Genomic DNA, 142293 nt, shown 5'->3' with positions numbered 1-142293 from the left:
CCAAATGCACCCACCGCTGGGGTCTTTGCTCTCCAGATCTTGCAGGGACCTGGTTCGGACGTGGAGGTGGGAGGAGGGCGCGATGGGCTTGGCTCCTCCCCCTCCCACAAACGCAGGTGCCTGTTTACGAGTGTCTGCGTGCCTCTGTGTGTGGCTGTGTGTGCACCTGTGTGGGGGCAGAATTCTGTACACGTGTGGCTGTGAACAGATAGCTGTAAGAGCGTGTCAGGAGCGTGTGCTGCTGACTGTGCACCAGGTGACAGGTGGGGATGGAGGCCAGTGTGGTGGAGGGCAGTGCCCGGGTGTGGGGTGGGGGAGCACTGCGTCTGAGCATTGGCGGTGGGTGTAGGGCAGGGTGAGCACGGGGAACGGCGGGGCGTGAGGATGGGTGATCTTACCTGAGCGGGGATCCCTGAGTGTTGCGTATGGATGCACCCCTGTGTCAACGTGGGACCCCTTTTCTCCTCTTCCCAAACAGCCCCCCAAAAGGGAATGCAGGTTCAAAGTTGAAAGCAGAGACTCCCACCTGGCCTTGGGGCTTTTATATTTAGAAAATTATATAAAGCGCCCTGGGGTGGGGATGGGGGCGCGACGGGGATTCCCCTGGAGGGGAGAAAACAACCCTGTGTGCCCGCCAGGGGTTTGGCCCGGTCCCGGGCAAGCGCTGGGAGGTAGGGCTGGGGGCGCGTCTCCCTGCCCATCCGGGCGAGGGGGTCTCCTTGGCTACCCCCCTGGTCCAGACTTAACCCACGCGCTTCGGTAACCATCCATCCCTCGAGACCTCCTCTGGGGGGGAGGGGGGACACCCCGCCGCCCCGCCCCCCTCTGGGCCACGCGCACGCGCAGCCCCTGGCGGGAGACATCGGCGCCGAGTGATCGCGTCCCGGCGCCACCTCGCGCCCGAACCTCAAGCTGGGACCACCTGGGGCCGTGCAGATAGGGGACCCTGAGGCAGGGGTAATTGGAGCGGACGGGGTAGGGAGTGAGAGGAGAGGACAGAGATTTGGCGAGGTGGAGGAAGCACCCGTTCCCCATCCGGCAGCCCGGGTTACAGGAGAAAAGGAAATGGGCGGGGAGGGGGGGGGGAGAGTGTAGACCCATCCCCAGTAATAGTCACTCAGCGCGTCAAACGCACACAGCGACACCCAACTGTCCCCTGAGACGCAGCCACGCGACATAGTTCCCCACTCACTGGCAATCCCCTAACCTCCACACACTCATACGTGGACACCCCCATGGTCATCCAGGGACATCACGTCCCCCGGGACATCCAACTCAGCCACACGGCTTCACAACACCGCCCCACGGGGACCCGTGGCACAGTCGCCCAGTTACCCTAACACACACACACACACACTGTCCCATAGCCGCACAATGCTCTAACAACACGCAACACAACACACACACACACAGCCACGTGGATGTGCAGACACACAGATACATAAAGGAGAGGACCCCACGCCCGGGGACCCACGGACAGGCATGGGACCACCTAGCTGCACAGACCCGCGAATGCACCCCCGGATTCCCGTGCTGACTCGTTTGAGAGCACAGGGGCCTCCAAACGCACCCCTCGAGTGAAGATGCCACTGACACCGGCGGACCGGACACCGTAACCCTCAAGTGCAGCTACCGGCGCTCGCGGGCCTGGGGCGCGCCCGGCGTAGACCCGGTGACCCCTCCCGGCTGGGACCGCGGCGGGGCTGGGGTCGGCCGAGGGGCGGAGCTCAGGCGGCGCTAGGGCCGGCCGGGTGGCTGCCCCTGCGCGGCGCCGAGAGCGGCCGCCCTCCCGGCTCCAAGTTCAAGGCGCCCGGCGGCGGCCGCTGCGCGCTCTCCGCCCCTCTCCGCAGCGGCCATTTTCCGCTAGCTGGCGCGCCGCGCTCGCCCGGGCCGGGGCAGCCCGCGGGGGCCGCCGCGACCCCCGCCCCGCACGGCCCCCTCGGGCGCCCCCTCACTGGGCCCGGCTTCCCAGCCGGCTGCGCGCTTGGGGGTCTTGCGCCCGGAGCCGCGCCCTCCCGCCTACCTTCTCCCGCCGGGCCAGGGAGGGGGCGGAGGCCTGGCCTGTGGGGGACCCTCTCCCGGGAGCCCCGCCCTCCCCTCCAACTCCTTGGTGCCCGCGAGGGGCCCCCCACTTGGGGTCCCCCGCTGCGCCCCGCGCGCCAGCTCCGCCCCCAGCCGCGGGGGTGTTGGGTTGGCGGGCGGGGGTCCCGGGGCGGCGGGTGTGTGTGGGGTCCCCGCATCGAGCCCCTCCCCCGGGCGGCCCCCGCCCCCTGCCCCCCCAGACCTCTCAACTTTCGCCCGGAGCCCACGCACCACCCCAAAAACTCCCCGGGCGAAAACGAAAGTGGGGGCGGCGACGTACCATGGCGCTGCTGCGAGGAGGCGAGGCCGGCGCCGGAGCGAGCGCGCTCGGTCCCCGGCGAGGGGGGGGCCGGAGGCGGCGGGAGGAGGCGGCGAGGGAGGGCGCGCGGGGGAGGGAGCGAGCGCGCGAGGGAGGGGGCGCGCCGTGCCCGCCCCCCCGGCCCAGGACCCTCCCCTCGGCCCGCCCTCCCCCCGGTCCCGCGCGCCGCCCGCGCCTCAGGCCGCTCCGCGCCCCGGCCCGGGCTCTGGCGGCTCTGGCTGCGGCTCCATCCCCGGCCGGGCCCGCGCGAGGGGAGGCCAGGCGAACGGCCGCGGCGGCGGGTCGTGGGGCCCGGGTCGGGCTCGCTGCGGAGGGAGCGGATCCACCTTCACGGCGCGCGCGCGCTCTCTCACACACACACACACACACACGCACACACACACACGCAGACAGCTGGGGACACTCGCGGCCCGGGCCTCCTCGACTCCGACACCGACACAGAACACACACCGACGCGCCTGCGGCGTGTTACAGGCACACACAGTCTGCGGGTGTCACCTAGATACACCGGGGCCCACGCTCACAGCCGATGCGGTTCTTGGACGCACACCTCCTGCAGGATGCCACGAACAGACTCACACTCACAACCTGCGGTGTCACCCAGACAGACACGCGGGGACCCACATGCTCACAGCCTTTGGGGTGTCACCCAGACACCCATAGCCTCCACGCTGTCACAAACACAGACTCACAGCCAGCAGGGTGTCACTCAGACAAGCACACAGATTGACAATCGTAGAAAGATATTTCAGACCGCGGGCTGAGCCACACGCCGACCCCCCCAGGACCCCTCCCCCAGGCCATCGCAGCAGCCACCCTTGCCCCTGAGTGCAGGTGTCCCGGATACACAGACACAAACACGCACAGCGGGGAGACGGGACAGATGGGGACACAGACAGAGACTAGGACACTGAGGGTGACAGACCTTGGGGGCAGGGGTTCCCTGGGGGTCCCGCAGGGGCTCCAGGCGGGGCGGGGGGCGGGGAGCGCGCGCGGCGGCTCGGTAGGTGTGGGGGGGAGCGGGCGCCCCCTCCCCGGGTCGAGATTAAGGGAGAAGCCTCCGCAGCGGGGGGAGGGGCCGGGCCGTGGAGGGTCAGCGCCCCCGCCCCTGCTGCGCGGGCTGCTGCGGGCTGGGAAGCCGTGCCGCAGCGCCCCCGCCCCCCACCACGCGCTCTCCCGCAGTCCCCCCTCCTCCGGCAGCCGCAGAGTAGGCACCGCCCCCTTCTCCCCGCCCCCTCTCAGGCTCTGCGTCTGGCGCAACTGGGGGACGACGGGAGGGGGCTCGCCGCGACCTGGTGGGGTGGAGGAGGTTCTGCTGCCGTCCTTCTGTCTGGGTTTCCCCCTGCCTGCGACCTCACTTCCCCCCAACTGGGGCTCCAGTATTCAGGGACCCCTTTGGGGAGGTGGTTCTCAGCTTCCTCAGGGAGGACGCCAGGGTTTCGGGCGGGGGCAGGCAGCACCCCGGGAACAGAATCAGGCCCTGGCCCGCCCTTCTGGAGCCATGGCTGACTCTGGGGTCTTCTGGAAGTTAATTCTGTGCGTTGTTGGGCGCCCCGGGGGCCGGAAAATCTCAGGCAAACGGTGGTTCACAGCAGCTCTGCCTACATAGTAGGTGTTCAGTATGTAGCCAATATCTCAGGCGTCCAGGGAGCGTTCGCTCTGGGACGCTGAGCTTTTCCGACTTCATCTGCACATTCCTTTCCCCATTTTTAAGAAGAGAAAAGTGAGGCCAAGAGAGGGGGAGCTCCTCAACCAGCACGTCAGAAGCCCAAGGATCCTAATCCTGACGGCTCTTCCAGGATGCTTTGCAGGTGAGGGGGTGAGGTTCTGGAGGTGGCCTCCCCTCTCACAAACCTGAAGCCCAAAGGAGCCAGGGTGGATATACCGGCTCTGGCTCCGGAGAAGAAAGGGTCAAGAGGATAGAGACCCCCTGCTCTCAGCTCGACTCTAATCTGCCTCTGTTAATCCCCAGCTTGAACCCTCAGCTCCTCCCCTACCTCAGGGAATTAGGTACCTGGGAGGAGAGGCGAGGAGGGGGGGTGGACTGATGTCAGCCAGGCAGGGATTCGGGTCCAGATGGCAGTAGTAGGGGCACAGAAGCTGTCCCCCACCCATCATTTTCCCCACAAGGCCACCCCTGGGCCTGCAGGCATAGAGTTAAATGCTTTACACGAGGCTATGCACTTACCCTCACAGCAGCCCCATGAGGTGGGTGGTGCTATCACCTTTTTTTTTTTTTAATTTTTATTGGCACGTAGTTGATGGCTATTACCTTTGTATCCCCATTTCACAGATGAGGAAACTGAGGCTCAGATTGGTTTAGACTCTTGCCCAATTTTACCCAGTCGGTAAGTGATGATTGATGGTCCGGAGGACACTTTCCTGACAGTGAACCTCCTGATTTTGGCTTCTTTTGCGAGAGTCTCCCAAATTACCAAGTCCTGGTTCCTTTTTGCTTAACAGTTCTTCCCTCTATCTATCTCTTTCCTCTCACATTTTGCTATAAGCAGCGAGAAGAAACGGGGCTGCACCTTCGACACTTGACTGGAAAGTCCCCTCTGCTAAATATCCAAGTTCATCACTTACAAGTTCTGCTTTCTGTATAACTATAGGACACAACTCTGCTAAGTTACTGCCACTGTATATAAAAGATCCCCTTTCTTCCAGATGTGTTGGCTTACATTGCTTCCACCCTAGAACATTCCCAAAAGACAGACTGATTAGTAAACACATAAAAAATGTCCAGGCTTACATAGACCAAAGAAAGGATAATGAACGATGAGAACCTACCATGCTTTGGCACCCATCAAAATCAGTAAAGATTTCTAAGTTGATAAAACCCAGTGCTGGTGAGGATGTGATAAAAACGGGCGTTTTCCTAAATTGCCTGGAGGTAAATGTGTATATGAACTGGGAAGGCAGTTTGGCAGGCATGGCAGAGGCCTAAGCCAAGTTCAAACCTTATGGTCCAATTTCCAGGAGTCTATCCTGAACTTGGGAAAAGGTATGTATGCCCCTCATTGCCATAGACTTGTGACAATTGCTATAAGTCAGTGTTTCTCAGCCTTTTTTCATTATCCCCCCCACTTGTTTTAGACATTTTTTTCCTAATCATCCCTTATGAAATTTTAATACCCAGATACACTGAATATTTGTTTATATACTGTATGTATATCTGCGTTTTGTACATTAAAAGAGTAAGATTTTTTTTCACCCCCCCAAGAACTTATTTTTGTCCCTGCTGAGAATGCATGCTATAAATAATGGTATAGCCTTCTGATGGGATGATACAATCCTTTGAAAAGAAGTTTCAGGGCTTCCCTTGGTGGCGGAGTGGTTGGGAATCTGCCTGCCAATGCAGGGGACACAGGTTCGAGCCCTGGTCCGGGAAGATCCCACATGCTGCAGAGCAACTGGGCCCGTGAGCCACAAGTGCTGAGCCTGCGCGTCTGGAGCTTGTGCTCCACAACAAGAGAGGCCGTGACAGTGAGAGGCCCGTGCACCACGATGAAGAATGGCCCCCGCTCGCCGCAACTAGAGAAAGCCCTCACACAGAAACGAAGACCCAACACAGCCATAAATAAATAAATAAATAAAAATAAATTTTAAAAAAGAAGTTTCAGTATGAGAAAGGCAGCTACCCCAAAAGAAAGTGTGCAGAAAGCACGCAAACAATGAAACACGGGTGGCCAATAAGTGCATGAAGAGATGTCCAACCTCTTTAAGGATCAAGAAAATGCCTGACAAAGCCACATCAAGGCCCCGTTATCATTGCCCCAAATTGAAAACGTCCAACAATACCAAATGATGGAGAGGCTGTGGGTACACAGGGCTCTTCCACACTGCAACCACTTTGGAAAACAGACTGATATTAATGACAACACTGAACATTCATGTGCCACATAACATAGCCTTTCCTCGCCTAGATACATAGCCACAAGAAACCCTGGCTTTTTGCCCCAGGAAACATGCCACAAAATCGTCATTACTGCACTGTGAAGAAGGCGGGCACCCAGAAACAACCCAAATGTGCTCATTGCTGAGAGAATGGAGAAGTGCATTGTGGGAAATTCATCCAGTGGCATATTAATCAGCAGCCACAGTGGTGTTCTCAGCCACAGGCAAACAGTAAGGATAGACTTAGCAACATTACACGGAGTGGAACAGAAAATCCCCAAATGTTAGACGCAGCGTGAGTCCCTCTTTATGAATTCAGAGTAACTAAAATGAGACGACATTTGGGGGAAATATATATTTGAGATACAATTATTTTCAAGAAAAGAGAGGATTCAGGAGGATGGTTAACTTTGGGGAGAGGAGCCCAGAAAGTAGGACGGGGAAGAAGCACTTTGAGGTGTGAGTTATTGTGAAAGTTCTGTTTACCCTGGTGGTATTTATTTTGAGGATTTGGGTATTTATTCTATGAGCAAACATTTAAATTTACTAATAAATGGAACAATGATAAGTGCAAGTCGTGAGTCAGACTGGGATTAAACTCATGCCAGCATCTAAATCCCAAATAAACAGCTAAATCACGAACTCAAAATTAGGATGTTCCGGGAACACTGTCAGCTCCATGGCAGGGGAGGGGAGGCTGTCTGTATGGCTCACAGCTGTGTCCCTGGCACTGAGAACAGTGCCTGGTACATAGTAGATGCTCAATACATATTTGTTGAATAAGTGAAAGTCTCCGAGGGACGACGCCTGTTTAAAATCCCATTTTTAAAAAGAATCATATGTGTGTGTATCTTCAGTCTTTATATACATATAAAAATGAATCACATAAAATTTATGTGTACTCAACATGTATTATGTAGCATATATTATGAACACATGTATAATTATTAAATATTATAATTTATATTTGTACATTTTATAATATGTGTATGTGTTACATGTATATTTAAAAGAATCACACACACGCACCAGCGTTCCTCAACCACAGCACTGATATGAGCTCATCTCCAAGATCCGTTATTATGCAGAGGAAAAAAAAAAGAAAACCCAAATCGCTGAATGATAAAGACACGCGTCCAACATTTACATAAGAACATGAAGAAAGCCACACAGATGCCCACACCTGTGCGTAGGTGATATGCTTAGCCCCATTTTTACAGATGTGGGAACTGAGGCCCAGAGACTGACTTACTGACTACCCAAAGTCACTTACGACTCAGCTCTGTCTCTAGCACAAAAGCAGACACAGACAGTAAGTAAACCAATGGGCGTGGTCAAGTGTCAATAACATTCTTTTGTGTCTGGCTTCTTTCACTCAGCATAATTATTTTGCAGCTCATCCACATTGTTCCATGTACCAATAGCTTATGCCTTTTTATCACTGGCTAGTATTCCCTTGTCTGGATGTGTTAACCTTGTATCCGTTCACCTGCTGAGGGACATCTGAGTTGTTTCCAGTTCCGGACTATTACAAATAAAGCTGCTATGAACCTCCGTGCACAAGCCTTCGCATGAACATTTGCTTTTGTTCCTCGTGGTGGTAAACGTCTGGCAGTGGAATGAGTCGTATGCTAAGTGCATTTATGTCAAAGTCTTTCATGGCCATAGGCTTTCATTTCTCTTAGACAAAAGACTCAGGAGTAGAAGCTGGATCCCACGGTGGTAGGTGTGTGTTTAACTTTTTAAGAACCTGCCAAACTATTTTCCAAAGTGGTTGCACCATCTGACACGCCCTCCAAAGGGATGGGGAATTTCAGTTGCCCCACATCCGGTGGCCAAGACTGAACAAACACGGGAGCAGATGCATCATTGCAGACCTGGTGAGTTATGGGGAGAGTGCCAATCAGATGGCAGCAGGGGTGGGGGAGCGGGGAAGGTGAGGGATAAATCCAAAGCTTGCTGGATTCTGCAGAGCCCTGCTGGCCCCGCCCCCCTTCCCAGGCCCAAGGGAAAAGCAGCTACTGGTTTGGGGCGGGGGCCCCCAAATCCACACCTGGATTCTACCCAAGGGTTGTCACTTCCCTGTCCTGGAAGAAATGGCCAGTTCTCCTGGCTAATCTCAGAGTCCAGGGCCTGCCTTCGGGAGGCCTTAGGTGGGGCTCAAGCATCAGACGCCACGTTGGCCCTAAGTGATCTTCAAATATATCCAGCGAGGACAGTTTGCCAGTGAACCAATGGAGTCTTTGAATCCTTGTCCCCCTCTGCTGCAAGGACTGGGCTTCTGGGTCTCTACCTCAAGGAACGAGGAGAGCGGCCCAAGGCACAGACAGGAGTCACGCAGCCTGGGTTCAAATCCCAGCAGTGTGACCCTGGGCAAGTCATCTCAATTTGCTGAGCCTCAGTTTGCCCATCTGTAAAATGGGGGAGGGGAACACAGTAGTCATACCAAGGATGAAATAAGTCGATATTTGCCAAGTGCCTAGAACAGGACCTAGCACCCAGTGTATGATGGAGGGCGTTTGTTGCATAAAAGCAAACTAGCTTGAGACACGAGGCTGTCCACCGCAGCTCTGCCTTAGCAAATAGGAACAACCTAAGTGCCCAGCCGCAGGGGATTGTGGAGGAGATGGCACGGGATGGGGGAGTAAGGCAGACTTTCAAGAATCCTCAGTGGTGTGGGGAAGAAGCTGGAGATTAGACATCGACAGGGGAAAAATAGCCCAGATTTAATAACAGTAGTGGACACACCTGGACCAAGCTCATTTTGTGCCCACTGAAGTTCAAAGGAAGCCAGGGCTTGCAAACTTTTTCAGCAGAGAGCCAGAGAATGACTCTTTTCAGCCTTGAGGGCCAGAGGGTCTCTGTTGCACCCACTCAGCTCTGCCCTTGTAGCTCAAAAGCTGCGTTGGACAACATGTCAACGGATGGGCATGGCTGGGTGCCAATAAAACTTTATTGACAAACACCAAAATGAGAATTTCACATAATTGTCACAAAATATTATTCTTTATGATTTCTTTCAACCATTTAAACATTCTTACCTCGATGGCTGAACAGAAAAACCTAGCCCCTGGGATGTGGTTTGCTGACCTCTGCATTAACTCATTGTTACAGCTCCGAGTGGAAGGTACTGTCATCATTCCCATGGTATAGATGAGGATGCTGAGGCCCAGAGAGGTTGAGGGAGTTGCCCAAGGTCACACAGCCAGTATACCTTTTCAATGTTTCTGCAGGAGGTGTTATTCTAATGGAGGGGCGAGGGGTCCAGACTTCCCAACAGAAGCGATTGTCCCCCACTTTCTCAGCCTTCACAAGGTCCCTCTGCAAAGCATCATTATTCCCCTTTGAATCCTCCAGGGCCCTGGGAGGTTAGCCATAGCAGGTATCATTACGCCCATTTTATAGATGAGGAAATTGAGGCCCAAGGGTGGCCCTGAAGCCCTAATAACAGCTTACATTGTGTAGGCAGCCATCTCCGGCTATTATGCCATTTCATGCACAAACAGCCCTCGGGGTCGGCAGGAAAACCCTTATTAGATTGTGTGATAGAAGAGGCCTCATTCAGGCCCAGGGAAGGAAATGACTTACCCAGGGTCACACAGCGGGTAAACTGAGTGACCAGCGGGCCTCTCAGTGCTGGCGCTTTTCCATTATCGCTAGCGCCCATGTGGCTCTCTCCTTTTCAGTGTGTGTCTCCAGTGATGGGGGCCAGACGCCTGACCTTCGTATTCTTGGCCTTGTCTCCATCCCCAGGCCTTGGTTTCAGCCTGGCACAAACTAGATCCCCAGGGCTGAAACGTGGATGAGGCCAGTAGAGGCACTTATAGAGGGGTGCAATATTTAAGGGGGCACCAAAAGCTCAGTCATCAAGATAACTAATCTGTTAAAGCATCTGCAGAAAATCTGTGACAAACAAAATGTCACGTGTAAATAAAGTCAGGATTGGTATTACTGATTTTTTTAATTTTTTTTTTGGCCTCAGGCTCCAACCTCAGGCCTCTAGGCCCAGGGGGACGGAAGACCAGATCCGAGGTGGCCTGGGGAGACCCTGAGATGGATGGGAAGGGCAACCAGGCAGAAGGAACAGCCTAAGTAAAGGTGTGGAAGCAGCAAAGCCCGTTGAGCAGTTAGTGGGAGATGGGACAGCAGCCGGGGTTGGGGGTTGGTTGAAGGCCAGGTCTGCTGTCCTTCGAGGAGGCCACCCCCTATTCTGAGAAGGTGGTGCAGGCAGAGGAGAAGTACCATTGTCCCTTCCCGCCAGCCCCCTCCAGCTGCCGAGCGCAAGGCCAGGAGCGTGATTCAGAGTGAGCCGGGCCCAGGCTTAGCTCCAATGCCTTCCTCCTGCCAAAAGCTCTCTCTCCTCCTTTGGATTCTGTTGGAAAAAAAACAAAAAACAAAAAAACCTCTCCCTCCCCCCACCCCCCAACTGCTGCCGGGAGGAATTTGACATGGCAGCGGGCCCAGGCCTCCGCCCTCCCCACAAGGCTGTCTTCTGCCAACCATGACGTGGCCAAACCGGGGGACCCTCCGAGGATGGTACCCCCCAAACCCCGAACGCAGAGGCACTCCCTGCACCGGTGATGCCTCCAGGGGGACTGCGGTGCCCCTCCAAGGCTCAGCCCAGCACCCCACTCCCCGCCAGGCCTGAGACCATCTGTTCATCATCGAAAACCTCAGCACCAGGGTTTGGCTGGCAGAGTTTCTGGAGCTGCGGGGCAGGGACCCTGGGCCCAAATACAGGAGCGGAGGGCTTGCCCAGGCCTCGGCGCCCCCCAAGATGAGCCAAGCTGGGCTTCTGGGCCGGATGGGGGGTCGAGACCCCTACACACGTCTGCACACACCCACATGGACCCGTTTCCTCGGTTCCCGCCCGGGAATCGGGCCAGAACTGAGTCCCAGCCAGCCGTCTAGCAAGGCCGCGCCAGGCCACCAGGCCACGAAGCCTTCCCACAAACACAAACACGGTCCGCCCCGATTACTCCCCCTCCTCTAATTCAAAAAGCAAATCCTGCGGACAGCGGAAGTGGCTGACGGCTGTTGGAGGGGGCTGCCCTGCTGCCAGCGCATGGGGAGCCCTGTCCAGACTCTGGAGCGCTGGGGGGCCCCTGCCTGGTACTTCTCACCACACCTGCTGTTCCCTCTCTCGGCCCAGCGAACCCCGGGGGCACCCCCCAGGGCTGGGGGTGGTGGGGAAGGGGTGGGCTGGAGGGGATGGACAGGGGCTGAGCTGGAACAGTTCGGGGGGGGGGTAAAGATAATTAAAGTCTTCTTTCATTAATTCATCCGTTAACATTTATACAGCACCTTCTTGTGCCAGGCACTGTTCTGGGCACTGAGGTTGCCATAGGGAACAAAAAAGGCAAAATTCCTGCCCTCATGGAGCTGATGGTGCAGTGGGGGAGACAGATAGGGAGCCAGATGTGGAAGGAGACGTCAGGTGGTGATGAGCAACACGGAGAAAAATAAAGAAAGGGAGAGAGAGGGAGGGGAAGTGGGGGGTCAAGCTTGGGGGTGCAATATAATAAGCTGGGACCTAAAGGAGGTGGAGGGGGAGCCATGTAGGTGTCTGGGGGGAGAGCGTTCCAAAGGGCACAGCACGTGCAAAGGCCCTGGGCAGGGCCATGCCTTGTGCAATGGAGGAACAGCGGGGAGGTCTGTGTGTCTGGAACAGAGTGAGCGGGGGGGGGGGGGGGGGGGGAGGAGGGGAGGGCCGGGAGGGGCCGGGGCAGGTCGTGCAGGGCCTTGTGTGTCCCAGGAGGACTTGGATCTTTACTGGGAGGAAAGTGGGAGCCCTGGAGGGTTGTGGGCAGAGGAGGGGGCAGGGCCTGACTCAGGTGCTCACAGGGGCCCCCTGGCTACTGCGCGGAGGACAGACTGAGGGCACGGGTGGGAGCTGGAAACCAGGATGAGGGGATGTGCTGGTTCAGGTGGGTGGTAATGGGGGCTGGGCTGGATCAGGTGAAGGCTGTGTACCCACCGTGTACCAGCTACCTTGCTGGAACCTTCCTTTACCGTCACATCAGCTCCCTAGGTAGGTATTATCACTCCCCAATTTGATGAATGAGGCGATTATGGCCCAGAGAAAGGAAGGACCGTACCCCAAATCCCAGTCCTTCGGTGGCACAACACATTATCCCACTGTCTAAAGACCTCCAGGGCTCCGTTGCCCTCACGATGACTAAAGTCCTCCCCGCGGCCCACAAGGCCCTGCACGACCTGCCCCGTCCCCTCCCTGCCCTCCCCTCCTCCCTCTCTCCCCCTCGCTCCCTCTGCTCCAGACACATGGACCTCCCGGCTGTTCCTCCAACATGCCAGGCCCGGTCCTGCCCCAGGGCCTTTGCACGGGCTGTTCCTCTTCCCAGACTCCTCTCCTTCAGTGTGGCTTTTCCTCCGCATCTGCCTTGCTCATCTTCACCTGCTCACTGCCCAGCACGTGGCAATTGATCAATAAATGTTTAGTGAATGACTTACTGAACTTTTACGTATAATTCTGGCTTTGATAAGGTGATAACAGCCCTGGGGCACATAACTGAGCAAGGAGCTCCCTCAAACCAACCCCGAGGCCCCCAAATTAAGAAGCACCAGCAAAGGGATGTCTGTAAGGGACCCAGAGTGCTAGATTTGGGGGACCAAATGGACCCACCCCGCACCCCTTCATTGGGCCAATGGGCTTCGCTTGGAGATGGGGCCTGACTCTTTGTGGCATTCTCATTGGTCAGCACGTACCCAGCTGTGTCCTGATAGGCCACACAGCAAGGCACAGTCTCTGATTGGGTCCTTCTCCTCCCCTCCCCGCCCCCACCGCCGCATCCCAATGCCTCGGTTTCCACCGTTTGTGCTGGTGCCCAGTTCTGAGTTGCTTTTTCTTTCCTGGCGGTGCCCACGGGGCCGAGGCAGTGGCACTGCCCAGGCATGCCGGCATGCCGCCCTTAGATTTTGCAACTGTGGCATGTCTTGGGCTCCTTCTGCCAGTTCCTGGAACCCTGGCATGGCCGGTGGCGTTGACTGCCCACCTCTCCCCAGGTGGGACCAGAGTCCTGCGCAGCGCGGGCGCCTGGGGCAGCAGCAGGGGCTGGCCCCACCCTGATGTGCTGTGCGCCCTCTCTGAGCCTGAATTCTCTCTTCTGCTAAAGGAGGCCTCTGAACGTGAGGGTGCTACTGAGGCCATGGAGGTTGTCAAGGGGGCGGTTCTGCCCCCCAGGGGATACTGAGGACATTCGTGGTTGTCATGACGGGTCGGGGGAGAGGGAGGCTGCTCATCGCCCACAGTGCCCAGGACAGCCCCACAGAGAATGACGTGGCCCCAGATACCCACAGGGTCCACGCGGGGAGAATCTCTGCAGGAGAGGTCGAGGCGTTTTGGAAACTGAAAAACATTGTGTGCGAGAAAGAGGCTGCCTGAACGTCACGATTTACCCAACAAGCACGTATTTGCCTGCTGCCGCAGCCCAGGCCCTCACAGAGTGGACTTCACTGATCCTTCTGACAGCTATGGGAGGCATGGACAACAAAAGCACGACAGGTTTCTCGAGCACCTACTCTGTGCCAGGTACCTCCCATGCCTCTTCTACATGTGACTCCATCGGGTACACACATCCCCCATCGACGGGCCCATTTCTCCTCAACCCATTTCACAGGAGTGCAAACCGAGGCACCTACCCACCATCACACACTGAGCCCGAGACCAGCTCAGGCTCCCTCCGCCTCCTCACTGCCCTGGTCCTGTCCTGGGCTCTCTGTCCTCTGCCCTGTGACCACTGTGTCTGCTTCCCCAGGCTGCCCTGGGCTCCACAAGAACGCACAATTTGCGGGCCTGTGGTCCAGCTCACCCCCCGCCCCCCACCACGGTCGCTTCCCTGGGACACAGAGCCTCCTCTTCACCTATCCAGAGGTCGGTTCCCAGCGTCCATAGCTGAAATCTCTTCTTATTAGTCAGCCTGGGCTCTGCTACTCGTTAAATGCTTTGGGTAGCACCGCTGCCTGCAGTGTAGACAGACTCGCTCACTGGTATCATAATAGGAGCATCAATAGCCAATATCAACCAGTGCCTGCTGGGGGCCCGAGCCTGTGCTAACTCTTTTACACACTCAATGCAGGGATTCTCAAAGCCGCCCTATGAGGGGGTGTAGTACTATTGCCCCCACTTTACAGATGGGGAAATTGAGGCCCAGAGAAGAGCAGGTCCGTTTCAGGACTCTGTGGCCCCATGTGACATACAAGTTCCCAGGTCACCTCAGACTTGCACCCCTGTTTCTGCCGACCTGGGCCCTCCCTAGCCCTTCACCCCAACCCTCCCAGAATGTGGGAGGTGCTGCTGTCGACCTGCTCAGGGTGCAGCACACACACACACACCCGCAGCCCCCGGCTTCTCTGGGCTCATCGCTGCAGCCCTCCAAACAGCAGGGAAGGGAAGAGAAGCAGCAAGAGAGACTGGGGCTAGACACCTGGTAGCACTTCCTGGGTTTGGAGACCCGGGGAACAGGAAATTTACCCCGAATTTCTCCCCCTCTGGACACATTTCACGCCCTTGAAAGTGGAGCAGAGCAAAGAGCAGGTGAATGATGACCCTTCCGGACGAGACAGGGAAGATGTGAGCCCTTGCCTGTGGGCAGGGGGACTCCTGGCTGGCCGGCGAGCTGCATCCCTGAACGCTTTGAAATTCTCCAGACGCCTTGGCTCTGGAGTTGGGCTGAGCCGGGTTGGAATCCTGCTTTTGCCACGTGCCTGCCCGGTGACCTGGAGGGGCAGCTTGCCATGTTTCGGGACAGCGAGAAGACCATGGAATGTGGCGGCCGGAGTCAAGCCCAGCCCTCCACGGAGGCGATCGGGGAAGGCCTCCACCCAGAGCCTTTGCCGGAGGGCCTGGCGCGGGCACCTGGGTGTAGGCTCGGGCACCGCCTGGAACTCCGAAACCTGCCCACACACGCCGGCCCCGGGCCCAACCTCCGAGGTCCTGCTCGTGTCTCTCTGGCATCTCTCCTTCAGTTGGAGAAACTGAGGCCGGATCTCACGGGGTGGGAGTTGCTGAGCCATCCGGGGCAGGCGTGGGGACACTGCCCACCTGGCCCCCAGTACTGCCCAGCTTAGGCATCTCCCACCGTCGCGTGGGAACTCAGGACAAGTTACTCCCAGTTTCTGGGCCTCATTTTCCCCATCTGTCCCAGAGGAACTCACTGACGTGCCTGGCAGGGGCCACTGCAGGGAAGAGACCCTCCAGTTCCGTGCAACAATGGGAGCGGGAGTGGCACTGCGAGACCTCCTCCCCTCACCCCCACCCAGCAGGCCCCAGCAGTCAGGCCTTTGGAGGCTCAGACCCTAGCATTGCTGCTCACAGATGGCGTGGCCTCAGGCAGGAGGCATCCTTGCCTCAGTTTGCCCATCTGTAAAATGGGCATAGTCATATGATGGCCGTGGTTGCCATTATTTGCAGGCTGCCCTGCTGGCTGTAGGCGTGTCCCCACAGATGCCCCCTCACGTCCCTTGAACGGGGCTGGGGTCTCCTCTTCCCACCATGGGGGCTCCCTCCCGCATCCTGCCAGCAGCTCAGAAAAGTCCTGCCAAATGGGAGGTTTCTTTGCCTTCCAGAAATCAGGAGGCAACTCCTGCTCCTCTAGATCTGAAAAGGGAGCTCCTTGGCCTTTGCCCTTTGCCCTCTGACCTCCAGCTGTGGGTTAGGAGGCAGCCAGTAAGTGATTTCCCAGGCGAGCAGCAGAAGGAGCCTGGTGATGGCCCCTGGCAGCCACCGTCACCCAGGTAGACATACCACTTGAGGGGGTTGGCTTCCTGGGAGTGGGAGCCTCGGATAAGGACTGGACTCCCTGGCTCTGCGGCCCGGGGTGGGGGGCGCGGTGGGGAGAGGGCGGCTGGCATCCAAGGTGGGCCATAACCACAGGAAGTCGGTTACAGAGGGAGAGAGTCGTTGGCACTGTGATTTCCGGCTGTGCTGCTGGGTTATGTAAAGGGGCAGAGTGGCAGGGTGGGGAGGGCGGGCACCCTGACATCGCCACCCACCCGGCCCATCTGTTGGAGGAGGGAAACAGAGGTTCAGAGCAGGGGTGTCCATGACTTGGAATCGGGCCATGGGGACTGATGCCCTCAGCTCAGTTCTCCATCTTAGCCTGCCCTCCACTGGGCGCCAACTCCCAGCCCCGTCCCGGACGCACAGGGGAACCCAGCCTCAGTTTGCCCATCTGTGCGATGGGCCTGGCTTATGTATTTATTTATTTATTTACTTATTTTTAGGTTCTAACTTTCTTTTTTCTCAAGGATAAGAGGCTTTTTAATTATTTTAATTTTTCAGATGACCACCATACATTTATCCATCATTCCATGTAGATACAAAATTAAAGAAATAGAAAAAAAAATTTTCCTTATGATGAGAACTCTCAGGATTTACTCTCTTGACAGGCTTAGCTGAGGGGAGGTGGCCTCCCCACTTCACAGAGGGCCGCACCGAGTCTTGGCGAGGGTCACCAGGGTCATGGGGATGGGGTCCCAGGGCCAGTCCCGGGCTGTCCTGTACCCACTGCCCCATGGTGGGGTTGGGCATCCCACCTCTTGGTTCATCAGAATGGTGACCGGCCCGCGTTAACTGACCACCTACTATGTGCTCGCTCCTTTCGTGGCCTTCTCCGCAACCTGGAGGTCGGGCCCCCTACTTTCTGGAGGAGGAAACTGGGAGTGGGGTCAGAGCCTGACTTGGGTGCCCTTGCTCTGGGCCCTATGCTCCCGTCTCTCAGACACGCTGCATCCGCTATGCCCTCCCCTCCTCCCGGCACCCCTTCCACCACCTCGACCTGGCCTTGGGGGGTGGCAGAGGCCCCCACTTGGATCTTCATGGAGAGAGACGGGAGTGGCTGGGGTTCGGGCTGCAGAGAGAGGCCTGACCGGGAGCTCCGTTAACAGGGCGATTAAAGAATGACAGATGAGGGGAAAAGCCTGAAAGAATTAAGCCAACGAATGGAGAGGTTGGTTTATATAATCTCTAGTACAACGTGTCCTCTGGAGCCAGGATTAGGCGTTGGCGTTTCCCAGGCAGCCCTGGGGGTCAGAGGCAGCACCCTGCTCCCTCTCTGCCCTGCCCCAGTGTCCGCCCCGGCCACACCCCTCCCCAGTCCAGCCCTCCTGGACCCCTGCTGGGGGGAAGCTCAGGGCTGGTGGGGCCGGTGCAGCTGGGAGGATGCCAACTCTGCCCAAGGAGGGGAGGCAGGTCCAGGAAGTGTGCCGCCCGGCAGGTCCGCTCCCAGGCCCTGCCTGCACAACTGGCTCGTGACCTTGGACAAACCCGAGACCTCACACTCTCTTCTGGGAAATGGGTTTTGCAGGGTTAAGCCGCGATTGGAGCATGGTACACAGTTGGCACTAAATAATCGCAGGCCTTGGGAGGCCTTGTGTGGAACGTGGGCTATCCACACTACCCATTGGCTATCAACAACGCCAGGTGAAACAACAGTAAAGTCTAACGATCATTTCTGTTTTCCTTATGGCACTCAGGGTCCCTCAACACTGTTCTTCTTCCTTTGTGGTCTGTCTCTCTCCCTGGAATTCCAGCTCCACAGGGACCCGGCACCCGGGAAGCACCCTGCACACATTTGGGGAGCCCTTCGTGTGTACTGTATAGCCGCTCAGGACCATGCTCTGTCTGGGATGTTCACATGGGCATCCCTCGGGAGCCTCACAAAACCAGGAAGGGCTGTTTTATTGTTCCCATTTCCCGGAGGTGGAAACTGAGGCTCAGAAAGGGAGGGTCAACTGCTCAAGGTCACCCTGCAAAGAAATGACAGAGCTGAAGTTCAAATCCAGCTCCCTTTGATGTCCAAGACTCCCAGCCAAGTTGCTGCCCTGCTCCTCCTGGATCCAGGCGTCTGCGGGACCAAGGCTCAAGAATGCTTGGGGCAGCCAGGGATGCCTGGGCCTTTTTCTGCACCCACTTGTCAGACCTTGCAGGGAGCTGTGAGAGGGGTGGGCAGTGTCACTTCGGGGCGGTGGGGAGCCTGTGTTGGGGGCAGTGTGGGCACAGTAGGGGGTAGAGAGTGCAGGGGGAGGGGAGGAGGAACCTTGACCCGGTACACATCATGGCCATGGTACCCTGGTCTCCAGCAACCAGACTGGGGACCCAGAGTGACCCCAACCCCAGGAGGATGCGCTGCAGCTACTCAGCTGCCTGACTTATTTTTCCGGTAACGATTACTCAGCTCCAGGATCTGGGAGAAAGGTCAGGGCCTCGGCTGGCAGCAGTAACTGGACTGGATGAGGGACAGGCTGGAATTCCCACTCCTCCCAACTCCCGGGCTGGCTGCCCGCTGCCCCTTGCAGGTGTCTGATGTCCCCGGAGGCAGGGAGGGGGCAGTAGAGGCTCCTTATATGGCCCAGGCCGTCCCACAGGGTGGTCCCCGTGCTGGCTTACGCCATGATCCACTCCCTCCCATCCCTACCACCAGTCCCCAGCCTTTTCAGGAACCACACCCATCATAGTAACTGAATCTACTAGGAAGTTCTGGGGAACCCCCCACCCCGTGACTGGCACAGACCCAGGGAGAGTGAAAGGGGAGAGGACAGGAGGGGTTCTGCCCCCGAGGACTTGCCAAGCAGGGCACGGCTTCAACCCTTCACCCTCTGTTCTGCACCCCCATTCCGTGCCTCTATCTTCCTGAAATTGGGCATTTACCCAGTTACCGCCACTGCTCACACCCTGGAGCATCCCTGCGGGCCTACTGTGTGGGGGGCACTGACCGGGCCTAGGTGGTTTCTAGCAGCTCAAGTTAGACCTCGGATCTTCATCCGACTCCAGGACCTGCGCGTGTGAACATACCGTGGGCTCTTGCTCTGCTGTGGAGTAAGTGGGTTTCATGGTGCCATTTTACAGATGGGGAAACTGAGAATCTGGAAGGTGAAGCCATTTGCCCAACGGGGGCTGCTGCAACTCCTTTCTGGTTTCCTGGATTTCACTCCTGCCCCTACCCCATCCCATCTGTAAAAAGGCCCTCGATTTCTCCATGGTTCCCATCACCCTAAGAATAAAATCCCACTGTCCTCCCCACAGCCCACAAGGCCCTGCACGACCTGCCCCGTCCCCTCCCTGCTCTCCCCTCCTCCCTCTCTCCCCATCGCTCACTCTGTTCCAGCCACACGGGCCTCCTCGCTGTTCCTCCAACACTCCAGGCCCAGTCCTGCCCCAGGACCTTTGCATGGGCTGCGCTCTTGGCCAGGGACATCTTTCCCCAATTTCTTCAAGGCTGGCTTCTCATCTTTCAGGACACTTTCTCTATGAGGCCTTCCCTCCCTTCTCCCCTCCCACTTGCCACCCACCAGTCATCCTGTTTTTTGTTTCATAGCCTCCTCATTGTTAGAAGTTATTCATTTCTGTGTTTGTGCACATCTGTCTTGGTCACTGCTGTATCTCCAGTGCCCAGAACAGAGCTGGACACCCAGCAGGGTTTGCTAAACATTTAGGCCAGTGGTCAGCAGACTACAGCCCAGGGGCCAAGTCCGGCCCACCACTTGTTTTTAGAAATAAAGTTTTATTGGCACACAGCCATCCCATTTAGTTACATGTCATCTATGGCTGCTTTTATGCTGGAACTGCAGTGTTGAATAGTCATGACAGAGGCTGACTGGCCCACAAAGCTAAAAATATTGATTATCTACCCCTTTATAGAAAAAACTTGCAACCCCCTGCTTTACACTAACGGACATAAACAGAACCAATGAAAACACTCAACCTGCCCCAGCTTCCGGTCCTCACTCTACCCTCATCCTCCCACAGTATGACTTTGGGAGTTCTCTTCCCTTCCCCGAGCCTCAGTTTCCCCAACTGTCAAATAGAGTAAGTGTCCACACCTCACCAACGGCATCCAATGGGGCAAGATGTTTAAAATAATCAAATGAGCCCATCAGAGAGAGATGAGAGCCCATCAGAGAGATATGAGAGCCCAGAGGTGCATCCTCGGATATCTGCAGAGGTGATGCCTCAAGCCAACGACGAAAAGACTGGGGTGGCTGGACCAACAGCATTGAGGAAAACTGGCTTGCTCCATGAGAAAACTCAAACTGGTTCCCTGGTTGATGTCACCTGCAGATGGATGCCCCCCAGATTAAAGACCTAAATGTGAAAGAAAAAATGGGAACATTGATAGAAGAACATGTAGGAAAAGAACTTTAGGACCTGGGGGTGAGAAAGAACTTCTTAAACAAAGCCTCAGAAACACAAACCAGAAGGCAGAGGATGTGTGAATTCCATGACATTAAAATTAAAGATTTCTGTCCAGTCAAGGACACTAGGAACAGAGTGAATAGAGAGATGATGGGACAGGAGGAGAAATGGCAGGGCCAATAGCTGGAGTATACAAGGAACTCCTACCCAGGGCTGCTGTATTGCATATTGCAGGGGAAGTCATTCTCACTCTAGTCTAATTGAGTCCTAAGACAACCCAGTGGGAATGTTTGCCCTGGAGGTGTGCAATATACAGTGGCCCTGCTCTTCAAAACCATTACAAAAAGATGACGCCCCTAGAGCAAAGTGGACAACGTGTGTGAACAGGCGACTTTCAGAGGGAAGCAGAAGTGGTCAACCCAGGAGCAATAGCAGAGTAGCACAGCTGTATCATTTTACACCTGTCTGAGGGACAAAATGAGAAAGACGGGTGATGCTGAGGGTGCTGGGAGCCCACCTGTGTGCGTGTGTGTGTGTGGACTGCGGCAGCCCCCCGGGAAGCATCCTGTCACTATCAGTTGACACAGGTAGGTACACACCTAACAGCAATGCTGCATCTATTCACCAGAAGGCACATATAGGAACGGCCATAGCAGCTTCACTCATAAAAACCCCAAAATAGAAACAACCAGAATGCCCATCCTTACTAGGACAGATGAAAAAAGTGAGGTATGTTCATACAATGGAATATTATACAGTAAGGAGAAAGAACCATCCACATTTATAACAGGGTACTACGAGTCAAATTGTATCCTCCCCAAATGCATACACGGGAGTCCTAAAACCCAGGACCTCAGAATGTGACGGTACTTGGAGATGGGACCTTTACAGAGGTGATCAAGCTAAAAATGAGGTCATTAGGGTGGGCCTTAATCCAATATGCCTGGTGTCCTTCTAAAAAGGGGAAATGTGGGCAGAGATGTGCACCCAGGGAGAGGCCGTGTGAACATGAAGACAGACGTCTACAAGCCAAGGAGGGGGATGGGGAACAGATTCTTCGACGCGGCCTCAGAAAGAACCAGCCCTGCGGACACCTTGATTTTGGACTTCTAGCCTCTAGAGCTGCGAGACAGCGAATTTCTGTGGCTCGAGACACCTGCTTTGTGACATTTCTAACAGCCCCAGGAAATTAAGACATGGGTGTTGGCACGCTGTGGCCTATGGATCGAATTCAGCCTGGGATGGTTACATTTTGTGATCCCTCGTCTAAATGTTGCTGTGCAAGGATTGTGTAGATGCCGTTCACATTTGCATCAGTTGACTTTAAGTGAAGGACGTGGCCCTCCAGGACGTGGGTGGGCCGCGTCAAATCAGTCGAAGGACTTAACTGCAAACACTGAGGTTTCCTGGTGAAAGAAGGAATTCTGCCTCGAAACTGTAACACAGAAGTCCTGCCTGAGTCTCCAGCCTGCCTGGCCTACAGATTTCAGGCTCAAGGCTGCAACACTGCCTCATAACTGAATTTCCAGCATGCTGGCCTACCCTACAAATTTCAGACTTGCCAGCTCCCACATGGCATGAGACAACTCCTTAAAATAATTATCTTTATTTCTACATCTATCTGTCTATGTCTATACACACACACACACACACACACACACACACACACACACACACACACACACACACCCTATTGGTTCTGCTTCTCTGGAGAGCCCTGACCAATACACAGCCCATCCCTGGCTATTATAAATAAAGTTTTATTGGCACACAGCCACACAGTCACTCATGCATCATCTTTCCAGGCATATTACCTACACATGCAACCTAACAAAATACATTTTCAATGACACATAGATGTAAAAAAGACACACGTTGAACACTTGAGACGTTTGCCTATGGAGGGACAGTAATAGGAAAAAAGGATAGAAATACAGAGGTAAATAAAACAAAACAAAAAAGGTGGGAAACAGAAAGGAAACCTTCAGTAACGTGCGAACGTGTATCAAAGCGTTAAGGCGGGTCTCCCGGTCATGTGCTGCCCTCTCGCGGGACCTATAAGCATTGCAGCCTTTATCACTTGGTTTGTCCTAAGAGAGGGTTGCCCATCAACAGCCAAAGCAGCTTGCTAAGGACTGAAGTCAACTGCATGGATGCACACTTTTTAAAAAAAAAAATTGTGGTAAAAGATGTATAACATAAAGTTTAACATGCTAACCATTTTTAAGTGCACAGCTCAGTGGCATTAAGTACATTCACATGTCGTACAACCATCCCCACCATCCATCTCCAGAACTTTCTCATCCTCCCAAACTGAAGCTCTGTTCCCTTTAAACACTGACGTCCCATCCTTCACCCCAGCCCCTGGTCCCCACCATCTACTTCCTGTCTCTATGGATTTGACTCCTCTAGGGACCTCACGTGAGTGGAATCAGACACTTTGTCCTTTTGCGTCTGGCTTTTTTCATTCACTATGATGTCTTCAAGGTTCATCCATGTTGGAGAGCACGTCAGAATTTCCTTCCCTTTTAAGACTGAATAATATATTTCATCGTATGGATGGACCACATTTTGTTTATCCATCATCTGTCGACGGACACTTGGGTTGCTTCCACCTTTTGGCTGCTGTGAATAATGCTGCTATGAACATGGGGTGTGCAAATAGTTCTTTGTGACTCTGCTTTTGATTCAGATGGGGATGCACCCAGGAGCGGAATTGCTGGGTCATATGGTGATTCTGTGTTTAAGTTTTTGAGGAACCACCATCCTGTTCTCTGCTGACCACGGTTTGTATAAATTAGTCTTCTCTTGAGGCTAATTTTGGTTGTTACCAGTGTTTGTTACCACAAACAATATGGTGCCAAATACCTTCACACACGTATCTCTGCATGGACATGGAGGATATATTGCAAGAATTGGAAATGTGGTGTTGAAAGGTGTTTGCCGGGTTGGGGGGAAAGGTAAATTATGAGTTTGTGATTAACATATACACACTACAGGGACTTCCCTGGTGGTGCAGTGGTTAAGACTCTGCACTCCCAATGCAGGGGGCCCGGGTTTGATCCCTGGCCAGGAAACTAGATTCCACATGTGTGCCGCAACTAAGAGTTCGCACGTCGTAACTGAGGAGTTGGCGAGCCACAACTAAGGAGTCCACCTGCTGCAACTAAGAAATCCGCCTGCTGCAACTAAGACCTGGTGCAACCAAATAAATAAATATTTTTTTAAAACCATATACACACTACTATGTATAAAATAGATAACCAACAAGGACCTACTGGATAGCACAGGGAACTAGACTCAATATTTTGTAATAACCTACAAGGAAAAAGAATCCGCAAAGGCCGCAGAGCAGCTAAGCCCGTGCACCACAACTACTGAGCCTGTGCTCTAGAGATGGCGAGCCACAACTACTGAGCCTGGGTGCCTAGAGCCCGTGCTCTGCAGTAAGATAAGCCAACCGCAAGGAGAAGCCTGAGCACCACAACTAGAGAAAGCCTTTGCACGGCAATGAAGACCCAATGCAGCCAAAAATAAATAAGTAAAATAAATTTAAAAAAAAAGAATCTGCAAAAGAATATATACATAACTGAATCACTTTGCTGTACACCTGAAACGAACACGACATTGTAAATCAACTATACTTCAATTAGAAAGAAATTTTTTTAAAGATGTTTGCACTTTAAACTTTGGCAGATGCTATAATACCAAATTGCCTCTAAAAAATGTATGTTCTCCCAAGTAATACACAAAAGAGCTTGCTTCCTTATTGACGTTTTGGGCTGGAGCATTCTTTGCTGGGGGAGGGGCAGGCATCCTGTGCATTGTCGGGTGTTGAACCCCATCCCCTGACCTCCTCCCGCTAGATCCTAGTAGCCTCCTCCCCTTAGTCATGACAATCAAAAATGTCTTAAGACATCGCAGAGTATCCTCTGGGGTCAAAATCACTCCTGGTTGAGAACCAGTGCCCCATGGCTTACAATGCAGCATACAAGAAAACTTTAGCTTTTTAGCAATCCAAACGATAGAAATCCCATTGTAGCTTTATTGTGAATGTCTCACCCTATAAGGTCAAACATCTTTTCACAGATTTTGAATCCATTTTTATTTCTTTCAGGTCTTTTCTGGGATGGTCCGTTCATATCCTTTGCATCTTTTTTCAGTTGGTCTTTTCTTGTTGATTTGTAGGCACTCTTTACATATTTGTTGTCTGGCAAAAATCTTTTGAAAGTATGTGCAAATATTTCTCTCACATTTGTTGTTGATTTTGGGGCCTTTTTGCCCTCCATGAAATTTTATTTTTTATGTAATAAAACATAACATTTCTTTTATGACTTCAGGGGACTTTGTGCTTGCTTAGAAAGGCCTTTCCACTCTGATCCTATAAACAGTTTCTCCCATATTTTCTTCTAGTACTTTTGTGTTTTAATTTTTTTATGGCTTCACTGTTGACCCATTTGTAATGGATATTGCTGAAAGATATAGTATAGGGAGGCAATTTAAGTTTTCTTCTCCGAGGCTTAAAAAATTGTCCTGCCCCCTCACAGGAGCCACCTGAAAGAGCTCCAATGTCAAAGCCAAAAAAATCAAAGCAAAAAAATGAATAATGCAGTATCAGATGATAAACTAGAACCTAACATTAACATGTCATCAGTCCATACTGATCATAATAAACGAATTAATAAATAAATAAATGGAGGAGACGAGAACAATCTCCCTTGCAGAAGAATTTTACATAATTCATGTAGCTATTCCTCCCTCCTGGAGGCGAGTCTAGGGGTGCTAGACTTAGTGACTGGCTTCCAAAGAAAAAAGCACAAAAAGGGGACAAGCGTAGCTTCACAGTGGGGAAAGCTGGTGGACCATCATAACCACGTGATCAAGGTTGACCTCAGGGTATAAACAGAATGAAAAGACAACCTATAGACTGGGAGAAAATATTTGCAAATGATGCGACCAACAAGGGCTTAATTTCCAAGATATACAAACGGCTCATACAACTCAATATCAAAAAAAAAAAGATGCTCAACATTGCTAATTATTAGAGAAATGCAAATCAAAACTACAATGAGGTATCACTTCACACTGGTCAGAATGGCCATCATCAAAAAGTCTACAAATAATAAATGCTGGAGAGGGTGTGGAGAAAAGGGAACCCTCCTACACTGTTGGTGGGAACGTAAGTTGGTGCAGCTGCTATGGAAAATGGGATGGAGGTTCCTTAAAAAGCTAAAAATAGAGTTGCCATGTGATCCAGCAATCCCACTCCTGGGCATATATCCGGAGAAAACTCTAATTAAAAAAGACACATGCACCCCAGTGTTCATAGCAGTACTATTTACAATAGCCAAGACATGGAAACAACCTAAATGTCAATTGACAGAGGAATGGATAAAGAAGATGTGGTATATATATACAATGGAATATTACTCAGCCATAAAATAATGAAATAATGCCATTTACAGCAACATGGATGGACCTAGAGATTATCATACTAAGTGAAGTAAGTCAGACAGAGAAAGACAGCTATCATATGATATCACATATATGTGGAATCTAAAAAATAATACAAATGAACTTGTTTACAAAACAGAAACAGACTCACAGACATAGAAAACAAACTTATGGTTACCAAAGGGGAAAGGCGAGGGGAGGGATAAATTACGAGTATGGGATTAACAGATACACACTACTATATATGAAATCGATAAACAACAAGGATTTACTGTATAGCACAGGGAACTATATTCAATACCCTGTAATAACCTATAACGAAAGAGAATCTGAAAAAGAATATATGAATAAATATGTAACTGAATCACTTTGCTGTACACCTGAAACTAACACAATATTGTAAATCAACTACTGTTCAATTTTTTAAAAAAGGTTACCCTCAGGGTGATGTCGTGTGCACGTCAGGGACCCCTGATGGGGTGTAATGAGAAGGGCATTTCACCTCTGTGTCTTCCTCCCCAAAACCCCGGTCTAATCATGAGAAAATATGCAAGAAACCCGGATCAGGGAATGTTCTCAGGATGCCAGCCAGTCCTCCTCGACACAGTCAAGGTCATGATAAACAAGAAAGGACGGAGAAATTATCATAGCCCAGGGAGCCTAAGGAGGCATGATGACTAAACGCCATGTGGGATCCTGGAGCAAAAAGAGGGCATTAATAGAAAAAATGGTAAAACTCAGGTAGTGATGTTAAAAGACGGAGTTTACTTAATACTACTGCCCTGATGTTAATTTCTTTGTTGTGACAAATGTACAGCTGTTAAGAAAGATTCTCCCATCAGCGCAGTCGGGTGAGGGTACATGGGAATTCTCTGTTACCTTTGTGACTTTTCTCTAAAACTATACCAAAATAAATTTTGGAGTTTTTTTTCCTTAAAGCTGTCCTTCGATCAAAATTTATCGAAGAATCCGTCATTTCTCCACCAATTGGAAAAGTCCCCCAATATATCGAGGTCTATTTCTGCCCTCTGGATTTGTCTTATCTCGTATGTAACTGAATCTTAAAAACGGAAAGTAAAAAAAAAAAAAAGAGTGGCATCTATGAACTACTCTTTTAAAATCATCATCAAGTCAGCCAGAGCAGGGCGAATAAAGGTGCTGAGCTTTGAGAGATGGGAGTTTGTGACTGCGCTGTCATGCACATTATTTGTGTGATGTTTATCTACTCGTTTGTTCATTTTTCAATAAACATTTATTCGGCACCTCCTGTGTGCCATGTCCTATGTGGAGCGCTGGGGACCCAGAGAAGGCCAGGGCAGAAATCCCTGCTCTCATTTGTGGTCCAGTGGGAGATACAGAATTACACAGAATATAATTGCAACTTGTGCTTGTTGCATTCAGGAGAAGAATGGGGGAGGGGTAAGGACAGAACAGCAGAAAGACCGGCTTTAGTTGGGAAGGGGGGGCTGTCCGAGGGCCATTTGGGCTGAGAACTGAAGAATGAGACAAAGCCAGTTTGGCCAAAGGATATGGAAGAGCATCTCGAGTGGAAGGCACAGCCTGTGCAAAGGCCCTGGGGCAGCACCGTGCCTGGTGTGTTGGAGGAACAGTGAGGAGGCCCGTGTGTCTGGAGCAGAGTGAGTGAGGGGGAGAGAGGGAGGAGGGAGGGCAGGGAGGGGACGGGGCGGGTCGTGCAGGGCCTTGTGGGCAGTGGGGAGGACTTGGGCTTTTACCCCAGGGAGGTGGGAGCCCTGGAGGGCTGTGGGCAGAGGAGGGAGGAGGACCTGCCTCGGGTGCTCACCTGCACCCTCTGGTGGTCCTTATGGGGAGGACAGACTGTGGAGACTAGGGTGGGAGCTGGGGGAATCAGGGCAGAAGGGATTGTCCTGGTCCAGGCACAACACAATGACGGTATCAGGTTAGTTTATCTAACTGTGGGCCTCAGTGACCCCATCCCTAAAATGGGATTGCCCAGCACATAGTAAATGTTCAGTAATTACCAGTTTGCCCTGAATAGCTCACTGAATCCTCCCAACAGTTCTATGAGGAAGGGGTTATTATCATCCCTGTTTTACAGATGAGGAAAATGAGGCACAGAGAGAGAAAGTGACTTACCCAAGGACACACAGCTGGTGAGTGGCAAAGTGAAGTTCTTGCTCTTAACATTATACATACAGGTGAGCAGGGCAGAGAGTAAATGATTGGAGGAGTTGATCTGGTCTGGGGAGGGCTTCCAGGAGGTGGTGCCATTGGGCCTGAGACTTAAAAGATGAGCTGAAACTACCAGGCACCCCCGCAGGAGGGATTGCAGGGCAGAGGCCCTGAGGGAGGACCCACCAGAATGCGGGGCCCAGGCTGGTCCATACCTAGAGCCCAGCACCATCTTTTTCCTGGATTCCCATCACGACCACCGTATGGCCCTTCCCCTCTCCCGGCAGCACTGTTTCCAGGGACCACCCCCTCCCTCTCCCTTTCAGATTGGGTGGCTCGGCGCTGATGCCCACCCCCAGCCACCTCCAGCTGGTAACAATCCCCAGAAAGGGGTCATTAAGTGGCCCAGCTGAGGCCGCCAATAACCAGCACACAGACACTATTTTAATTTTCCACTGATTTGTCTGCGGTGGGCCCCCCAGAGCTGAGCCATGTGTGTGTGGAGAGGAGTATCTAGCCCCACAGCTGTCTGTGGAGAGTGAGGACAGAGGAGAGGACGTGGGGGGGCCTCACTGCGAGAGAGTTATGGGGCAACTGACATGGTTTCTGCCCCCCCCCCCCCCCCGCAAATCTCACTGGCCTGGCCCTCACCAGGCTGTGCTGGGCCCTTTTTCCTTCACACTCAGGGTAGCCACTTCTGTCTTCAGCCTCCACCCACCCATCTGTCCATTTATCCATCCAATTGTCCATATGTTCACCCACCCATCCCTCCACCCGTCTATCCATCCATCCACAATCCATCCATCCGTCCACCCACCCACCTACCCATCCACCCATCCACCCATCCAGCCATCCAACCACCCACCCACCCATCCATCCACAATCCATCCACCCATCCACCCATCCAGCCATCCAACCACCCACCCACCCATCCATCCACAATCCATCCATCCATCCACCCACCCACCTATCCATCCACCCATCCAGCCATCCAGCCATCCATCCACCCACCCACCCATCCATCCACAATCCATCCACCCATCTACCCACCCACTCGTCCATCCCTCTATCCTTCTATCTATCCCTCCCTGACCCTCTGTCCCTCCCTCCCATGGATAAGCAGTTACTGATCACGTGAGATGTACCATGCACCACTTTAGGCCCCACTGGTTTTCTCCACACCTTACTCAGCATCCCCCCCAGGACAACCCCTAGGATCCCTAGACTCAGCCTCTTCCCGCCCCTCCCCCACCCCATGTCCCCACCTCAGGGACGATTTCACCGTCGCTCACCGCCCCCGAGGCTGGGATCGCAGCATCGGCCTCCCCTCCTCCCCTTTCCCTCTCCGCAGCCTGTGGGTCTTCACGTTCTGCCCATTCTCCCCCTCGGGCCTCTCCCCCATCCATCCTCAGGTCTCCTTTTCTACCATATGGATCACTGTTTCACTCTCCTCCCAGCCCCCATTCCCAATCCCACAGCTGCCTGAGATCTGGCCATGCCCCTCCCTACTCATTCACCCAGCATGGCTCCCTGCTGCCCGGGAGGGAAGGCCCAGCTCCCACCAGGGTCTGGCTTCACACTTCTCTCTCGCCTCCCTCTGCTACCTCACTCACCTCCTCCTGCCTTTAGCTCTGTCACACTCAGCACATTCCCACCGCCACACCTGTGTCTGCACAGTTCCTTCTGCCAGGAATGCCCTCACCACCGTCTCTCTGAGCTGAAAGCCTTAGCATCCCCCCAGGCTTGGCTGAAATGCCACTTCCTCCAGGGAGCCCCACCCCGGCCCCCGGCCAGGGCCCTCTCCCTGCTCCCTGAGTTTCCATCCAAAGACCAGGCACCGCCACCCTGTCTTTGGCTCTAGGCCTCGGGCTCTCGGAGCCTCTCAAGGCCACCAGGGGTGAAGGTGGACCGAAGCACCCTGTCATCAGCTTGTGTGGGGCTGGGGTGTGACACCCACTACCTGAGTGAAGTGACCTCCCCAAATAGCAGCCTCTCATGGATGACAGACAGAGGCTGGTCCTGAGGGTAAGCTCTGAACCACCGCATTATCCTGTCACGTCCCTTCGTCCTCATGCAGTGACCGTCCCTCTCCGAGCCTGTATCCCCATCTGTAAGATGGTGATCATGGCAGTTCCTTCTTCATAGGCTTGTTGGGAGGACTCCAAATGGCTATTATCTTGAGCTCTCGGCTCAGCACTGCAAATTTACAGTAGTTTGCTGTGTGACCTTGGGGAAAGTACTGTCCCTCTCTGAGCCATGGCTTTTCCTTCTCTTGACTTCTAGAATGAGCAGCAGCCCAGCTCTACCCTGCTCTTGGAGGGGCAGCCTCAGGAGCCCCCAGGGGAGGCTCTCAACACCCCATGTTTGCCTGCCCAGGAGAAGAAAGGATGGAAGAGAGGAAGGACTTCCAGAAGGTAGGAAAGTGCTGGGACCTGAAGCCGGGGTGGGGTGGGGAGCTGATGGGTGTGGTCAGGTACTGGTTGTGCCTCCGTTTCTCCGTCTGTAAAGTGGGGGGGCATGATGGTGACCCCTTCAGCCCTCTGTGCTGCCTGGGCCAACCCCCCCTCCCTGGCCCTGCTTTCTGTGTCTCCCCAACTTTCTTCTCCGGGGTTCCCCGCCCTTCCCCTCCTCACCGCCGACATTCCCGGCCCGGGCGCTCTGGGAAACATTCCGTGGTTTGCAGCAGACTGTCCGGCTCCTCGGTCCCTCAGATGTGGGCAGAGTGGGCGGCGGCCGGGCGGGCGCGGGCCGGGGGCTGGGGAGACTATGTGCCCCCCAAATCCTACCCCAGCGCCGGGCACACGGCGGGGGAGGCAGCGGGTGGCACTCACAGACAGGCAGAGGGACCCCCTCGGCAGATGGGGGAGGCCCTCTCCTGCTCACAGCCCTCCCAGGGCTCTCTAGTGCCCCTGGAATAAAACCCCAAGTCCTCCCCACAAGCCCACAAGGCCCTGCACGACCTACCCCATCCCCTCCCTGCCCTCCCCTCCTCCCTCTCTCCCCCTCGCTCACTCTGCTCCAGACACACGGGCCTCCTGTCTGTTATTCCAACACGCCAGGCCCAGTCCTGCCCCAGGACCTTTGCACGGGCTGTGCTCACTACCTCCAGTCCTTTGGTCCCTGAGATTACTCAGGCTGCAACTCAGAGAGGCCTTCCCTGCCCACCCGGCTTCCTCCTCAGGCCCATTACCCGCCCCTTTAATGTCTTTGCAGACTTCCTCCCAATTTGGAATTCTCTCACGCATTTATTCATTTTCTCTCTAACTCCCTAACCCCCGACTGGACCATGAGCCCAAGAAGGGCAGGGCTGGGTCAGCCTAGCTCACAGCTGACATGTAATAGGCACTCGCTGAATAGGTGGAGCGGCCACGGAAGTCCTCCTGGAATCTAACCACAATCTCTCCTGCTCTAGCTGTGTGAGTATCACACAGTTCCTGACCTGGGCACAGCCCTTAACAGTTTGCCAGACACCTCCATGGTCACTGGCTCACTGGATTATCCCACAAAGACCCTGTAGGAGAAGAGGCTTTATTCTTCACGCACCCCTCCCCCATTTTACAGATGAGGAAACTGAGGCACCAAGAAGTGAGAGAATTTGCTCTTTGCACGAATGAACAGACACTGAATGAATGTAGCTGCATTATGACTTTGGAGGGCCCGATGCATTTGGCCTTCCTCCCTAAACAATAAAATTATTAAATGTTATGTTTTCTGCTTGCGTTGGTATACATGTCAACATAATTCAGGCTAGATGCATTGCTATATATTCATTATTATCACATTTTGCGTTCTTCTGGTTGTAAAATAAATAAATAAATAAATTTAAATATTTCTGAGGGCACTGAAAGTCCCATGGACCCTGGGCGCCGTGCCTCCAATGGCTGCAGGAGATGGGAGTCTGCCTGGGATTTGGGGGCTGAGGCTGGAATCTTTGGCCCCTACTCACACTTCCCTGTCCAGCCCCACATTTTGAATGCTGCCTGCGGGTCCCTCACTCACCTAGGAATCTTTGCTGCTCTGAGCATAAAGAGACCTTTTTAGAATGGCCTGGTCCTCTCTACTTAAAAGGATGGAATTCCCACCAAGCGGGGCTTGGATGCCTCCTGTGACGGTTACCTCATTACCTTTCAGCCAGGGGGGTGATAGTCCTTACCAACGTTGAACTGACCCCTGCGGAGGCTGAGCTCTGCCCTCTGGGGTTGCACAGACCACATCCCCAGCTCCCACATCAGCTTCCTGTGCCCAAGGGCAGCCCCACCTGGGGACATTTGAGAACTGTCTGGCTGGGTCTGGCTGTTTCAGCTCTTGTGTTGGGGGCTCCATGTGGGTGGGGCTGGGGCTGATCTTCTGTGGGGGGGCCCAGATGACCCAGCTTGGGACTGAGCCCAGAGCAAGGTGATGAATTTAACCAAATTTTAACCAAATTTGCCCAGGCATCTTTTTAGGGCTGAAGCCCTGAATCTCTCAATCTTTCTCCACAGGCTGCTGAACCCCATCCTCTTTCCTCTTCTGGATATACCGCAGTTTGACACCTGTCCTTAGCTGATTAGTGGATCCATAACCTCCTCTGTACTGGGGCTTCTACCTCTCTTGATAAGACCTCAAGTTTGCACAGAACAATTCTCCTTGTCACAGACTGCTTGACATTCCCAGGACCCTGGAGAAAGGTGATGCGGAATCACTCTCTCACCTCTGACCTCTAGCCCCAGGCCTCTTCTCCAGTTCTCAGCTCTGCCCTCCACTTGCCCTGTGACTTTAAGCAAATCACGCCATTATCTGAGCTTCCAATTTAATCATCAGGTTCTTGCCTTTCTTCATCAGAAACCCACCCACTTCCCTCCACCCCCAGGCCCCCATCATGGCTGGCCTGGATGCTGCCCTGGCCTCCCCTTGGTACCAGCTGCCACGTCAGCCTCAGACTATCCCTTCTCCCCACAGAAGCCCAAGGGAGCTTTAAAGAATGTAAAGCAGGCCCCGCCCCTCCTCTGCCCACAGCCCTCCAGCATTCCCACCTCCCTCAGGGTAAAAGCCTGAGTCCTCCCCATGGCCCACACGGGCCTGCACGACCCTGCCCCGTGTCCCCTCCCTGCCCTCCCCTCCTCCCTCTCCCCCCCTCGCTCACTTTGCTCCAGACACACAGGCCTCCTGGCTGTTCCTCGAACACGCCAGGCCCCATCCTGCCCCAGGACCTTTGCATGGGCTGTGCCTGCTGGGGACGCTCTTCCCCCTTCTCTTCTAATGAATTCTGTCATCCATCTGCCAGGTCTCAGATGAGATGTCACCTCCTCAGTGAAGCCCTCCTAGATTGCCCAGCCTAACTCAAAGACCCCAGCTCCTTAGAACCCCTTCCACAATCATAATTAAGTCCGATTTTGTGCACTGATACTTTTATTTTCCGTCTCCCTCACTGCAACATCAGCCCCAAGAGGACCGTGGTCTTTGTCTGGGTCACTGCTGTGTCCTCAGCAGGAGAACAGGACTGGAGACACAGCAGGTGTTTAATCAATGTTGGCTAAATGAGGAATGAAAAATGAAACCAATGCGCGACGCTACTCAGGGATGTGGGAACATCTCTGTCCTCATGGACCCCAAAACCTTGATACTCTATAACTCCCGCTTCACCCAACCCACCTGAGTCACCTGAACCCCAGGGGCAGCAGTAATGAGGGGTCGTGGGAGGTCTTCCACCCAAGGCCCAGCTCTCCTCGGAGAACACTTGCTGAGAAGCCTGAGACGTCTAGGCCCCAAACCCATTTCCCTGATAGGGGAACCTGAGGAACACAGAGGGCGAGCCACTGGCCCAAGGTCACACAGCACACCCAGGTTCAGACCTAGAACTGGATAGGTAGGTAGAAGATTTCAGAGTTCCACTTTGGGCGGCAGGCCAGCTCCTGGAGGGACAGAGGGATGGATGGATGGTGGGGCAGACAATGGTGCACAGGCTTGTGGCTTCATACTGGCTGGAGAGCCTCAGACAGCAAACACCCAGCCCCCAGGTGCCACAGCCTGCCTTGCCCCAGAATGTCTTCTCTCCCATCAGCTGGGTCCCGACTCAGGGAACATGGCCATCCCCCTCGAAGCTTCCAGAAGGGTGCCCAGTCTTAAGGGTGGATGCTACAGGGCGCCCAGAAATGGGGGCACAGAAATGGTCAGAGGTGTGGTCAGAGTCCCACAGCAGCTCAGTCCCCCGTCTCCTGTCTGTTAACCAGAGCCCCCCCACCCAGCGTCCCTAGCCCCCAGACCTCGCTCTACTCAGAACTTCCTATCGTAGGCCCTGGGGCAACGGAGTCATGGCTACTGCAAGGTTTCAGATCCAGCTAACATACTGCAAACCTTCCCAGAGGACGGCCAGCCGCGGCACCCTCCTGGCCACAGACACCGGCACATTCGGACTCTTAATCGCCTCTGGGCAGCCCTGGCCACGCTTCCAGGTGGGAGACTCCGGAATGGCTTTCTCTCCATTGTCTGTCCTTGGTTTCCTCGCTCCTGACCACCTCTCCTCCATTTCCAAATGCCCAGGGAGGGGTCACTGCTGCCGCCAACCACGTCTGAACCCCCTTCACAAATGTCCAAGCGTCCCCGAATCCGAGAGGCCAGAGAACGGGGCGAGAAGCCCTTTGGCTCCCCACTGTCCCCTCCTGCCCCCCAAGACTTCCACCCGAGGCGCACCCGGCACTGGTGGGTGCCTTCGCACTCACCATCCACCACATCTTGGCCGTCATGTCGTAGCAGAGCTGCCATTTGACCGAGGTCTCGCCCGGCTTGCTGGACACCAGGGGCCCGGGCACCTCCATTCTTGGAAGGAGGCAAGGGCAGCCCGAGCTGCCTCACTCGGTCAGGAGCACAGGCTGGGCCAGCCGCCTAGGGTGCAGGTCCAGGGTCCAGACTTCCATAGCCCCGAGCGAGGGGCTTTCTCTGGGGGAGTCGGAAGAAGGTGCCGGGGACTCTCAGAGCTGGAGATCACAGGCTTGAGAGAGAGGGGGAGGGATGCAGATGCATTGGTCTGAAACACACCAGGCCGGTCTCTTGCAAGTGGCCACCCACAGCCCAAGGAGGCCGTCGCAGGCCGTGGAGTGTGTGTGTGTGTGTGTGTGTGTGTGTGTGTGTGAGAGAGAGCGGCCGGTACGTGGATTTGTGAATGAGCCTCTGACTGGGAATACCCCCCTCCCACCCCCGGAAGGCGTGTGGCTCGTCCTCCCCTTCCCCTGCTGATTCGCCTTCCCATCAACTCTATCAGGGAAAAAAGCTCGGGGGCCGGAGGGAGTTGGGGTGCGTGCAGCGGGGGGCCTCGACCCTCCCTCCCTCCTTCCCACCCACCCCTGTCTTGGATGCTGGCTGGGGAGGTGCCCAGGCCCCGAGGCCTCATTAACTCCAGGCGGGGCCCTGAAGCCAAGGCACAGCAGATGGTACGTTTTGAGAGGTGGGGAGAGAGGCACTCTCGGTGTACAAAGAGGGTGGCATCCGAGGGCCCTGGATTGTTGAGTCCTGGCTGTGTGATCTCGGACCAGTCCCTGGGCCTCTCTGGGCTTCACTCTCCCTGTCTTGAAGATGTCAGCTGACCACTGAGGACGTGGTACGGGTGGGGATGGGGGACGAGACAAAATGCAGACGCGCAGAGAAGGGGGTGGGATCATCATCTCACTTTTTTCCTTCCTTCTCCCAATTTCTGAGCAGAAGCAAGCCAGGGGGATTCTTTTGATCTCATCATCTAATGGTTGTTGTGCATTTATGGAGCGCCGAGGGGGTGCCTAAGCTCGATGAGAAGGGGCTGGTCCCTGCTCTGTGTGGGCTGATGCCCTGGCCCGACACTGGCAGTAGGAGAGACTGAAGGTGGACAGCAGGAAGGACCCCCTGGCCTGGCCAGGAGCTGCTGGGAGCTCTGATGCGGCAGCAGCGAGGTCTGGCTGGAGAGCGTGTGGCATCTGGTTTTCCACTGGGCTTTAAGCCTGCCAATTAGGAGTGGACAGAGGGAATGGGAGATGGTGGCAGTAGGACTGGACATGAATGGGGACCGAAGCTGACCCCTGTGGCATTGGGAGTGAGCACAGTGGCACGCTGGGAATGGCTGCCCCAGGCCCGCCCCTTCTGCTCTGCCACCAACCTGGCGGATTCTTCCTAAAACATGGCTCTGACGGGTTCTCTTTCCTGCCTACCACCCTCCATGCTCCCCAGGCCCCCACTGAGACTGGGCCTGGCTTCCTCCTGGTCTCCTCTGTCCGGCACACCCTTCCTCCTTTCGTTACCTGCGGACGCCTATGCATCCTTCAAAACCAGCCCAATATTCCCCACCTGTCCCTGAGGGTGAGAGATAGAGTCAGACAGAGATAAAGAGCAACAGAGACACTAAGAGAGAGAGACAGAGATGGAGAGACAGAGTGAGTGAGAGAGACAGAGAGACACCCAGCCATACCCTGTCCACTGTCTGGGCTACACGTACACGCTCTTACCTCCCACCCTGAGAGGTTTGGACTATCAGCCACCGTTTTTTTTTTTTAATACCTATTTATTTATTTGGCTGAGCCAGGTCTTAGTTGCTGCATGCGGGATCTTTGTTGCAACATGCGGGATCTCTCGTTGCTGCATGCGAGATCTAGTTCCATGACCAGGGATCAAACCCGGGGCCCCCTGCATTGGGAGGGCGGAGTCTTAACCACTGGACCACCAGGGAAGTCCCTCAGCCACCTTTTTCTTGTTGGAAAGACATTGTGCAACCCACACCCTCTGGTCCTAGGTTCCAACCCTGAGCACACGGGACTGAGAGTTTCTGCGTCTGGCCTGGGGACTCCCAGAGGACAGGACCTGGGTCTGAGCCCTAGCTGGGACTCCCACACACAACAGGCTCCACCGATCCCTGACCAAGCGCAAGGGTGTGGATCCGATTTGATTATTCAGATCACTGTTATTAACAGCAACTGTTTCTTGACCACCTACTACACGCCAGAAGCCGTGTAAGGTCAGTACAGACAGGAAAACGGAGGCTCCGAGAAGTTTAGTCACGAACCCAGGGACACACAGCAAGTAGAACTCACTTCTGTGATTTGGGGGGGATGCCGAACACCTACCCAGCTTCCACCCTCGCCTCCTTCGGGTCTCAGCTCAGATGACACCTCCTGAGGCGCCCGCCCAGCCCCCTGCTTAATAGTGCTTGCCACCACGCACATGCAGCCCCCTCCCAGCTTTATTTCCCTTAATCACTTTACTTATTGATCGTCTGTGGCCCCCAGCTGGAGAGGGGGGGATGTCAGCTTTTGTCTGTCTTCTTCACGGCTTTGGCCACAGTGTCCGGAACAGTGCCTGGCACAGAGTAGGCTCTCGGTAATCTATTTGCTGAAATGAATGAATGAGCGGGTCAGGGTTTTGCAAACATTGGCATTTCCTGTTGACTCTCCCCAAAGGCATTTTCCTCTTGGCACAAAAGCTGCAGGCCTGGCAAGGGGGGTGGGGAGGGGCAAGGGGCCGGGCATGGCTCTCGTGGCCCCAAGCGGGGCCACGCCTCGGCCAGCTTGCCCAGCTGAGGCCGGCAGGGCCCAGCCCAGCGGACGCGGTTCACCCACACGGAGGCCCCCGCCCCGTAACTATAATTTGCCTCAGTACCTTGTGATCCTAGGAGACCGTTACCCCCACAGATGTGCAGTGGGGGTCAGCCATTCAGACAGTGGGTCAGAGCCCCGTGGCGGAAGGCAGATGTAGGAGGTGGCTTTCAAACAGGAAGGGCGAGGGAAGGAGACTTCACAGGGAGAGCCAGGGAGAAACAGAGGGGCTGAGACAAAGAGAGACACAGAGAGACAGACAGAGACAGAACAAGAAAGGCCTAGAGACCCAGCCATGCCCTGTGCGACAGGGGAGCTGGTGAGGCTGCTGGGCACCCCTCCCCCCCCACATCCGGTCGAGGGGCCTGACTCATAAGCTACATCTCCATTCAAGGAAACTGAGACCCCTGCGGGCCAGCTGGATGCCCAAACCCTCAGTGGCAGCTGAGCTGGACCAGGGCCCAGTGAGGGTCCCCCCAGCACCTCCCCCACTTCCCACCCCCCAATCCCAAGGACAGAGGGCCCAGGGCCACTCTGAACCTCAGTTTCCCCAGATGCCAAAAGAGGAGGTTAGGTAGGAAAGCCCCCCCTCAACCTTCTGCCACTCACAGACCACCCACCCCCTTTTGTCTGTGTCCGAGTATTACCGAACATTTTCCTTTCCATCCGACCGTTTCTAGAAAAAGACTTGGATGTGTTTAAAGAGAAAAGTACAACTCACCACTACAGGCTGCCACCAGTCAAGGTCAGCTGAAAAGATAAATACAATAAAAATCCTCCCCAGTCCTATCCAACTCTAAGCAGAAAACAAGCCTGAAGCCTGTTCTGTCTTTCCTAAAAAGATGATCAAGCATTAAAGAGGTGTTGTAGACGGGCTGGGAGCCCCCAAAGGCCATAGGACAAGATCAAATGATCTAACAAATGTGTAACTGGAATCTCAGAAGGACAAGGAAAAGTGGGCAGAAGGATATTTTGAGAGAGAATGGCCCAGCATTGGAAGCTCAGAGTCCTAACCACTGGACCACCAGGAGATTCCCTCAATTGACTTAAAAGAGAGAGAGAGAGAGAGAGAGAGAGAGAGAGAATGGCCCAATAATTTTCCAAAATTTAAGACACCGAATCACAGTTCCAAGAAGCTCAGAAAATACCAAATGGAATAAATATTCCCACAAATACATAGCCAGACATGTCATACTCAAAACGCAGAAATTTGAAAATGAAGAGAAAATTCTTGAAGGCAGCTGAGGAGAAAAAGACACATGGCTTACAGAGGGGCAAAGACAAGAATGATCACAGACTTAATTGTGAAAAAAAAAGGATGTCTTTAAAGTGCTGATAGCAAAAGACTGTCCACCCAGAAGCTTATACCCAGTGAAAATATCATTTGAATATGGAGGAGAAACAAAGGCTTTTCCAGCAAACAAAAGCTGAGGAAATTCATGATTAGCAAGACACCCATTTTAAATACAAAGACATAGATAAGACTAAAAGGACAGGGGAAATATACCAAGAAAATAGTCATTTAAAATATACTGGGGGGCTTCCCTGGTGGCGCAGTGGTTAAGAACCCGCCTGCCAATGCAGGGGACACGGGTTCGAGCCCTGTTTCGGGAAGATCTCACACGTCACGGAGCAACTAAACCCGTGCGCCACAACTACTGAGCCCATGTGCCACAACTACTGAAGCCCGCGCGCCTAGAGCCCGTGCTCCGCAACAAGAGAAGCCACTGCAATGAGAAGCCCGCGCACTGCAATGAAGAGTAGCCCCCGCTCACCGAAACTAGAGGAAGCCTGCGTGCAGCCAAAAATAAAATAAATAGATAAATAAAATTTTAAAAGCAGACAAAGCAGACATCATAGCAAGGGACGTATATGATAAAAGGGCCAATTTACCCATCTTGAATGTGTATGCATCTCACCACATACAACCAGCAAACAATCCAACAATATACAGTCAAGACGCACAAAACAAAAACTGATAAAGATGAAAGGAAAAGTGACAGATCTACAATTATACTTGGAGACTTCAAACTATGCTCTCAGCAGTTGGTGGAAAAAGTAGACAGAAAATCTGCAAAGAACTAGAAGACCTTGATAACATTATCAACCAACTTGAAATGGCATTTCTAGAACACTCCACCCAACAACAGCAGAATATACATCCTTTTCAAGTTAGCATGGGACCTTCAACAAGATAAACCATATTCTTTAATCATACACACCAAGGTAGGTCATAAAACGAACCTTAAATTTAAGAAAAGTCAAATCATCCAAAGTATGTAACAAAATTAAACTAGATATCAGTAACTATGTGAAAAAAAATCAGAAAGCTATGTGAAAAAAATCTCCAAAGATTTGGAGATTAAACCATAAACTTCTTACTAACCTATATGGAAGAGCCATGAGAAAATACTTTTTATTCAATGAAAATGAAAATCAAAATTTGTGAGATGTAGCTAAAACAGTGCTTAGGAGAAAAATCATAGCATTAAATGCTTATATTATAAATTATATGAATGTACTTAATGTCGTTGAGCTGTACTCCTAAAATGGTTAATTTTATGCTACATGTATTTAACTACAATTGGAAAAACCACAAGGGAGGAAAAAGTAACCTAACCGTGGGAGTGACGCCATCACCTTCGCATATTCCATTGGTTAGAGCAAGTCGCAGGCCCCTCCCACACTCAAGGGGAGGGGGTGACTCCCCAGTCTGGGCTCGGGGCAGATACGGAAGCTCTTTTCTCTGCACCGGACAGACCTTCCCAGCTCAGGACCTTTTTACCCGACCTGCAGCCCTGCACAATCTCTCCATCAGGTTTCCAACTGGATTTCATCCTCCTACCATCGCACGACGTGACGCTCGCTCATGCCTTTCCTGTAGCCAAGAGTGCCCTCCTCTGGCCCTTGACCTTCATCCCTGTCTTTCCAGGCCCCACTCAAATGCCACCTCCCCCTGGAAAACTTCCATTACCACCAGAGGCCTTGACCTGGGGTTTGCTCAGGCATATTTCTTTCTTTGACTCTCAATTTCCCCATCTGTACAATGGATCCAATGATGTCCTCTTCGCGGCTTTGCTGTGAGGTCCCAATGCAATGTCAGATGTCTCCAAGCCAGGGTTCTGGGCATGGGACATTCCTTCCTTCTTTCCTTCCTTCCTCAGACTTTTATTGAGCACCTGCTGTATGCCAGGTCCTGCACTGAGCTCTGGGGGACATAGCACAATCAAGGCAGACCCCAGATTCTCCCAAGGGGAATTCTGGGGGGCCCTGGCCTCATCTAAGCCACACCATTGCCCGCCTGGGAGCCGGCACAAGCCTCCTCTATTTACATAGTGGGCAGTTTGCTCTTCACACAACAGCCAGAGGGAAACTAAAAGATGCAGATGTGATTGTCTCACCTCTCCCTCCTATAAAACACTCCATGGCTCCCTATTGCCTTTGGGATAGAGACCAATATCTCTACCAGGTCTACAGGGCCTGTGATGCCTGAAAGTTAGCCCCCTGCTAACTTATCCCACCCCCACTCGCTGTGAGTGGAAAGGAGGTGATATCCAGGGAAAAGAGGGTTCTAGGCAAAGGGCTCAGCCAGTGCAAAGACTCTGAGGCAGAGCCATGCCTGGCATGGTGGAAGATCAGCGAAGAGGACAGTGTGTCTGGGGCAGAGTGAGCGAGGCGGAGAGAGGGAGGAGGGGAGGGCAGGGAGGGGACGGGGCAGGCCGTGCAGGGCCTTGTGGGCCGCGGGAAGGACTTGGGCTTTTACCCCCAGGGAGGTGGGACCCTGGAGGGCTGTGGGCAGAGGAGAGGCAGGGCGTGACTCAGGTGCTCACAGGCGCCCCCTGGTGGCTGCTTCGGGGAGGACAGACGGGGGGGCGCCGGTGAGGACTGGAGCCGAGGGCCTGGATGGAGGGGACTGAGCTGGTCCAGGTGGGAGATCCTAGGGCTGCGTCAAGGGGAGGCAGAGGTGGGGGGAGAAGATAGACTTTTGAAGGCAGAGGCGACAGGACTTCCTAATAGATTGGTTATGGAGTGAGCAAGCAAGAAGTCAAGGATAACATCAAGATATCTGTCCCCAGCACCTGGAAGGATGGAACTGCCATCTGCAGACATGGAGACGACGTGGGAGCAGCAGGGCTGGGGACCAGGAACAGTTTCGACCTAATGAACATCCGCCTGGAGATGTCAGGTGGATTCATAGATCTGGGGGGCTGGGCTCCTTTGAGGCTTGGATAGGGGGGCAGACAGGCAGAGAGAGTAGGCCCTTGTTCCCGTGGGCTGGCTGAGGGCCTAGGGCTCTTTTTGGACCCTGTCCCCAGAGCCCTCTACACACCCGCACACCCACCCACTCAGGGCCCGCTGTCTGGGCCCTGGAGCTGTCCGCGACCCCCGGTGCTGAAGCTCCAGCTCCAGGCAAGAACCCGGCGCTGGACAAGTGCCTGGCAGGGAGTGCGCGCGCCAAACGCATCCCTGACTTCACCCACGAAAGCAACACTCTTTCGGTGCTATTAGTCTGAGTTGGTTTCTATGCCTCGCACATCCCAACCTGTATTGTACAGACCCCCAAAGAGACGCAGGTGTGTGTCGCTCTAAATCTATTCCAGACTCCCTACTCTATAGGAGGTTACTGCGCCTTTAAGTATCACTGACTGCGTCACTCCTGACGTCACAATCACCCAGGCTCCAAAGACAGGCCTGAGTTCAGGCTGTGGATTGGCTGATGGACTAATGAATATGTAGATAACCTCCACCTCTACCTCGTTCTGGTAGGCTCAGGAAAGAGGGGGCGGAGAGGAGGCGGGTCTAGAGCGGGGCGATGCGCTGGGGGCGTGGTCAGGGGGTGTTTGGGTGCGTTTTGTTCCCGGCTGTGTCTCCAGTAACTACCTACAGCAGCGCCCGGCAAACCGCAGGCGCTCAGTAAATGCCTGTTGACGTTCGAATCCAGTAGGAGTGATGTCCGAGAGTTCACGTTTCTGATTCGGGAGATCCTGTGTTGCCTTCTCTCAATGTTATATTATAATGACAACGGCTGTTATTCGTGTGCATTAATCTTCTTGATCGTATCAACAATCCTGGATGGTGCATAGTATTTTACAGATGAGGAAACTGAGGCTTGGAAAGAGAATGAGGTTGTTCAAGGGCACGCACACCTTGAATAGCTCAGCAAAAACTGAGGACCCAGATGTGAGCATGCCGATCTCTGTCCTCGTGGCCCTCACGTCCGTCCAGTGACACCCTGTTTGACCACCACGTGCCCTGCTTGCATCCTCTGTGTAGCTTTGAGGCCAACCAGGCTGAAGGGCTCCCTGTTCTGTCACTAGGCCCCGGGTCATTCCCAACTCTACACCTTGGCCAGTACCGTTCCCTGTGCTCGGAAGATTACCTGTGCCTCCACCCCAACCCAGCGCCTCAGAACTCCAGGGTAGGAGGGTTTCCCGGCGTGGGAAACCGCACGTGCAATGGCCCGGCAGCTGGACCACATTCAATCTGGAGAGAGGAGGGGGCAGTAGGGAGGTGGGGCTGATCCCACAGGCTTTAAGGGACGGGCTAAGAAATTTGGGAAAGGTAGCTTTTATGTCCCAGGAGAGAGCCCAGGGATCTCCTCACCACCTCATCCAGCCCCCAGCGCGCGCGCGGCACACGTTGGGTGCTCAATATATGCTTGTGGCATTTCAAGTGAAGGCTCCAGTACTACTGAACGAAGGCGTGAGTCTCTGCTGCCCCCTGCTGGTGGCCAGCAGCGAAGCCTCTGGAAAGTGAATTTTCCGCGGGATCGATTTATTTTGACACTTCTGTAGTGCTTACTCTGGGCTTTGTAAATATTAACTCGTTCATCCCCACAACAGCCCTCAGAAGCATGCCCGATTAGACTCATTTTCCAGAGGTGGGGGGGGACTGAGCTGAAGAGAGATCGGTCACTGGTCTCATAAATGTCATAACTGGGATTCAAACCCTGGGCAGTCTCCAGACTTAAGCTCAAGCTTCCAGACTTAAGCACTATGAGTTTAGGACATTTAGCGAGCAGATACTATGTGCTTGGCTCTAGGGAATAGAAGAGTAAATAAAACAGGACAGGCACCGATGACCTGCTATTTTAGTTACTGTAGCTTTATAATGGGTCTTACTGTTGTATAGGGTAGTGTGGCGCAGAGGTCCAGTGGGCAGGCTCTGCAACCAGCCACCCAACCTCTCTGTATTTCCATTATCTATCTGTGAACTAGATCCGACCACCTGGGGTTGCTGCGGTGATTAAATGAGTTAATCCTAATAACTAAAGCACTGGGAATAGTGCCTGGCACATAGTATATGCTCAATAAACAGTCATTCATTGTGGTACATTCCAGCCTTGCTTCGCTTACAATTCAATTATGCACATGAACTTGAGAATAGGTTTATCCACTTCCAAGGAAACTATTGCAAGGATCTGAACTGTGATGATGTTCAAGGTTCATCAGGGAGAGAACTGATCCTTTAAGATCGTGAGTTGCCCTGGCTACCTCCGTCATCCACTTCACCACTTGTCTGTTTTTTGGTTTTTTGTTTGTTGGTTGTTTTTTTAAAAAATGTATATCAGTAAAATGTTACCGTTTTCTCTCTGCAGATTTTTCTGAGGTTTATTCCACGTACTTTGTAGTTTCTGTCGTTGTAGTTGATGAGGTTTTGCTGATGTGTTAGTTACCATTGCTGCATGATGAATTACCTTAAAACTTTGTGGCTTAAAACATTTATTATCTCAGTTTCAGAAATCTGGGGTGCTCAGCTGGGTCCTCTGCTTCAGGGTCTCCCACAGGCTGCAATCAAGGTGTTGTGCTGGGCTGGGGTCTCATCTGAAGGCTCGACTGAGGCAGGATCTGCTTCCAAGCCTATGTGGTTGCTGGTAGACTTCAGTTCCTCGCTGGCTGTTGGCTGGAGGCTGCCCCATCCCATTCCTTGCTCTGAGGGTCTCTCCGAAGGGCAGTGGAGCAGTTGAGTTACATGTAGGTACTTTCCCCCAAATAACTCTCACACCTGTCTTTCCCATTCTTTCATCTTTAAAAAAAAGTATTTAAACCTAATTATTAATTTCCTGAAAAATAAATATATTCACCTTGTAAAGATTGCAGCTGAGGTTCAACTCTGCTTAATCTTGGCCTCTAATTCTTCACTCCCCCCAAAGCCACCCCGTCGTCATTTTGGTGAATACACTTCTAGCCTTTTCTTTTTTTAAAATAAATTTATTTATTTACTTATTTAGTTTTGGCTGAATTAGGTCTTCATTGCTGTGTGCGGGCTTTCTCTAGTTGAGGCGAGCAGGGGCTACTCTTTGTTGTGGTGCGTGGGCTTCTCATTGCAGTGGCTTCTCTTGTTGTGGAGCACAGGCTCTAGGCACATGGGCTTCAGTAGTTGTGGCACATGGGCTCAGTAGTTATGGCACACGGGCTTATTTATTCTGTGGCAGGTGGGATCTTCCCGGACCAGGGCTTGAACCCGTTTCCCCTGCATTGGCACACGGATTCTTAACAACTGCACCACCAGGGAAGTCCACGTCTAGCCTTTCCTTCTCATTCTTTTTTTTTTTTTTTAAGATTTTTTTTTGATGTGGACCATTTTTAAAGTCTTTATTGAAATGGCTACAATATTGCTTCTGTTTTATGCTTTGGTTCCCTGCCCATGAGGGATGTGGGATCTCAGCTCCCTAACCAGGGATTAAACCCGCACGCCCTGCATTGGAAGGCGAAGTCTCAACCACTGGACCACCAGGGAAGTCCCATCTTCTCATTCTTACAATCATATACACGTCCTCAGAGAGAATGTTTTAAATATATGTATTCTTCTTTCTCTCTCTCTAGTTCTCTCACCACCACCACCACCCCCACATTGGATCACACTCTCTCTGGAGGAAGCCAGCTGCCACGTCATGAGCAGCCCTATGGCGAGGTCCACGTGGTGAGGAACTGAGGCCTCCGGCCAACAGCCATGGGAGGGAACCAGCTTGGAAGCAGCTCCTCCAGCCCCAGTCGAGCCTTCAGACGAGGCAGCCCTGGCTGGTGTCTTGACTGTGACCTCCTGAGGGACCCTGAGCCAGAACCCCTCAGCTAATTTACTCCTGGATTCCTGACCCATAGAAACTGGGTGAAATAATAGATGTGTAGTGTTTTAAGCAGCTAAATTTTGGGGTGGGGGGTTAATTTGTTATGCAGCAACAGCTAACTGATATGCCCTGGGTGTCACTTAGCCTATTCCCCCTGGATGAACACCTACATGACAGCCTGGGCTCAGCCATCCCAAGCACAACCCTATTCTTCTCAGGTAGAATCTGTTTTGCACGGGTGCACATTCTAAATGTTTAATGACTCTGAGTTAAATTTATTTATGTACTTTTTTTTTTTCATGCGCTGCAAGGCTTGAGGGATCTTAGTTCCCCAACCAGGGATCAAACCCAGGCCCCAGCAGTGAAAGCGCCAAGTCCTAACCACTGGACCGCCAGGGAATTCCCTGACTTTGAGTTAAATTTAAAAGCTTAAATTGGACTATCGCAAATAACAACTTGAATAACAATACATTCAAATTGAAGCCACCACACAGGACAGGGAATTGGGATAGTATAGTGGTTAAGAGACCAGCCTGAGAGCCTGGGTTCAATTACTGCTGTGCAGCCTCGGGGAGGTCACTTAACCTCTCTGGGCTTCAGTTTACTGGCTCATAAAGTGGGGCCATTAATAGGACATACCTCACAAGGCTGTGGCAGGTTGAGTTATGTCGTGTAAAATGTTGAGGCTAGTGTTGTCCGAGAGAACTTCCCAAGTGATGGATGTGTGACTCCTGAGCCCTTGAAATGTGGCTTAGTGTGACTGAGGAAGTGAAGTAATAATTTGATAAATGGATTGAAATGTAAATAGCCACAGGTGGCTAGTAGCTACTATATTGGATGACACAGGCTTGAAACAATGCTTGGCAAATAGTAAGTGCTTAATAAATGCTTGGTAGGAATATTATTCTGCCCATGTTCTCCAGAGTGCCAATTTACACCCCACCAGCAGCACAGAGGTCACCCAGGTATCCTCCTAACACCCCAACCTGATCACACCCCTCCCTTGCTCAAAATCCTCTGTAGCTCCGAACTGACATCAAGATAATGTCCCAGGGACTTCCCTGGCGGTCCAGTGGTTAGGACTCCACGTTTCCACTGCAGGGGGCACGGGTTCGATCCTTGGCCGGGGAACTAAGATCCCGCATGCCACGTGGCACGGCCAAATAAAATAAAATAAAATAAAAATTCTCCCAGATTTGCTGGTCTCATTGTGATTACAACTTTTAGCGTACTTGAGAATTACTTTCTCTTGTGGGGATAGGGTACTTTTGATTTTTTGTCCAAAAGTACTTTCTCCTTGATTGAAACCTTGGGTGGGCGGGGACAAGGTCCGGCACACAGAAGGTGCTCAGTCGCAAAAGAACCTCTGTAACCCAGCCCCTGTCATCTCTGCAACCATCTCTTCACCCAGGGCTGTGGTCTTAGCCAATGATCCAATGACGACAACATGCCAAGCCTCTGAGCCTTTGCCCAGGCTGTTCCTTCCACCTGGAAAACCCTTCCAGGTGGACTCAGACTCACCTTTCCAGCTCCCACTCCAGATGGGCCTCGTTCTCTCTGCTGGAGCTGGAGCAAAGCACTTCCTGTCTCTGAGCCTCAGTCTCCTCAACTGTAAAATGGGATGAGTCCTTGGTAAGATGAAAAGACATCGTTTCTGCAAAGCCCCTGGCAGGATATTAAGTAGCTCATTAAATCGAGTGGTTAGTACCCCTCCCATGGATTTGGAAAGGCTCAGCTTTGGTGTGGCCATCCCCCCTACTCACACCCCTACTCCAGGATTTTACCCTGGAGCCCACGGTTCCCCATCCCAGCTCTCAGGAATTTTTTTCTTTAGGACCTTTGAGGCTTTCACTGGGGTGGGGCAGGGGCCTCAAACTGCTTTGTTTTTTCAGCCAAAGCCACATCATCTCTTAGATCTTAACTCCTCCAGGTCTCACCTCTTTGGCACATTTCTGGGTCCTTGACTGTGTCAGGTCCAATGCGGGGATTTCTCCCTCAACATTCCAACTCAAATCTATTGTGTAACAAGTATTGGTGAGGATGCGCAGAAACAGGAACTCTCACGTGTTGCTGGTGGGAACACAGTTACCAGGACCCAGCAATTCCACTCCTAGGTATGTACCTGAGAGAACTGAAACGGATGTTCAGACAGAAACATGCACACGAATAATTACAGCAGCATGATTCACAATGGCCAAAAGGTGGAACCAAGGGCCCACACACTGGAACATCTCTCAGCCATGAAAAGGAGAGAAGCCCTGACAGTCGCTACAACGTGGATGGACCCTGAGAACACGATGCTCAGTGAGAGAAGCCAGACACAGAAGGACACACAGGGTGTGATTCCACCGATGGGAAACGTCCAGAACAGGCCAATCTGCAGAGACAGAGAGTGGATTCATGGTTGTCAGGGGCTGGGGGAGGGGAACGGGGCAGGGGTGACTGCTCATGGGGACGGAGCTTCTTTTTGAGGTGATGAAAACCTTCTGGAACTAGATAGGGGTGATGGTTGCACAACCTTGTGAATGTACTTAATACACTGAATTGTACACTTCGAAATGGTAAAAATGGTGAAATTTATGTTGCATGAATTTTTACCCCAATTGCAAAAATGTGTAATGAATAGTGAGTGTCCTTGAGGGCAGAGCCCAGAACCATCTGGTCACTGCTCCGTCCCTGGTGGCCAGCACAGGGTCAGGCACTCAGTAGCCGTTCAATAAACGTCTGTTGAATGAATGTGTGAATCAACAAACACAGGCACCAGCTCTTCTTGAGAAAGAACACTCCATTTCTTCAGTGTCTGGATGAATCCGTCCGAATCCCGGCCATGGGAATGTCAGACCCTTTTCCTCCCGCACCCCTTCACTCTAAATCCGATTTATCTCTAGCCCAGGCACCCGATCCGGCCAGATGTACTTCGTCTTTTTCGACAAGAGAGGGCAAATGAGGGAGGACCCAGTCCTTTAGCAAGTAAAATTTTTATTAAATAAACTTTCAGTTTCTCCAGACCAAAGAGAGGCGTTTTGGACATGAAGATGAAGTCTGCAGCTTCTCACCTGAAACACGCCACAGTGACAGGGACCTCGAGATTCAAACCAAGTCAACCCAAAGTTCCCTCCGAGTCTTTTTCTCCTCTTTCTTTCTCTCTCTGTGTGCGTGTGTGTGTGGCGCGGTTTGTCTCCAAAAGTCGGTTTGCAAGTTGAAACTTCATGAAATTACTTGTAGCAGAAATAAAGTACATCGTACAAATCACGTAGGTCTTTGATGTGGAGTATAAAAATGGTATTTACAGCCGGTAAACATGGACCAGAGGACACACGCCACTGCACGCCAGCACGCACTCCTAAGCAGGCCTGGCGGGGGCTGGGCGGGACAGACACAGCCGAGGCCCCGCCACCCCTGAGCACACGCGCACGCACACGCAGACGCACAGGACACAGGCGCACTAGACAGGGTCTCGGAACAATTATCAAACTCTGGAATATCGAAACAGGTTGGTCAGAAGATATTTTTTCTTTTTCTTTTTTTTTTTCTTTTTTCTTTTTTTTTTGCTATTTCTTTTTTCTTTTTTTTTTTTTCTGGGTCGGTCAACACATTTTGGTAGAAACAAAAGGGAATGCTTTGTTTTTCTTTTCAAAAAATTTTTTTTTCTTGAGTTTATGAAGTTCACTGGTGCCTCGTCTGGCGCGAGGCCCCACCGGATGTCCAAAAAACAAAAAACAAAAACAAAAAAAAACCGAACTTGACTCTGTGCTTCAAGGGGGGTTTTCACGGTTTGGGTAGCTATACAGAGGCACCCCACAGGATTTCCCTCCCCACCCCAACTAGGAAACAAAAATCCACTGTCGTTTGATTTTTCCCCCCATTTCTTTTCTTCTTTGTACCTGCTCAGAAAGATTAAAAAAACAAAAAAAACTTTGTAGAGGTATCTCCGGTGAAGGGATGCTGAGCCCGTGCAAGCTGGGCTTGTCCAGTGCACGTGGCGATCTTGGTCATGAGATTGTGAATTCCAGGCTGGTGATCCAAAGGCAGGGAGGGTGGCCGCCTACCCTTGGGAAGGGGCTCCAGGGGTGGGGGGCTCCCCCGACCCTGTCTGTCCCCGACGGAAAGCTAAGGGCTATTGGTCACATGAGTAAGGCTATGACTGGGGAGGGGAGAGGGTGGGAGAGGCCAAGGGGTCTGTTTTGTGCCTACAACTGGGGAAGGCAGGGCCCTGGAACGAAGGGGATGGGGGTTCCAGAAGCTGCAGCTAGGACCAGGGACACTGAAGCCGGCTGAGCCCACAGGCTCGCGAGAATCGTCGATGGCGGGGGGAGGGGGGTGTCAAAAGTCCTGGAGGTATATCGCGTTGGCTGATGATTCCCAGTGCTTGGCCGGCGCCCTGGTCTGACATGACAGCGGGAGGTGGGGGACACTGGGCTGCCCCGCCAGCCTCAGCCCTTCTGAGCGTCCCTGCTGAGTGACCGGCCCAGGGTCACCTTCTCTTGGATGGAAGGAAGTCGGAAAAGTTTGGTCCCTTGATCTATACTCAAAAAATATATATACTGTCTATAGCTCTATATATATATGCATATATATATATAGGAAAAGTTGCGATTTCATTTGGGGAAGCCACAAAGGTTGTGTGTGTGGGAGGAAGGTGGGAGCGAGGAAATCTCCCAGGAGGGGTCAGTGAACCCCTTGGCCCCCAACTCAGGAGTCCCCCGCAGACCATGAAGCCCCCTCCCCATTCCATGTGGCTTTGGGCAGCGTTTCACATTATGGGGAGGGGGTCAGGGGGGAAGGGGGGGCTGGTGTCCAAACTCAGTTGTAATTTACGTAAAAGTCCTGGATCGGTTGGAAGTGGGAAGGCCCCTCACCTGGCGGAGAAGGGAGGGGCGTTAGGGCGCGGCGCTGGGAGCGGGAGAGTCACGTCGGCCGACAACATCACCTCCCACCCACCCCCTGCCCTGGCCAGGCTGGGGTCTGGGAACCAAGGGCCCCCACCTTTGCAGAAAGAGTCCATTTCGGGGTTTGGAGGCTGACACACCCGGCTTGGAAGGGACCGAGGGTCGCCAAGCCCGTGTCCTCATCCGGCCACTGGGGACAAACATTTCTTTCTGCCTCCTCTTCCCAGCTCCCTGCCCCTGAAGCTCCACGAAGCGGTTCCCCGCCCCCATTTCTGTTCGTTCGTGGTGCTGGAAACAGTGTCTGGCGCACAGTAGGTGCTTAGTGAGGATTTGCTGTCAGCATGTTCAAAGCACGCCGATATCCTGTTGTTGGCTTCTGGTGGCGGATTTCCGCGAGCGCGCCCCCGACGACCCACGACCCGGTGACTGAACACCCTCGAATCTGTGGGTGCTGCCCCGGCAGGGTCTGGGAGCAGCCCCTCACTGAGCACCTGCTTCGCACCAGACCCCAGAGGAGCCTCTGTGATGATGATGGTGACGGCGGTGAAGAGGAAAATATCAAAACGACTTATCCAGAGCTTTCCAGGTGGCTGGTCCTGGGCTCAGCCGGGAAAACACCGAGTGCCCTGTGACTCCGCCCCGCGACCCCTGGAGGAGGCCACAGGCACGGGCCCATTTCACAGATGAGGCTTGCCAAGGCTTGGGCTCACTTATAAGTTTCCCCATTGGCCCCTGAGGCTCACGGCTCATTCCCCAAAGAAGCGATGAGTTGACAAGAGGTGTTCACTCTGATGGCACAAACACTCTTGGGGATTTGCTCATTTGTTCGAGGGGATTTCCGACACACACACCCCGCCGCATGCTGTCGGGTGGGGCAAATATTCCACTCTCCCATCAACCCACTGGGTATGAATTATGCCAAATGAAGAGCTCCCAGAGGGGCCCAGCTGAGAGAACAGATTCTTAGGACAGGACAGAAACACCGCCCCAGAGCCCGCCCCCACTCCAGACCAAGCCCCATCTCTCAGGTGAACTTTTTTTCATCCTTCAAAGCCTTCTCCAGGAAGGATTCCCTAACTACCCTCCCCAACCCCATCCTACTGCTCCGGTTCCAGCCCTGACCACGGGGGTGGGGGGTGGGGGGGGATTGGGGGTGTCTTCGTCCAGCTCTGTCCCCGTCAACCAAACCTGGGGGCTCCTTGTAGCCTCTTGCAGCATCCCCCCAGCCTCGGGAGGGTTTGGAGAATGAGGAGGGGGTGCGGACAAGACCGGGGTGGGGGCGGGAGCAGGGGCGGGGCCGCCTGGCGGCTCACCTGGGCCAAGCCCGCAGCCTCGGGGCGCTGTGGGCCGGTCAGTAGGGGTGTCCCGGATCTTTGGGCCGCTTCAGCTGCACTTTGAGCCTCTTCATGCCGATCTGAAAGCCGTTCATGGCCTGGATGGCGGTCTGCGCGCTGGCCGGGTTGTCAAAGCTCACGAAGCCTGCGGAGACCGGGGTGGACCCACGATGGAGGGCAACGCGGGCGTCCTCTGCTCGCTCCAGCGCTGCAGCCCTGGCTGCCCGGCTCGCGGGGTCCTGGGGGCGGGGGTGTACGCTCGCAGGGGCAGACGGTCCAGGGAGGTGGGAGGGCTTCGCAGAGCACACACAGCAGCTCTGGCCTGGTTCTGACACGCGCTGGGCTTGCGTGCCTGCGGGACGGGGCGCTCGCTCCTTACCTGGGGTCTGCTCTGCTGAGACTTCCCAACTGACGTGGGGGACAGGCTGGGTCTCTGGGGGCCCCGGGAGGGCCATGTTCTCCCTCCCCAGACCCCATGCCTGCCTCCTTCGAGGCTCTGGATGCCCACCCTGTGCCTCCTCTGAGATCTCTATCCATCTGGGGTCTTGTCTGCCCATGTGACTGTGTCTGTCTGTCTGTCCTTGTTTCTCTGTTTCTCTGTTTCTCTGTGTCTTTGTGTGTGTGTGTGTGTGTGTGTGTCTTTGTGTTTCTTCTCTCTGTTCCTCCCTTTCTGTCTCTTCTCTTTTGGTCTCTGTCTCTCTTTCCAGTCCCAGACCCCCCCTCACCCTGGGCCATCAGAAACACTCCAGCATCCCCCCACCCCCGCCTTAAGCTTCCACCAGCATGACACCCTCCACCTGGCCCTACTCCTGCCCCTCACATGTTGGTCCTCACAGACTTCCTGGGGGACTGTGCAGAGACCACAGGGGCTGGGGAGGTCCTCCAGGGGGAGAGGACTGCATGTGCGGGCATTTGGGGGCAGGATACCTGAGCTCCATGGGAGAGGCTGGGTGGGAGGTCATGCAGAGAGATGGTGGGGTCAGGGCTGAGGGGTCTGGCTGAGGCCCATGGGGAGCCATAGGGGAATCTGGAGCTGGGGTGGGTGGATGTCTTCACACCACCCACACCTCCCATTACATAGAGGAGGAAACTGAGGCTCAGAGAAGGCATGTGACCCCCTGACTGCTGAATGTGACAGAGTAGGTTTTCCTCCAGAAATTTCCTTCTTCTTCCTGGAAGCAGGACATAGAGGAGAGAGCCTGGGCACTGGAGGGGGGGGGGCTGTCCCTAACTTGCTGTGTGACCTCAAGCATGTCGCTTGACCATTCTGTGCCTCTTTTTCCTCCCCATGTAAATTGGGATAATTCTTCCCTTTTATGGTTGGATAACGAGTATATACAGGAGGTGCTTAATAAATAGTCAAAAGTCGACCCTTCCAAGAGGACAGGGTGGGTTCAGAGCCCAGATTTTGGAGTCAAACAGACTGGTTCTAACCTAGGTTCTGCCTCTTTGCTGCCGTGTGACTTTGGACAAGTTACGTGCCTCTCTGAGCCTTAATGTCCTCTGTTTCTGGGGACAAGGAAGTTCTCCCCACAGCCCACAAGGCCCTGCACGACCTGCCCCGTCCCCTCCCTGCCCTCCCCCTTCCCTCTCTCCCCCTCGCTCACTCTGCTCCAGCCACACGGGCCTCCTTGCTGTTGCTCCAACATGCCAGGCACTGTCCTGCCCCGGGGCCTTTGCACATGCGGTTCCCTCTGCCTAGAACACTCTTCTCCAAGACACCCCATGGCTGGCTCCTCATCATTCAGGTCTCAGTTGAAGTGTTGCCTCCTCCTTATCAGTCTGTATTTTCTCACCAGTTTTATTTTTGTCTACACCATTTATAACTCCCTGGCCTATATCCTATATTTGTTAATTTCCATCTCCTCCCCCTGGACCTGTGCTTTCCAATTTGGTCGGCAGCCACTGGCCATGGGTGGTTATTTCAACTGAAATTCATTAAAATTGAGTAAAATAAAAAATTCCGTCCTTTGGTCACACTGGCCACATTTCAAGCACTCAGCAGCCACATGGGGTGGTCGGCTCAGACAGCAGAGATGTAGAGCGTTTCTATCATCGGAGAAAGTTCTACAGGCAGAGTGGCAAGACTGTGAGCTTTCAGAGGGCAGGGATTTTTGTTGGCTTCTTGCACTGCTGTGTGCCAGGCACAATGCTGAGCGGTGGCACACAGTAGGTGTACCGTATGTCTATTTGTTGATGAATAAATGAACAAGGGAGTCTTAGAAATGCTGCATGGTGAGTGCTTGGCACACAGTAGGTGCTTAATAAGTGTTTACTTTGATGATAAATGTGATTCTTTTTTTTTCTTTTCTTTTTTGGCCACACCGCTCGGCTTATGGGATCTTAATTCCCCCACCAGGGATTGAATCCGGCCCTTGGCAGTGAGAGTATGGAGTCCTAACCACTGGACCTCCAGGGATTCTTTTGGACCAGACCTGTCTCATGGCTGACCACACCCTCCCAACCCCCATTCCAGGGCGAGGGGCGCGTGGGACGGGGCTGGCAAGCAGGAGGGGGCACCCGCAGCAGGGACTCACCAAAACATTTGCTCTGGTTGGTGGCCCGATCCATAAACACCTTGGAGGAGATGATATTGCCGAAGGGCAGGAACATCTGCGTCAGCTCCGTGTCTCCAAACTCCTGGGGGAGGTGGTAGATAAACAGGTTACAGCCTTCGGGACCTGTAGGTGGGGGAGAGAAAGACATAAAGCCCCCAAGGAGAGGAGGTGGACCCCCGGGGGAGGGGCACGGGTCCGGAGCCCACATCTGACATCTCCAGCTGTTGGGAGAGGGGTACCCCGTGACACTCAGAAAGAAGAGGCGTGGAAGTGGCAGGAAGGGGAGGCCGGGAGCCCTAATCCCTTGTCTATAAAATCCCACACTCAGACACTCCAAACCTCTAATGATCCTCAGGCCCCAGAGAACTTATAAAATTCGTATGATTCCTACCCTCCACAACTGCGATAAATTCTTCCATCCCAGACCCCAGATAATCCAAAAATCCCATACAACCCCAACCCCGGGAAATCCCTAAGCCTCCAACTCCTGGTCATTTACAGAAATCAGATCAACTGGGCGTAGGGTATACGGACACTCTGTACTGTCTTTGCAATAACTCCATAATTCTAAAACTGGTTTTAAAATGAAATATGCCTTTTTGAAAGTCTGATGATCACAGAATAAAATCAGACTAGTAATTGCCTGGTCCTAAACCCCAAATATCCAGATATTTTTCAAAACCTTGGACAACCCTCCAAACCTTGGATAATTTTCAAAACCTTGGATAATTTCAAAAATGATGCAAAAATAAAATCAAGTAAAATAGAGATTATTCTCTAGTCCCGAACCCCAGATATCCTGAAACCGCCGGTAATTTTTAAGTGATATGCTATATCAACCAGAAATAATTTTTTAAAGCACAGCTAACCCTCAGAATCATCCCCTCCCCCAGTAATCCCTAGTCATGGCTCATATAAGAACCATAAATAATAATAGCATTTTAAAACCTTGATTATCCAAAGTCATCAACAGTCCTCAAACCTGCCTCTAATCCAAAACCTACAGACAACCTTCTCCCAGGTCCCCCCACAAACAGGTAGCCCTCAAACCACCGAGAATCCCCCCACCCTCACAATGAATATTCCCCACCCCAGAAAATACAAAATCCAAGATTACACATTCACATCCACATCCACCCTTATCTTCCTGATGGGGACCACAGTTCTGCTAACATGCTTCTTGTTGCTGTCGTTGTTGTTTGTTTTTGTTTGTTTGGCCGTGCCCCGAGACTTGTGGGATCTTAGTTCCTCGACCAGGGATTGAACCTAGGGCCACGGCGGTGAAAGCACCGAATCCTAACCACTGGACCTCCAGGGAATTCCCTAACATGCTTGTTTTTAAAATGCAAGTGTGTTCCCATACAACTGATATGTTATGGAACAGTTTTGAGCAAACAAGAATTTTGTGTTTGTCTGTGTGCTATCTCATCTCCAAGAAACACTAGGTGAATGCAGAAAACCACACGCAGCTGCACCGAACCTCATAAGAAAGCAAAATGTGCGTGCGCACGCGCGCACACACACACACACACACACACACACACACACATACAGCTTCAACATCAACTTTCTCAGTTCTCCAAGTATGTTATGAGCAGGGCCCATCCCCGTCTGGGGTTCCGACTCTCCGTCTGATTTCAGACAAGCCTTTCCATCACTTCAAGGTAACTCACATGCTGCAACCCCTCGGATGCCACTTCCCCCTGCAAACTTGCGGTCTTTTCCAAGATAAAGTACCAAATTTATTGTACTCTTCGGGTATCTCTAAACTATGTAACACGCATAAAACTGTGCTACTGTTTTCATTAACATCTTATCTTTTTCCTTTTTTGGCACCTCACAGCCAATGTTTCTGAATGGTGTACCACGACCCCATTTCCCCCACGAGCCTTGTAGTCGGTATTGTGAGGTTCTGCAAACTCAGGTGACTTTCCAGAAAGCATACATCCTGTTACAGCAGCACGGACTGCATCGGGACCAGCTTTTCTCCACTGCACCCTGCCAGTGTTCCCCTTCCTGCAGGCCCAGGGCAAGGGAGAAATTGAACAGAGCCTCACAGAAATCAGTCTGCGGGCCAGGCCACCCGCAAGCTTCCCAGGTCGTGGGGCGATTTGGGGCTTTTCTGGTTGGTTGCCTCTCCCCAGCCCCCGCCCCCACCCCCACTAGATGGATGAAAGAGAGGAAGGGCCTCCCTGGCTGAGTGCCCACCATGTGTCAGGAACCGCCGCTGCTTACTCCACAGCAAGGGGAGTAAGGTGGTCGCCTGAGTGGCAGATGAGGAAACTGAGGCCCGGAGCAGTGAGGTGCCTTCCTTATGACGCTCACAAGTCAGAACTGGGTGGATTTGAATCCGGTCCTCCGACTCCAGAATCTAACTCCTCGCCCCCTTGACTTTACTGAGGAAGCCTCATTTGCCCCGAGATACCTCACCATGCCACCCCCTAAATTCGCTCAAAAAAATTTCAGAGAATCATCCCGTTCTGGGTCACTGCTATCCCTACTGGGTCGGGACTAGCCCCATTCCCACTTTCCGGAGGAGGAGACTGAGGCTCAGAGAGGAAGAGTCAGTCGCCCCCCCAAACACCCATGGGCTACGCCGGGGCTTGAACCCAGGTCTGTCCGGACCCCAGGCCGAGCGGTTCCCCGAGGCCAGGCCGAGCCGGGGGTCCTGGAGGTGGAGGGGGGCGGTCAAAGGGCGGGGCTGGCGCCCAGGGGAGGTCGCGGCCCCCTCACCTTCTCGCTGCTGCTGCTGCAGGAGGGGCGGCGGCTGGGGGACGCTGTGCGCGATGGGCGTGATGGCCGCGGTGGGGTACATGGCTGCAGAGACCGGGAGCGAGACACAGGGCGGAGCGGGCGTGAGGCCGGTGGGCAGCCGGTGCGCGTGGGGGCGGGGCTAAGACGTGAGGGGCGGGGTCACAGCTGAGGGTGGGGCCAATACCGGGTCTAGGGAAGGCGGAGGGGTGTGGTCACATGGGAGAGACGTTCTGAGGGCAAGGCCAAGGACCCGTCTAGGGAAGAAGGAGGGGGCGTGGTCATTCGAGGACGGGCCTGGGAGGGGCGTGGTCGCATTGGAGGGAGGGGCCAAGGCAACAGGGAAGAGGAGAGTGGGCGTGGCCCTGGCTGAGGGCGGGGCCAAGGCAGCCTTTAGAAGACAAGCCGGAGATCCGAGCGAGGCCCTGGCAGAGGCGGGGTCAGTCTGGGCAGGACATGAGGGGCGGTACCAAAGGCAGGTTATGAGGGGCAGGGCCAAATGAAGAAAGGCGGGGCGTGGGGGGAGGCCAAGAACTGGGATTGGGCCCAAAGTAGGAAGCACAGGCAGAAGAGGGAAGGTAGGATGAGAAGACGGCTCTGAGGGCAGGGACCATGTCTAGGTGTGGCTAGGGGCGTGGCGTGGCTAGCCCAGGTAGGACGCCGGGGGCCGAGGGGCAGGGTCACGCGCGGGGCGGGGCCGCGCTGCCTCCCTACCTGTGTACTGCTGTACTCCGGAGAAGGCGGGATGAAGGGTCTCGGCCACCGTCGGGCTCTGAGCTGCGGGGCAGACGGAGGGGCTGAGTGGGGCGGGGGCAGCAGAAGTCGTCCATCCACCCCGCAACACCCACTCCCAGCTTCACTTCTGCATAAACGTTTCACAGGTATGGAAACATTTTACAGGTGGGGAAACCAGCTGGCACAGGGCCGCTCAGGTAGGAAATGACAGAAGCGAAACTCGAATCCAGGTTTCTCAGACTCCGAAGAGGTTTAACAATCAACCCCAACTCTCTGTCCCCATCCTGACCCCCCTTGGTCCTCTCTTTTATTCTCTGGATTCTCCAGGACTCCAGGTCTCTGCTTTTGATCACCACCCATCCCCATCCCTTCCCTTTATCCCTCCCCACACCTTGATCATCAGACACCCTATGGATCCCCTACGTGGCTGTGACCTTCCGACGGTCCCTAGGGGAGGACACAGGGGTAGGGGAGAGCTTGTCTAGGCAACCAGAGCTGGAGAGTCTGGGGAAAATTGAGCAAAAAAATCTTGAATGGAGAGAGGTTGCTAGAAGATGGGGTGGTGATGGGGGAGAGGTAAGACAGTAAAGAGGTCGCATGAACGAATTACTTTATAGTGATGGAACAGTTCTGTATGTAGATTGTGGTGGTGGTTACATGAAACTATACCTGTGATAAAATGACATAGAACCACGCGCACACACACACACACACACACACACAAGTGCCTGTAAATAGTGAAGTCTGAGTAGGCTCTCCAACTCCCGTTGAGTTCATTGTACTGTACCAATGTCAGTTTCCTAGTTTTGACAACATACTGTGGTTACATAAGACGTTAGCATCCAGGGACGCTGGGTGAGGGGTACCAGGACCTCTCTATATTATTTTTGAAACTCCCCGTGAGCGCCAATCATTGCAAGGTAAGAATAAACAAATTCTCAGCGGTGGAAACGCAGATGACATACTTTACCTAAGCAAGGTGTGGGAAGATGTTTGCCTTGAAATTATGGTATAGGGTAGAGGAAAGTGAGACCTCTGCTTCAGGAGGGCAGAGCCCAGCCCAACAAATCAGTGCATGGCCAATATTGAATTAATGAATTAATGAGTGAATGAATGAATATGGGCACTGATATTTTCCCAAATGGTAACGATTACTAATGAAGATTGATGGTGCCATTCTTGGTACCAGGTGACGCGTTAGCATTTTACAGACTGACTGACTCGTCAGTGCAATCTCATGAGATGACTGATGTTATCCGCCCCATTTCCCAGATGAGCAAACTGAGGCTCAGAGACTTAAAGAAACCTCCCAGGGCCACTGAACTGGAATTCGAACCCAGAAAGGTCTGGATGCAAAGTTTCTATGTTTAACCTCTTTCTCTGTGCCCACAGCTAGTATCTGTTCACCTGAGACTCCCTTTGTCCTGCCCCTTTGTTCCCTGGACACCAAGGCATAGGGACTCATGCTTGTCCCCGGGGACACCCTCCCTGCCTCCTACCACTCTCCTCGGCCCCCGGGGACCACCCGAGTTACCTGGGTAGGGCACAAGGCCATTGGCATATACGGTTTCTAGGGCGGGGTGCCCGCCAGGGAAGGGCACAACACCTGCGAAGCCGTTGGTGATCGGAGCCACAAGGCCGGGCACGGCGGTGGTGCCGAGCAGCGGGGGCGAGTGCAGTCCTGGGGAGCGGAAGAGTGTCACGGGAAGCCTGATCCTGGCCCCGGCCCTGCCCACCCATCCATGGGTCCCTGGCAGACTCTCACCAGAGGCAGGGGCGATGGGTGTGGCGGGCAGCCCGTTAAGGCTGACGGCGCCGATCTGCTGGATGTGGCAGGGTGAGAAGGCCACGCCAGGGCTCAGGTAGCTGCCTGAGGTGGACAGGACCGTTGTCTGCTGCTGCATGAGCTGGGGGTGGAGAGGGAGTCAACGTGCACAGTCAAAGTGGCACCTGACCTGAGATCACGGCTCATGAGGTGGGGGGCGGGTCCTCCAGGAACTAGGGGGTCAGGCCGGGTGTCTTGGCTCAGGTCGGGGTCAGGGATCAGTTAGGAATTGGGGCTCAGCCTGGCATTAAGTCTCAGTGTAGGATCAGGGCCTAGACTAGGTTCCAGGCTCATTTAGGAATGAGAGCTCAGCCAGGGATTAGGGCTCAGTCTAAGATCAGGAGTCAGTCTGGGACCAGGGCTCAGCCAATGTTGAACTCACTCAGGGTTGGGTCTCAGCTTGGAGTCAGCCAGGAGGTTTAGCTAGAATTCAGGCTAATCTAGATTTGGGGAACAGCTAGGATCTGGGGGTCAACTAAAGGTTGGATCTTCATTTGACGTTCACGCTGGGTGAGGGTTCAGGCTGGATGTAGGGGTTGAGTCTGGTGTCCTGTCAGTCCAGAGCTGGGGCTCAGCTTGGGCTCGGAGCATAGTCCATGGTTGGGGGCTCAGCTGGGGTTGGGGTCAGGAAGCGGCCTGGATTTGGGGACTCAGCCACAGCCAGAATAAGGCCCTGAGTCAGAAAGACTGGGCCAGAGAAACAGAAAGATGGGCAAAGAGGCAGAAGCCCTAGACCGAGAATAGATGGAGAAAGAGAGTGAGACAGACTGAGCCAGATCCCCAGAGAAGTCTCAGAAGCCCTGCTGGAGACAGAAGTGTGTCTGCTGGGGTCACTCACAGCCTGGGCGTAGGCACTGTAGGGGCTGAAGGGCAGGGTGAGGGACGGCGTCAGGATGCCCAGCTGGCCCACCATCTGCTGCATGCGCCGCAGCGTCCGCTCCTTGTCCGTGTCAGCAAACTTGACCACCAGGCTGGAGGAGGCACCCTGCAGGGGCAGCCGCAAGCAGGGAGGGAAAGAAGGGGGGACGTAGCCGGGACTCTGGGGTCCCTTACGAGAGGTGTAGGGGTGTGGATAGCAGCAGCTGTCAGCCCCACCCTCGAAGTCCCAGGTGCCACAGTGAGGACAGTCTGGAGATCAGCATCCCAGGTCTCGCACTTGACCCTGCAGCCCCCTCGTGTGCACAAGTGGGGTGTCCGGGCGCGGGGGGCTGCATCTGGGGCATAGTGAGGACCCTGACTGTCAACCACACTCTCAAAATGGGTGGAGAATCCAACTGCTGGAAGGGAACAATGGGGGCCCGCATGGAGGACCCTATAGCTGTCACCCATACCTGAGAACAGGTAAGGCTCCAACCATCAGAGAGGTTGAATACCTCCTCTGATGGAGAGCTCACTCCCTGTGCCGCCCACCAGCTCCATCACTGGACAGCTCGGAGCAGGAGAAAGCCTGACCTTCGGACGAGCTGACTCCTGCCCCTCTAAGGATTAAAACTGATGCCTGAGGACCCAGAGAGCAATAGAAGGAAGGATCTGAGACTGCCCTGCTCTTCACACCCATTTCCCAGAACAACAGAGAGTGGGTCCCCAAGGCCTGTCTTCCCCGTGGCAGATTTGGACATTTATGTACAGTGATGGTGGCTCCCAGGGCCACTTTCCTGGGAGGCAGGGCCACCCCCAACACCTGTGTGGTTCCCTCCAGGCTCTCACTGCTGCAGGCCCACAGGCTCCCGGCTCCAAACTCGTCCCTACTCTGGCCCCACGGGGACATTTCCAAATGACCTGGTCCCTTCCCTCTGGGGCCCCCCATCACCCTAGGAGGAACCCCACGCTTCTCAGCCTTGAACTGCAGGCCCCTCCAGCCCCATCTCTCCCTGCTCCTCTGGGGCTCACACACATCTGCACACACTTACACATGCATTCTGCCCACACACTCACCATTGACACTCACACACACACATGCATACACTCCCAAATACGTGCACATATACTCACACACTCACATGCACACAGTCACACATGTACACACGTGACTGCCTACATTCACATGCATGCTCACTCCACACACAGACATTTGCCTTCACACTCCTACAGATGTACACACGTGCACTAGCTCCCCCCACATCACCCAGACACACACTCGCACATAAACACACATGTGCACTCAGATACATACTTGCACACGTGTGCTCACACGAACACACCCACTTAACACACTTGTGCATATGCAGTCACACGTGTGCACATGTGCGTATGCACCAGTGCACATGTGCACACGTATCCATACCCATTACACACACCTCGTGTGCACACTGACACCCACCTACTCACAACCACACGCTCACACACAGACATGCACACGTGCACACACCAACACACACAGTGGCCTGCGCGTACTTGCGTACGGGCAGCCACGTGCTGGCAGGACATCCATACACACTCCACACTTACTTGCAGGCTCACACACACAATCACACACATACATCCACCCATACCACCATCAGAGATTGCGCCTCTTCTCCCCACCATGACCTCTCTGAAGAAGGGCCAGGGGCTACCAGATGGCTGGGATGGTAAGGCCGGGCCCCCTTGCTCCTTTCCCACCCCTACCCCCATCGCCCAGGGCAACTCCGACTCACCGGCATGGTCTGGCTGCCATGCAGGGCGTGGATGGCCGCCTGAGCCTCCGTATGGGAGGAGAACTTCACAAAGGCACAGCCTGCTCCGAGAGAAGGGGAACAGGTGAGAGGCCACAGGAGAGGGGCTGACAGCCCTGCACGGCTGGTCAGCGTGGACACAGGCAGCCCAAAAGTCGGACATCCGAGAGACAGCCAGCCATTTGTTCAGACAGACAGCTGGACAAGGAAGGATCAGACAGTAAGACAAGCACACAGCCAGCCAGCCAGATAGCGGTTTGTCCAAGACCTCATCAGAGGGTGTGAGGAGGTGCACAGGTGGAGAGGCAGGCCCTGCCCATTAGAACAAGTGAAGGGGATGGGCTTAGAGAACGCCCGCTAGCCACCAATGCCATGAGATCCAGGGTTGTAATCAGATACGCAGAATTAGAGTGACAAACCATCAGACACAGACACAGAGAGATGCAGTCCTGTGGGCACACTCAGGCAGAGGTACACTCAGACCCAGACAGATACGCCCATGTGGCCAGAGTTGGATAGATGGGGATGAAAAGTCACCAGGCAAGGGGAGAATCAGGTGGACAGACAACCAGAGACCACCAGACACAGGCAAATCCAGACAGACGGTCATAGGCTACAGTTCCAGACAGAGAGAGGGCTATGGAAGAGCCAGGCAGATTTGGGGTAAGGGGGGTGAAAATGTTCCGGGACTAGATAGTGGTGACAGTTGTACAGTTTTGTGAATTTTGTGAAGCACTTCACTGTACACTTTAAAAGGGTGAATTTTACAGTATGTGATCATATCTCAATTACAAGAAAAGAGTCAGGCAAATAAACAGTCAGGGACCATCAGATACATTCAGTCCCAGTAAGATAAAGTCGCCAGGGCAGAGACAGGCAAACTGAGACTCAGTCCCAGACAGATGAACCTCAACACGTAGAATCAGGTAGACGGAGACCACCAGGCACATGGATACCCAAACAGAAATAGCCATTTGGACACTCAGAAAGAGTGTCAGAGACTAAGAGACACAGGCGGAGTGATACTCAACCCTAGGTACATGCAGTAACGTGAGTAGACCGGAAAACAAGTTTCTGGAGATCATTAAACAATCATTCCTGCATGGTACAACCATACAGGAACGGTGGAGCAAGTAGGATCAGGCACAGGACATAGGCAAATCCAGACGGCAACAGCCCCATGGACAGAGTCAGGTGGAGACAGGCAGCCCCAGACGGACACGAGCACAAGAGTAGGACCGCGTAGGACTGGACAGTCTCTGCTCGCCCCGCCCCCCGGAGCCGGCCCCGCCCTCCCATGTGCCGCTACCGCCACCTGAGCGAGCCCCACCCTCTTGTGTACCTAGCGGGGCCCCATCCCTCCAGCCCGCTGTCCACGTGCTAGGCCCCGCCCACTGTGGGCCAGCCCCGCCCCACGATCCCGGCCCCGCCCCCTGGATCCCGCCGCGCTCTCCTGTGCCCGCTCCGCCCCGCCCCATCCCTCCAGCCCCGCCCTCCCACAGCCCCGCCCCCAGCAGCCAGCCCCGCGCACGGCCCATCACCTTTGCTGCTGCCGTCGGGCCCCCGGAGCACGGTGCACTCGTCTATGACCCCGAAGGGCTGGAACAGCCGCAGCACGTCCTCCTCTGACTGCTGCTTGTTCAGCATCCCCACAAACAGCTTCCGGTCCCCTGTGGGCGGAGACACCACCTCAGACGAGTCCTAGGCTCCGGGAATTTTCTCCGTCCCTCCAGCAGAGAGTGGAGGTAGCAGGGCGTGGAGCAGGGCGCCTGGACCCCCCCTCCCCGGGCCCTCTTCTGCGCGTGTGAGGGAGGACACAGCCACGCGCTTTCCCTGCCTAGGTCTCTCCACCTTTCCACGTGCCTGCGAGGTCCCACCTCATGCAGTGCCCCCTGCCTGGAATGCCTCTCTGTCCAACTGCTTCCACCCTCTGGGCAAAACGGCCTCTCCCTCCTATGCACTCAGAGTCCACACATAGTACCAGGGTTAGGAACTGCCTTGCCTGGCCCGGGTCCATGTCTGTCTGTCTGTCTGCCATCTAGATTTTCCAGGCAGGGGTGAGCGCTGAGGGCCCCTGCATCCTCACAGTGCCCAGAAGAGCTCCCTGCCCAACCTTGCCAGGGCTCAGGAGGGGCCAAGCAATCAACGTCTATTGAATGAATGAACAGTGTGTGGGCACAAGACCAGGTGCCTGGGGAGCCTGGGGTTGGCTTGGGGCCTGGCTGCAGGCCTGGCTGGGACCTGCCCAACTCTAAGGCCAGCGGCCAGTCTGGACCAGCCTCTCCCATGTGAGGTACCAGAACTCTGTCCCCCTCTCCCCCCGGGGGAATTGCACTGCTCCCCTGTAATCAGGAACGCGGCAGCTTCCTCTTCCAGGAAGGGTGAGCTTGGTTACTATGGAAACCCGTTCTCTGGCAGCTGTCACTCATAGGGGTGGGAGGGAGGGAGAGACATATGAGGGAGAGAGAGAGGGACAGGGAGAGACTGAGAGACAGAGACAGGCAAAGAGAGACAGTAAGGGGCAAAGAGAGATACACAGAGAAGCACAAAGAGAACCAGAGAGATAGGAGGAGAGAAAAAGATTAGGAGAGGGAAACAGAGATGGAGGGAGAGGGAGAGAAGGAGAGAGAGAATAAGAGACAGAGAGACAGAGATGAAAACATGCAGATCCCCCCCCTCTAGTCCCTGACCCACAGTGGAAGCCAGGCTGGAGAGTGTGAAAACAGGCTCCCATTCCCAATGGGCTTTACCAGGATCCTACACATACACAGAAGTCCTAACAGCCCTACCCGCTACAGCACCTCCAAGGCTGGCTGCTCTCCCTCAGCCCCCCATCCACCTGAGATGGGGAGGGGGGTCAAAAATATCCGAGAATGACTAGCCTTGGATCCCACTGGGGACAGCCAAGCATCTCCCCATGGGCACACAGCCACCCAGAGGTCCAGCCTAATGCAGACACAGGGCCCAGCCTGCACACCCACGCGCCCAGCCGGGAACAGTCAAGCACACACGCTTGAACATATACACCCACGCAAAGCCCAGGCACGCAGATGTGCACACAGTCAGGCAGGCACCCCCACTGCACCTGCCAGAAACACACATGCACTTGGGCACACACTCGCATACATCTGCGCACAGCCGTGCCCAGGAAGGCATGCTCATATACACACACCTGCACTTGCTCAGACATGCAAACATGCACACACACGCAGAGCCCAGAAACCAATCCATAGTCGTTCAGGGGCCCCATCCCCTCTGTGTCTGAAGATCCCCGTTATTGCACCCTGAGATGAGTGGGGTATTTCAAGTTCTAGGGGAAAGCAGCAGGACCTGGCCACACCTCCCACTGCTGGGCCTGTGGCCCTGTGGTTAGGAGGAGGGGACACGGCCTCCCTACTCTCCCCCCCCACCCCAGGCTGGGCCTCTGCCTCTCCCACCACCTTTGTGCAAGGATTTCCCTCCTCCCATTCCTCTGCCAACCCGCAGCCTGGTGGCCACGGAGAGATGACAACTACCTCCTCGGCTTTCGCTGTCCGCAGGCTTCACCTGGATTGGCCGTGCCATCTGTGGAGAGAGGGGGGAGGGAGGTCAAGGTGGGCAGTGGGGGTAGCATGGGTGGGAGCTTCACCTGAGCTCTGCTGGGCACTCCTGTCCACCTCCCCAGCCTCAGCATCCCACCAACCTCTGGCAGCAACCAGCACCTCAGTCACACCAAGTGACACATGGTCCCACCTACAGGGCTTTGCTCTTGCTGCCTGGAAAACTCCCACTTTGCCTTCATAGCCCAGTAACAATAACCCTTCATCCAGGGAGTCTTCTTGCCTCCCCAAGTGTGATAGATTGTTTGCAAAGATGGCCCAACTCCTGCAGTCCCTGTATGTGACGTGATTTTGTGGTTCTTCTCATCAAGAACTGGAGTCTATTTCTCCACCTTTTGCTTTTGGACTTGGCCATGCGACTTGCTCTGACCAAGAGAATGTGGTGGAAGTGAAGTTGTGAGAGTTCCAAGCCTTGCCCTCAAGAGAAGTTGCCTTTTTGGAACCATGGAGGTTGCCAGGTGGACAAATCCAGGCGAGTTACTGGAAGACGGGAGATCTCATGCACAGAGATGCCCTGCTGACACACAACGCATGGGAGTCCTGGCTCAGCTAGCCTCAGTCGAGCCCCAGTTGACTGCAACTGCATGAATGACTCAGGACAAACCAGTAGAAGTGCCCAGCTAAGCCCAGCCTGAGCTTGTTAACCAACAGAATCGTGAACAAATAAAATGGTTGGGGCAGTTTATTACTCAGCAGTAGCTGACTGATACACCAAGGCAGCTACTTTTAGCCAGCTCCCTGAGCCTCGAGTGGGGGGAACTGTCATACTTCAGTGGACTGGCCTGCAATCTGGACTTATTGTTCTGGACTCTGTCCCCCACTCCCAGCACTGAAAATGGAAGAAACCAGTGAACTGTTCAGTGGAAGAAATCCTTCTCTAACCCCCACTCCTGCAACTTACCCAGCCAGGGGTATCAGCTAATGCGAATATTTCAGAACAGATTTGAGGGATGTGGGGTTGGGTGGCATTTGCTTCTCTGTTGATTCTAGGACAGAATCTTCCTCCCAACCCGGTGCCTCTGGTGAACTCCTACTCATCCTTCAAAACCCAGCTCAAAAGTCCCCATGCAGGCAATCCTTCCACGTTTTTGGGTCCCTTCCTCCCTCTGCCTCAGGGCAGGAAGTGTCTATGTGTTGCTCTGTTTCCCTCCAGACTGAGACCATAACATCACAACCCCGCCCCTCAGGGCAGGGTACAGGAGAGAATCAGAGGAGTTTGCTGAACTGAACTGACGAGAAGGAAGTGGCCAACACCCACCAGCATAGAAAGGCACCTGGTCCCTCTGCACCAGGCCTGGGGTTGGAAAGAGTGCTGGTCCCAGCCCCCCTCCCAGGTCAGACAATCTCGGAGTAGATCCCCACAGCCATTCAGAGGTGCTTGATAAACATGTTTTTAAATCACAGTGCAGCTGCCCAGCAAGCTTTCAGAAAGATGCACAATTTTTACGCTGTTTTACAGATGTCAAAATCAAGGCCTGGAGAGGTTATTTTTCTGCTTCCCTTCCCCTTAGTGAGCCCCTCCCGCTCTGATACCCTCCCTCTTTCTGAGTGTGTGTCTGGGGCACATATGGGCCTCCTCAATGTGAACACAGCCTTGGGAGCCCCAGACCAGAGAAGCTTCTGTTTTCCCTACTTGGCCCCCACTTCCCCCAGCCCAATCTTCCTGCCACCCAGCCACACCCTCAGAGGAACCCTGACCACCTGGGAAAGGCCAAACCACATCCCCCTTCCCCCACCATACACACACACACACACACACACACACACACACACACACACACACAGACACACACACACACACACACACACCCTGGGCCCTCTTCACCTGGGTGCCACACCCCTCTAGCTGGAGGCGGGAGGGGAGATTATTTCAACCCATGGGACCAGTTTCTGGGCTGAGGGCAGACTGAGGTGGTGAAGGGAGGTGGGGGGGATGGGGCACCTGGGCTCCAGCCTCCCGTTCCCCCACCCCTCTCACCCGCCTCCGCTGGCCCTCACCTCCCCCCCCCACCCCCAGCACCTTGGACAGATGAGGATGGGGTTGCCATGGCAACGCTGATTCACCACACGGAAGCTGGCAATTGTTGTTGCCATGGAAACCGCCTCTTAGGGGCGAGCCCAGCTCCTGCCTTGCACAAAAGAGATATTTAAATATAATCTTCTGGAGATGGATAAGCCGAGGGAGGGAGCGAGAGAGGGGGACCACAGGGAGGGAACCTGCCCCCATCACGGCATCCTCCATCCCCACCCCATTCTCGCGGCCTGGCTACCTGCTTCCCACCTCCCCCACCCGCTGCAGAGCCTGGGACCTTCCGCCTCCGACTGGGAGGCCTCTTCCCCCTCCTGGGTCAGGTCGGCGGGGGGGTGGGGGGGTGGTCCTGGTCTGGCTCTGAGAAGCCAGGTGGGCAACCCCTTCCTCTCTAGTCGCCCACTCGAAAGCCAAGGCTGCGAGGCCCGGCCATCCACACCCCGCGGACCCGCGCCTCGCCTTACCCACCGGCCTGCAGACGCGCGCCAGGCTGGCATCCATGTGCCGCCTCCCGCCCGGCTGGCCCTGGGCGCACGGGCGCGCACACGCCGCACGCACACTCGGGCTCCGGGCTCCGCGCCTCGTTCTCCGCGCCTAACGCCCAGGCGATCCGCCCGCCAGAGGCCGGGCCCTGCGCGCGCTGCCCGCCCAAGCCGGGAGGAGGCGTGCCAGGGGAGAGCTGGGTCTCCCCCCCACCCCAACCCGCCCATCTGGCTCTGCCCACCTCCTTCCGGCTCCCTCTCTCCATCTGTCCCACTGAGGTCTTTGCCGAGTGCCCTTCCTCCCTCCTCCACCTTCTCTGGCTCCCCATCACCGCACCCTTTCCCTGCCCCCTCCCTTCCTCTTTACACTTATTCAACAACATTCCCCTGTGCCTCATGCTGAGTAATTCTGCAGCCTCAGGGAGCACCCCACTAGTCTGGCAGAGGGGGAAACAGAGGCATATGCAGACACTTCCAGACTCATGGGGTCAGGGTTGGGGCAGAGGGAAGGATCAAGTGCTGGGAGAGCCTAGAGCCGAGAACAATGAAGAGCCAAAGGCTATCATCCTGGGGGTGCACTGAAGATGGAAAATCTGCAGTGGGTTTTGAAGTATGAATAGGAGTTGGTGGTGGGGCGGGGGGAGCATGTTGGAGCCGTACCTACGTCCACTGATTCATTTAATCTCCAAACAACTTTATGAGATGGGAACATGCCCCTTTTACAGATAGCAAATCAGAAAGAGAGGGGAGAAAATCAGAAGCAGGGGTCAGACCTACTACCAGTTTCCTCGGGGGCCTCTGAAGACACAGCCATTCCTCCAGTCAAGGATCAGGTGGGATAGGGCTCTGGGTGGGCATACATTAAGTGGTTGGAATCCAGTTCTTGCTCTGCCACCTAGCTTTTGCTGAGTGACTTCAATCAAGCCATACACCACTGGGAAAACAGGGTCCCGTATGTCTGACCTGTGTGTATTACAGATGGGGAAACTGAGGCCACTGTGGGGAGGAACTGTAGGAAGATTCTTCGGTAGACAGGCTGGGGCCCAAAATATTCTCCTGGATTTGCAAAGCTATGCCTTTAGATGTGGGGGCCCAGGGAAAGCCCCAACTGGGTGGTTTCTGGATGGTGAGGAAGGGAAGGAAGCAAAGTGGACCCCTATCTGGGCCGCCCGGGCTACCATTCCAGCCTCTTCCTCTCCCACCCGAGCCCCAGCCCAACCTCCAGACCAAGCCCCTCTCCTGGTCTAGATTCTGCCTTGGTTCCCTATTGCCCTTGGGGTAGAGTGACAGATCCTCATCCTGGCATTCGAGGCACCTTTACTGCTCAGTCCCAGCCATTCCGGGCCCCTCCTCCTCCCACACCCCAAGGACACAGGGCTGGAATGCGCCCCTGTACACCCCATCCTCGCCCCACAAGCCCCTTGAATGCCACCCACCCCCGAAGCCTTCCCCTCCATCCCCATCTGCTTTGGTTGCTTTGCCCAGGCATTGCCTTGGTGGTGACACATCCCCCAACACACACACCGTCCCTCTTTGGGATGAACTCCTGAAGTTAGGGCTGGGGGGCTCTGGGAACTCCTCCCCAGAAAGACCCAGCATAGGGTCCACAAATGACAACTGAGATGAAACGAGACGAGACCTATGGTTTCCAGACTCCTGTCCTATGGGCAAGAGTGAGGCAGGCGTGCTGGGCACAGTGCCCTGCACGGGAAGTAACCCAAGAGCTCGTGCCAGGCATGTCTGCACTGTCCCCATTTCACGGGAGAAAACAGGCTCGGCAAGAGACATGACTGGCCAGAGTCCCACAGCTCGACTTGCCTGGGACCCTGCGTTCATTCACTCAGCATCTATTTGCCAAGTGCGCGCTCAGCATCTGGCCTGTGTCACCTCAAAGGACCCTCAAAACACTCCGCAAACCCACTTTACAGACTAGGAGACTGAGGTCTGGGGAAGCCAAATCATGAGACATTCGGCACTTTGGGGCCCCCTCGCCCATTCTCAGGGTTGGCTTGACTCTGAGCCGAGTCATGGGATATGGGGCTGGATCGTGCAAAGGGACCACTTCAGAGACCCCTGTGTGCACAGAAGGGGCTTCAGGAGGGGCCTGTGGGGGGACTCATAGCTGGACAAACTCATCCTTTTCCAGGGTGCTCAGATGAGCAGCAGGGCGGCCGCCAGGTCTGGGGCATCCCTTACCCACCAAGGCCTTCACGAAGAAAGAGATGGCATTGCCTCACATGGCCCAGCCCCTCACCGTCCAAGAGGCAGGAGCTGGACCTGTTGCCTGTTGTTGATGGAGGTGAGGGTATGAGGAGGGGAGGGGGGATCCCTTCCATCCGCAGGAACCCCGTCCTGGGGTTTGACAGCCAGCAAAGAACTCCTGCGGGAATCAGAGACATCTGCCCAGCGTGGATTCCAGGGTCCTGCGGTCCATTCTGGGTTCTATTCTGGGCTTCTGTTATTCAATGTAGGATCCTATTCCAGAGTGCTGAGATTTGATTAAACTGCGTCCCCCACGGACGCTGCTGTCATACTCGAGGAGAGAACTGGAAGTGAGAGTGGGTGGGTCACTCGCTGCAGAAAGCAGCGTTATGGGGGGTGGGGGCCTGGGCTCTGCCAGGGCACAGAGAGATGCACCGGGCCGGCAAACGACGGGGACCACCCCCCTCCTGGGTCATCAAGAGACAGAAAAACAGAAGCATCCGCTTTATACGACTCCTCCAACACACACACACGCACACACACGGGGACAGGAGAGATGGTGGCTGTCCGTCTCTAGCGCCGCAACCCAGCCCCGGCCTCCCCGCCCCCCGACTCCCGAGCGGTGCGCGCGGGTGTGCGCGGAGACGTGAGCCCGCGGGGTGGGCTTTCTCTTGCGGCCGGCCGAGGCTCCATCCTCTGGCGGAGACGCCTGGGAGGGGGCTCGGACGCCTGTGCTCCGCTGCCGCTGACAGGCAAGGGGGTCTCCTGCGCAGTAGCCCCCACGCCTCCTCGTGCGATCGGCAAGCAAGCCTCCAGCGCTTGTTCTGAAAGGCTGATTCCATTTCTGCGGGTGTTCTCAGGCAGGGAGGCTCACCCCCCACATCAGCTTCTTCACTCATCAGAATTGGAAGATACACGTACTCAGGGATCGGAACTCCTGGGTATGCACCTGACCCAAACGTGGCACGTGTCCACCAAAGACAAAACACCGGCAATGATCTCTATGCCTTAAGAGCAAAACTAGAAACAACCCAAATGTCCACCAGCAGGAGAGTGGATGAATAAATGGTGTGTCGCAGCCATGGAATACCACACAGCGATGACAAAGTGCAAAGCGCTGAGGGGTGATATTGAATCTCACGGGCGCGGTACCAGAAGAAAAGCAGGGGTTGGTTACCGTAAAAGTCAGGGCAGCAGCTCCTCCAACAGAAGAGAGGGGTTTGGGCTTGGGGACATGGGACGGGGTGGTGTCCAGGGTGCCAACTGTGTAGTGGTAACAGGGTGCTTGCTTTGTAATCAGTTGGGTTGCATGCACTTTTCTCTAAGTGTGCAGTATTTTTCAAATTTTAAGAAAAAAATTTTTAAGCCAGGCTCTACTCCCACAGAATGCTGCCCCAGTCAGGAGGTGGCCCCCAGGGGCCCCTCCGTCCCCAGGGTCCAGCCCCGAGCCACCTCCTTCTTCTTTATCAAACATCAGCCCGCACCTCCAGGGAGGAAGGGGGCCAGCTTGCAGGAACTGAGCCAGAGAAGCCAGAGGCTCAAGGTCTGTGGAGCTGGGTGGCTGGAGCTGCAGTCCTCACTCTGCTGGGTGACGTCAAACAAGTCCCTTCCTCTCTCTCACCACAGTCTCCCCACCTTTCAAATGGGGTGAGCAGCAGCCCTGGTGCCCCCCTGACATGGCAGATGGATGAGGTGCCCCGGCAGTGCTGGGAAACAGTGATAACCCTGGGGAAACTGAGGCCCAAGAAGAGAAGGGCATTGCTTGAGACTCCTCACCCATCCCCACTGTCAGCAGGTGTCAAAGAGAGACGGGGAACTCCCTAGCCTAGATGTATGATGACACTGCACCATGCTCCTGGTTCTAGAACATTGTAGCCTGCACTGTCTAATATGGTAGCTGACTCCCAGCCTAGAACATTCTAGGTCTGCACTGTCTAACATGGTAGCTGACCCCCAGCCTAGAACATTCCAGGTCTGCACTGTCTAATATGGTGGCTGAGCCCTGGTCTGGAACATTCTGGGTCTGGGCCTGGAACATTCTGGGTCTGGGCTCTCCGAAACAGTAGTTGATCCCTGATCTAGAATATTCTAGATTTGCACTGTCCAGTACGGTAGCCCTTAGCCACATGTAGACATTGGAAGTTTAAATTTACATCTATTAAAATTAAATAACATTAAAACTTCAGTTCCTGTGTCACTCTTGCCCCTTTTCAAGGGCTCCATAGCCACACGGAGCTAGTGGCCACCCTATTGGACAGCGCAGAGAGAACACTTCCACCTTCAAGTTCTGTTGGACAGCAATGGTCTATAATGGGGATTGGCAAACTACAGCGCTATTCGGGCCCCCAATCTGTTGTTGTCAATAAAGTTTTACTGGCACACAGCCATGCCCATTTGTTCACTTGTCATCTGTTACTGTTTTACACTTTGAGTAGATGTGACAGAGGCTGTATGGCCGGCAAAGCCATACATTTCTGCTTTACAGAAAAAGCTGGCTGACCCTTGGCCTGGAACATTTTAGAACTATGCCATCCACTAGAGCAGCCGACAGCCACACGTGGCTACTGAGCACTTGAAATGTGGCTTGTGTGACCGAGAAACGGAACTGTGTTTAATTGTGTTCAGTTAAAATTAATATAGGACTTCCCTGCTGGCGCAGTGGTTGAGAGTCCGCCTGCCGATGCAGGGGACACGGGTTCCATCCCTGCTCCGGGAAGATCCCACATGCCGCGCAGCAACTAAGCCCATGTGCCAGAACTACAGAGCCTGCGCTCTAGAGCCCGCGAGCCACAACTACTGAAGCCCACACACCTAGAGCCCGAGCTCCGCAACAAGAGAAGCCACCGCAATGAGAAGCCCGCACACTGCAATGAAGAGTAGCCCCCGCTCGCCGCAGCTAGAGAAAGCTGGCGTGCAGCAAGGAAGACCCAACGCAGCTAAAAATAAATAAATAAATTTATTTTTTTAAAAAAATTAATATAAAGGTAAATCTAAGTCTAAAACCTGTTACTAGCCGACTTCATTCTTGGAAAACCTTTAAGTATGTTTAGGACAATTTGGGCAAGTGAATCTATTTTTTCAACTGTCAATTTTATAAAATGCAAATCCAGATCGAGCATCTCTGATAACCACTGAGTGTCCCACTTGAGATGGACCAGAAGTGTGCAATCCACACACCGGATTTTGGAACACTTAGGATGAAAAAAAGGAATGTGAACTATCTCGTTAATAAGTTTTACGTGGGCTCTACTGACTGCCTCTTGATAGGATTTTGGAGATAGTGGGTTAAAATAAAAGATAGCATTAAAATTCATTTCAACTGTTTCTTTTTACTCATTAAATGATGCTCCTAGAAAAATCTAAATGCTATACATGGCTTGCATTCTATTTCTATTAGCACCGTTCTAGAACATTAACCGTCTCCTCATTCTCCTAAACAGGGTTTCTCAGCCTCAGCACTGTTGATCTGGGGCTGGGGAATTCTCCATCGTGGCGGGCCGTCCTGTGCACTGTAGGGTTTGGAGCAGCATCCCTGGCCTCTACCCACAAGACGCCAGCAGCATCTCCTGGTCATGACAACCACAAATGTCCCCAGACATTGCCCAGTGTCCCTGGGGGCAGTAAACTCGTCCGTCAGGCTCTCACGTGTCCTTGCCCTCAGCAGGCCAGGCATGTTCCTGCTTCCAAGTCTTGGTATACCCCGTGCTCACACCACCCCCATCTGCCACAATCCTCCCCATTGCTCAAGACTCAGCTCAAATGCATCCCCCTCCAAGAAGCCACCCTGTTTGCCCTCCGCGAGGCCATCAACGCAGGTCACCTGGTTCTCCCTTGAGATGCTGCCCACAGTGACCCTTATATCTGGCTCTTCATTTTGTGGTCACCCCTTGTAGTGAGTTGAATGGCTGTCCTCCCTAAAAATATGTCCAAGTCCTAACCCCTGGAATCTGTGAGTGGGAACTTATTGGAAAAGGCATCTTTAGAGATGTAATTAAGTGATAGATCTGGACACGAGGTCATCCTGGATTTAGGTGAGCCTTAAATCCAATGACTGGTGTCCTCATAAGAGAAAGGCAGAGGGGCCTCCCTGGTGGCACAGTGGTTAAGAATCCGCCTGCCAATGCAGGGGACACAGGTTCAAGCCCTGGTCCGGGAAGATCCCACATGCCGCAGAACAACTAAGCCCGTGCGCCACAACTACTGAGCCTGCGTTCTAGAGCCCGTGAGCCACAACTACTGAGCCTGCACTCTAGAGGCCGTGCTCCGCAACAAGAGAAGCCACTGGACTGAGAAGCCCATGCACCGCAACAAAGCGTAGCCCTTGCTTGCCGCAACTAGAGAAAGCCCGCACGCAGCAACAAAGACCCAACACAGCCAAAAATAAATAAATTTATTTAAAAACAAAGAGAGAGAGAGAAAGGTACAGACTTCCGTGACGGCGCAGTGGTTAAGAATCTGCCTGCCAAGGCAGGGGACACGGGTTCCATCCCTGGTCCGGGAAGATCCCACATGCCGAGGAGCAACTAAGCCCGTGTGCCACAACTACTGAAGCCCGCGTGCCTAGAGCCCATGCTCTGCAACAAGAGAAGCCACCACAATGAGAAGCTCACGCACCGCAACGAAGTGTAGCCCCTGCTCGCCGCAACTAGAGAAAGCCCGCGTGCAGCAACAAAGACGGAGCGCAGCCAAAAATAATAAAAATAAAATTAATTAATTTAAAAAACAAAGACTCCTCGCTCCCAATGCAGGGGGCCCGGCTCCGATCCCTGGTCAGGGAACTAGATCCCACATGCATGCCGCAACTAAGAGTTTGCATGCCACAACTAAGGAGCCAGCGAGCCGCAACTAAGACCCGGCGCAACCAATGAATAAATAAATAAATAAATATTTTTTAAAAAGACAGAGCGAGAGAGAGAGAAAGGCAGAGGGAGGTGGGAGAGCTGAAGACACAGAGAAGAAGGCCACGTGATGTCAGAGGCAGGGGTTGGAGGGATGCGTCTACAAGCCAAGGATTGCCAGCGACCACCAGAAGCTGGGAGACAGCCTGGGATAGAATCTCCCTGAGAGCCTGCAGAGGGAGGGCAGCCCTGCTGACAACTGGATCTTGGACTCTGGCTCTTAGAACTGGGAGACTGTAAGTTTCTGTTGCTTTAATACACCCAGTTTGTGATGCCTTGTTAGAGTGGCCCTAGGAGACATCTACACCCCCGGATTTACTCCCATCCTGAAAGTCAGGGTCTGCCCTCAAGGGACCCCCAATCTAGGGGGAGACATAGGCAGACGCAGACACCCCCAGCCCCTAGGGGTCAGGGATAAGCAGAGGGAGGAGATAACAGGGGTCGCCTTGAAAGCAGCGTAGAGATTCTCCAGGTAGGAAGGCAGTTTCCCACACGTTCTCCACACGACCTAGAGGTTGGTGTTCTTTCTGGGTCCTTAGTATCTGGAGAGTGAGGAATTTCTAGGAACTAGGGGCTGCCGGAGACCAAAATATAAGAGCTTAACATCTCCAAAAATGGAATCTACTTTGTACCCACATTTTTTTTATTTATTTATTTATTTTTTTGCGGTACGCGGGTCTCTCACTGCCGTGGCCTCTCCCGTTGCAGAGCACAGGCTCCAGATGCGCAGGCTCAGCGGCCATGGCTCACGGGCCCAGCCGCTCCGCAGCATGTGGGATCTTCCCGGACCGAGGCACGAACCCGTGTCCCCTGCATCGGCAGGCGGACTCTCAACCACTGTGCCACCAGGGAAGCCCTGTACCCACATTTTTTAACAACCCCCTCTCCAGCCTGGTCAGATGGACCTGGTGATGCCCATTTTGGAGACAAGGATGACTGAGCCTCTTAAGGAAAGATACTGTCAAGGTCACACAGGTTGGGAGGAGTGTAGCTGGGATGGGAACCCACAGGATCACAGAAGTGGGGGGAGGGGTGACACATGGAGGAGAGGCTCTGGAGAGCAGGATGTGGGGATGGCAGGGCTGGGGGGGGATGGGGGAGGGAGGAGGAGAAACTTGTTCAAAGGGCATGCTGTGGCCAGTTTGAGCTCTGCTGGGTCTGGGGTGCCTGGGAGAGTCACCAGGGGGTGGTTTCTGCACACAGAGCTGGAGAGAGAAGTGCAGCATAGGTGCTCAATGAAAGTTTGCTGGTGGCTGGATAGATGGATGAAAGAACTCGATCCATGGGCTGGGAGAGTGAGCAGAGAGAGGAGGACAGAGAGCCCTGAGCCTGACACAGAGAAGGAACCCCGGGCAACTGGCATCTTTACATCCTGAAGAGGCCTTGGACCAGAGACCAGCCTGGAAAGAGGGGCGGGGCATACAGGGAGGGATGGCTCCTTGACTCCTGGCCCTTCCACCATCTGGTAGAGCCCAGCTTTAGCCCCCAACACAGGGGGAACAGGCCCCTGAGGCCTCAGGCAGCCAAAGGCACTGGCTTTGTATCTCAGTGATCCCATCAGGAAAATGGGCGCAGGGGAATGGGGACGAGGGACTTAGCTGATGGGGGCGGAGGGAAACTTCTAGGAACGTTGGCAAATCTCCACGTGGGTATTGATTTCTCTGAACAGAGAGTCAGAGCTTCCAGCCAGGACCTGATGCCACACAAAAAAAAAAAAGGTCCACTGGATATGGAAGGATTGGGAAACAGCACTGGAGCTGTTGCTAGCATGGGGTCTGCAGTCAGACCATGAAGGTCATATCCCTGTTCTGCTGCTTGCTGGCTGCCAGAACTTGGACAAATCCACTACTAAACTTTGTCCCTCCAAGGTGTCCCTCCCCAAGGCCCCCTGGCTCCTGGCAAGTTGCCAGGACAGAATATGGCAGAAATGAGAGTGTGTCATTCTGAAAGGAAGCCATAAAAGGTGCCGTGGCTTCCTCCTGGCTCTCGCCTGCTCCGATCACATGCCCTGGGGGAAGCCAGCAGCCCTGTTGTGAGGCCCCTCCCTCAAGCAGCAGGCACCGGGGAGATGCCCACGGGGAGAGACGCTGAGGCCTCCAGCCAACAGTCGAGCTCTGGCTGACAACTTCACTGCCACCTCAGGAGAGACCCCAAAGCCAGGACCACACAGCAAACTCATGCCCCAATTCCTGACCCCTGGCAACTGTGAGATAACAAATGCTGATTTTTTTTTTTTTTTTTTTGCGGTACACGGGCCTCTCACTGTTGTGGCCTCTCCCGTTGTGGAGCACAGGCTCCAGACGCACAGGCTCAGCGGCCGTGGCTCACGGGCCCAGCCGCTCCGCGGCATGTGGGATCTTCCCGGACCGGGGCACGAACCTGCGTCCCCTGCATCGGCAGGCGGACTCTCAACCACTGCGCCACCAGGGAAGCCCGAATGCTGATTTTCTGAAGCCACTAAGTTGAGCAGTAATTTGTGGTGCATCAGGAGATAACTAATACAGTCCGTAGAACCCCACTGTGCCCCTTGACGCTAACCTGTATGGACGGACCTGCCCTCCAGTTTCCAGTTGATTTGGGGAGGTATTGACAGAAGGTCCAAGGGAGGGAGAAGAGTGAGTTCTGGATGGTGTTTATTCCACAGGCTCTAAGTCACCTTTGCAAGTCCTGTTCCTTCTCCTGGCATGCCCTGCCTTCTCATCTTTCAAGTCTCTTCTCAAATGCCACCTACTCTGTGAATCCCTCCATGACCTTCGGTACAGTTTCACCCCATTATACTCTTCCGATGCTGAAGACCAGAGAGGTTGAGTTACTGGCTCATTGTCACACAGCAAAAACAGGTGGGAGCTAAATGAGGAGCCCACTGATGTGGCCACCAAAGTGTATGCTCTTGCCTCTGCCACTTCACCTTCCAAAGAGGGGCTCTTTGTTCTGCAAGATAAGGTTGAGACCATCCCCTCCCAAACATTGTGATGCTTATTCAGAGTTGACTTAAACCCATGCCACAGCTTCATGTCCCTAGCAGGCGAACCCCAGATTGTCCACTGTCAGCCGTGCTGTGCCCATGCTCCCAGCAGTGATGGCATGATGCCACCAAAGCATCTGCTGAATCTTCTTGAGGCTGAAGGGTCCCTGAGATTTCCAGAGGGAAGGGGCGACACCCCCACCCCCGAACTCATGGGGGGTGCCACAGTTCTCACTGGAGACCTGGCTTGGCTGGCTCAGGGGGACCATCCATCCTTTACTGGGGGCAGGGACCTCCTGCCCACCCAAAGAGGACAGGGCTGATAAGAGAGACCAGCAGGGACAGAGCCTGGGCCAGCTTTCCCTGGGGAGGAACTATTACATTAAGGGGCCATAGCTTCATTTGCTCCATAAGAACAAGGGGAAAGAGAACCCCTTCCCTTTTTATGGTGAGAAACAGGTAGGGTCTAGGCTCCTCCCTGAGGCCCACAGGCCCTGCACATCTGCCTCTCTCACCTCCCTGCCCTCCCCTCCTCCCTCTCTCCCCCTCGCTCATTCTGTTCCAGACACATGGGCCTCCTCGCTGTTTCTCCAACACACCAGGCCCAGTCCTGCCCCAGGGCCTTTGCACAGGCTGTCCCTCTGCCCTGCCAATATTTCCTCATCCTTCAGGTTTCAGTCCAATGACACTCGCATGCTAAGTCAGGTGCCCTTGTGCAGTATGCAGCCTGCACGCCACACAACAACCCTGATGTGAAGTGTACAGCATGGGATGCAGTAGGCACACAAGAAATGCTCATTCTGGTGATTTCTGTCTCCCTGTTCCTTATGCCTCTTTCTGAGTCCAGAAGCACGTGGGCTTCACAGCTGATCCCAGGAAGGGCCTTAGCCTTCCCCAGGCCGAAAGCATCTCCTCCGTGTGTTCCCTCCCTTCCCAGACAGCAGCACCCAGGACTCACCCCGGGCAAGGTCTTCTGTTCGTGCAGGGCAGTCTGAGCTTTGATGGCGGAGTCCCTGGCACAGTAGGTGAGAAAGGCACAGCCTGGAGGGGAGACAAAAATGGGTGTTAGGAGAAAAGGATGCTGTATACCCATGTTCACAGCAGTATTATTCACAATACCCAAGAGGCAGAAACAACCCAAGCGTCCACTAACTGATGAATGGATAAACTAAACGTGGTCCACCTGTACAATGGAATATTACTCAGCTTTATAAAGGAAGGAAACGGGACTTCTCTGGCGGTCCAGTGGTTAAAACTCCATGCTCCCACTGCAGGGGCACAGGTTCGATCCCTGGTTGGGGAATTAGGATCCCACATGCCGCACGGCACAGCCAAATAGATAAATTAAAAGGAAGGAAATTCTGACACATGCTACAACATACATGAACCTTGAGGATGTTATGCTCAGTGAGAGAACCAGACACAGAAGGATACTGTGTGATCCCACTCACATGAGGTCCCCAGAGGAGTCACATCCATAGAGACAGGAAGTAGATGGTGGGGGCCAGGGGCTGGGGGAGGATGTGGGGAGTTAGTGTTTCATGGGGACAGAATTTCAGTTTGGGGAGATGAGAAAGTTCTGGAGGTGATGGTGGGGATGGTTACACAACAGTGGGAATGTACTTAATGCCACTGAATTGCACACTTAAAAATGGTTAAAATGGTCAACTTTATGTTATGTGTATTTAACCACAATAAAAGAAATTTAAGGAAAGAAAAGAAGGAAAAATGATTAAGGTGGTAAATTTAATGTTATGTGTATTTTACTACAATTTAAAAAACAAAAAGAGAAAAGGAGGCTGGAGCCCCCTTTGGGTGTGGGGCAGTAGGAGTAGCTCAGCTCTCCCCTCCCACACGTACATTTCCCAAAGGGTGAGACAGGGAAAGGCAGAGAGGAGAATCAGCTGTTAATTAAATCCGTGGCTGATGCTAAAATGCGGGGCGAGGTGGGGGAGGGGAGAGGGGGCAGAGCTGCTGCCCCAGGGAGGAGGGTGGGGAGGGCACCAGCAGCCCCAAGGAGTCAGAAGAGGCCTCAACCCTGGAATGAGGAGCACAGTGACTCTGCCACTAACCAGCTTTGTGGCCTCGGACGGGACGCTGCCCCTGTGTGGGCCTCAGTTTCCCCCATCAGAGAGGATGGTCCGAGGGTGCGGTGGGATTGACCCACCAAGGGGCGGGGAGCGGAGCTACAAGGGGGGTGTGTGGCGTCAAAGGGCAGGGCCAATCAGGAGAGGCAAGGGGCGGGGCCGGCCCTAAAGTAGTCTAGACAGAGGGTGTGATTGGAGGAAGTCCTGAATGGGGGCGGGGGGTGAGAAGCGTGAGAGCCACAGGGACAAGAAAGGTTGAGAGACAGACACAGAAGAGGAGCGAGCAGAGGGAGGCGCCCAGAGAAAGGCCAATGAGATCAAAGATATTTTGAAAGATGTTTGCCCGAGGCGGGCTAGAGGATGCAGACAAGTTCCCTGGGATGGACATAGGGATCCGGGCTCCAGCGCTGGGTTGCCTCTCTAACCCCTATGGACCTCAGTTTCACTGTCTGTGAAATGAGACCATGGTTGGCTGCTCTGATGCTGTCGAGTCCTGTGTCCTCCATGCCCAGCTCCCTCCCCATGGTCTCTCTGCCTTCCCCGAAGAGGACCCCCTGTGCAGAGCCCCTAGGAACAGCTCCGTGGGCACCACTTCCGCCCCAGGCTGGAGCTAATTAAAGCCGCATCCTGCTGGGCTGCGCTCACTACGCGGCTGCTCCCACCAGCTGGGCCTGGTGATGGGGAGGGGTCCCCGCCCCAGGCCTGAGAGGTGCCCTGCAGCCCTGGGGAAGGGGCACCAGGCAGAGCTGAGGACAGCTTCTAGCATTTAAAAAACATTTAAATGTGTTGGGAATGTAAAATTGTGCGGCCGCTGTGGAGAACACTTTGGCAGCTCCTAAAAAAAGTTAAACATAGAATTACCATATGATCCAGCAATTCCACTTCTGGGTATATATCTCAAAAGAATTGAAAGCAGGGACTCGAAGAGATATTTGCACACCCGTGTTCATAGCAGCATTATTCACAACAGCCAAAAGGTGGAAACAACCCAGATATCCATCAACAGATAAACGGATAAGCAAAATGTGGTCCATCTATAAAAGGACCACAAAGGAAAGAAATTCTGACACCTGCTGCAACATGGATGAACCCTGAAGACCTGATGCTCAGTGAAATAAGCCAGACATAGAAGGACAAATACAGTATGATTCCACTCATAGGAGGACCCAGAGGAGTCAGATGCATGGCGACAGGAAGTAGATGGTGGGGGCCAGGGGCTGGGGGAGGGGGATGGGGAATCAGTGTTTAATGGGGACAGAGTTTCAGTTTGGGAAGATGAGAAAGTTCTGGAGATGATGGTGGGGATGGTTGCACAACAATGTGAATGTGCTTAATGCCACTGAGCTGTGCACTTAAAAATGGTTAAGTTGGTAAATTTTGTTATGTAATTTTACCAGAATAAAAACTTGTAATTGGGATATATTACAAACATCCCCTCTTTATAAATTTTGTGTGCTTATTCTTTTTTGATTATATTTGATGCCCATGTCTTCTTCCAATACATGCCTCATCTTTCCACTTTTTTTTTTTTTTTTTTTGGTGTTTCTATTTTCTGAATAGAATTTTCCAAGGTCTTCAGGGAAACGAGAAGCACTACGAAAATCGGCCATAAAGACTGAGAGAAATTAGGCATGATTGGCAAGAAACTGGGCTGCAGGGAGATGTAAAATAGGGGCAAAGCCCTTTCTCCTTGGGTCCTTTCTTGCCTGTGGAGCCCTATATGCAGAAGATGGAGTGTGCTGGCCCTAGAAGGGTAGGTGAGACCCCTGAATAACCCTCCATCAGCCTCTGGGTCTGGAAGGTTTGCAGCGAGAGAAAAAACCAAAACAAACACGCGAGCCGCTGTCCCTGGTACTGAAATGTTTCCCTGTTTTCTTGGCCCTATCTCCTCTCGGCCTCTTAGCTTCTCTTTTCTAATTGGTGAAAACGCGTCATGTTCACCAGTTTCTGGATAATAGAGCCTCGAATTTCAGGTTCTATTAGGGTTGAACTGTTTCCCTCCTCCCTCAAGCTCATATGTTGTTCTCCTAACCAACAGGACCTCAGAATGTGAACTTATTTGGAAATAGGGTCGTTGCAGATGCAATTAGTTGAGGTGAGGTCATAGTAGAGTAGGGTGGACCCTAATCCAATATGAGACTGGTACCCTTATAAAAGCGGAAGACTTGAACACAGAGACATGCACACAGGGAGAACGCCATGTGAACATGAAGGCAGAAATCTGGGGGATGTATGACAAGCCAAAGAACGGTAAGGACTGCCAGCACCACCAGAAGCTGGAAGACCTGCATCAAATTCTCCCTAATGGTCTCAGAAGGAGCCAGCCCCCGGGGCTTCCCTGGCGGTCCAGTGGTTAAGATTCCGCGCTCTCAATGCGGGGGGCACGGGTTTGATCCCTGGTCGGGGAACTAAGATCCCACATGCCACACAGTGCGGCCAAAAAAAAAAAAAGAAGCCAACCCTGCTGACACCTTGATCTCCGACTTCTGGCCTGTCGGACTAGGAGAGATTACACTTCTGTTTTTTTAAGCCACCTGGTTTGCAGCACATTATTTCAGCAGCCTTAACGAATAAATACGGTTCCCAACAGACACAGACTTTTAGTGATGATGTTAATAAAGCTCCTTAGTTTTGTTTTTGTTTTTTGCGGTACGCGGGCCTCTCACCGTTGTGGCCTCTCCCGTTGTGGAGCACAGGCTCCGGACGCGCAGGCTCAGCGGCCATGGCTCACGGGCCCAGCCGCTCCGCGGCATGTGGGATCTTCCCAGACCAGGGCACGAACCCGCGTCCCCTGCATCGGCAGGCGGACTCTCAACCACTGCGCCACCAGGGAAGCCTTAAGCTCCTTAGTTTTTATTGCTAATAAGCTTATACTCAATACTGACTCATTTAATCGTCACAATAACCGCACAAAGGAGCTGTTGGCATTGTCCTCGTTTTACAGATGAGGGCTTGAGGTACAGAGAGCAGAAGTGACTTGCCCAAGGTCACACAGTGGAACACCCCAGGCAGTCAGGCACCTCGAACTGTGTGCTAACCACTAGGATACACTGCCTTGAGTTTGCATCTTTTCTAAAAATTTCCCCCAGAGCCTATGAGGGAAATAGGCCCCCCAGGCCTATGTGGAGGGTCACAGGCCCCTGCCTTAACTTTCCCTGCAAGGAACCTTAAAATAGTACCACCTTTCTGACAGAATGTGCTGCTGGATCAAATGTTGAAGACGCCATGGACCCCATTTCAATTTAGGGGGTCTGGTTTGCTGCATCCTAGTCCTAGAGGGACCCTCCCAGGGAAATCTCAGCCCAGCCAGTGCTCACAATGGGTGAGCCTCTCAGCAGATTCCAGCCCTGGCTACCCTCACCCTATACACCAGCCTCGTCAATGACAAGAGGGTGGGACCAGGTGTTCAGCAAAACACACTCCAAGCCCCGCGCTGGCCAAGCCCTGGGGTTCTGTAGAGGCGGGGCAGGTCAATAGGGCAGCCCCACCTCCAAGAACCAATAACCCAGAATGCTCAGTACTTGACAACCCCATGGTTCCCTTCACACCCACCCCCATTTTTCAAAGCCTGGACAAGAGCTGACCTCTCGACACCCCAGGTGGAGTAGGGACCAATGGGGGGATCCTTGGGAAACAAGAGATTTCCTCAATATATGAAAATTGTCTAACAACTAGATCCACCTCATCATGGCTCTCTTTGGAGGGAGGCAGTGCCCTGTCCCTGGAGGCAAGCAAGCAGCAGATCCCCTTCTTTACTGGGAAACCTGAGGGTCCCTCCTCTTGACGAGATCCTCTGCTCTCTGCTCCAAGATCACAGCTTTTGGAATTTCATGACTTGAAGTTGTAATAATGACAGTAATAGTTGAAGTTCACTGAGTGCCAAGCATCTTATAGAGACATCACCCATATGAACCCTTCAAACCCTCAGCCTAGCCCAAGAGAATGGCACTATTGTATCTGTTTTCTCCCCATTTTAAGACGGGGACACGGAAACACCAGACATTGAGCTGTCACACAGCGACGGGTCCCAGAGGTGGAATTCGAACCCTGGAAGTCTAACTCCAGTCCCAGCCCTTCCGCACCACAATATTTCCCCTCTTATAACAGTAGTAGCAATAACAGCCGAATCATTGAACACTTAGGGTGTTCACTGTCCTGGTTACCTGGCTCCACGCCCCTCTCTTCTCTGCAGGAATCCTATGAGGGAGGTGTTATGCACTGTATGGAGGAATTGAGGTTCAGAGAGACAAAGTGACTTGCCTATGATTGCACAGCAGGTAAGGGGTGGAGCTGGAATTTGGAGCCAGGGGTATCTGATGTCATGGGCTTCACTCCCATCCACTGCACTTTTGGGGCTTTTGTCCCCGGGGTGTGGAGTGGCAGAGGCACCCAATTCTGCCATCTTCCCTGAACTCACTCCACACCTTTAGTATTTTAAGACAAACGTGGCCTTAAGAGCATCCATGAAAAGACCATTGTGGGCCACCTACAATCTAGTCTAGGCACCAACTGTTTGATGCACAGATAAACTGAACCATTAATACAGGCCTCCCAAACATGGAGACCCAGGCCGACCCCACAGAGCCTACGATGGTAGGGAGAAGAGTGTCCACCTTACAGGTGAGGAGACTGAGGTTCCCAGTGGCCCAGGTCACCCACAGATAGGACAGGGCTAGGACTTAAGCCCATACCTGCATGACACATGACACAGGGCTCTTCCCTCAGCCCTGGGGATGCTCCTCTCTGAGGAAGGGGGCAGAGGTGGCCATTGTCCCTCCATGGCAACAGGCCTCTGCTCAGCTGGGGTTCTGGAGACAATGCTTTGACTAATGGGTGATGCTAAGGCTCCAGGCTGGGTAGAGGCAGAGATAGACACTCCTCTGTGTGTTGTCAGCCTGGGGCAGAGGTGGGGACACGGGGCTAGGGAAGCCCAGAAGATGAGAAGCATCTCTGCGCACTGAATGCTGGTCCTCCCAGAAAAGATCCATCCACTCCAGGAACCTGGGAATGGGACCTTATTTGGAAAAAGGGTCTTTGCAGATGTAAGGATCTTGACATGAGATCATCCTGGACAACATGTGCGTCCCAAATCCAATGCCAAGTGTCCTTATACGAGACAGAAGAGGAGACACAGACAGAAGACAGGGGAATATGGAGGCAGACACTGGACGGATGCAGCCAGAAGCCAAGGGACGCCTGGAGCCCCCAGAAGCTGGAAGAGGCAGGAGGGACCCTCCCCTGGAGCCTCCAGAGGGAGCACAGCTTTGATCTCAGACTTCTGGCCTCCAGGACTGAGAGAGAATCTGTGATCGTTTGGAATGGCTACCCCAGGAAACTGGTACCGATGGGGACCCAGGAGCAGCAGCAGTTTGGAAGGAAGAGGTGGAACCCGGTTTGGGCCCTGCTGGATCTGAGGGTTTGGGGGTCTTCATGGGAAGGACCCCCGCAGGACTGACTAAAAATCCCCCAAGTGGTACCACTCATGTGCATGGAGCCAAGCCCTCATGCAGCTGCTCTCCCTGCCATCCCTGGATTCTCACACCATATATATATATATATATATATATATATATATATATATATATATATATATATTTTTTTTTTTTTTTTTTTTTTTTTTTTTTTTTTTCCGGTACGCGGGCCTCTCACTGTTGTGGCCTCTCCCGTTGCGGAGCACAGACTCCGGACGCGCAGGCTCAGCGGCCACGGCTCACGGGTCCAGCCGCTCCGCGGCATGTGGGATCCTCCTGGACCGGGGCACGAACCCGTGTCCCCTGCATCGGCAGGTGGACTCTCAACCACTGCACCACCAGGGAAGCCCTCTCACACTATTTTTATCCTCATGTTACAGAGGAGTTAACCCAGGCTCAGAGATGCTGAGCAGCTTTCCTGAGGTCATACAGCAAGTCAGAAACAACCCCTGGTGCTAAACCCAAACTGGGGGTGGGTAAAGGGCTTCTGAGTTCCAGAAAATTCCAGAGCCTTGGGGAACAACTTAAGTCGCTGGAGCTTGTTACATTGATCTAATGAACTAAAAAAACTTTTAAAAATGAAAAGAGGGGCTTCCCTGGTGGCGCAGTGGTTGAGAGTCTGCCTGCCGATGCAGGGGACGCGGGTTCGTGACCCGGTCCGGGAAGATCCCGCATGCCGCGGAGCGGCTGGGCCCGTGAGCCATGGCCTCTGAGCCTGCGCGTCCGGAGCCTGTGCTCCGCAACGGGAGAGGCCACAACAGTGAGAGGCCCGCGTACCGCAAAAAAAAAATGAAAAGAAAAACAATTTTATTTTCCTTTTTACTATTCATAGTCCTTATGTTCATGCATAAGTCTGGGATTTTTGTCACTTCCCAGGCAGCTTGGTAGGTCTGGGGACTGACCCTGATGGACACTGGTCGTGTCCCTGGCTGCACCCTGACCCTGGACACACTCCACGCCTGGCATCTCAATGACTGCCTTTGTTTTTGTTTCTTTTAATATTTATGTATTTGGCTGTGCCGGGTCTTAGTTGAGGCATGCGGGATCTTTTAGTTGTGGCATGCAGGATCTAGTTCCCTGACCAGGGATCGAACCTGGTCCCCCTGCATTGGGAGCACGGAGTCTTAACCATTGGACCGCCAGGAAAGTCCCTCGCTGACTACCTTTGAACTTGCCATTTTCTTGGTTCACACACCCTCACCCTCATCTTTGCCTGGCTCATTTCTCCTCAACCTGAAGGTCCCAACTGAGCCACTGCTCCTCGGGGAAGCCTCCCCAGCCCCAGCTGATGCTGGGTCAGGGGCGTGGAGACAGGTAGTGTCCCAGTCACTTATGTGTTCCCAGTGTCCAGCATCGGGCCCAGCACACAGCACATGCTCAGTAAGAATTTGGCCACTGTTCCTGGTCCAGCCCCACCTGGACCAACTCAGTCCCCTACCCCCTGGTCCCCAGCTACGCCCTGGCGCCCACAGTCTGTCCTCCCCAGAGCAGCCACAAGGGGGCGCCTGTGACACCTGAGCCAGGCCCCGCCCCTCCACAACCCTCCAGAGCTCCCACCTCCCTGGGGTAAAAGCCCAAGTCCTCCCCGTGGCCCACAAGGCCCTGAACGACCTCCCCCTTCCCCTCCCTGCCCTCCCCGCTCCTCTCCCCCTTACTCACTCTGCTCCAGACACACGGGCCTCCCGCTGTTCCTCCAACACACCAGGCCCCGTCCTGCCCCAGGGCCTTTGCACAAGCTGTTCTGGGATGTATTTCCCCCAGATCTCTGCACAGTTCACCCTCTCACTTCCTTCAGGTCTTGGCTCAAATGTCACACCCTCAGTGAAACCTCCATGGAGCACCCTGTTTAAAACGACAGTCCTGGGACTTCCCTGGTGGCACAGTGGTTAAGAATCTGCCTGCCAGTGCAGGGGACATGCGTTTGATTCCCTGGTGTGGAAAGATCCCACATACCGCGGAGCTACTAAGCCCATACACCACAACTCCCGAGCTTGTGCTCTAGAGCCCGCGAGGCACAACTACTGAGCCCACGCGCCTAGAACCCATGCTCTGCAACAAGAGAAGCCACCGCAATGAGTAGCCCTGCCTGGATGGAACTAGAGAAAGCCCGCGTGCAGCAACGAAGACCCAATGCAACCAGAAAAAAAACAAAAACATTCCTCAACCACCCCCCACCCTGTTCTATTTTTTCCTGTGCCTTTGTCACCATCTCAAATGGCACATAATTTTTTCTGTCTCCCCCACTGAAATGCCACTTCCAAGAGGATGGAGGGAGTTTGTGTTTTGTTCAGTTTGGGGTCCCCAGAACTTACATAGTGCCAGGAACAGAGTAGCTGCTCAATAAATACTGACTGAATGACTTTGTTTCCAAACTGACCTGCTAATATCAAGACCACCTCCTGGAGGGCGGCGACTACACTTGATTCATTTTTCTCCCTCCCCCCGCCCCCCCCCATGCCCAGCATCAGGTCAGTCAATATTTCCTGAGCACCTGTCATGTGCCAGTTGTGCTGGGGAAACAAAAGCAGGAGAGACAGCCTTTTTCATTTCTCTCTGATCACCAACATCTCCTCCCCTCCCCAGCCAGGACTCCATCCATGACCGATTGTGCAAAGTCCTCGTCTCAAACCCCTCTGATCCCCACCCACCGCACAGTGGCACCCCAGGCTCAAGATCTTTCAATTCAGTGCTAATCAAGGGACTAAAGACGGGGAATTAACCCTGCCCGATGCCCTTCTGCTGTGTGATCTAGGGCCAGCCACTTTACTTCTCTGAGCCTCCACTTTCTCATCCATAAAATAATAATACCATCCACTAAAGATTATAGGAGACATTCCCTTCTGCTGTGGCACCACCTCTCCACCACCCCCTGTCCCCGGTCACCCTCTCCACCTCCTTGTCCATCCTCTCATCCTGAAGCCATCCCCCACTTTGCTGAGAATAGCGGGGCTGATGGGCCCCTCCCTCTGCTTATAAACTCATTGCTTCCTGTCCAAGAGGGCAAGACTAGGACCCAGGGCTCACACTCCATCGGGCACACCGTCTCTGGGCTGCCGCTCCTTAGCCTCTGTTGCTCCCTCCTCCTCTGCCCCCACCTTACACACTGGGGCTTCTCAGGGCTCATCTGGACCCCCGACTTCCTGCCTACGGCCATGTTGACTCCTCCCACGGATTTAGTCGCCATCGTTGCACCAGTGATTCCCCCATCCGTGCACTCACCCATCCATCCATCCATCCATCCATTCATCCACCTGTCCATCCATCCATCCATCTATCCATCCATACATACATACAATATCCATTCATTTATCCTCTCATTCACCTGTCCATCCTCATATCCATCCATCCATCCATCCATCTGCTATCCATTTATTTATCATCCAGTACTTTATTCATCCATCCATCATTCATTCATTTACCCATTCATCCATCCACACATCAAGTTATCCAACCATCCATACATACATCCGTGAATCCACCCACCCACCTGCTGTGTTTCAGGTACTTTTCTAAGCACTCGAGACCTATCAGTGAACACAAAAGGCAGAAATATCCCATCTTAATAGGGCTTCTAGTCTATTGGGAGGAGAGAAAAACCACTAAAATAAAAAGTAAAATCTATGGTACATCAGAAGTTCTCATTTTCACAGAAAAAAAAGGGGGAAAGCAGGGAAGAAGGGTTTGGAGTGCTGGAGAGTGGCTGAGATTATAAATCATGTCTGCAGGATGGCTTCACTGAGAAGGTGACGTTTGCAGAGGATGAAGGAAGAGGCATGTGATTATTTGGGGGAAGTGTGGTCCAGGCAGAGGGCACAACCCATGCAAAGGCCCTGGGGCAGGACCGGGCCTGGCGTGTTGGAGGAACAGCGAGGAGGCCCGTGTGTCTGGAGCAGAGTGAGCGAGGATGTGAGGTGGGGAGAGGGAGGGTGACTCCATGGTTCTATCCTGAGCACCCTGAGGGCTTGTCTACATGACACCACACTGACCACACATGACACCACACTGACCAGAATGTTGGTGTGATCCTAGATCGGGGTCCCCCCCTCGGCACTGCTGCCATCGGGGCCGGGTCATCCTCTGTGGGGGCCATCCTGGGTGCTGTAGGGTGTGGAGCAGCCTCCCTGGTCACCAGCCAAAGCCAGGACCCCCCCCAACTCATGACAACCACAGATGTCCCCAGACAACGCCCAGTGTCCCCCAGGGGGCAGGATCGCTCTGGGTGAGACACACCTCACTGGACCCCTTGCTCCTCACCTCCCCCCACCAAGAGATGACGATTTGACTTTTTAAATCACCACAAATCACCACCCTTAGGACCACTCAGCTGTGCTGACAACTTTCTCACAGCACATTGTGCTCCTCGTGGGCACAGGAGGTCTAGTTCACTCAAAGGTGGCACATAATAGGGACAAAAAAAAAAAAAAAACAGTTGAGAGAGGGGGTGGGTAGGTAGGTGAAGAAATGACCTTGCAGCCCTACCCACCCACTTGGGGTAGCTCTAGATGACACCAAAACCCTTCCAATATAGACATTGCTATGATGAACGTGCTGTGTGTCCTTGGGGTGGTGCCCTCCCCTCTCTGAGCCTGCCTTTCCCCATAAGGTTGCTCAGGAGACCCCTAGTTGTGGTGGGAATGCCTCCTTGGGTCCCTCCTCCTAGTAGAGGGTCAGGGACAAGGACATAATGAGTGCCCCCTCCCCACCTCTCAGAAATGAAGACTCCACCCTTAAAGGCTGCTGAGAGAAGTAGGAGGGCAGTTAGGGGAGGTCACAATCTACCCTACATGACATCTGCAGGCAACCCGCCATCTCTCAGGAGCCCCTCAGAGGAGCTGGGCTCAACCATGGTGGCAGAAATCTCCGATGTTCGTCCAATACACCGGACCCCATCCTGCCCCAGGGCCTTTGCACATGCTGTGCTCACTACCTCCAGATTTTTGGGCCCTGAGACACACAGGCCACTATTCTCCCAACACAGCAAACTAATTCTGACCTCAGGGTCTTTGCACATGCCATGTCCTCTTCCTGGAATGCCTTTCCTTTGGGTTTAGAACAACAGCTTTCTCATCTGTAATGCAGGTCTCATCCCAAATATCACCTCCTGACATCTTCAGTCACTCAACGTCAGCTGTCACCCTCCAACACACATCTCATTTTACTTCCTCCAGAGCGACTCTCTCCTACCCAAATCTTATTCATCTGTTTGCTCACTTATTGTCAATCCCTCCTCCCCCCAGATTGCTTTGTGTCCCCCAGAGCCTAGCTCTGGCACATCCCAGAGACCTGACAGACAGTTGTTGACTATCTGGCTACCCAACCATCTACTGACACCAAGTATACGCAAGACACTACTGACAGTGATTGCATTAACCACATTCTATAAACTAATTCTAATTTTTACAACTACTCTGTAAGACGACTATTGATATTCTTTCTCTTTTACAAATGAGGACGCTAAGGCTAAGAAAAAAGATAAGGTGGTTTGTCCAAGATCACACAGAAATAAAAAGCAGAGCCAGGAACAGGAACCAAGCCTGTCCGGCTGCAAAGCTGATGGTCATTCCCATTCAGGTGGGGAGGAAGGTGGTAAATGTTGGAGGGGTGTCCACCAACCCAGCCAGCCAGCCATCCGTCCCTCTATCCATCCACTCACCCATCCATCCACCCCTCTACCCATGTATTCCTCCATCCATTCATCCATCCATCCATCCATCTATTCATCCATCTATTTACCCACCCACCCACCCATCCATCCATCAATCCATTCAGCCTTTCATCTGTCTACCCACTCTTTCATCCAGCAATGCACTCATACAGCCAAGTCACTGTCACCCATCCGTCCATTCATACCTAGAACTATCTGCTCACGTATCCATCTATCCACCTGTTGACCAGCCCCCCCCATCCAACCACTCCCTTACCTTCCCATCCTCTCATTCCCTTAGGCCCTTGTTCACCCACATGATCCACTTCAAAATGGTGAACAAGACACAGTCCCTGCCGTCACAGAGCTTACATGTCAGTGATGATGACCATGACCCCAGACCAACAGAGCTATTGCTAGGTCAGTGTCTTCCAAACCTAGCAGCCCCTCCCTCTGGCCCCGGACAAGGACAGCCAGCATCCCTGGATGGCTTTCATCCTGAGTCTATATCTCCACAATCACATCTCTTTCTCTGACTCCTTTATTTCTCTTCCAAAGTGGGTCAAGTCTCAGGTTGGGAGGTGTGACACCTAGCTATACTGCTGTGTGACTTGAGTCTGGGTGTTGCCCGTCTCTGAGCCCCAATTCCTCACCTATCCATGTGGGGGAGAGGAACCTGGTTTTCTAAGAACCACTGCGACCTGAGCACATGTCTGCTTCTTTGTGACCCTCTTGTCCCGTAGTGTGAGCCTCGCCCCAAGGGGAAGCTTCTGTTGTACCCATCCAGGTGTGTAGGAAATGTGCATATACTGAACAAGGCTGGGAGGCTGGAAAGAGGCCAATGGTGGCCATGACAGTTAACAGGACATGAAGCTCCCTTTTCATGCAGGTCTGAGATCCTCCCCTGCTCCATATTCTTCCATGGCTCCCCAGTGTCCTCAGGAAGGAGTCCAAGCTCAGTCCAGCATAAGAGGCTCTTCAGGGTCCAGCCCATGCCAACTCTCTGGCCTCACCTCCCATGCCTCACCTAATTCCTCCTCTACTCCATCTGTGCTCCTTCACTCCTCCAGGCCTTTGCAAACCCAGTTCCCTCTGTCCACATCCAGAAGGACAGAGACATCCACCTAGCTGACTCACTGCTTTTTTTCACACCCATAAAAGGGCCCAGAACAAAAAAAGTGCTCTGTGAATAAATACATGAAATGCTTTCTCCACCTGGCAAGCTCCTATTCATCCTTCAAAACCCCACTTCTAAAGCCCCTCTGCCATGCAGCCAGAGTCCCCAGGCAGAGCCTTCAACTTCCTATCCAGTTCCCTCAACCCTGCATCCCCTCCCTTTCATACAACCCTGACCATTCCAGCTATAGGTGCCAATGTCTAGCTCTGTCTACCAATCAGAGGGGTCTCAGATCTCTCTTGCCTAGTACAAGGCAAGGCCCCAAAAGGCTTTCCGGAAGTGTTGGCTAAATTAGTGAGTGTGATCCTACTGAGTGCTCCTAATGGCGAGGGTCTCATCTGTCAACATCAGGGGTGAAAGAGAGAGTCACCGGCCTATTTCAGAGATAGCTCGTGGGTCCACCCCCCATGCCAGAACTTCTCAGAGGAGCCCTGCCAGATATGCCCCACATCAGAAGGGGACCCTGGGGCTCCCAGGACTCTTTGCTGTTTTCCCACCAGGGCAAAAACTCTGTCTTTCCCCTGCTTGAACTTTCCCAGAGTCAGCATCAGCATTGCTCTGGGCCTTTGCACATACTCTACCAGGAACACCCTTCCCCGTCAACAGATCTTTCCCACCCTTCAGGTCTCAGCTTACTCGTATAATAAGCATGGCTCTGTGCCCAGCCCTGTGTCAAGAGCTTTAACCACCATTCCGGTCCTCACATCCCCCAACCCTCTCCGAGATGGGAGGTCCCGCTGGCCTCCCAACTCTATAGATAACAGCACTGAGGAGGCTGCGGCCTCCTCTGGGTTGTCCCCGCTGATGTGTTTCCACCATCGCAGCCCTGACATCAGTGCCTTGTAACCTCCTGGTTCCTCACTGTGTCCCCCACCATGTGGGATCTGGGGGTGGGAGGAGTCTGGGAGAGGATTTTTATCTGTTTGCCCAACACTGTATCCCGGGTCTAGGACGGGGCCTGGGACACAGCAGGTGCTCAATAAATGTTGGTTATAGGGGTAGATGGATTTACGGCTTGTTGACTCCATCGTGCCACATAGGGATTCCTATTTGCTCGGAATCTCAGCCCCGCACCAACGCCGGCACACAGTAGGCGCTCAATCAATGCCCTCAGCCTGAAGGAAGGCAGAAACGATGTCACAGTCACCCTCAGAAAAGCCTGTTAAACCCATCATCATGGGAAACTGAGGCACTGGGGGGGGGGTGCCTGGCTCGAAGCCGCACAGCCAGCCCTGGTGGCTCTCCCCAGCCCCCCGCCGTTGTCCCCTCCCTCCATCCCCCCCGCCAGGCAGCGCCTGCCGGCCGCCCAGCCCGCCGTCTCCCTGGGGCTGGCACGTCACACTCGGAATCTCACGCCTCAATCGCGGCGTGCTCCAGCCTCCCCCCAGCCGCCAGCCGAGCAGCTGGTGCTCCCATGGAAACCGTAGGCCCCGACCCGCCCCCTCCACCTGCACCGGCCCCCCTCACAACCTCCGCTTTAAGACAAATATTGTCATTAACATGCAAATATATATGTGATTACCATAAATGGGGGCCGCGCGGCAGCGGACGAGCCCTCTGGCAGGCGCCTGCCCTGGGCAGGTTGGGTATTAATATTCAGCCCGATCGGGAGAGGGACGGCCCGAGCCACACCAGGCACCTCGGGGGACCCCACGTGCACCCAGCGCCTTCGGAGGGAGGGTCCCAGAGGGGGCCTGTCCCCCAGCAGGTGACTGGAGGGGGTGATGACTGGACACTGGCCACTGGGAGACCTCTGGCCAGTGGGAGCCCCCCCAGTGCCTAGCCTGAGCCCCGGGTTGGGCTGGGAGCGCCGGGGGAGGCCTCCTTTCTCTGAATGGGGCACCGATCTGGGCGGGGGGAAGGTCTCGTGGTCTCCCTGCCCCCCTTCTCCAGCTCTGCCCCACTCCCGCCCTCTCTCTGCCTCTTCCTGTGGAGGGGGGGGGGTCTGGGGGCGGCTCCCTGGGTCTCTCCCTCTCTCCATCTCGGTGTATCTCTCTCCTTCTCTGCTCTTGCTGTGTCTCTCCACCTCTGTCTTCATCTCTCTCTCTTAAAAACAAAACACGCCAGCACCCAGGGGCCTGCCCTGTTCCTGAGGAATCTTCACTTCCCGCCCTGCCTTCTCCCCGCAACCCTGCCCCATCCCCAGAGCCCAAGGACCCGGCTGGACTCCCTGCCTTTCTCCTGGTCCCAGCACGGCCCGTAGAAAATGAGGTGCCCCTACCCTCCACCCTTGGCGATGGCTGTCAGATGTCACAGCCCCGCCCCCTCCCCTCCCCCCCCCCACCGCGGTGTGGGGTGGTCCTCATCCTCAGCTTGGGGAACACTGTCGCTCCTTCATCACACAGATATACTTCTGCTTCCTCTGGCCTGGGAGGGAGACAGGTGGGTGACAGCTGGGGGGCAGCTCTGGTCGGTCCTTGGGACCAAGTATTTGCCCCTCCAGCCTCAGTTTCCCTTCTGGATGAAATGCACAGGTGCTCACAAGCCCATGGGAGTGATGATCCCTTCACTGGGCATCAAAACAGGCCCCCAAATGTGAAAATTAAGGGTGTGATGGTGATCGTAAGAATAATGCGATACTGGATGGTCCTTCTCCCACTGGGTGCTGGGGTCACGGGGACCACAATGGGTGTTTTCACTTCACCCCACCCCGGCCCTTTCAGCTCCCCTGGTGCCCAGCCTCCGGCGGCCCAGAAAGCTCTCAGAGGATTTCTCTCCACAACCCGGCGTCCACACTCCCACCCCATGGCTCTCAGCCAGCACCCCCAGCAGGCACCCTGCACCCTGTAGGCTCCCCAGAAACGAAACCAGAGACATGTTGGCAGGAGGGGCCTGGAGCTCATCCCCACACCACAACCTCCCAGTCATCCTTCCACTTCCCTTTGGCTGAGCCCAGAGAGGGGCAGCCACTGGCCAGACAGAGGTCACACAGCTGAGCCCCACAAACAGGCCTCAATCCCAGCTGCTGGCCTTCAGCTCCCCCCAGCTCCCACCCACAGGTAAGGTCCTGCCAGGCCCAGCATAGGTGGGATCAGGAGGGGGAACCATTCGGGTCCTGATGGTATTGGGGGAGGGGATAGAAGGGGAAGACCCCCACCCCCATACCCCCCAGGCCCTGCATCCAGGGCTCAGCCCGACCCAAGTCTCCTGCAAAGTGGAGGTTGAGGACCAGGTATCATGGACACCCAGCTTCCTAATTTTCACCCTCCAAGGAAAGATCGCAAATGGGAAACACCCTGAGATGCCCCCGATCCCAACATTCTCCGGCCAGAAAAAAATAATCCCACCCACATTCATGAGAGCCTGCTCTGTTAACAGCAGGTAAACTGAGGCTCTGACCAGGTGAAAATCCAGCCACAGTTTCTCCCTCACCTTCCCACGCTGCGGGGGCGGCAGGGGTCTCCAGGGGAGATTTAAAAATGAGAAACGAGGGGAGGGCCACCAGGTGTCTCCTACTCCCTGTACCCCATCTGTCTCCCTGACCCAGAGCTCACTGACAGCCTTTCAATTCAACATTTGGGGGGGACCACGTGGACACTCCCCCACCCCACCAGAATCTCTCTAGAAAAGGGCCCTTCGGACACACCAGGGGGTGAGGGCTGTGGAAAGAGCCCTCCGTACAGCTGTGGACCCCTTAGCCTGGATAAGTGCAAGCCCTCTGCCCTCCTAGGCCACAGGGAGAAGTTAGATTTTCCAGGCCTTTTTTTTTTTTTTGGTGATGGTTGGATTTGAAAAGAGGTGGGGGATGGGAAGAGTTGCTTTCCTCCCCCAGGGTACCGGCTGGAGGGTCTAGCTGAAGTGGCAGGCCTGGGCTCCAACCCACCAGACCCTCCCTGTGGCCTGCCCCGACCCATCATTCATTGATTCATTCACTCGTTCATTCATCCATTCATTCAACAAATACGTATTCATGCTTACCATGCCCGCCACACTGAAGGGAGGACAGGCATGAATGGGGCCTGAAATAGGTCATGGGACCTGATCCATCCCCAAGACCCCTCCAGGGTCTCACCTGGGTTGTCAGCACAAAGCCTGTACCATCCCCACCCGCAGTCCCCAGCCCCTGCCGGAAGAACTGTCAGGGCCACCCCCATTCAGATACTGGGCCGTGATCAGAGCCCAGGGCTGGGGCCACAGTCCCTGGCACCCCCTCCCAGCATGCCATCAGAGAATCAGGTGGCAGGGAGGCGGGCAGGCCTCCCCACCCCACCTGCCTCCCCCGCTGGGCTGACAGGTCGCCCACGCCTCCTCATCCACCCCAGGATCTGGGCTCTGCCAGATGGACGGTCCAGGCTCATCGTCTTTGGCCTCAGCCTTCAACACACTGCTAACAGGCTTGGCCAGTTTTAACTTGAGCCAAAGGTGGAGGCGGCATTCGGGGTGGGGGGGCCATAGAGAAATGGAGGGGGGATGCTGCTCCAGACAGAGAGGGTGGGCAGGGGGGAGGGCAAACGGTAGCCTTTTAACCACCCGAGGCTGGTGCTCCCCCTGACTGGCTTAGCTGCCTGCACCCCAGACCCCCACCCCGCTTTCTTTGTAGTTACCGATTAGCCCGGGATCCTGGGCATCCGTGTCCCCCGTGGCCGGCTGGACCTGCCCCACCGGCCTGGCTTTGTGAAAATGACCAAAGCAATGGAGTCCAGAGGTGCAAACTTCCCCGACGGGGCCTGGAGAGGCCGAATGAATGGGGAGGGGGGGCGGCAGGGAGGGGTGGCAGCGTTCAGGCAGCTCCCCGAGCAAAGGGGCAGGAAAGAGTGGGTGAGGGAGGGAGGAAGGGGTGGGGGTCTAGAGGGAATGAGAGGGAGAGGGAGGGAGAGAGAGAGAGAGAGAGAGAGAGAAGGAGAAGGATGCTGGGGGGGAGGATGGGAGGTAGAGGGAGATGGGAGAGGAGAGAAAAGGAAAGAGAAGAGAGAGGGAGAGAGAGAGAGGGAGAGGGAGAGAGAATGCCGGAAGGTGGGGAGGGAGGGAGAGGGGGCGGAGGAGGGGAGGGGGCCAGCTCGGATCTGTCAGCTGCACCCCCAGAGGGGGGAGGAGGGGGTGGGTGGAACAGGGTTTGGGGGGGGAGAAATGATGCCGTGGCAGAGGCAAGCAGAGGGAGGAGGTGAGGAGAGGAGGGTTGGTGGGGGGGCGGGGGGGAGAAGATGCCGGAAGGTGGGGTGGGGAGGTCGAGGGAGGAGAGGGGAGGGGAGGGAGGGGGCCGAGTGCCCACCTTTGTGCATGCCCGTGTAGGGGTCTTTGAGCACCGTGAGCTCATAGATGCGGCCGAACTGCTCGAAGAGCGGCTTGAGGTCCTTCTCGTCCAGGTTGCGCGGGATCTGGCCCACGAAGAGCTTGATGGCGTCCAGGTCCTTCATGCCGTCGGGCTGCCCCCCGGGGGGCTCGGGCCCGCTGCTGCCCACTGGCGAGGGCCGCGGCTGCAGGAGCTGCTGCTGCTGCCGGCGCGCCTCGCTCTCCGTTAGGCGGGCCATGGCGGGCGAAGGCGGGCGGCGGGCGCGGGACCGAGCCGGCGGCGGCGGCGGCGGGCGGCGGGCGGACTCGCAGCTGGAGCGACGGACGCCGCCTCCCGCCTCTCTCCCGCCCCGTCCCCGCGCCCTCCTCCCTCCTCCGCGCGCCCGCTCGCTCCAGCATCAGGACCACAAAAGGGCGGCTCCGCAGCGGCCCCTGGTGGCCGGAGCGCGCCTCGCCGAGGCGGCGCCCCCCGCGCGCATCGCCCATCCAGCATCCCGCATCCCGCCTCCGCGCTCATCGCGCACCCCGAATCGCGCATCCCACATCGCACTTGGCACATCCTGAATCCCATATCCCGCATCCCGGCGCCCAGTCCGGCCCGGTAAACTGAGTCCACCGGGCCCGTAGCCCCTGCTTTCTGGGTAGGTGACGGCGAAGCTTTAGGCAGGACAGACCAGGCCCCCAGGTGGCACGGGCTCCTCTCACTGATAACAGCAGGAAAAACACTAAAAGTAGCGCACAGTTCTATACGGTGCTTACTTGGCATTTACAGGGCTGTCCTTGGAATGTTTAAGTATACAATCATGAATAATAAGAGCAACAAGAAAGAACACTTTGATAATACTACGTGCTAGGCACTGCGCTCAGCACAGCTTTAAGTTTGTAACTTATGAAATAGAAGTAGCAATCATTGTGTTATATCAACAGCAACACTTTCTGTCATACTTGCCATGTGCACATACTGTCCAAAATATTTCGAAGGATATGGATGCATTTGGGCCAAGTGCTCTATGGGCATCATGTCAACCCTGCTTAAAACTCTCCATCAAAACCACAAGGTGGTATCACCTCACACAGGTCGGAATGGCCATCATCAAAAAGCCTACAAACAGGGCTTCCCTGGTGGCGCAGTGGTTGAGAGTCCGCCCGCCGATGCAGGGGACACGGGTTCGTGCCCCCGTCCGGGAAGATCCCACGTGCCGCGGAGTGGCTGGGCCTGTGAGCCATGGCCGCTGAGCCTGTGCATCCGGAGCCTGTGCTCCGCAACGGGAGAGGCCGCGGCAGTGAGAGGCCTGCGTACCGCAAAAAAAAAAAAAAAAAAAAAAAAGCACCTACAAACAATAAATGCTGGAGAGGGTGTGAAGAGAAGGGAACCCTCCTACACTGTTGGTGGGAATGTAAATTGGTGCAGCCACTATGGAGAACAGTAGGCAGGCTCCGCAAAAAACTAAAAATAGAGCTACCCTATGATCCAGCAATCCCACTACTGGGCATATATCTGGAGAAAACTCTAATTCGAAAAGATACATACACCCCAATGTTCACAGAAGCACCAGTTACAATAGCCAGGACATGGAAGCAACTTAAATGTCCATCAACAGATGAATGGATAAAGATATGTTGTATATATATATATATATATATATATTCTGGTGTGTGTGTGTATATATATATATATATATACACACACACACACACAACAGAATACTATTCAGCCATAAAAAACAGAATGAAATAATGCCATTTGCAGCAACATGGATGGACCTAGAGATTATCATACTAAGTGAAGTGAGTCAGACAAAGAAAAATAAATATCATATGATATCACTTAGATGTGGAATGTAAAATAAATGATACAAACGGACTTATTTACAAAACAGAAATAGACTCACAGACATAGGAAACATACTTATGGTCACCAAAGGGGAAGAGGGTGGTATAAATTAGGACTTTGGGATTAACAGATACACACTACCACATATAAAAGAGATAAACAACAAGGACTCACTGTAGAGCATAGGAAACTATATTCAATACCTTGTAATAATCTATAATGGAAAAGTATCTGAAAAAAGGGACTTCCCTCGTGGCACAGTGGTAAAGAAGCCGCCTGCCAATGCAGGGGACACGAGTTCGAGCCCTGGTACGGAAAGATCCCACATGCCGCGGAGCAACAGAGCCACAAGCCACAACTACTGAAGTCCGTGTGCCACAACTACTGAAGCCCACGTGCCTAGAGCCCGTGCTCCGCAATGAGAAGCACGCGAACCACAAGGAAGATTAGCCCCTGCTCGCCGCAACTAGAGAAAAACCTGCTCGCAGCAACAAATACCCAATGCAGCCATAAATAAATAAATAATATAATTAATAAATTTTAAGAAATATTTTTAAAAAGAATCTGAAAAAGAATATATATATATAAAACCAAACCACTTCGCTGTACACCTGAAACTAACACAACACTGTAAATCAACTATACTTAAAAAAAAAAACCTCTCCAAAGATGTCCCAAAATTAAAACCCCAGTCCTTCCTGCAGCCCACAAGGCCATGCACAGCCTGCCCCGTCCCTTCCCTGCCCTCCCCTCCTCCCTCTCTCCCCCTCGCTCCCTCTGCTCCAGACACACGGGCCTCCTGGCTGTTCCTCCAACACACCAGGCATGGTCCTGCCTCAGGGCCTTTTCACGGGCTGTGCCTGAAATTCCCTTCCCCCAAATGGTGCATGGCCCACTCTTTCAATCTCCCATCACTTTCTCTGTCCACCTGATCGAAAATCGTTCAGCTACCATTACTTCCTTTCTCAGGCTTCCTTTTTCCTCCATAGCATTTATACTCATTTTAATTTAATTAATTTAATTCTAATTTGCTATATACTTACTTGTTTATTGATAAGCCACATAGCTCTTTCCAGGCGCCAGGCTCTGTGCTAAGTGCTTGACATGTATGAACTCATTTGATCCACACAGCAAATGCCTGGGGTGGGTACAGACAAATAAACCAGATATTTTACACTGTCATCAATGCAATGGAGGAAACAGAAGTGGAGGGACGGCTTTAGGAGGCAAATTCAGGGAAGACTTAGAGAGGATGGCCTTCAAGCAAAGATGAGAATGAAGCAGCAAGTGCAAAGGCCCTGAGACAGGGTTGGAGAAACAGGGATCAGTGGCTGTAAGAGAAAGAGCACCACACAGCCACTGGGGGCAGTCTACCAACAAGGACTTCATTTTAAATTTATTTTCTTTGTTTTTATTTTAAAATAAAAACAGGATCAGTAACAGTGCCATACTGAGCCAAAGGAAACCTCAGTAATTCTGAGTCTATTTAAAATGTTGACATTTTGTTCACCACGGATTTTTTCAGCATTATTTTTAGGTTTTTTTCAATTATTGCATTGGACTGCCCTGGTGGTGCAGTGGTTAGGAATCCACCTGCCAATGCAGGGGACACGGGTTTGAGCCCTGGTCTGGGAAGATCCCACATGCCGCGGAGCAACTAAGCCCGTGCGCCACAACTACTGAAGCCCGCACGCCTAGAGACCATGCTCTGCAACAAGAGAAGCCACCGCAATGAAAAGCCTGCGCACTGCAACAAAGAGTAGCCCCCGCTCGCTGCAACTAGAGAAAGCCCGCGCGCAGCAATGAAGACCCAACGCAGCCAAAAATAAATAAATAAAATAAATAAATTTATAAAAATAAATAACACAACCCAGATCTTCAAATAAAAAGAAAAGAAAAAGTTAGTGCATTAAAATAATCTTTATCTTGATGATGTTTTTTGGCACCCCCCCCTTAAACTTTGCTCCCCAGGCAAACTCACCCTCATAGCAAACATAAGAGGGAAGTATTGTTCCCATACCCACTTTACAGAGGGGGAAACAGGCCCAGAGAGGTCAAGTCACTTGGGCAAAGTCACACAGTGAGAGTACTGGGATTTGAACCCAGCCAGCTGGACTCCAGAACCCACACGCTTCCCGTGATCCCACACCATCTTTCCCATGCTTTACACAGCCAAGCTTCCATTTCCTTATTTGCCAAGTGAGATTAAGAGGGTGAAGCCCCTGGCATGGATTCAGTGAGCTAACAGGTGAGGCTCAGCATAGCGCCTGGGACATCTTTATCATTCAATAAATGGCTATTATCATGACTGTTACCAGAAGCCACCTGCCCACCCCCAGACAGGAGCAGGACGTCAGGACTGGGGGAGGAGCAGAGCCCGGGTGAGGGGTCCAGAGTCCTCTTAGAACATTCCACCCCTTGGCCCTGCCCAGCCCCTGGTTCTCGGCCAGCCCCAGGCTGGGCTTGTGGAGCCAGGCTGGAGACAGGCTCTGTCTCCATGGAGACAGGATGCTTGAAGCCCTGTGGCCCTCTGATGTGCCGGGAGAGTCATTTAAAAGAATAAAAATAAAACCCCACCAGCTCTCCTGTGAGTCAAAGAGGCATTTTTCTCAGCCTCTTTCTTCCACTGAGGGGAACAGCCCAGTCTAGCTTGAGTCTGACCTCCGGGAACTTAAATTCAGCATCCCACATCCTGAACAATACTCATCCCTAGAGTTTATTCCCTGACACACCTCAGCCGTATCAGGGAAAAGGTCATGGCAGAGAAAACTGAGGCTGTGCGCTTGAAAGCATCTGAAGCCCTCGAGGCCGACTCTCTGATTTATTATCAGCCAGAGGAAACCTTGTCACATTGGCATCATGGCAGGAGGCCCACGGTTTGGGCTGTTACTTAAAAGGCAATGAGGGTGGGAACAGAGCCTGTTGGGGGATCCGGGGCTGGGAGGTTTCTGGCAAGTTGCCTGGCTCTCTGGATCTGTCGTCAAACACCTGCCCCAGGACCTTTGCACTTGCTTAGTGTTCATCTCCCAGAATAGGGTTTCTCAAAATAATTACCCAAACTTAAATAAATTTATCTTAAAGGAAAACTGTCTACATTTGGGATCAGGTCATTCTCTGTGGGTGGCTGAGCAGCATACTTGCCCCACCCACTCGGTGCCAGGAGCACCCCCAGTCGTGGCCACCACAGATGTCCCCAGACACGGCCCAGGGTCCCCTGGGGGCAGAACTGCCCCAGGTGAGAACTGCTGATGTGGACAGGTAAGGTGCTTACCTCAGCAGAGGGGCCAGGTTGGAGTCAGAGGGCAGAGTGTGCACGAGACCACCTGGGCATCCTGCCAGGAATGCAGATCCCCATCCTGCGGGTCTGAAGTGCGGCCTGGGACTCTGCCTCCAGGTAAGGGCAGCAAAGTTATGAGGAGACATCCACTGCGTTCCCGTCTTGACTTTTACTAGCAAGACTCTCATTTCATAGGGTGTGGGTGTGAAGAAGGCTGAGCCCACGAAGGGAAATGTCCTTTCTGAGTCCCTGCCTTGTCCCTCTCTGCTTGAGGGTTATTGGTGGCGGCGGAAAGGTCAGCCAGCGGGACAGTCAGCAAGTGGGGCGAGGGGCCCAGCCTGGAGCTGCCCTGTGCCGGTGGCCCCTTCCCTTCAGTGGTCTCTGCACAGCCAGCCTGAGTGTCTTCCTGGGTGATGGTCAGCCGCACCCCGTCCCCTTTGACCCTGGTGCCCTTTGGCTCTGCCCCCTCCATGCCTCGAAGACCCTTACTGCCCAGGCTGTGTACAGCTCTTCTGGCACATTCCAGGGGGTTGAAGCCCTAGGCCCATCCTACAAGGGCCTAGGGGCTCAGGATGTGTCCCCCAGAAACACTACACCACAGTCCCCACCTGCCCCAGATGCCTGCCGCCTTCACACATCTAAGGACATAAAGCAGCCAGAGCTCTCCAGTTCTCGGTGCCTCCAACTCCACTGCCTTCCCTCGCTTGGGAAGGAGCTGCCCATCCACTTTCTTGCAGGGACCCTGGATCCTCCCCGGTCCCCACTATTTGGCTTCAGGGATGGGAAATGATTCCTCATTGGACCAACCCCGCCCTGTTCCCTCTTTCAGCAAACCCCACTCCCTGGACAGGACGGGGTCGGGGAGGGGGAGGTCTGAAGCACAGCTTGGCCAACCCTGAGAAAGCCTGGAGAAGGGGAAGGAAGGAAGGAGGGGCTGAAAACAGGAATAGAGATCCAGCCGTGGCCGCCCAGGGGCCGTGGCCCCTTCCCCTCACCCTTTCGCCACAAGAGTGGACACCTGCCCCACAGGGCTTCTTGCCCTGGGAATTTGAGCTTGGGAACAAGAGGGGCTGGGTGCACACCATGTTGAACACCAGAGTCGTCAGGGGTTTTATTTCCCCCCAGGTGAGAATGAGAAAGACAAGAATAAATTCCCGTTTCTGAATGAGCCAGCCTCAGTGTGATCCAGGCCCTTGCCATCAAAACCGCGTGGGTTTCTATATCGTAGGATTCCGTTTCTGTGAGGCGTCCAGAGCAAGCAAATCCACGGAGGCAGAGAGTGGCTTCGTGGTTGCCAGCGGCTGGGGGCGGGGATGGGAGTGACTGCTCATGGGGACGGGGTTGCCTTTTGGGGTGATGGAATGTTCTGGAATTAGATAGAGGTGACGGATGCACGTCTCTGTGCATGTACTAAAACCCACTGAACTATACACTTTAAAAGGGTAAATTTTATGGTATGTGAATATATCTCAATAAGGCTTTTTTTTTTTTTTAATTAAAAAAACCTGTCTGAATGCCGGCTGTGCCCTTTTGCCACGCGACCTCAAGGCAAGATGCTTCACCTGCCTGGATTTCCCTTTGGTTCTCTGTAAACTGGACATAAAAGCAGGTATGTGAGCCTGACCTGTACCTTTAGGAGGGATGGAAGGAGGGTCCCCGTTGGGCACCAGGGTCCTGGTTTCGGGCAGGAATCGTCAGTGGGCGCTGCTGACACCGTGGGGTGACCTGGAGGAGGAGTGGTATTTGCAGAGACTGAAGGATCTCCCTGCAAATTGCTTATTCATCACAAAGGGGGAAACAGTGACTCTCCGGTGAGATGCCCCGCAGACACTACATCACACTGCGCTCAGGAATGACACTCCCACTTCATTCACGGTTCCTGCAATGGCCCACCCGCCCCCTTTCCCCCCACTCCGGCTTGATTTCCTCTGGACCTGCTGCAGGTCAAATGGCGATTAAAATCAGTAGTAACTCTCAGAACTGAGACTGAAATGTCGAAAGAAGCCAAGGATGTATGTCCCCCGCAAAGGACCACAGAGCCACCCTGCTCTGGTAGCGGCCAAAGTTTTCCCACGATGAGAAAGGAGAAAAACCAGAGGGCAGATTGGGGGCCGCAGATTTTCCTGGAAAGAGCCGTAAAGGTAAGCACTTGGGGGTTGGTGGGTCCCTGGTGAGAAAGTAACCATGGGCCATACACAGTCTGGTGGGTGTGGCCGTGTGCCAATAAAGCTTTATTTACAAAGACAGGGAGCGGGCCGGACGCAGCCACGAGCTACAGTTCTCTGACCTCTGGTTAAACACGCTCCCTCCCAAGAGGCACCTATGAAGGCTTGCGATGGTATGTCCATCAGCAGGGTGCCGGGTGGGTAAGTTGTGGTGTCTTCTGAGGGTAGAATACTACACAGCAGGGAAAAGGGGTGTGGGGTGTAAGTGGGAGATGCCAAAACAAGAGTTAATGCAAGAGAGGGACGGCACAATGCCACCCATATAAGATGTGTAGGCCACACACCAAGCAATGCTGAATATTGTCCCTGGATCCGTAAATGTGCACGTAAACGTTTTTAAAAGAATGACAAAGTTACAGACAGTGGACGATGCCTCTGTGCAGAAGCGGGAGGGACCGAGGTGGTTTCATGGGACGCTCTTCCTGTTTTACAGCCTTAAAACAAAGACCCCTGGGAAGAGATCAAAGCCACTGGATGTGACCCTCTGGGGGTCCCCGTGGGGGGTGCAATGCCCTCACTGGAGGACACCTTTGCCCAAATCGTTTGCTGCCGCCCAGGGTTGATGGGGACCTCGGGTGATGCTCATGGGCACTGAGGGAGCCCAAGGAATGTGGTCATCTTCATAACTGTCCCCTGGGAGCCAGTGACCTCTCCACATCTCTCCTCTCCTCAGCCCACCTCTCCCTACAGCTCCCCATCACACTGAGAGCAGAATGCAAACGCCCACCAACGTCCTGGGGGCCTCCCTGCCCTCCCCTCCTCCCTCTCCCCCCCTCCCTCACTCTGCTGCATACACACGGGCTTCCTCTTTGCTGTCCCTGCAACACGCCGGGCATGGTACTGCCCCAGGGCCTTTGCACGGGCTGTGCCCTCTGCCTGGACCACCGTCCTGTCATCCCGATTTCACTCAAGAGCCCCCTCATGTCCACCGGGCATTATTATTATTATTATTATTATTTTTTGTGGTACGCAGGCCTCTCACTATTGTGGCCTCTTCCGCTGCGGAGCACAGGCTCCGGACGCGCAGGCCCAGCGGCCACGGCTCACGGGCTCAGCCGCTTCGCGGCATGTGGGATCCTCCCGGACCGGGGCACAAACCCACGTCCCCTGCATCGGCAGGCGGACTCTCAACCACTGCGCCACCAGGGAAGCCCAAGGGCATTATTTTTATTTATCCGTCTTTCCCAGCCGACCGCGAGCCCCACGGTCTCCGTTTGGTGGCTGCGTCTGCGGGCCCCCGCACGGTACCTGGCATGTGGCGGGGAGGTGGGGAAATACTGGTTGACACCAGTCGAACAAGACTGATCTGTAGTGACCAGACTAGCGGGTGCCTGGGGGGGAGGAGGGCGGAGGGAGGGGGTGTAAGGGGAGCCGGGGGCGTTTGGGACGATGCACACACCACGCCCTCCATGTGGGATGGCTTCATGGGTGCCTGTCCACTGTGCCTATGGACAGAAACACTTAAACCATTTTTATACATGAACCTCAATTCCAGAACGAGGTTTCCGGTACATACGTGTACACACATCCACGTACCTGGGGGTGTGAGGACAGGATAAGGCTCCAGCATGTAGATGGTGGCCATCTCTGTCTGCCGGGCCGGTGTTGTTGCAATTTTCCTTTTCTTGGCTACAGTCAATGGAACAGTTTTGTGGAAAACGAGGAAGAAATATCAACCTGTGTTGAAATGAGGAGATGAGGGACTGGCTTTGCCCCTGAGACGTGGGGAGTTTTACATGAGTCCGTGCTGGGGCCAGAGCCACCTTCCAGCCTCAGGACAGTGGGGGGCGGGGTGGGGGAGGAGAGTGGGGTCTGAGGAGAGGCAGCTGTGACCCTGACCCTATGGGCGTCACTAATGCAACTTGAGCAACCCCCTGCGGTCTGGCCCACACGGTCCCAGGAGCACCCTCCTAGCCCCTCCTCTGGGTTCGGGGAACCCAGCCCACTCCTCCCCTCCTGTGCCCCCACCTGGACAAGCACAGTCCTCGGCGCCTGGCGCCCTCCCCTGTCTGTCCCCCCGCAGCCGCCAGCAGAGGGCGCCTGTGAGCACGAGTCAGGCCCCGCCCCCTCCTCTGCCCACAGCCCCCCAGGGTCCCACCTCCCTGGGATAAAGGATCCCACAACCCCCTCCCTTGGCTCCCCCGATGCCTCGTCCAAATTGCACCCCCCTCACTAACTCCGTCGCCTGTGGCTTCATGTCCCCGCAGCATACGTCTCTGTACTGTGTATCCTACCCCACCCCCAGAACCCAAGCTCCTGAGGGCAGGGCTTTGTTCAAGGCAGACCCTCGGGAGCTCCCAGGCCAGAGCAGAGAACCTGACGCCGGAACCCCTGCGTTGAGCTGCACAGGGCACCACAGCCAAGCCAGGGCCTCCCCGTAGCCTGGTCTGCGGCTGGGTGGCGGGGCGGGGGCGGGGCGGGGGGGGGTGGCGGCGCCTGACCAGTGGGCGTGGCCTTCACACAGCCATTGCACCCTGCATCAGGTTGAATGGTGTCCCTCCAAATGTCACGTCCACGCAGAACTTCAGACTTATGGTCTTATGGAGAAATAGGGCCTTTGCAGATGTGATTAGCTGGCATGCAGTCCTGCCGGAGTAGGATGGGCCCTAAACCCAAAGACGCATCCTTATGAGAGAAGACAGAAAAGACGGCCACACGACACAGAGACCAGAAGCCGGGACAGACCTGGGATCCTCGCCCTCACAGCATCCAGAGCTGGGACACGACAAATCCCTGTTTTGAGACACTGAGTTCGTGGACAGCCACCGCAGGAAAGGAACATGGCCCGCTGTCCCATCAGCTCTGAACTGGTTTTTACCCCATTCTGCAGTGGGGAGTGGTAGCAGTCTCAGCTGGGGGCAGGAGGGATGCTGACCCTGCTCTCCATACGGGCACCAGGCCCCCCCCACCCCCCGGGGAAACGCAAACCACTTTCAGGTGGGCAGGACTGAACCCTGAGGCCCCAGCCCCCGACAAGACAGGACACGCAAGGCTGTCATTCATTATGGCTTTATTTCTGATCGTCCGGCCGCGTCCCACAAGCATCCTGACTCCAACTGGTCAGCGATCCTGACCATGCGCCCTGGGGAGGAAGGACGTTCACGCGGCAACCACAGCTCGTCCACGGCTCACACACTCACATGTGGGGAAGGATAGGATGGGCCAGGCGGGGCCGGGCCCATACCCGCCCCAGAGGTGGCGGGGCACTCGGTAAACAGTCTTTGGGGGAGATGGGCCACCGGGCAGGGAGAGGGTGGGATGAGACAGAGGACCTGCAGCCTCCACGCCTGCCCCTCCCAGGCCTGACAGGACGGTCCAGCGGAGCCAGGAGCCCCCAGGAGCCCGTTCCCTCCAGTGAGCATCGGGAGGCTTTGGGAGCGAGCCAGTCCCCAGCCCCTCCAGGCCCCTCAGAACTGGAAGGCAGGCAAGCCCTCCATGGTGGCCAGGAGGCCCCTGGAGTCCCCTCTCCTGGACCCTGGCCCCCCAGCACTCAACACTTAACTGACTGTATTGCTAATGAATCTGGGTCTCCCTGAGGTCAGTCCCAGCCCTGCCCCCTCCACCCCTTCCGAGCAGCTCAGGCCCCACCAGGCACCTGGTTTGTGGGGCTCAGGCCCAGACCCACCCCCTCATGGTCGCAGGAAGAGCTGCTCCCATGGTCACGTCTCCTCCTGGGATGGGGGGGTGCCCACTCCCCCCGAAAGCATCCTCCTCCTTGCATATGAGGAAACCAAGGTCCAGGGAAAGGGGCAGAGGGGCCTCCCCCCACCCCGGGAGCTCCGCAGGGGGACAGGCTGAGCGCGGAGCCCCAAGAGTCCGGGGCAGGGGCAGGAGGGGCAGAGGCAGCGCGAAGCAGGGTGAGCAGCGCAAGGGCCCCTGGGGAGGCTGCCAGGTGTTCAAGGCGCCAGCCGCCCAAGGGGGCTCAGGGGAGTCGTGTCCCAGGGCCAGCTGGGTGAGGGCACAAGGCTGCGAGGGGGCGGCCAGAACCTGGGGACCCAGAGGCAGTGCCACCCTCTCCAGACGGGAGGGAAGGGAGTACCCGGGTCGACGGAGGGGGTGGGGACAGCCTCGAGGTCAGACGCAGAGCCAGCACGGGGGTGGCCTGGCCCTGACCCTGTTGGCCTGTGACCACCAGGTCCACGGTCAGCATCATGGGCGGGGGTGAGGCCGAGGCTGAGCTGGGCACAGTTCCTCTTTCCTGGCGTGGCTTACGCGCCCCGAGGGCCACGGGGCCGACTCCAGGGCGGGGGCTCATCCACACGTCTGTCCCCGAGTCCGCGGCCAGGCCCCAGACCAGACAGACCTCCACCAGCGCTCCTCCGAGGGAGCTCAAAGGATAAACAAGAGAAAGAAGCCCCCAAATCCTCAAGAGCAACACAGAACAGCTCTGTAATTCAGGGTTACAGCCGCCGAGGCCGCGGGGCAAGGACCTGCCCTCCTGCCGGCGCCCAGCAGCCGCGTCACTGCGTCTTGGCCTTCAGCAGTCTCTGAACTGTTTTGTACAGGAGGTCGAAGTGCTGGGGGCAGCGGGAGGGCTCCAGTGAGGTCAGGCGACCCCGCCAACAGGAAGGCCCTCGGGCCGCCCAAGGGGTCTCCTGAAAGGCCTCGCATTCCCCAGTCCCCTGCTCACCTGGACCGCCGTGTAGGCCATCCCGAGGTAGGCGCCGATGCAGACGGCCAGAAGCAGGTCGAAAATGGCCGGCTTGACCCTGGGGAGGGGAGGGGGCGGCGGGGTGGGTCAGCGGGCTGCTCCCCAGCTGTCCCGAGGACCCAGTCCCCTGGACAGTGACCCAGGGCGCTCACCTGTAGGCGTTCATCACCTGCTTCAGCTGGTCATAGAAGACAAACTCAGGGTCCCTGGTGAGAGAGCGCTTTCTCAGCAGGCTCACCCTGATAGCAGGGCCACCGGAGGTCCCACCAGCCTAGGAACGTGGCGGGGGAAGGGGGCACCCCAGGTGTGTGCCTGCACAAGGCTGCCACTGTCCCTCCTGGGGAAGGACCGTGCTTTATTCTCAACTAATGTCTTTCCTGTTGCTTTCTGGGGTATACTCTCTAAAACAAAGTGTGGTTACTGTGGAAATTATCTGGTCTGGGAAGTCTTTCTATAGAGGGAGAACGACCACAGCCTAGGAATTGGAGGCCCCCAGCTCCACAGCCGTGGGTCCACTCTGAGCCTCAGTTTCTTCTTCTATTCAAGAGCTTGCTCTCCCTGGAGCACCAGGAGTTGGGAGGAAGGTGGAGAGCCAGCGAGGGGCACCAAGCTTTCCGGGGGGGTGTCTCCTGCCTATGGATCCCCCAGACACCCCTCCCCAGTCCTTGTTCAGTCCAACCAGGGAGCATGGGAGCCCTGAACAGAAAGAAGACAAAACTCAGGAGGCCTGCAGTGGGGAAGAGCATCCCGAGGGCAGGAGGGGACCTGGGGTATGAGTCACCCGAGGCCCAGAACACAAAAGGTCCACGAAGAGTAGCTGGGAGTATAGGGCTGCCACATAAAACACAGGGCTTCAGTTCTACGAGGACTGCAGATACAGAAGAAATGGGCTTTCAGTGTAAGTATGTCCCAGACACTGCGTGGGCTATACTTACACTGAGACAATTGTGGTTCACCTGGAACTCGTTTAACGGGGCACCTGCACTTCTCACTTATCGTTTTATTTTTCGTCCAGTGTTTCTGTCTGCTCCATCTGGCCCTGGGGGAAGGCCCCAGAAGAGCCCACCCGCTGGCTGGCGGGGCGGCGCCCGGCCTCACCGCTTGTCGGCCTTGACGTGGTGCGGCCTGACCTCCTTCAGGTAGTGGCCGAGGTGGTGCTGCAACGTGCTGAGGAACGTGCCGTCCTTGCCCACCAGCTGGGCGGCCCGCGGCTGGGCGGTCAGCCAGTCCATCACCGAGTCCAGCTGCTCCCGCTGGATCTGCTGCGGGGAAGCGACCGTGGTCACGGGACCCTGCCCCACCCCACCGGCCCCCCGCCTGCCCGCCTGCCCACCCGCACGTTACCATCTGCTCCGTGAAGACTGGCATGTCCGGGGGCGTCCCCTGCAGAGAGAGGAGAGCATGGGGCTGAGTCCAGAGCGGCCGGGCGGGTGGGGGGCCTGCAGGCGGGGGCTCACCTTCTCTGTCAGGTTGTAGATGACACGGGTCAGGGCCTCGGCGATCAGCCTCGTGTTTCGGGTCAGAGTTTTGGAGTCAACCCGGGACCTTCGAGGGCAAGTTTTAAAAACACATGTATCAGGAATTGGCATTGTTCATAATCGCCAAAAACCAAGAGCGAGCATATACCTGATAACGATAAAGACAAGCAGGGTGACGGCCCTCCCAGCAGACGGGCGCCCCCCACACTGCAGGCTCCTCTCTGGGACGGGCCCGCCCCCGACGGGGCTGCCCTGCACCCAGGGCGCGCGGGCCGAGCCTGCGCCCCGTGGACGCGCGTCTGCCTCAGTGACTGGCGGCCCCGGGCCTATCTCCTCCTCTGGACCTTGGGGGAGGTCAGGACACCCACACCTCCACGGGCTGCTGAGGGTGGAGTTGCTGTAACGCCCTGTAGTGGGGGCAACAGTGTCCCCCAAATTCACGCCCACCCGGAACCTGGGAATGGGACCCGATTTGGAAGTAGGATCTCCGCAGACGTTATTAGCTAAGATGTGATTGCACTGGAGTAGGGGGGCCTGAAGTCCCACGGCTGGTGTCCCTGTAAGGAGGGGAATTTGGTCACAGGCACAAGGGAGAGGCCACGTGACCACGGAGGCGGGGACGGTGGCACGGCCACAAGCCCAGGGACACCAAGGGCTGCCAGCAACACAGGACTGTAGAAGAGGAGCCTCAGAGGCAACACATCCCGACCTGAGTGAGCGTGGGCGTGGGGTGCGGGGCTGCCCCGGGAGGTACCCTGCCTCCCCCGCCCCAAGTCTTCCCTCCACCGAGCCACACCCTTCTCCTGGCTCGTGCCCCAGTTCTAGCGCCACCTCCTCCAGGAAGCCTGCTGGATGCCCCAGGACCAGTGGATGCCCCGGCCCATGCCTGCTCCGATGGCGGTGCTCACCGCACGTCCATGATGCTGCTGCGCTGGCCGTCACGGTGGCTCTCCAGATGGGACAGGGTGAAGGCAGGCAGCCGGCGGATGGCGAAGCGTTCATGCTCCCAGGCCAGGATGTCCTCCGCCAGGTTGATCTTCTTGTGCACCATGGAGAACCGCACCTCAGGGAACTGGTGGGCGGCCACCTGCAAGGGGCACTGTCAGGCTCTGCCCGGTGCCCGCGGGCTGTGCCCCAACCCCGCCTGTCTCTGTGGCGGTGGTCCCTCGCGTCTGGTGGGTCCCAAGTCCCTCCCCGAACCTCCTGCTTCTGGAACCCAGGGAGAAGCCCACCTGCCCCCCTCCCCGGAAAACCCACCTGAGGCTCACCCGAGGCCCCAGGGTGCACAAAGCTCCCATGTCCCAGCCTTGCCTCCAGCGGGGCACCTACCGTCTCGAGCTCCCGCAGGAAGGAGTGCTGTAGCGTCCCCTCCCTGGGCGGCTTGGACACATGCAGGTGCAGGCTGTCCCCCCGGCCCAGGGTGTCCAGGCAGAGGACAAAGGCCACGTTGTCCTGGAGCAGGCTGGAATCTGAGTGCAGTGAGGGCTGGTGGGTGGAGGTGGGGGGAGTACCGGCAGCCCAGACCCCACCCTGGCCACTGGGGCCGCTCACCTGTGTGGTCCAGATTGTCTTCTAACCAGCGCTTGGTGCCCTGGTAGTTGAACTTTCCTCCTCCAGACGCAAAGAACAGGAGGTTGTACCTAGCGGGAAGCAGTGGGGCGCCAGCGTTGACACGTGGGAGTCCAGGTCCCCGACAAGGAGGAAGTGGTTCCCCCCCAAGTATGAAATCCAACCAGCCTTCAGGGCTGGGCCTCCCTATCCTGGCACTGCTGACATCGGGGCGTCCTGGGTGCTGTGGGGTATGCAGCAGCATCCCTGGCCCCCACCCAATGGATGCCAGGAGTCCCCGAGTCATGATGATCACAATGTCCTCAGACATGGCCCAGTGTCCCCAGGGGGCTCCAGGTGAGAAGTACAGCTCTGTTGCCCCTCTGGCGAGAAGCATTGCTTCAGGGGCCTCTCTGAACTCTCGAAACCAGGAGAGACTGGGTGGACCAACCAGGAAATAAAAAGTGACAGGTGATTCAGCACCCTGTCCCTCGAGAAGGACTGAAGCCAGGGGTGTCGTGAAGGACCATGTCCCCGTGCCACCCCCCCCAGCCCCATCCATCCCGCCGTGGCCACGGCGATCCTTATAGAAGAGGGAGACACCTGGAGGAAGAGAAGGCCACGTAAAGCTGGGACCGAGGAATCCATCACTGCTGGAACCCGGCAGCAGCAGGAAGGACCCTCCCCTGGAGTTTCAGGAGGAGGCGCGGTCCTGCTGACACCCTGATCTCAACCTCCCCTCCCTGCCCAGGACGTAAGCACTCCTGCTGCTCAGGGCACCTGCATGCGTGGAGCCAGGCCCGGCAGCTCAGGGAGACTCGCTCGTCACTGGGCCCCTGCCGTCCCAGGGCAGCGTGGCATAAGGACGAGCGCCCACACCGGTGACCAGCTGTGCCCGGGGCCGCAACGGGGAGACGCCAGCCTGAGCGACCGGCTCGCAGGTATTTCTGCTTCTTGCCGTTGGAGTGTCCCCGGCTCTTCCAGGAGCGAGGGCAGCCCAACCTCCTGGGGAGGATTCCCAGGGGTGCACCCGGGAGGAGCTGGGCCCCACGACCTGACGCTGTGATTCCAGGGTCGGAACCGCCCTGCCCCCATCACTTACGCGGCGTGGGTGCGCTTGTAGGTATAGAGCCTGGAGAAGAGACGGGTGAGCTCCAGCAGCACAGAGATGCCACTTCCATTGGAGTCCGCGCCGTGCGACAGCCACTGCGGGTGTGCAGAGAGGAGGCCGAGGTCACCCCACGTCCACATGTGGCGCCTCGCACCCCCCCAACCCCCCTCCGCATCTCGCCCCCGGTCCACATCTCCAGCGCAGCTGGGCTCACCCGCCCTGCGCGGCCCAAACCTGAGACCGACGGCCCCTGGGTGCCGCCCGGCCCCCACGCACGTGGGAAGCCCCGTGCGCAGCCTCCGTCCAGCCTGGGCATCTGCCCTGGGAGCTCCCTCCAGCTGGACCTCCGGCCTTCTGCCCCCCCGCGCTGTGAACACCACCACCACCACCGCCCCCGCCCCGGCCCGGCGTCTGAGTCCTGCGCTCTAAGGCGACATTCCCCACGGGGAACGACTGGTTCTTGGAGAGAAAAAAACTGGGTTGTTTGCATGGCTTGGGACCCTCCCACAGTCACAGTGCACCAACTGACACACGACGCTGTTCAAGTTCACAGGGAGGGGCCCACAGGGTGCTCAGTGAGGGAAGCCAGACACAGAAGGACACACAGGCTGTGACCCCACTGAGGGAAAACGTCCAGGACAGGCCGATCCACAGACACCGAGAGTGGGTTCCTGGCTGTCAGGGGCTGGGGGAGGGGTGGGGTGACTTCATAGGGACGGGGCTTCTTTTGGGGGGATGGAACACTCTGGAAGCAGAAAGCGGTGATGTCTACACAAATTTTGTGAATTCACTAAAAATCTCTGAATTGCGTGCTTTAAAAGGATGGATTTTATGTTATGGGAATCACATCTCAAAAATTTAAGAAAATTTCACAAGAAAGGGAAAACGAGGACACAGGTGTCTAAAAAGGCTCCGTGGGGGTGGATGATGAAAAGGGTGAGACAGTGGCTGTGAGCCGACTGTCCAGGGCCGGCCTCTGGGCCCCAGCGTCCTCAAGGACAGCCTTGGCCTCCCAGGGGAGGCGGCCCGCAAGGCGCGGTCAGGGGCGCACGCCCGGCTGCAGGCCCTCCCAGCACCCACTGTCCGGTTCAGCCGGCTGTTGATTCTCCAGCAGGAACCTCCCACCCCAAAGTGCCGGGGGCTCTGAGGGCACAGCCCCGGGTGGCCTGCAGCCTGGAGGGACGCTGGCCAGGCCAGCCCTCAGGGGTGCCGGGAACCGGACTTCGGGGGCCCCCTGTCCCAACACTGCCTGTGCAGACATGGGGTCCGCACGGGCACCTGCTCTCCTCTTGGGTCTGGGGTCTCAGCCATGCCGGGCCGAGGTGCCTGCATGACCGGCCCCCAGTGAGAAGCCCGGGCTGGGTCTCGTGGGCCTCCCCGGGGAGCGCCCCTCCCTCTGCTGTCACGTCTCGTTTGGGGGAGTGAAGCTTCACGATGACACCAGCCCCGCAGGGTGTTCACGGGGCCCTGAGGGCACGGACGTACCGGGGCCACCCCGAAGGCGTCGTAGTGGGCCACGATGACGATGGTGGGCAGGTCCTCTCCGCCCAGCCCGGTCAGCCGCCCCTGCAGAGGCACAGGCATGAAGGGGCAGCCGGCCCGAGGCCGTGGCCGCCCCCCACCCGGCGGCAGTGTTCTCGGCTTTGCCGGCTACACTGTGGACACGGGGGTGGGCGGGTGGCCGCGGGAAACCAGGCCCACCCTTCAAAGGCCGAGTCCTGCTGATGGCAGGCATGGCAAGGTCCTGACAGCGCAGGAAGAGCTCGGGGGGTCGGGATCCGGCACCCTGGCCGGTCCTCCTGCGTAAACCAGCCCCCGGTCAAGTCCAGCAGGGAACAGTCGGGAAAGTCATCCTGTCAGGAGCAGGGCCCACGGGGCCGAGCCGGGGGCAGCATGTGCTGAGGCCCCACGCCCCTTACTCTCTGGACAGAGGGCAGCTCTGCAAGGCCTCAGCTGCGGCCTCCTTGTGGGGGGAAGGGAACAAAACCGCCAGAGGCTTTTTTTTGGGGGGGGGGGGCGGGTGCAGCGAGACAACCCCATGGGCGGCCCGTGGAGCTGACCCTGGTGGGGAGAGGCGAGGGGGAGGACTTGGACCTTGCTCTGGCCTGGATGCCTGCATACACTCACCCTCCCGGTGGGAGATTAGGCTTTAATTGCTGCCCAAAGCTCTGCTCTCCGCCTGCTCGGCCGAGCTCCCGCGATGTTACTGTTAGGGGAAGGGCCGGCCACTCGGGGTGGGGGCTCTCGGTGGGGCAGGGGTTGGGGGAGGAGGCAAGGCAGGGTGTATGGCTGGAGGCCCATCTCTCCATAGGGCGGGCGGGCGGCCACCTGACCCGATTTCCCGGTCAGAGGCTCCCTCTAGTGGGGACGGGCAGTGAGGCACGCCGGGCACCCACCTCCACGCTGGTGATGAGCCAGTCGCTCACGGCCTTGCTCTGGACCCCGCTAGTGACCATCTGGAAGCCGTTGGCGGTGGCGGTGTGCAGCAGCACTGAGGACAGGGGCGGGGAGGGTTGGCCTGAGCCGGGGGGGCTTCCCGGACCAGAGCCGGCATGCTCACCACCCCAGCACCCCAGACTCCAGGGGTTCAGTCTGAGCAAAAGCAGAATTGACCACACAGACTAGAACACAACGTGGTAACTGGACACGGGAAAGAAGCTGGGTGTCCAGTATAAGAGCCGGTGAAACAGTCACCCGGACACCACTGAGGCCGGTGAGGAGTGCGTACGCGCCCTCGCCCTGCAGGACCGTTCCTAAATCACAATGGCGCGTGCACGACCTCTGACCCAGCTTCCCAAGGATCACTTCAGCAGTGACCCCAAAACAGGAGTTTCCCATCACATGGCTCAGGACCCTCCAGCCCAGCCCCGAAAGCGAAGATGGCGTGAGAACTCAAAGTTTCATAAGAAGGAAAGTTCCGTTCTGTCCTGAGCCTAGGTGAGGTGGTGCCCACCTCGCTCCACGTAAGCCAGTGGTCCACTGCGCCTGCCACTTTTTCACCTGGGGCAGCGACTGCCCTAAAACGCCCATGAGCTCACCCTGTCTCAAGCCCTTCCGTTCTTTACACATTTAAAAATACAACAGTGGGAATTCCCTGGCGGTCCAGTGGGTAGGACTCCGCGCTTTCACTGCCAAGGGCCCGGGGTTCAATCCCTGGTCGGGGAAGTAAGATCCTGCAAGCCGTGCGGTGCGGCCGAAAAACAACGACGACAATGACACAAACCACAATTGTGATGGCCATGGGAGGTGTCATCACTGGGGGAGCTGGGAGGGTGCCTCTCAGGAACCGGAGTATGTCCGCAACTTCTTATAAACCCTAGCGTTATTCCAAAACAAACAAGCTACGCCTAAGAAAGTGTTGTGATCCTGATCTATGATCTTATATTCTGTTTTTTCCACAACCAATGTAAAATAAGCACTTTCTCACACCCGATGCCGTTTCTTAACGGCTTCATAATATTCCACCAGGCAGCTGACTCCTCCTCCTCCCCTCCGCTCTAACTAGAAATTAAGATCTTTCCAAAAACTCACTCTTGTGCTGCCACAATGGAGAAGGCCACTGTCCAGACTTTAATCCAGACGAGGGTTTGGCAAACCTTCGCTGTAAACTGCTAGAGTCGAAATTTTCAGCTCTGTGGGCCAGTCTGTCACAGCCACTGAACTCTGCTACTGTAGTGTGAAAGCCCATAAGCCGTGTGAAACACTGGCTGTGTGCCGATAAAACTTTATTTGCACAAACAGGTGGCCGAGGGCCACAGTCTGCCACCCCCCAGTCTAGCATCCACGCAGCTAATAATCTGGCCAGGAGGAATGACCCTTCCTTTACAGCTTAAACACTGTTTCCCCAAGGAGCTGGGTGAGTCCACTGGGTGACTCCGCTGTGTGGACAAACCTGCCTGCCTTGCCCACTCCCACCAGCTTCCTTTTCCTACACCAGCGATTGGATCCCTTTGGCTCAACTCTTTGACCACTTTTGCTAGCTCACTCTCCCCCATGGCCCCCGGACCGGTCAAACAGCAGAGCTCCCGACTGCCAAGCTCACCGCAGCATCCCCCAGCCCGGGAGAGGGGGTCCTGGAAACTGCACAGCGGGGCTCCTCTCCGCACATCCCCACCCCGAGCTCACCTTCAGCGGCTGAGGCAGAGCCCTGGGAGGTGGACGCAGCCTGCGTCTGCTCGTAGATGGACAGCAGGGCGTCGTCCTCCACAGCGAAGTACACGGGCACGATGGTCTCCATGGCCAGCATCTCGGGCTCGATCTCCATGAATTGCTGCGGGAGAGACAAATGTTCAGGCGGCTTCTGGCAGGGGGGCCCGGGGCTGCCCCTGGAGGGCGGGCACCGGGGACTGGACTGGATGGAGCCGGAGCCGGTGGGGCGGGGCGGGCCTCACCCGGATGACGTCCTGCGGCACCGCAGCCATGGCCCGTGGCAGGATGATGACCACGGCACCGGCCGACTGGCGTAGGGCGCGCTGGTAGCGCTCGTACGAGAAGTCCAGCAGCCGCATGAGCACACAGCGCCGGCTCAGCACGTCCGCGTCGATGGTGCGCGCCTCCGTGTTAAGCACCGCGTTCCGCGTGCCTGCAGGGAGTGGTCCCTCAGCTGGCCGCCCACCCACCGGAGCCGCACCCACCCCAACCCTCGGCTCGCGGGGCCTTCCGAGAACTCAACAAAAACGAAGACCCTTCTCCTTGGACCAACCCCCCTACCCCTACATTCCTAAACCAGGGCTGGACCCACTGCTCTGGCACCCTCCCCCCGCCACTGCACCTCGGCCACAGTCATCCCTCATAAAGTGACGTGGTCCCTGCCCACCCAGCCGCCCCGCGAAGATGTGCGGGCTGCCTGCCAGGCTGGCTGCTGTGCCCCACCCCCGCCCCATGTCCCTGCGGCAGCTCAGGGGCGGATGCCCCCACCCCAGCCCACAGAGGCAGCCAGTAACCCCCCCAAGCCACCCACCCGGAAGGCAGGACCGTCAGCAGGAGCCCCGGGATTGGAACCCAGTCGGTCCTGCTCCCCCAGCCCTCCTCCCCTAGGTTCCCCGTGGCTCCCGGGACGCAGGGCCCCACAGGTGCCTCACGCCCTGCCCAGGGTGTCAGGAGACCCCCAGCACAGAGCCCAGCACCCACTCCAGGGTCTAGTCCCCAGCAAAGGGAGCCCCCAGGCTACAGGACTGCCCCCCACAGTTGCCAATGACCTGAGGAAAACCCAAACCCTGCCCTGGCTGACCTGATCAGTGGCCCCCGTCCCACCCTCCCCAGACCAGGGTCCCCTCCCCTCACAGCTCTAACACGGCCTTGTCCATGTCCCCGGGGCCCTTGCTATCTACTCCCCTAACTAGCTTGGGGGTTCCAGGGGTAGGGACCTCGTTCACCCCAGCGCAAACCCAGCATCGCCTGGCGACTCCCAGCCCAGCAGGCTCAGGACATGGAACGAACCAACGCCCGGTCTCCCCGAAGCCCCTCAGGAAGGGAAACACCAGGGTTTGTCCATCTTCTTCCAGTCAGGGCTGCACTGTTCCCCCTGGGCCGTCCTGGGTACTGTGGGGTGTAGAGCAGCCTCCCTGGCCCCGCCCCCTCGATGCCAGGAGCCCCCTAGTCAGGGTAACCACAGATGATGCCAGACGTGGCCTGGTGTGCCCTGCAGGCAGGACCACCCGTGTTTCTCTCATCTGGGAGCTCAAGAAAGAGCCAGAGAATCAGGGAGGGAGGGAGAGGCTGCTTCCGGCTTGGACCCCTCCCCGCTCACAAGCTTTTCCAGGCAGCTGCCCCCTCCCCGCCTGAGCAGAAGTAGGCTACAGCCAGGACTGCAGGGCGCTTTCCTAAGGGCAGCAGGTCCCCTCAGACACAGAGCACTGCTGTCCTGAGAGCTCTACTGGAGAAAGGCGGCGGGAAGCTGCGTGGACATTTCAGCGGAACGAGGAGGGGGCGCCAGCACCCACAGGTGCACGGCATGCAGCGGCGGGCCCTCGGGGCCATCCCTGGACTGATGGGAAAGGGGGCTCAGGCAGGCCCCCAGCTGCCAGGGCCACCAGCACCCAGGTGACACGGGCACACAGCGAGCCCAGGCTGACCCAGCGTGCACAAAACAAGCAAACAAACCCTACTGCACACGGGGGCCAGACACGGCCCTTAGGGCCTCCAGCTGGAGACCCACACAGTGAGCGTCAAAATCATAACGCAGAGAAACAGGTCTGCTTCCCCCAGGGAGCCAGAGCGTGCTGCCTGGAGGTCAAGCCTGCCGGGCAAGGCGACACCTGTGCCCAGACGGACTCAGGCTCAGGGCCGGGAGCGAGGTCCCCACCTCTGCTTCCCAAGAATGTGCCGTCCGGAGAAGCGTGGCTTCCTACAGCTCATCCTGAGGGCTGGTCCGCGGGAGGGGCCCAGCAGAACACAGAAAGGACAGCGCCCCAGGTGGGAAAGGGCAGGGCTGTCTCAGGGGCGGGGTCTGTGACCAAGGAGCCAAGCTGGGCTGTACGCCCCAGGCTGGGGGCTGTGTGCCTCTCCCCACCCCACCCTCCCGGGGCCTTTCCTCTGCTTTAGGGCAACGTGGAGCCTGGGAGGGCCTGGCGGGGGAGAGTGGCAAAAACCTTCAGGGGCCCCTGAAGCTCTGGGAATGCCGGACAGGCCCCTCCCCCATGTCCCACGTGTCCAGCCGCAGCCTCCCAGGAGCCCGCAGCCTCCCAGAGTCGGCTCGGATGTCACCTGTCACCTCGGGGTGGGGACACAGAGGACCGCCTGTGGAGCCTACAGAGACCGGCTTCCCAGGGGATGGGAAGGAGGGGGTGAGAGCGGAATCAAGTGGACGCCAGCCCCCTAAGTGCCCCCAGAGGCTGAGCGCCCCAAGAGCAGAGACCGTCTTTGCTGGCATGAGGCTGAAGCCAGCGCAGCCTCGGTCACCCCTGCGTCTGGGCAGCCGCTGGACACCTGGACGGAAGTCGTTGGTTCCCACAATGGGACCACACCTGGACAGAGGTCACAGACTTCTCTACCGAGGGCCCAGGGCCAGTCCTCTCTCCTTGCGGGTTGCACTGGTCCTTTGTAGCGCGAAGCCACCGACCAGCAAGGGGCGGAGAGCCCGTCCCCGTGCCCGGTGTGGGTGCCCACATCCCCACCTCCCAGGGCTGTTTCTGAGGGGACCAAGTGGGATGGGCGCGAGCGGCCCAGCCCAGAAAGGCCAGAGTCCATTCGCGGGGCGGGGTGGGGGTCACACCCCAGCTCAAAGAGCACACGTCTCCCCTTCCCGGCACCCTGCCCGCCTGTTTCTCAACAGGAGCGAACAGGAAGTTGGGAAAGGAGGCCCAGAGCAAGGGTTACACCAGGAGGCAGGAGCCAAGGGCGTGCGTGATGCTGGGGACGCTGCAATCAGCAGTGACCCAGCAGACCAGCCCTCAGAGGCTCCGCAACCGGGGAGGAGCCGGAACTCCCTCTGCACCACCGGGCCTTCCCGAACTATCCCGCCAGTATCTCCCCAGGCAGCGGTGGGGACCTCACATCCCTGCCAATGGGGGACGCTGCCTGGTGTGATCTGGGTGGAGGTGTAGACGTGCGAGCTGAGACGGGTGGGCACCCTGCCAGGCCCCTCCGCTCACCCCCGAGCCCACTCGGCATCCGGGTTTCTCACCATGAGCAACAAAGATGGGGGCCGGAAAGGAGGACATGTGGGGTGGGGGGAGACACCGGGTCAGAAAAAAGAACGGGAAGGAATCCAGGAACAGGGGAAAGAACTCAGGTAAAGGAAGGGAAGAGGGAAGGAGAGCAGGGAGAAAGGAGAGAAGGTTCCCGAGGACCTGTGAGGAGAATGATGCAGTCAGGGAGCGGGTCTGCGCACCTGTCTGGGACGGGGAGAGGGGGCCACAACTGCAAGCAGGCCAGCGCTGAGCAGGCGGTGGGGGAATCCCGGGCATCCAGGCTGCTGGATTACAGCTGCCCAAGGGTCCCGGAGTGGAGCTGGGTGTGCTGGGAGAGCTCCCGGCAAGGCTCCGAGTGCAGTGCGAGAGGGGACAGCGGAGTGACTGGGTGCGGGAAGGACTGCCGGGTTGATCTGGAGAGTTCTAGGATCCTGGACTGCAGGATCCGCTAGACCAGAACGGCAGCCGCTAGTCACACGTGGCTATTCAAGCTTATTACAATGAACCACCAAAAGGTGCTGAAGATCCCCTTCTTCCGCTGCATGAGCCACATCTCAAAAGACCACCTGCGACAGCACCGACTGAAACCCTCTCCCCAGGGGGATGTCAACAACGCATACAAACTGCCCACTCGTTAGGGGCTCCTGGCCTTCCTCCCCACCGGTCGAGAGCCTGGGGTCTAGAGACATCACTGTAACCCCAAGTTCTCCCCCTCAGCACTGCTGACAATCTGGCCCAGGTCATTCTCTGGGAGAGGCCGTCCCAGGCGCTGTGGGGTGTGGGGCAGCACCCCTGGCCCTACCCCCTCGATGCCAGGAGCTCCCCAGTCATGACAACCCGATGGCATCACTCAGCGACCCCTGGGTTGACAACCACTGCACTGAACAGAAACGACATAACTCTGGGGTGATGAGGAATCTGAGGGGAATCTCCCAACACTGGGGCTCCCCAGGGGCCTGGCAGTGGCAGGGGATCCAGGGGGCTCAGGCTAGGCCTGATGTCCCAACAAGAGACGCTAATCCAAGAGAACCAGAGCTCAGACATGAGGGGACCAGGGGGACTGGGGAGGGCGGGCCTTGACTTGTGGGGGCCTAAGGCACCGGGCTGGAAGAGAAACCAGAGGCTGGAAGAGAAACCAGAGGCCAGAAGGTTCTGGAACACCAGATACAGCAAGGCTGGGGAAAGAGAGGGAAATTCAGAATGACTTGGGCACTGGGGTCAGAACTTTGACAGATGAGGGAGCAGGGCCGGGGAACAGGAGCTGGGCAGGATCCAGCCGCGGGGACCTGAAATCCTGGAAAGAAGGAGCCAGGGTGGGCCGGTGTTGTTCCAGGAAGCTGAGGGGTGGGTATGCACCTAAGGGGGGAGCAAGAAATAGGGTGCAAGGCATTCCAGGAGCCCAAAAGGAGGGGACTGAAAGATTATCTAAGGAATTCTGAGGAACCTGGCTCATGAGTTGGGACCAGGGAGCAGAGCCTGGGGAGAGATGGGCCTTGACACGGAGCCAGGTTGGGGTCAGTGATCAGAGCTTCTTAAGCCCTAAAGGAGGTCAGAATGCAGACACTGGACAAAACACACCGGGGTGCCAGGAGCTGTGCAAGGGTGGCCAGCTCGGCCTGGCAGAACCGCGCTGAGAGGCTCCACTCCAAGTGAAGAAGACCCAAGGTTGGGGCTCTGTTCCAGCTGGGAATCAGAGAGAGAGGACCCAGGAGAAAAGGAGCAGGGACAGCTTGGCCTGAAGGTGGGAGGAAGCTCTGCGTTCTGGAGCATGTAGCCCTTGTCGGGGACGGGGCCGGGGTGCTGTGGCAGCCAGCGCAGCGGGTCCCTGGGGCAGAGAGAGCTGGGGGCCTAGCGTCGGTCCAGGTATCCAGGCTCGGACTTGCCTGGGATCTGGGTAAGTGTCTGGCGGCCCAAGTGAGGTCTGCGGGCTGGACTCCTGCTGGACAGGTGGGACAGGCAGGTCCTGGGGCCCGGGGAGCAGAGACCGAACCGAGGGAGGGGGCATCCTGGCCGGCATAGGCCGGAGCCCCGGAGACGGGAGAGGCTGAGCGGAAGGTCTGTTGCGGGGAGGCAAAAGTGGGGGAGGTCAGGAGCCCATGGGGAAAGCCCGGCCCCGGGGGGAGGCCAGGGGCCCGGGTCCACGCACCGTAGGGCTGTCCCTGCAGGTCGTACTGCTGCATGCGGTACACGGTGAACTCGTGCGCCGCGTCAGCGGCGGGCAGCGGCGGCGCCACGAGCAGCAGCACGGCGGGCAGGAAGACGATGAAGCCAAGCGGCAGGCAGGACGCCTTCAGCATGTTCTCCAGCACCTCTCCTGCTTCCTCCAGCATCCTGGCCGGCGGCGGGGCCGCGCGGGGCGGCGGCGGGGACGGGACGGCGGCAGCGGCGGCTCACGCGAACTCACCTAGGCATGAGTAGGTGCCGGGGTCCTGCGGGCGCCGCGCCGGGCAGCCCGCGCCCGCTCCGGGGTCCTGCGGGCACCGCCGAGGGCCGCCCGCCCGCCGCGCTGCCTGCTGGGAGTTGTAGTCCGACCGGCGCGCGCTGAGCCACCTGGGAGTTGTAGGCCTATTCCGTTACTCCCCGAGAAAAGCAGCTGTGGTGGACCGTTTGACTAAGGTTTCACATAAACCCCAAGTCAGAAAATACGGAGACTTAAAAATATATATATAATCGGCGGAACTTACTGAGGCCCTGTCTTTGCTGTGATAGAAGGTGGAGGGGGGAAGGGGGTTGTGCAGGACGTGACCTTGCGACCCGGAGGAAAGTTGGGAATAAGGAAGAGAGGGGCCGGCCTGATGCGCTAGGTCTCCTGGGAATTGTAGTCTCATTGAACAAGCACAAGGGGTCATGGGAGCTGAAGTCTTCCTGGCAGAAGTTCGGAAAAAAAATCACTTAAAACTCCCAAGAAATATAGATGTTAACACCATGAGGGCAAAGACTTGTGTCTGCTTTGTGCACTGATGTATTCCTCAGAGCTTAACACAAGGCCTGGCACACAGTGGGTGGTTTATGTAATTTTTGGATAAAAGAATGAAAGAAGTATCAAGAAATCATGACAGAAGGTTCCTAAAGGGATGTCGCAATGGATTATGGGACTTGTAGTCTGCAGCTTGGTGTTGTGCGGGGTTGGTGATATATTTATACTTAGGCGTATTTATATTTGGGACATACTCAGTAAAAAAAATAATATTCGTTCATCAGAAATTCAAATTTTACTGGGTGCCTTAAATTTGTATTTTCTAATCTGGCCCCCCTGAGAACCCAATTCTCTCTGGGCCAGTGGCCTTAAGGGGCATCAGTAACTCACACCCCCTTGCACAGATGGGAAGACTGAGGCCAGAAGGTGCAGAGCACATGGCCCTAGCCCACAGGTTCTGATACCGTTGCCTAGGGAAGTGGGACTCCCTTCGGTCCCAAGTGAAAGGTGGCAGTTGTGTTGATTAACAGCATGAGTTCAAGTCCCAGCTCCTCCACTTCCCAGCTGTGTGACCTTGGGCAAGTCGCTTCACCTCTCTGAGCCGCCATTTCCTCAGCTGCCAAATATGATGATAAATAATCAAACACTCTTTCCCAGCTCCCCAGGGGTGTGTGAGGATTCAATAAGATAATCCACGTGAATGCACTTAGAAAGGATGAGGCATACGTGAAGCGCTCAATAAGTGTTGGTATTATGAGAACGCACCAAGCTCGTGCAGCCTCAGAGCTGCCGCATCCACTGTTCCTGCAAAACACTCGCGGGCCCCCTCCCACTTTCTGCATGGCTAGTTCCTTACTGAAATGATGTTGGACATTTCTCAGTTTGACGTTTGCCACCCCCAGCAAATTGTGACCTTTCCGCGGGCAGGTACCAGGTTGTTTATAGCTGCAACCCCATTGCCCAGAATAGAGCCTGACACACAGTTGTTGAGTGAATGAATGAATGAGTCATGAAAACACCAACACACCAGCCCCTCCCTTCCAGCTGTGTCCCTTGCTTCCAGCCATCCCCAGGCAGGTCCTAGGCATGAGGAGTCAGGAGTGGCTTGGCAGGGCAGGGAAAAGACTGAGAAATTCTGGCCCACATGGTCTTCATCAGCAAATGTTTATTACCTGCTTCTCCATCTACCCCCACTCTTCCAGGCCAGGCTATGAACAAGCAAGACATGCACACTCACCTAGAGATAAAGCAAGAAAGGGGCCTAAACTTGGCTCAGATAACGAGGCTTGGACTTTAGGGCTGCCCATTCCGCCTCCTCTCCTGAGCCTTTTTTTTCTGTCTGTAAAATGGGGAGGTTCAACTAATCCTGCTTTGTGGAGATGAAACCTTGGGGCAGCCCGAAGAATGAAATGGAACATTCATTCTGAGTTTTCCAAAGGAGAGAAGGAACTGGTATTCATTCCTTCATTCATTCATTTATTCATTCATTCATCAAAGAGGCAGTAACAGACAGGGATCCAGAAGTCACCTGTGGGGACTTCCCTGGTGGTCCAGGGGTTAATACTCCACGCTTCCACTGCAGGGGGCGTGGGTTTGATCCCTGGTCAGGGAACTAAGATCCCAGAAAACAAAAAAAAAAGTCACCTGTCTGGGTTTGAATCCCAGCTCTGCCTCTTCCCAGTTGTGTGACCTTGTGTAAGCTACCTAACCTCTCTGGATCTTAGTTTCTCCATCTATAAAATGGAGTTATGATGGTACCTGCCTCCTGGAGATTTTCCAAGGATTAAATGAGTTAGTACAAAGGTGACTAGGATAACGTTGAGTGATATATAAGGCATTTTAAAATGTTGTCAGGGGGTTTCCCTGGTGGTGCAGTGGTTGAGAGTCCGCCTGCTGATGCAGGGGACACAGGTTCGTGCCCCGATCTGGGAAGATCCCACATGCCGCGGAGTGGCTGGGCCCGTGAGCCATGGCCACTGAGCCTGCACGTCCAGAGCCTGTGCTCCACAGCGGGAGAGGCCACAACGGTTAGTGGCCCGCGTACTGCAAAAAAAAAAAAAAAAAAAAATGTTGCCAAACGCAAGTTCCTGTGCCCAATGCACAGTGAGGACAAACAAACCAGAAGTTGGAGTTTGGAGCAGAGAAAGGTTTATTGCAGGGCCATGCAAGGAGACCAGTGTCTCATGCCCCATAAACCCCGACTCCCCAGAGGGTTTCAGCAAAGCACTTTTAAAGGCAAGTGAGAGAGAGACGTGGTTAGTTGCTGCAAACTTCTTGGTTTTGGAATCCTTTGTTCTTGCAGCTGTGCAGGTCAGGTCAGGTCAGGATGTTCCTGTAAACCTCCAACAAAACAAATGTTATTCCCTATTCTGAAACATTTTACCTCTATGTGAAGGGACTCTTAAACGTCAGAGCCTTGAGAATAGGCTCACCTGCATATTTCAGGCTATAGGCAACATTCTTGTACAAAAGGTACAAAGCCACCATGACTAAGCACAGGCAACAGGGCAGAAAGGTTAAAGTAAAAGGAACAGGTCTAAAAAGGAGTCAGGGGCTTCCTCGGTGGTGCAGTGGTTGAGAGGCCACCTGCCGATGCAGGGGACACGGGTTCGTGCCCCGGTCTGGGAAGATCCCACATGCCGCGGAGCGGCTGGGCCCGTGAGCCATGGCCACTGAGCCTGCGCATCCGGAGCCTGTGCTCCACAGCGGGAGAGGCCACAACAGTGAGAGGCCCACGTACCGAAAAAAAAAAAAAAAAAAGAGTCAGATTTGTTCTTCCCTATTACAAAATCAGACACGTAAGTTTGAGGGCCTTTATATTCCTTGTCTTAACAACATCCCAGGAGGGCAGGGGATATCAATATCCTCATTTTACAGATGAGGAAACTGAAGCCCATGGTGAGCGGCAGAGCTGGGGAACGGTGATGCGTTACAGACACCTGAGCCACCTAAGAGCAGAAGTCAGGATTCATGGGAACAGTTTCATCGTAGTCAGGGAGGAAGGTGGGGGTGGAGAGTAAGGAGGGGAAGAAGTTTCCCAGGCTCATTGTGAGGCATGATGCTAGGACTAGTTCTCCCAACACTCTAGGTCATGGAGCACCTGCTATCTGCTGGGTCCTATGCTGGGTGCCAGGGACATAGCTGTGGCCCAAACACTGTCACTACCTCCACTCTCATGGAGCTCCAAGTCCAGGGGAGAAGGTGGATGAGTAACCAGGCGCGATCGGATCTATGATGGAGTTGCACAGGCAGGTGTGGGAGCCCGGAAGAGGGCTGAGGAGGAGAAATCAGGGAGACTTCCTGGAGGAGGTGATGCTAAAGCTGAGACCTGAAGGATGGGCAGGGCACGTGCCAGGCAGGCCACTCTACTGGGGACAACAAAGGCAGGTGCAAAGACCCCAGATGGGAGGGAGCAGCAAAGAGTGCAGCTCAGTCAAAGCAAAGTGTGACACCCCACAGGGCAGAGGGGGCCACAGGGCCAGCTCACACAGGCCCAGGACACAGGCTGAGAGCTTCAAGGAGGCCCAGGCTCCACTCACACCAAATTCCACCGAGACCTCACCCTGCCTGCCACTGTCCTGAATAAACACACGTGGACCAGGAATCAGGAAAATGTAAGAAGTATCCCAGCTTATACATGCTTGGAACGTTTTCCAGTCCTGTCCAACAGAATTTTCTGTGATGATGGACATGCTCTGTGTCTACACTGTCCAAAACAGTAGCCACAAGTCCCATGTCCCATCAAGCACTTGAAGTGTGGCTAGTGTGACCAAGTGTTATGGGCTGAATTGTGTCTCCAAAATTCACGTCTTGAAATCCTAACCCCCAGGACCTCAGAATAGGACCTTATTAGGAAATAGGATGGTTATAGGTGTAATTAGTTAAGCTGAGTCACACTGGAATAGGGTGGCCCTAATCCAATAGGACTGGTGTCCTTATAAAAAGGGAAAATTTGCACACAGATGTGCACACAGGGAGAACCCATGTGAAAATGGAGTCTACAAACCAAGGGATGCCAAAGATTGCCAGCAAACCCCCAGAATCTAGGAGAGAGGGCTCAGAACGAACCAAACCTGTTGGCACCTTGATCTCAGACTTCCAGCCTCCAGAACCATGAGAGGATACATTTCTTTTCTCTTTTCTTTTTTTTGACCGCAACGCTCAGCATGCAGGATCTTAGTTCCCCGACCAGGGATCCAACTTGTACCCCCTGCAGTGGAAGCGTGGAGTCTTAACCACTGGACCACCAGGGAAGTCATGAAAGAATGCATTCCCGTTGTTTAAGCCCCTCGGTCTGTGATACTTTGATACGGCAGCTCCAAGAAATGCACCAAGAAACTGAATTTTAAAAATTCATTTTAATTAATTTTACGTACCCACATGTGGCTAATGGCTGCTTTATTGAAACAGCGCAGTAAACAGTTTCCCATCGCCGCATCCCCCATCCTGCAGGGGAGAAATGGAGGCTCAGAACGGAGCTATCCCATCCAGAGTGGCAGACGGGATGCTGACCCAAGAACTTGGCAAGACGGAGGCAGAAGGACCTGCGGACACTTTCTTGGCTAGGAAGATGGAAAGAGAGCACTTTCTACCAGCCAAAGGTGGCTACATCCGGAGGGTGGACCCCTGCGGCGCTGTCCCATACCATTGCCGCAAGTCCTGTGAACTGTCTAAATGCAAAGGAATTCCAAGTTCAGTCTTCAGTCGCACAGGCCACTTATCGAGGGCTCAGTAGCCACATGAGGGTCCCACACTGGCAGCACAGATGTAGAACATTTCCACCGTCGCTGAATGTTTTGTCAACACACTGATGCCACGCGCCATGGCAAAAACACTGAGCCAGTACCGACCGCCTCCTGCGGTGGGTTCCGTCTGCTATAGGCCCATTTCACAGATGGGGAAGGAAGAGGCAGGTAGTGCTAAAGGGAGAAGTGGTGAGATTTCCCCGAGGTCAGGAGGGCCAGTCGGCTCCCCCTCTGCTGGTCTCCAGACTGAGTTCCAAGAGATGCAGAGGCCAGAGGTGGGGGAAGGAGGCCGCCCAGGACCCAAGATGAGAGATAGGGCAGGGAAAGGGGAAGTGAACAGGAAGGGGCGGGTGTCGTGGCCCTCCCTGTGCTGCAGGCACAGCTCCAGCAGACCCACAGCCCTCATCCCATCACCCTGATGCCACATGTGAATAAGGGGCTGCAGCATCTCATCCCATCATTGAACTCTCGCGTTGCCGGGGCATAGACACCCCCCTACCCAGCCTAACCCTGGCAGCCTGGGAGCCCCACTGAGGCCCACTGTGGGGCTGGGATTTCCTCAGAATCTCACAGGAGGGGGACTGCGTACACAGCAAACGCATTCATCCCTATTCCAGCGCGCTCTCTGTTCCTCCTGTTGCCTCCTGCCCCACGGAGACCGTGGGAAATCCACTCGGCGTCAGCAGCCTCAGGAGGCTTCGGGGAGGACTGCAGGGCCCTGGGACGCATGCCCCCGGCCGCCCTCTTCCTTCCTCTGCATCCAGCCTGCCTGCTGCTGCATCCCTGCGCGCCCGGGCGTGCACCTGGCAGCTGAACCACTGCCCTAACCGTGGGCTCAGATGCTCCGTACGCTGGAGATACTGGACAGGGGCTCCCGCATCCGGAAGCTGTGCGAGCGGGAGCCCCGAAAGCTGTCCCTCGGCCTCAGCGAGCTGTCGGTGGTGGAGGCGACGGACTGGGCCTCGGCAGCCCGGGCCAGGCAGTCCCCAGGCCCTCGCAGTCCCAACCGGAGACACGCACAGCAGAGGAAGCCCAGCACGGCCCGGCACACCTCCCGGCTGCGGAAGGAGTAGATGACCGGGTTGACCGCGGAGTTGAGCACAGCCAGCGCCAGGATCCAGTCCATGCCCCGCAGGTACTCCTGAGCCCAGACGTTGGAGCCAAAGATGTCGGCCAGCAGCAGGCCGAAGAGCGGGCCCCAGCACACCACGAAAGCCACCAGGATCATAAGCACCGTCTTGAGCAGCCGCTGAGCCTTGCGGCGGGCCGGGGTGCATGGGGCCTTCTGCCCGTTGGAGCGCACCACTCGGAAGATGGCCCCGTAGAGCACCATGATGGTGGCCAGGATGCAGGCGAAGACCACCACGCAGAAGAGGATGTAGCCCTTGGAGTAGAGCGGGAGCAGGCTGGAGCAGCGCTGGAAGGCGCAGACGCAGTTCCATCCCAGCAGAGGCAGCAGGCCCAGCAGGGCTGCCAGCAGCCAGCAGAGTCCGATGAAGCTGCACACGCGGCCCCTCTTGGTGGCCCCGTTCTCAGCCACCGGCCGCACCATGGTGGCGAAGCGCTCGCCCGCCGTGAAGAGCAAGCTGAAGGTGGAGGCGGCCAGCGCCATGAAGAGCAGGCCCTCGCGCAGGAACCACTGGGCCGGCGCCAGGCGGAAGGTGCGCGACCCGGACAGCAGCACGTTGGCCAGGTACGCGGCGCCCGTGAGCAGGTCGCTGAGCGTGATATTCACCAGGCAGTAATAGACCCAGCGGCGGGAGCGCATGCGGCTGGCGATGGCCACCAGCACCAGCAGGTTCTCCAGCACCACCAGGCAGCTCACGGCCACGAAGAGCCCGCGCAGCACCCCCAGGCCGCCCTCCTCGGGCCCGCCCCGCCCCGCCAGCCGGCCAGAGTGGTTGTAATGCAAGACGATGAGCCGGCTGTGCCCGATGGCCGCCAGCAGCTGGCAGGACTCGGGGGCCTCGGTCGGGGCCCCCGTGGCGTTCATTGCGGTCCCCGGGGGCAGACTGAGGCCCGGGGTGGTTCGCCCCAGGCAGGGTGGAGCCGCTTGCCTTGCCCGGTCTTGGTTTCCTGTTATTTGAAATTTCCTGTTATGTTCAAGGTACCCCCAGGGTGAGGGTGAGGGTGAGGCCGGGACGGGGAGGGGCATCCCAACGGTCGCTTCCCACCCGGACTCCCGGAGGGCGCTGCGGCTGCTGCCTGCTGCGAGCCCGCGGTCCCTCATTGCGGGTGGGGTCCCAGAGCGGGGGAAACCTGTTCCCCTGTGACACCCGGGCTGGATGACTTCCCCGCCCCCATGAGCTACTCCCTGCAGAACCCGCTGTTCCGTCACCGGCTCCCCAACTGCTCCAAACCCGCCTGGCACACAGTAGGTGCTTAATAAGTGTGCGTCAAGCGGCCGCACACACAGGAGCACCACCAGCTTCCTCAGCGATACCGCAGATGCACCCCGTTTTAGCCTCACGACAGGGCCAGGACCACGCAGTCCACAGAAGGGGAAACCGAGGCCTGGAGAGGCTGTGTTCGCCCCGGGTCCCGCAGAAGAGCACACAGCCAGGAGGTGAATCCCACGCACCCACACGTTTACCCGGGCCTTCCGTGGCGGGACCCTCTCTCCCCAGGTTTTCCGTTGCCTCTCCTGCCCCTGAGCTGGCTTTGCTGGGAGTAGAGCTGCTGGGGACCGCCACCCGGGGCAGCACCTCACATCTGGAGGGGGAGGGGCTCACAGAAGTGGGGAACTCACCCCACCGCCACCGCACAGCCATCCTGACCCGGCTCACACTGACTCAACCAGAGAAGGGTGAGGACGGAGGTGTGTGGGCACCAAGGCGGGGAGAGGAAGTCGGGGATGATGTGTGGAGTGATGTGTGGGGGGCCTGAGGCGGGGGGACACTGCCCTGGCCAGTGTCTGAGGGAGGAGACACAGGTGTCTGAGGGGCTCTGGTGTCCCCCGTGAGTGGCGGGTGGGCAGGACACAGGGGTTGAGTACAGCCCAGGGACTGTGGCCCCCTGAACCCTGAGTTCATCGCTCAGCTCTGGAGCGGGACAGTTACAGGGAAGCTCAAAGGGAGGGGCGCCCTGGGGAGTAGCAACATCTGGTCACTGGAGGTGACCAAGCAGAAACGGATCTGAAGGGGGGGTTGTGAGAGGAGGGGCTGTGCAGGCAGCTGGGGGGAGGGGGGAGGGGATGAGCACCCGAGCCCCAGTCCCGGCCTCACGTGGGACCACCTGACCCAGGCACGTTCACAGGGAGACACATGGCACGTTCTGAGCCTGGGCCCTGGACTGAGCCCTGATCCCAGGCTGAACCCTGACCTTGGCCGAACCTGTGACCATAGGCTGACCCCAACTCTGATCCCTGACCCAGGCTGACCCCCAATCCCAGCTGAGCCCTGATCCCAGGCTGAGTCCTGACCTTGGACTGAGCCCTGGTCCTAGACTGAGCCCTGGTCCTAGACTGAGCCCTGATCCCAGGCTGAACCCTGACCTTGGACTGAGCCCTGATCCTGGACTGAGCCCTGATCCTAGACTGAGCCCTGGTCCTGGACTGAGCCCTGATCCCAGGCTGAGTCCTGACCTTGGACTGAGCCCTGGTCCTAGACTGAGCCCTGATCCTAGACTGAGCCCTGGTCCTGGACTGAGCCCTGATCCTGGACTGAGCCCTGATCCCAGGCTGAATCCTGACCTTGGCGGAACCCATGACCACAGCCTGACTCCAACCCTGACCCCTGACCCTGGTTGAGATTTGACCCTGAACTGAACCCTGACCCCAAGCTGAACCCCAATCCCAAGCTGAGTCCCAACTCTAGTGGAGCCCCAACCCCAACTAAACCCCAACCCCAGCTGAGCCCCTCACCCCAGGCTGAGAGAGCAAATTGAGAACTAGACTAAAATGCTATGAGAGAGCAGAGTTTGGCTAATTTGAGGCCAAGCTGCCCAACAGTGGTGACCTTCTGCCATGAATTACCTGCTGACTGGGTGAAAGGCCATACGTGCATTATACCTTATTTAATCTTACGATTATCCCCATGCTACAGAAGAGCAGTCCCCCTTCTAGCAGTCTGTCCTGAAAACACAGCTTTAACAATACACAAGTGAGTACACAAAAGGTTACTCCTTGTCATTTGTAAGTGTAAAATATTGGAAGCAACCCAGATGTCTGTACACAGGAGAGAGGCTGATGCATTACACTGCACTTCACCGTGGAGTACTATGCAGCCATGAAAAAGAAATGAGGGTGATCTCTGTGAGCGGAACAGGGCGATTTCCACGATGTATTGTTAAGTTGAGGGGGAAGTAACAAGTATGTTACCTTTTGTATAATAAAGAAGGGGGGAGTGAAATACCCATATATCAGCTTGTTTTTGCAAAGGAAAGATAAACCAAGAACCAATCAAATTGGTTACCTACAGGAGTGGATGGGATTGAAATTGAAGAGAGGAGGAGATGACACCCTTTGAGTTTTCCTCTCTGTATAGTTTTTAAACTGTTAATGCTTTCTATATTCAACAAAAATTTAAATCAACAACGATGGAGGACGGAAGCTTTAAGATGGACCATAAATAGAAAACAAATGAACTGAACGGTATGTCAAATGAAAAACGTAACCTCACAGAAATAGAAAAGAACCAGCTCATGCAACTTCTGGACACACTACTCACTCTAAAGGCAAAGGGAACTGCAAAAAAAAATTTAAACTTGGTTCAGTACGTTCGTTTTTGGGAGTGGCATAGATGTAGTGATTCTGAAACTATCCTGTACTGTGGGACTGAGTGAAGTAGCAAATGTGGCAAAGTAGCAAGTGTGTTGATATTATTAGGAATCAGGTGTTCACTGGGGGAGAGAGGTGCAAAGATGAAATAGAAGAGCCCCGCAGGGATGAAATGGGATTAAAGTATCCATGTGGACTTGATATTTAAACACAAATCAATTTCCTAACTCCATCCATTGAGATAACCCAATAGGAATGAGCACACCTAGCACCCAGATCTTGGCTTCTAAATATCATGCCCTAAAAAAAAAAAAGAAGGGATCCAGGACTCTAGGGAGAAATGATTGATTCCAGGGATGGGGCAGGAAGCATACAAGGTGAGCCTGGAATGTCTTGATGCACCAGAGAGTAAGGAAGGGCTCCGAGAAGGATGGGGACCCGTGGGAGAAACACAAGCTGGCCAAACCTGAGACAATTTGAGCATCAACGATGAACAATCTTAAAATCACACAGACTTGGGGCTTCCCTGGTGGCGCAGTGGTTAAGAATCAGCTTGCCAGTGCAGGGGACACGGGTTCAAGCCCTGGTCCAGGAAGATCCCACATGCTGCAGAGCAACTAAGCCCGTGGGCCACAACTACTGAAGCCTGCACTCTAGAGCCTGTGCTCTGCAACAAAGAGAAGCCACTGCCATGAGAAGCCCGAGCACTGCAACAAAGAGTAGCCCCCACTCACGGCAACTAAAGAAAGCCCGCGCACAGCAACGAGGACCCAACACAGCCAAAAATAAAATAAATATATTTTTTAAAAATCACACAGACAGAAAGTAGGATGGTGGGTGCCAGGGGCAGGGAAGGGGGGGATTCAGAGTTAGTGTTCAATGAGGACAGAGTTTCAGTTTTACAAGGTGAAAAGAGTTCTGCAGATGGATGGTGGTGACAGTTGCAAAATGACGAATGTATTCATTCAGCCATACCTCTGAAATGTACAACACGGTTCATTTTATGTTATGTGTATTTTAAAAAACAATTAGGAAAAAAAAAAAAAAAAGAATGACCATTCCGTATGATCCAGCAATCCCACTCCCAGGTGCTGACTCAATAACAGAGTTTAAAAAATCACCATTTGGGGGCTTCCCTGGTGGCGCAGTGGTTGAGAGTCCGCCTGCCGATGCAGGGGACACGGGTTCCTGCCCCGGTCCGGGAAGATCCCACATGCCGCGGAGCGGCTGGGCCCGTGAGCCACGGCCGCTGAGCCTGCGCGTCCGGAGCCTGTGCTCCGCAACGGGAGAGGCCACAACAGTGAGAGGCCCGCGTACGGCAAAAAAAAAAAGAAGAAAAAAAATCACCATTTGGTAACCATCCCAGCAATAATTGATCCAAGCAGGATTCGTCAGTGGATGCTAAAGTAATTAGGTGGAAGTTTGTTGGGGAGCAGGATATTTACGTAATCTCAAAGTATTTTCCTACAGATGATTTATCAGTTACAAAGGGGAAAATGCCTTACTTAGAAACCGGTGAAGAGCAGCCTAACCAAGACACCAAGTAAACACACAGGGAATGGGGGAAAAAAATGGGCTTCGTGGGTCTCCTGGGCCTCCTGATACAAGGCACTGAGAAGGACACATCACTTCTAGGCTATTCCTGCCAAACGTGGATCACCTGCCTCTGATTGTGGGAACCATCAGACAGACCCACACTGAGGGACATCCCACAGAATAATTGGCCTGGCCTCTTGGAAAGACTCGCGGTCGTAAAAGGTCATAAGAGACAACAACAACAACAAAAGCCTAAAGCTGTCTCAGAAGAAAGGAGATCAGAGATATATGAAACTACATGCAATGAGTGACCCCCAACTGAATACAACAACAGGGGAGGGGGGAGGCGGGAGTTGCTATAAAAGACAATATTGGCACAACTGGTGAAATTTTCGTATGGGCTGTATATTAAATACTATTGTTGCATCAGTGCTAGAGTTCCTGAATTTGACCAACACCTTCTGGTTACATAACAGGAGGTGTTTGTTTGCAGGAAATACATTTGGTTTTTTTGTTTGTTTGTTTGTTTTGTTTGGTTTTTTTTTTGGTTTTTTGGAGTCATGTTGCCCACTTCCAAATTACTTAGAAAAAAATTAAGAAAAAGAATAAAAAATGTGTATATTCTTTATGGAATAGATTGTATAGTTTTAGATTATGTTTATAGAGAAATATAAAGCAAAAGGTTAACTGTGGGAGCATCTAGCTCAGGGGTCTGCAGACTTTTTCTGCAAAGAGCCAAATAGTAAATATTTTTGGCATTGAGGGGCAGACAGTCTCTGTCACAATGACTCTGTTGTCATCCGGAAAGCTGCCCCGGAACATGTGTAAATGAATGGGCCTGGCCATGTGCCAATAAAACTTTATTTACAAAAACAGGCTTAGAGCAGGTAGTGACCCCTGACCTAGAGGAAGAGTCTATGGGAGTTCATTGTCATCGTCTTGCAACTTCTGTAGGTCAAATATTTTCAAAGTCAAAAGATGAGTGAAGAAAATGTGGATTTCCTAACTTTGTGGTCAGATTATGGTCTCCAAATATCATCTCTCATTAAAAGGAAGCAGGGCTCCTTGGAGAAATGGCCGGGTCCAGGGCTGGGGCTGTGAAGTATGGGATGAGCAGAAAGCATTGTGCTGTGCCAGAACGATGAGCTCTTTTTTTTTTTTCTTTTTCGCTGCACCACGCAGCATGTGGAATCTTAGTTCCCCAACCAGGGATGGAACTCATGCCCCCTGCATTGGAAATGCAGAGTCTTAACCACTGGACCACCAGGGGAGTCCCCAGAACTATGAGCCCTTAAGGCCACTGGGTCACATCAAAAGGACTTAGGGGGCTTCCCTGGTGGCGCAGTGGTTGAGAGTCCGCCTGCCGATGCAGGGGACACAGGTTCGTGCCCCAGTCCGGGAAGATCCCACATGAGCCATGGCCTCTGAGCCTGCGCGTTCGGAGCCTGTGCTCCGCAATGGGAGAGGCCACAACAGTGAGAGGCCCGCATACCGCAAAAAAACCACAAACAAACAAACAAACAAAAGGACTTAGGGACCAACTCAAAGAGGTTTCCACTGGCCAAAGATGAAACAATGTGGGCATAAGAAGAATAAGATATGCAGTGGATAGAAACACATCAGATGTTACATCCATGAGTTCATAGTGACACAAAAGGAAAAAAAAAACTCTCTGGTGATCTTTTGTGGATATTGAGGAAGTAACAAATTATTGTGAAAACTGCTAAAGAAAAGTCAAGAATCAGGCATTTACCCTGTCTTTCCTGCACAGCCTTTACTTCTGGGTAACCAATTACTTGATAGGGGAAAGATGTTTTTTTAATCATACTCCATTTTGTAAATTGCTTTAAATTGTGGTAAATTACATGTGACATTAAATTACCATTTTAACAATTTTTAAGTGCACAATTAAGTGGCATTAAATACATTCACATTGGGGCTTCCCTGGCGGCACAGTGGTTAAGAATCCGCCTGCCAATGCAGAGGACACGGGTTCGATCCCTGGTCCAGGCAGATCCCACATGTGCCACCATTACTGAGCCTGTGCTCTAGAGCCTGCGAGCCACAACTACTGAGCACGCGTGCGTAGAGCCCATGCTCTGCAACAAAAGCCACCGCAATGAGAAGCCCGCGCACCGCAACAAAGAGTAGCCCCCGCTCGCTGCAACTAAAGAAAGCCCAGGCACAGCAGCGAAGACCCAACACAGCCAAAAATAACTTAATTTAAAAAAAATACATTCACACTGTTGTGCAACCATCCCCACCATCATCTCCAGAACTTTCTCATCTTCCCAAACTGAAACTCTGTCCCCATGAAACACTGACTTTCCATCCCCCTCCCCCAGCCCCTGGCCCCCACCATCGACTTCCTGTCTCTGTGGATTTGACTCCTCTAAGACCTCATGTGAGTGGAATCAGACAGTACTTCTCCTTCTGTGTCTGGCTTATTTCACTGAGCATAAGGTCCCAAAGTTCATGCATGTTGTAGTGTGTGTCAGAATTTCCTTCCACTTTAAGGCTGAATCATATTCCGCTGTATGGGTGAACCATATTTGTTTATCCATCCATCTCTCAATGGACACGATTGCTTCCACCTCTTGGCCATTGCGAATAATGCTGCTGTGAACACGGGTATACAAATATCTCTTTGAGACCCTGCTTTCAGTTCTTGTGCTTGAGCTGGGTTTTTTAACAGAAAAATTCCAGGCAATAAATGCAGAAGAAATGAAAGTGTTCAAAGTCACCATTTTTGCAACCCCTAATGATGCATGTAAGCAATGAGCACCAGTGGCCATTAACACCATTATGAGAGACGTTCACGTGGAAATTTCACAGTAAATGAATCAGACTTGTGCCACCTGAAGCCACTGGTCATTTTTAACGAGGTAGGGGAGGGAACCAACTGGGTGTTAATGTTGTTACACGTCTCACGAGAGAGAGACAAAGACACGGAGACACAGAGATACAGAGAGAAAACAAACTAGATGTGTTGTCTGGTGGAGCTCACACCACCTAGGAAGTCCGCTCATGTTTCTAGGTAGATTGATTCACAGGGATTACAGGGGACAGAGGAAACCATTAATCCACATCAGGGAAACAACCCACCCAATCAGGAGGCTGGTAAACTCTACCAGATAAACGACCTGGTTTCTTCAACAAATAAATGGCAAAGAAAAAAGGTTGGGTGATGGTTATAGGTGAAAAGACACCAAGAGATACAGCAACCAAATGCCACGTGTGGGCTTTGTTTGGGTCCTGACTCAAATGAACTACCTGCGGAAAAAACACGTATGACGTTTCATCATCAGCAATGAGACATTTTGCCATCATGGGCCCACCAGGGGGATGTACTAAGAGGGACCCTGCGGCATTCTCGCCCAAAATGCATGCTGGTAATTACATCATGAGCAAACATCAGACAAGCCCAAATTGCGGGACGTTCTATAAAATAACCGGCCAGAACTCTTTTTTTTTTAATTTTATAAATTTCTTTCTTTCTCTTTCTTTCTTTCTTTCTTTCTGCGTTGGGTCTTTGTTGCTGCGTGCAGGCTTTCTCTAGTTGTGGCAAGCAGGGGCTACTCTTCGTTGCGGTGCGCGGGCTTCTCATTGCGGTGGCTTCTCTTGTTGCGGAGCACAGGCTCTAGACGCACAGGCTTCAGTAGTTGTGGCTCATGGGCTCAGTAGTTGTGGCTCGCGGGCTCTAGAGCACAGGCTCAGTAGTTGTGGTGCACGGGCTTAGTTGCTCCGCAGCATGGGGATCTTCCCGGACCAGGGCTCGAACCTGTGTCCCCTGTATTGGCAGGCGGATTCTTAACCACTGTGCCACCAGGGAAGTCCCCTGGGCAGAACTCCTTAAACAGGTCATGACAGACAAAGGCTGAGGAGCCGTCACCAAGGAGACAAAGACAGGAGGTGCAATGTGGAATCCTGGCCCAGAAAAATGGCAGGAGAGGGAAAACTGGTCAAATTCTAACGAGTCTAGAGGTTAGGTAATAGGATGATGGTTGATGTTAATTCCCTGGCTTTGATAACCTGGCTTGTAGCATGGTTATCTAAGAGGTTCACATCAGAGGAAAGTGGGTGGACGATGTTCAGGAACTCTGCACTATTGCTGCAACTTTTCTGTAAATCTAATATTATTATAAAATGAAAAGCTTTAGGGAATTCCCTGGCGGTCCAGCGGTTAGGACTCCACTCTCTCACTGCCGAGGGTCCGGGTTCAACCTCTGGTGGAGGAACTAAGATCCCCAAAGCTGCAAGCCGTGCAGCACAGCAGGGTGGCGGCGGGGAGTTTTAGAAAAGACATTTACAAGACACATGGGGAAATCTGGATACTGACTGGATATCAAATACCCAAGGGTCATTGCTAACTTTTTTAGATGTGATAATGTTGCATTATGTTTATCCTTTTTAGAAGGGAGTCTTTGTATATTACAAGGATGTGGATGAAATGGTATGATATCAGGGATAATGAAAGTAACCAGGGACTTCCCTGGTTGCACAGTGGTTACGAATCCACCTGCCAATGCAGGGAGCATGGGTTTGAGCCCTGGTCCGGGAAGATCCCGCGTGCCGCGGAGCAAGTAAGCCCGCGAACCACAACTACTGAGCCCACGTGCCACAACTACTGAGCCCGCGCGCCTAGAGCTCGTGCTCCACAACAAGAGAAGCCACCGCGATAAGAAGCCCATGTGCCGCAACTAGAGAAAGCCCACGTGCAGCAACGAAGAACCAATGCAGCCGTAAATAAATAAATAAATAAACAAATAAATAAATAAGAATTGGGTGCCTAACTCAGGGGACCAAGGTCATGTTGACGGCATGTACTCTTGATATAATGGGACAAAACCTTCTTCACTTCTGTGCTCCTCTGACCTAAAATCTAAACCTCAGTCTAATCATGAGAAAAACATCAAACAAAACTCAACCGAAGGACGTTTGACAAAATACGTTTTATGAGAGGTATCTGGGAACGTGACCTTCTTTGGAAACAGGACCACTGCAGATAGAATCAAGTTAGGATGAGGTCGTTTGGGCGGGCCTAATTCAGCGTAACTGGTGTCTCTGTAAAAAGAAAATTTGGACGCAGGCACGCACAAGAGGAGATGGCCACGTGAAGACACAAGCAGAGACGGGAGGGACGCAGCCACAAGCCAGGGATACACAGAGCCACCAGAAGCTAGGAAAGGCAGGAAGGACTTTCCCCTAGAGCCTCTGGAGGGAGCACGGCCCTGCTGACACTTTAGTCTCAGACTTTGCCTCCAGAACTGTGAGAGAATACATTTGCGTGGTTTTAAGCCCCTCTGTCTGTGGTACTTCATTACAGCAGCCCTGGGAAAGTAAAAGCTGTCCAGCACTCCTCAAAACTGTTAAGGTCATCAAAAACGAAGAAAGCCTGAGAAACCATCACAGCTCAGAAGCGCCTAAGGAGACGTGGTGATGGAATGTCGTGTGGGAACCTGGGTGGGGTCCCAGGACAGGAAAAGGACATTAGGGGAAAAAAGGAAATTTGTTGGACTTCAGTTAATAATGGGTCAATATTGGTTCATTAATGGAAAAAAAAAAGTACCATATTAATAATACGGGAAATCAGGTGTGGTTTCATAAGGCAACCCTCTGTATTCGCAATTTTTCTACAAACCTAAGACTATTCTAAAAATTAAAGTTTATTTTTTAAAAAGTAAAACAAAACAAAAAACCTCTTGAATGAATAATAGAATCTTGGCTTGGCCACCACCCAGGTGTTTAGCCTTAGTCAAATTATTCAGTTTCTCTGTGCCTCGGTTTCCTCATCTGTAAAATGGGGGTGATGGGGTTGGTGCTTCATGGGCCTGCCCTGAGGATGGTGGGAGAACAGGATCTGGAGTAAGTGGAATCATCATCATCTCCATCAGGGATAGGCGGTGGGTGCTGCTGGAATTTTGGGTGAGCAGCAACAGAAGGTCAGCTCAAATGTCCCCGGGGCCAGGGAGAGAGGCTGAACTCCACTTCCTGGCTCAAAGTGCACACAGTCCCACACGGCTCTGTGTACCATGCCCTACACAAGTGACTGCACAAGTAGAACTTTTTCCTTCCTTGCTACCCTCCCCGGGACAGACGACCTGAGATTGGGACCGCGCGGGGCAGGGGGTTGGTTGTTAACCAGGACGCCCCTAAGAAATCAAAGGTCTCCAGAATGTCATTTCTTTAATGTCCACCCTTCAAGGGGCCCCGCAGAAGGTGAGGTAATAAATACAGAAGGTTGTAAGATGCAGCACGCCCGGCCCCCAGCCTGGTAAGGAAGGGGGGCGGGGGATGCCTGTAGATCTCGGTTTCCTTCATCTGAAAACTGGGGCAGGACACACTTCGAACCACGAGGCTCTGATACGGCAGCGTTTTCTGGGCGTCTTTTTCGTAAGAAAACGCAAGTCCCTGAGCTACGCAGACCTCAGGCTGGGATGC

The 142293-nt window shown here is 54.8% G+C and overlaps 4 protein-coding genes across 5 annotated transcripts in view; all 4 read right to left on the bottom strand.

The window, feature by feature from the left end:
• NFIC (nuclear factor I C) overlaps positions 1-2442 on the bottom strand; it is a 71309-nt gene extending 68867 nt beyond the window's left edge. Inside the window, exon 1 of the mRNA XM_082650450.1 lies at positions 2363-2442. Coding sequence (XP_082506576.1) covers positions 2363-2365 — 3 coding nt within the window. The 5' untranslated portion in view covers positions 2366-2442. The remainder of the gene's footprint in view (positions 1-2362) is intronic.
• A 49451-nt stretch (positions 2443-51893) lies between these two features.
• On the bottom strand, positions 51894-98421 carry CELF5 (CUGBP Elav-like family member 5; the record flags this gene model as incomplete). The annotated part of the gene is given in 13 exon segments (XM_082652119.1): positions 51894-52076; positions 52078-52115; positions 54414-54557; positions 57168-57251; positions 57900-57962; positions 59455-59601; positions 59686-59827; positions 60584-60730; positions 62382-62461; positions 63941-64069; positions 65912-65963; positions 79533-79615; positions 98163-98421. Coding segments are annotated over 13 exon segments (1551 nt in total).
• Positions 98422-108528: 10107 nt separating this feature from the next.
• Positions 108529-124351, bottom strand: NCLN (nicalin). 2 transcript variants are annotated; one of them, XM_082652473.1, is made up of 15 exons: positions 124084-124351; positions 118698-118888; positions 118432-118576; positions 116703-116797; positions 115792-115872; positions 114298-114401; positions 113199-113287; positions 112977-113116; positions 112556-112734; positions 111627-111714; positions 111514-111552; positions 111268-111431; positions 110322-110375; positions 110149-110227; positions 108529-110035 (listed from the first exon to the last, which is right to left on the bottom strand). In XM_082652473.1, the coding sequence occupies exons 1-15, from the start codon at positions 124265-124267 to the stop codon at positions 109979-109981; spliced, it is 1689 nt and encodes a 562-aa protein (XP_082508599.1). In that variant the 5' UTR covers positions 124268-124351; the 3' UTR covers positions 108529-109978. The 2 variants fall into 2 exon arrangements, with proteins under 2 accessions (XP_082508599.1, XP_082508600.1); XM_082652474.1 differs by having other exon boundaries at positions 111268-111428.
• A 6083-nt stretch (positions 124352-130434) lies between these two features.
• On the bottom strand, positions 130435-131829 carry S1PR4 (sphingosine-1-phosphate receptor 4; the record flags this gene model as incomplete). Its single annotated transcript, XM_082651094.1, has 1 exon — positions 130435-131829. One exon carries the CDS (start codon positions 131827-131829, stop codon positions 130435-130437), a length of 1395 nt encoding a protein of 464 aa, XP_082507220.1.
• Positions 131830-142293: the final 10464 nt, after the last annotated feature.

Source organism: Grampus griseus (assembly GCF_964374135.1).
Source record: "Grampus griseus genome assembly, chromosome: 3".
NCBI lineage: Eukaryota > Metazoa > Chordata > Mammalia > Artiodactyla > Delphinidae > Grampus > Grampus griseus.
Note: the sequence above shows the minus strand (reverse complement) of the source record. Positions and strands in the feature narration are given on the sequence as shown.

Excerpts from the sequence above, each read along its gene's own strand:
- NCLN (XM_082652473.1), bottom strand. The coding sequence starts at position 124,267 with ATGCTGGAGGAAGCAGGAGAGGTGCTGGAGAACATGCTGAAGGCGTCC. Across the intron at positions 112,735-112,976 it reads TCCTGCGGGAGCTCGAGACG|GTGGCCGCCCACCAGTTCCC; the intron begins GTAGGTGCCCCG and ends TGCCCCTTGCAG. Across the intron at positions 111,553-111,626 it reads TCTACAACCTGACAGAGAAG|GGGACGCCCCCGGACATGCC; the intron begins GTGAGCCCCCGC and ends CTCTCTCTGCAG.